This window comes from Homalodisca vitripennis, chromosome 3, assembly GCF_021130785.1.
Source record: "Homalodisca vitripennis isolate AUS2020 chromosome 3, UT_GWSS_2.1, whole genome shotgun sequence".
NCBI lineage: Eukaryota > Metazoa > Arthropoda > Insecta > Hemiptera > Cicadellidae > Homalodisca > Homalodisca vitripennis.
The window spans coordinates 112,856,732-113,000,910 of NC_060209.1; the positions used below are offsets into that span (position 1 = coordinate 112,856,732).

Consider the following 144,179-nt stretch of genomic DNA (forward strand, 5'->3'; position numbering starts at 1 on the left):
TTTGAGACCTACTTTTAATTTACTACCGAAGGGGGCTTCATAGGGGGTCCTCTTGATTCCAGAATGGAAGGCTATATTTTTCATTTGTTGAACGAACTGCAATCCCTCACTCCAACGGTCAGATCCTTCGTCTTGCATCTAAGTAGAAAGCATATTTTCGATATCTTGGTTTGCTCGTTCCGCACTTCCCTGGCTTTGAGAATGACGAGGTTTCCCGTGAACAATTTTTTATCTAGGCCAAAAGATTATTAGACTAAATACAATTGTTGGAAAACTCCCTTCCGTTGTCATATTCCAAAATTGAAGGTGCTCCGATAAGGGTAAAAATGTTGATTTGGTTATATGCTACTTCTTCAGCAGTTTTAGTTTTAATTAAGTGGCTTTAGGATAATAAACTTTGTTAAATGATCTTGGTACACCATTATGAACTTGAAATCTCGATCTGGTTGTGATTGAAAATCAATAAAATCTACTTGACAACGAGAGTTGAATTCATTTGAAATCAAAGGTTTAACAACCACTCCTTTCTTAGGACCCTTTTATTTTTTTTGACATGGCTCACATAGACTAATGTATCATGACGAGTGACAGTTTTATACTTATTATTTAGTCCTTTTAACATCCAGTCTCGTCCGCCATGCCCAACAGCCAAGTAAGCTTCATAAAGTGTATCAAATATTACTGAATCATCAATGAAAAATTTTACAATACTCTCCTTGCTTCAATGTATAGATCAGCATTACATCATACCTTTTGATGCCAGTAGTCTCAAGACTCCTTCATTGTTTTGGTCTTAACATCTTGAACATCTTACAAGTCTTATAGTTAGATTTGGTTAAATAAACACTATTTTAGTGTCAGCCGGACCAACGTCACTAGTTGAAATTGATAGAGTATCGAAACAACACATCTTAACACATGGCAAAGCCAGTCACAGTGTGTATACCCAGAAGTGGATCTTGGTGAGAGAATAGCCAGCCATTTTTGATGTCCTACGTTAATTAAAGACAATTAAACAAACTACCAAAAAAATACAATCTTATCCCCCGAACAAACATTACCAAACACTACATTTGAATTAATCCCCTAGCGCAGCCTGTCATACACCCTCCCCTGACCTACCCGACAAACTTACTCACTCATCATTATTTACTTAGTCATTTCTACAATAATTATTACTAACACTAAACAATAATAACCAACATAAAATATACTTATCCCTGTCGACAACCCCACGGGAAGCTGACACGAGTGACCGAACACTGTCCTGCTCTGCTGTCCTCCTGATATGTTCCCGACGACTGCCCCTATACAACTCCACCACGCTTAACCTGCAGACCTTATCATTCCGCCCTTTACCCAACTCCTCTCTCTCTCTCTCTCTCTGTATCTCATGCATCAACCAATCACCTGCCCCCTGTTCACTGGGTTACCCCACCAATAGAAATAACATGTGATGAAAATCACCACACTGTTCTTGGCACTGACACTCCGATTTTTAACAAGTTCAGAGTAGAACTACTGTTTCATCACCGATACACGATTACCTCATTGGAGTAATTACTTGCGACATTATGTTTTAAAAACAATACTGACAGCCAAGCGGTGTGGTGTGGGGCTCAATGGAAGGATGTGGGGTAGAGTTCACGTTGTGACCTGAGAGCTATGACTCAGCACTACACGCTCTGCGCAAAGTACATAATACCATTCATTTCATACTTTACTGGTCATTTTTAGGCAATGTATAGAATGCCTAGGAATTCTATAGAGTGCCTAATTTAATACATTGCCGGTAACATATGTATAGAGAATGATGGTCTGCTCATAAAGCTTTTTAATTTAAACTTTTGTAGTTACTAAATACAGTAGTTGTAATTGTAAAAACAATTAATTTTTGAAAATGCATTTACCAATATTCTCTAATTTTATTTAAGACATTTATAGTTTCAAATTTTAAAATGGATTCCTTTTTGAAAATTTGTTTTTGAAATGTTAACTTCCATAAGTAATCTCAAAAATGACCTCTCATATCTTTGTTATTAATAAAAATACAAAAAGTGCAAAGAAAAAAGTCTGAAAGTTAATTTTTCTTTTGAAAGTAATAGTAAAATAAAGGGTTTTTTATTATAAAAAGCAAATTTGACCACCATGTTGAAAAATGGTGGCAGTTCAGTTTAAAATACATATTTTAAATATCACTAAAAACAAGGAAATGTTTACTGTTTAAAGTTACCACCTGACAAGATTTATAGTTTCCAAGATCATCACTATGGTGACCCATGAAAAAGAAACACCCTATATATTTGTTTAATTTTTATGATACAAATTTTAAAAATGGATAAGGAGATGTAGGCTCTAAAAATATTTAAAGTTGTGCAATTGTTAACTATACAGTGACTGTAATAGATGGTTGACCTTGTTGTTGTGTGATTAGTTCTGTTTTGGAAGTTACGCAACCTGACCCTGTAGAGGCTAACAGGATCCTGAACCAACCTGTTTGTTCTGTTGAAACTTTCAAGTTCATGACCTACTTATCAGTAACAACTTCTTGCCTTTTAATTTTGTTTTTTTCGTAGTCCATAATGTTTGGAGGTTGAGAGACTTGGAAAGGAAATGTCTATACTTAATATATTGGAAATAGATTATACTCCTTATGACCGTAGTCTAATTATTTTTCACACTTATACAGTATGGTCTTCAATTTTTAGTTTATAAGATCTGAAAAAATTCAAAATTCAAAATTGCATCAGTGAATGAATCAATGTAGATAACATGCTATGTACTTGATGATAAATAACAAATTATAAGGTTATTTTGCTATCTTAATTGCTGATAATAGAACTAGTCATTTGAGTAATGATTTGAAACTAACAATTTGGACAAGTATAGTTTAATGGCTGAAACTGATACACATAATCCTCTGTTCTACATTTCAAGGACAACTGTGGTTACAAGATTATATAACCAAGGTAGGTAAAAATAATTTTTTCCTCAAATATAAGGCGGAAATAAAATTAATTATTAAAGCTACCAGTGTCTGCCAGATTGGTGAAACTGAAGGTAGTGATGGACCAATAAAATAATGAAAAATAAGAGCAGCAATTGTATAAAAAAGAGATTTGAATAATTAAGTTAATAGATTCGACCAATGAGCCAGCTAGTCCTTCATATTACTTTGACTTTGTAAGAGTTAACAGTAAAATCACCAAAAGAAACAAAAGCAATGTTCTCCTTCAAATCACAGCATGAATCTTTGTAGTATCAGTATTCAAAGTATAAAATGTATATTTAAAGCATTACCAGTGATTAAACATATAGATTAATTACTTGCTAATTTGTTACCTAATAATACATTAAATTAACAATGTTGTAGTTATTATAGGTCCATGAAAGGGAGATAAAACCAATTTAATACTGTAATCATTTAATTTTATAAGAATGAATGTCTAAAATAGCAAATCACAAATTTTATTATTCATTTTGATTTCACATAAGCAACATCAGTGACAAGATAACCGATTTAAGTGAAGTTTTTTAAATAAATTTGCCATGAAAGGATAGTATTTTGTTATGAATATCTTAAAATGTTTATAATCACCAGAGATACAGATAGGGTGACTGAAATATAAGGTGTATTTCTAAAGTAAGGGTCAATGCCATATTGACAGGTCTGAAAACAGTTTTACACATGTAACTTCACTGACTATTACAAAGCTACTGCAATTGTTTTTATTCTTTAGATGTTTGGCAGTTGATAATAAAGATTGCAATTTCGACAACAATTGTTTCTCCCGTAAGTGAACAAGCTCTTTTGGTCATCAAGATGGAGGTGATTTTTTTGTCACAGTTTACAACAAGACTTGAATATTGCACACAAAATTGAAACAATCCGTATTCAAGTCAATAATGATTACTACTATTATTACAAAATTATGTGTATTTTTTGTAAATTGACAAAACATGAGCTCAAACCGTTGCTTTAACCAAATATCTGGAATATACTGACAAGGCAAAGTTAAAATATTTGTGGATTTAAATAGTGGTTTACAGTGTTCATCAAATGGTGTATTATGTAAGATTCTTAACGCTCTTTTCTGTAAAACAAATATTCTGTTAAACCATTCAATGTTGAGCTGCTCAGTGTTGAAAATTTGCAAGTAGCTGAAATTTATATTTAGTAGAAAAATACACTTTGAAGAAATTTGTATTGTGTGTTTACCAGTAAGTTGTTACACACTATGATGTAGTTTTAACATTCTGCCCCAACAGTATCATACTTGCTTTTTTCACATAGTTGTTAGTCTGCAGTATCATTTTATCTAGGCCTAGCTGTTTTTCTCCTTCCTCACAAAAATGAGCAAAATAGTGGTTTTATGAATTGTTAGTTATTAAATTCACTAATTAATTTCTCTGATTCACAAAAAAAGTTTACGCTTATAGAAAAACTGTACATTTTACACCAGCACAAGCAACGAAAAAAAAAATTACATTATTACAGTTTGTTCACCTATCATTTCTGTCTCTCACACCAGTTTAGCCAAGTTGCAGAATGCAATTAATAGTAGAAAATATAAGGTAGAATGTCAGAAAACAACTTATTCTAAGAAGGGCATAATCTAATGAAAAATCACAAGACTACTAGCAATTACATAATATAGCAGAGCTATTCCATCCAGTAATACTGGTCAATTAACGTCTTGCCGAAATAGGTCAATTGGTTACAAGAAGTCTGTAATGAAATTAATTTTAGGCTAATTATAAATAATAATAATAATCACTTACAAATTACTACTTAATTTATGCTTTAAAGGGAGAAGAGTAGTAAGCATAATGCTAATACTTAAAGAAATATTTCCTTCACTCTCATATTTTGCACCTCCCATAACAGATGAAAATTATTCAGGATAAAATGCAGCAAGGTGGGACTGAAATGATTGAGCAAAATCATGTATCTAGAGTTAAATTGGTTGAATCTACCAAATAGAGTTACATTTTGCAAAGACATCAAGATGAGATGAGAATACAATACTCTATTGTAATGCATGAAAATAGTTTAACTATACATTAACTCTGGTTTTTTATATTGAAAAAGTATTTAAATATTCTTCATTAATACCATGGATTTAAAGAACAATTATTGTTTTATTATGTATATATTAATATCATGTTACATCAGTATAAGAAGTAAGAGGAGTACAAGGTACTGTTCCTTCTGTGCAATCTTGAAATAATCTAAAATTGCATAAATGAAAACAGCCTTAGAAATAGTACAATACAATACAATAAGTGTTACAAAACAGTTTTAGTTTTTTCTCTACTTTAATAAATAAAGAAGTTGTGAACTTTTTTTTTAAATTACACGGTTGCCATATTGGAATGTTATATTTATTTATAACATTTTGAGCAGGGGTTTTTTGGTTATTTTTTTAACACAATTATAGTATGGTATACAAATTAATAGTTATTAATAAAGATTTTCTTGTGATGATCTATTACATTTTCATATTTGAAATAAACTTGTAATTCCAGGATTATTACTTAAAACTATTAAGATATGAAGGTCGGCTTGTGTCTTTTGTTGCTTTATTTATTCTTTAATAAAATTAAAGATACAAAAGGCTACATACCAGTGTCAATGCTGAATATCATGTTTTTAATTATTAAAACGAGCATTATTATCTTAAAATTAAGAAAATCTTGTATAAAGAACATTGTGATTTTAGATTACAAAAATATGAGTAATAGACAATAGACAAATATTTATTGTACAATACGTTTTCTGGTATCACAATGTAATAAAAACTGATACATAGTCAATAATTAAAAACCACATAACTAAACTTATTCTAAAACATTACTTTCATACTTATAAAAAATAACTTTTGATACATTGATCAAAAGTTACATTGATCAAACATAAAAAAAAACATTGATTAAATCCAAGGCTAAACCCATTGTAGATATTTTTAAAGATATATTTTTACTATTCGTTATCATCATAAACTATCTTCAAAGAATTCATTTACACTATAATATGTTTTTTGACAAAGTGCTTTTTTTCATTTTTTTGTAAATGTAGATAACGGAAGTTTTTTATATGCCTGTGGAATATTATTATATAATTTCAAACCTAGATAAAGAGGACTAGTTTCAAATTTTTTTAGTTTTTGTGCCGGATATTGAAACAAATTACAATTTCTTGTGTGATATCTATGATTAAATTTGTATTTTTCAAATTAATCAGGATTCTTATGTACTAATTTAAGCATTTCAAAAATGTATATACATGGTAAAGTAAGGATGTTAAATTTTTTAAATAACGGTTTACATGTTGTTCTTGAGTTGCAATGACCTATTGTTCTAATAATTGACTTTTGACTAATAAAGAGTTTTTGCACATCTGAGCAGTTACCCCACAAAGTAATTCCATAACTCAACATCGAGTATACATGGGCATAATATACAGCTAAACCAACTTCCAAAGATGTTATTCGAACTAGTATACTCAAAGCATATCTGGTTGAATTAAGTTTCTTATTTAACATATTGATATGGTTGGAAAAATTTAATTTAGTGTCTAAATGTATGCCCAAAAATTTTACTACGTGTGTATTATTACTAAACCCTTTACAAAAATGATCATTTATTAATTTAAAGCGTAATGTATTAGTCTTGTCTCGATTTAACAACAGACCGTGAGTAAGGAAAATTTTGTGAAGTTTGTCAATGACATCTTTGGTGTCAAGTTCTAAGTCACTTAACTTTTTTCGTCTAATTAGAGCATTTGTATCATCTGCGTATAAAAAGATCTTCTTTAAACTTCTTTAGGGAGGTAATTTGGCAGATCATTGACATAGACAATGAATAACAATGGGCCTAATATTGACCCTTGGGGTACACCATGTTTTACATCTGCCCAATTAGAATAATATTTTCCTGATCTATTAGTAATAACTGTCCTCTGCTTACGGTTAAATAAATAAGAATGTAATAGTGTAATAGCTGTAATTTAATATATAGTGTAAAATGTAGTGTAATTTAAATATGTCAAAAGTGGGGTGGAAACAATCCTTGTATTGATTATACAAACATGGAACTTTTGAGTAAACTCTAAATTCTTTGTGTCATTGACCTTTCTATGCCAAGATTTTCAGAATAATAAATAACTTTAAACACCAATAATACAAATCTCATATCCCAATAATTAAGTAATACAGGTATACTACATCTACCTATATCAGTTGATAATTATGGAAATGAATGACTTTATGGTCTATCAAACATATTAAAACTTAAATTACTTTGTATTAAAAAAAACACATTTAAGTAGGTTTACAATATATTTTTTTAAATGTGTATTCATACTGAAATTTTGAATCACTGCAATTATGTGTTGCATCACAGGCTTTGCTGAAGTTGCATGGAACATTTCAAGCCTTTTGTTTGTTTCATTTTCAAGATTTCTTGCGGATAGACAGATCATAAAAACAAATAATCATTACAACTCTCAGGCAGACATAATAGAAGATTTGTCAGCCTGCTGAGTGATAGACTTCAATGACACTCAGTCAAATTACATGGATTAACCTTCATCAGACTCATTTTTTCTAAATATAAACCAAGTTTCATACCAAATTTAAAGTATAGACATGACATCGCAAAGTAGGTAAACATACAGACAGAAGATAAATTTTGTTGAAACCTTTAGTAATAGCTAACAAAATATTCAAAATTTCAAGTTTATAGCTCAATTATTCATTCTTGAGATATCACCCTGAGTTACATACTTTGTCAAATCCTATGAAGGAACACGCACCATCATCAAATTCTACCTTGTCTAAACAGAAATAAACACAATGGTGTATCAAAGGACTCAATAGACTGCAACGAATCCACTAAATATCACATGTTAAATGTCATATGGTTAATTTTAAGCCTCTCAACACATTTTTTATTGTATGATTATCTCGTTATCGTGGTTACGCATGAGACCAATGAAAAAATGTTTAACACTCGGCCAAATCCCAGGAGCGATACGTAACATTATCGAGATTACTATTCCTCATTTAAAAATAAAGCTTCAGTTTCATGTTCATAGGTAATTTTTTTCTCAAGGAAATATGCAGACAGGTAGAAATAAAATTTGTCCAGCCACTCAAATGATAGGCTTCGCTAATGCTCAGCCAATTAGATATATTTTTAGTTTGAAGAATACAGGGTGTTCCATAAAAGATTTTAAAGTTGGCCGCCATATTGGAAAATGGCCATCTTCAAAAAATTTGAAAGTGTATTCCTGAGTGAAACTTAAAATTGAGCAAGTTCCAAATTTAAAGTGTGGTGCTAAGTCGTGTAATTAAAAAGTTAGCTATTGGATCACTTTAAAAAACTCACCCGGTATATATATATTTTTATATGTGTAATGGTGTAATGGTAGCACATTCACCCGGCAAGTGAGAGATCCGGGTTTCGAGTCCCGGCGGAGCAAGTACTTTTTGCGATTCAATGTTTATTGAAATAAATTATATATATATATATAAAATTATTAAGAATCTTGTGTATATTTTTGTTTTAATCAAATTTAAATGTCTTCAACAAACTTCTAGATTTTGATAATAAGGATAAATCTTTATTGCAACGTGAAAAAAAAATTGTTTTGTGGCTTAAAAAAGGGGCGAAGTGGTTAAATGCGGTATCTCACAAGGAACATTAGAGAAAAAAATTATGTGATAAAAAGTAAGGTCGTGGTAGGTAACTGAATATATGACCTTACAACAATGTGGAGGTGGTCACATGACTCCAAGGCCATCAGCTTAGTAGAGAGGCTTTTGTTGACTTTCTCCCAGAAGCTCCAGAGTCAGTGCAACAAGAGGTGAGTTGTGCGTACAGGTACTGTACTATTGTTGTCTTTTCTATTACATTTCATATCATTTAATTACTGTTGGATATAATGTTTGTTTAAATTAACATTTAGAAGTTATTTGAAATTATTATAAATTTTATAGTATTAATTGTTATTTTTTAAACCATTTGTTTACATTATTATTTAATTTTAAATTTTGTGATATTTTTTAAAATTCAATTGCTTTATTATTGGTAATTTAATATTCTATTGTGGTAGTACTGAATATAGCTATTTTTTTAATATTCTTTATGTCAATGGTATTTGCCATGGTATTTAAATAAATTTCAAATGATTTTACATTGTTGAAAATGACATGATTAAATATTCAACAAATTTAATTAATTGCCTACAAATGATATTATGTTTTTATAGCAAAATATTTTTCAAGATAATAATTGTAATTTTAAATTAACGTGTTTGCTTCTGATATTATTATTATTCAGACATATATTAAATATACAGGGAAATTAATGTATTTTGATTCAGGTATTTTCTAAAAACTGATGAAAAATGAAAATAATTCATGAATGATTAGTTATGAGTTTAAAAAATAAGTTGTACATACTGTCAATTTATTCAAACATCATAGAATCGGTTTAATTTTTTTGCTTTTTGGCATCATGAAAATCTAGATTTTTTTCAAGTGTTAATCATTATAGTCTCTAAAATATCAATAACGCTTATTTAAATTATATACTTGTATTTCAGTAAAGTATAATTTTGCACAATAGCCTTTAAACTTTACACCATAAATATCCAATAAATCATACTAGAAACCTACATATTATTATTATTATATATATATTATATATATACACACACACACACACGCATACACATGTATATAACAAACACTGATCTCAATAAATTAGTTACAAAAAAATGACAAATAAATATTCTAGATTTTTATACACAGAGTGTAAGTCTTCAGAAAAGTTTTTATTAATAGCCTTTAATTTGTGAGAGTTTTTAATTTGGTACGGTTTATATTCTCTGGAATGTATGTTGAGGGGCTTGTAACAATGCAGTACAATAACTTTTCACTCCAAGTGTATACAGGCTTATGCAATATAATGCATGTAAACATGATAACTGGTACAGTTTCAAGTGGAATAAAACCATACTCAGCATAGAACTAGGTTTGTTAGTCACATTCAATGAATGGTTTCAAGATGGTTGCTAGAAATTGTACAAAAGTTTTTTTTTAGATAAAACTAAGGATAACTTGTACGTTTTAAAAATTTTAAGCAATAAATAACATTATTTGTCCATATTTTTTAATATCCTTTAGGTTTCAAGATTGTGACTATATGAAGTTATGAGGAAATATACAGTAACATAGCAGCAATATAGGTGAATGTAATAACTACCTATACCTTAATATCTAATGAACTTGGACTAAACTTTATACAAAAATAGTGTTTACGTTTGCCTTTGATAAGTTTGATAACAAGTCACATTAAAGAAACGTTTAAAGATAGCATCCATTCACATTTCATGCAATGGTTTTATCTCAAGAACTACGAAACAGACCAAAGCTAAAACATTTTTAGAAACTTTAATCAATTTAAAAGAAATTTTACTGCCTCAAATTCTTAAATGCTTTGAGTTTTCAAAATGGCGGTTGATCAAAGTTATTAAAGTGAATAATTATTTCTTATGTAAGTTATTCTAGTCTTTGTTAGAAAATGAATGATTTTTAATTAATAATTAATTAGAGAAATATTTTACAGAAAACTACAAAATGATTTATAACTCTCAGGTAATCTACATCAACTTTTGTTTTTTTTTTATATCACATAGGTTTCAAGTTAGCGACTTAATTAAGTTTTGAGAAGTTTACAACCATAACTAGTAGCAGCATGGAAATCAATGTCCTATTAATTTCTAATGGGCTCTAATCAAACAGTATAAAAATAGTGTCTAAACATACCTTAGAGTTTACTGTACAGACTTATTCAATAAAATATTTCAAGATGACTACCATATAAACTAAACTGCGAAACTTTAAACTTTGCTTTTTCACATCATAAACCAAACAAGGGACAATGCTTTTCAGAAACGTTAAGTATAAACATTAGGCTGTTCTAGGTTCTTTAGTAATACATAATAATATAGCGATAATAAGTCTAATCATGATTGATACTATAATTTCTAACTGATTTCAGATTGATTTCTATTCTTGTTGCGTTGTTGACAATGTCCTGAAGGCTATCCATTAACATGACAGTAGTTTAATTTTGTATAACATTATATTTGTAATACAATTGTATCCTATTTGTCTTGAAGGCTATTAGTTCAATTAAAATTTTCATTATGACAGTTATTTATGACTCTAAGATCATGTGAAAAATCCTGGGAAACTATAATTAATAACTGTTATTTTATTACTACCTACACAATTCTTATTTGTACAGTACTGTCTAAAGTAGTATATTTAATTTAATATTATTATCAATTACTGTGGTGAAAAAATTTCCTTGTTAATTTACAGGATAAACTATTAATATAAATTATGTAAAGTTTTGAGCTACATTTGTATAATTTAACCTTCATGATTCCATATATAGCAAAAATAAAACTTAAATAACTTAACTAATGTTCCAAGGTTTATAATTCTTTATATCCTCATAAAGATTTTAATCTTTAAAGGTTTTCAGGTTTCCAGTATATCAACCTTTTTAAAAAAATAATAAAACAAACAAAATGGCGGCTAATAATAATGCTAAAAATTAACTTCCAAAACTATAATGATAACTGGTTACACTAGTATGATAAGATAACAGCCACTCATGGAATTTTCCATTCTTCTGAAACTACTTGAAAAGTTATTTTTAAACATTGCCTGTACTCATTTAATTTTATCTTCATAAGAATTATCTCCATGATGTTAAACTTTTAAAGTATTTAATACTTTAGTACCTTATTTTTAATTGGTAAATTGTGGGAGATGTCTCATTTTAAAGATACAATTAATACACGTCTAACCTCATTAAAATTTTAAAAATATTAGTATTGGCAATTCAATTTTTAAAATCTCAAATATTTTTTCTATTTTATCATTTTAATATTCAATAAGTTTGCTCTTTACAAGAAAATTAAACATCATAGAAAAACTGTAAACTGTTGGGTTACAACTCAAGATTTTTTACTATAAGCTGGCTCTTGGTATTATCTGTTCTCTCCTAAAGTTATAATGAATCACTAAGTTTTAAATTTAGAAAGATCCATATTAAGGAATTATTGAAATAAAAAAAAAAAACAGTTAAATTCGTTTTGAGGGTGTTACGATTTCTTATATACTTCTGTATTGTTTATTTTTTGTCTTCAATAAATAATATATCATTTTCTTTTAATAAATAGGTCCATAATAGGATTTTTGTATCCTAAATAAAAGAAACTTTTTCATCACAAGTGTGAAAGTGTTGTAACATGTTATACCATTCAGCAAAACTAGGTCTTGATTCTAGGTTATCATGTGCTGTTGGAAAACATCTGAACAATATCATCTGTTTAGATACAGAAAATAGCATATCTGTGTCGTAAAAAGAAAACATTTCTCTCTAACACACCAGTATTTTGTGTGATCACACGCAGAGCTCCTCGGTTTGTGATTACTCCATACCTACCTGTACTTGGTGAGATAGAAATTGAAACATGATAATAATGACCTTATAATCTTACAAATAGTAAAAGTAGTTCTTAAAATACCACACAACTCATGTGCTATGCACCAGACATTGAACTTTTATGTTCCAAACTATCAGTGTTCTGCAAAAACTAGGTTGAAACACTTGGGTTACTTTGTTTATTATATTTCAATATAAAATTAAAAGAAATCTTTCTAAAAAGATAATGTAGTTTATACTGTAGGTGGATAATTGGGTGTTGGAATTGATAAAAATCAGTTATAACAAACACACAGATTCTTACACAAATAGATATAATAAACATTTACCAAACTTACCTCTAAAAGCCATTGTTTAGTTCATATATTGTTACAATACTTTCTCCCATACGATGACAATACTTTTATAAGAGGAGAGTACAAATTATAGAAATTGGCCACAGCAAACATGATTCTTACAAAAACACATAGAGTAAATAGTTGCCAAACAAATCACAGTTATTATGGGTGAGGTCTGAGAACAAAATTTCCCCTGAAATAAAAAGTTCAATTCGTTTACTATTTTGATACATTCTGTCATACAATTTATAAATAAAAAGCAAAAATTTTGCCATACTTCATTGAAACCTCAAATTCGTTAAATTGTGTATTGGAATAAATATGTTTAGATTCCTATATTTTTCCAAGGAACTGTGGTAAATGTTTTTATTGCATTTTCTAGTTAACAAACTAATAATTAATAACTCCTATGAATTATCATTATTGCAGGGAGAAAGTTTTATAAAGTAGGGCACTATTATCAGAGTACTGTGATATTGATTTAATTAATTTTTAATATTTGTAAATGTATGAAATTTTAAAATGTTATATAATAAATTTAAAATCACAAAACCCTGTAATATAATTAATTTTGTTGAATGTTTATACAGCTTCTGGCACACCATGGCCAACCAACCACAAAAATTCCCTCCTGACTTTATCTTTGGGGTAGGAAGTTCATCATATCAGGTGGAAGGTGGAGCAAAATTAGATGGTAAGTTGTATAATTTTACTTTAAAAGCAAATCACTAATAATCAAAGTAATTATTACATTTTGAATCTTAAACCATTTGGCAGAGAGATACTTGCACTATAAATTAGTCTTTTACGAACTGGACATATAATTAATTATGTTTAAACCTTCACTTATTAAAACAATGAGTAACAGAATCATCACATCATTTTAATGTTGTGTATTGTAAAAAACATTTTTTAACATCAAATTAGGATAGTCAGAGCTAAAAATAAAGTGTTGCATATAATCTTTACCAACAAATAGATTTTGTATTCAAAGTATTTTTCCTCTTTCAAATTGTTGTAGAAACTTCACCTGCAGCTGAACACCAAACATAATAAATTCCTTTTTTTAATCTTTTCAATTAGTATGCTACATTTATATTTTGAATGGCACTATTTTTGGTGCATTTAAGTGGATTAGAGTACTTTATAATCCTGACTTCGTCTTCAATAAAGTCATGTTTCATTTCATTTCACTCTTGTCCTTTTTACCAAAATTTAGTTTTATAATATCAAAGCTTTTCAATGATGAGGAGCTATGGTTACATTTAATTGTAACCTGCCACTGTTGATCGTCTCTCTGAATTGATGAAGATGATCACATTGGCATCTTATTTTGGTGTGCATGGTTTTATTGGTTGAGCATCAGCGAAGCCTCAAGTGTCTGGGTAATTTCATTTGTCAATCTGTTCTTACAATATCTTGAAAACAAACAGACCTATACATTTGAAATTTTGCAAGAAGCTTTATTTCTATATCAGAAACTCTTGAGTTTGATAACAGTGCATGTCACTCAATGGAATTTAGCTAAGTGTTAGTGAATATTTTTATGTTGGTTGGAGTAACCATGATAGGACGGAGAAAATAGTAGAATAAATAAATTTGTAGACAAACTGAGTAAAATAATATGACATTTTAACGTGTGACATATTAAAACATGTAGTTTATTTACCCTAACAAATACAACACTATCTTTTGGTGACTTGATATCTAGAGTTTTATTGTTTATACACTGTTATGAAACTAACTTAAATAACAAACATGTGAATTCATCATGTGGCAAGATGTCTCGAGAAAGATGTTATCTGTAGACATTGCATTTTGCTTGAAACATCATTCCTTCATAGGCAAGAATGAGTTCTATGATGGTGCATGTCCAACTACGGAATTTTGATGCTACCACTCAGTTGGCTGATACAGTAAAATTTTACTTTTGTCTGCTGAGAGATGTAAATTGTTTTTGAATGATTATCTGCTATCTGTCTGCAAAATATCTTGAGAATTAAATGAGCAAATTATTTTAATTGAATTGTTGCATGATGCAACCTCTATGAAAAAGTCAGGTACCATGACATGTGGTCTGGCCATCTACTCTTATACGTGGTTAAATGATAATGGTTTTTATTTAAAATTAAATCAAATTATTAAATTAGTTCTCATTGACACTGACTCTTCCTTGAACATTGATAAAAAAAAATTTGCCACCAAAATTCAGGAATTATATATATAAGTTTTTAGAATATATATTGGGCCCAGTTAAAATTGAATGATATAAAGGTAAATGTACAAGAAAAATATTCCTCAGTTTTTTGACAAATAATGGAGTTAAATAGCGAGGATAGCCAGGTAGGGAATATTAATGGGGTGCTTGAATCTGACTAAGAAATAACTTTTTTTTTTAAAAAAGAATCTGTTTATAACAATGAGAGGTCTATAAAAAAAAAAAAAGATTAGTAAGAAAAGGAAAAACATTAGAAGACAAAGTTATAATGTGGGAGAATGGATGAACACAAAAAGTATATTAAATCATTTTTTGTTTTATTAATGTTTACTAGCACATACCTTTTTGATTCTGTATATTTGTTTTTGTTACAGAGCTCCGATGATTTCAGTAACACTTGAAACTATTCTATATATAATGTGGGAAACTACCCCAGAGGGAGTCGAAAGTTCATAGCTTTCTCAGTTGAAAAGTATTATGTGGTGTTAATACAATAGGTTTCCTATGATATTTTTTTAAAAAATGGACCAATCCAATTATATATCTTGCAAAACAGATACCCATTTTTCTGTGTTCGTGATTTATTAATTTTGAATTAAGAGGACAGAAGGTTTAAGAAAATTGCTTATTATATTCTTATTTATTTTTAAGTTTGGTCACTTCTTGTTGATGTGAAAATTTAATTATAATTTCCAACGCACAAAAACTGGATGTTTTGCTATTTGCCCAAGAAAGAAAACAATATAAACAATAGATCTATATATAATTTTGTTTGTAATGAGGTTGGATTCAAAAACAGTTTGCGCGTTTTTCTAAATTTAGTTATGGATATGATAGATTATTTTTGAAAATTAAAAAAACTTATAAAAACGGAACACAATCAAATCTATATATATAAATGCGGAATGTTTGTTTTGTATGTTCCGTTTTTATAACTCTGGGAAACCAATGCATGAAACCATCGGAAATTTTTTTGTACAGTGATTTCTACACGTTTCCTGAGAAAAGTAAGGTAAGAGAGTAACATAACATAACTTTACTAGAAGTAAATGTGGTTCCAATTTTTAAATAGTTTAATTTAATTAATTTTTTAATTATAAATCGTATGTTGTGTGTTTGATGTTTAGGAGTGTTTTATATTGGATATCCGGACAGCTGCGCTTTACGGAAACATAATACAAAGTGAACTGTCACTTAACAGCTGTAATATTATTCAGCTGGAAGTTCATCAATAAGAGGGCAGAAGAAACATTTGTTTACATTTTAAAATTTTAGAAAATTTTTTTTTGTTATTGTTTAAAGTGACTTCTTGATCAGTTTTAGTGTAATGTTAATGCAGGTTTGCATAGAAAGGGACTCACTGCTTTAATTTTTAAATTCAGAATTGCCCCAATGATCAATAAAACTATTTAAACTAAGCAATAATGGAAAAAAAATACTATTTTAAACGTATTATGAAAAACAACCTCATTTGTAAAAAATTCCGTGAATGTTTGGCACATGAGGGTAATCGAAAATTTGGTTACATGGCAGGGTATAAATGAAAAAAAAAAAGGAAAAAAGAAAAAAAAAAAGGAAAAAAAAAGAGCCGGAAAAGAAAAAGAAAAAGAAAAAGAAAAAGAAAGAAGAAGAAAGGAAGGAGAAAAGAAGAAGGAAGGAAGAGAATAGAGAGAAGAAAAAAAGAAGAAAGAAAAAAAAACAAAAAAGAAAAAGGAAGACACTTTAATGAAGTCGAAAAAACGGAAATTGGGTTTCTTTGATACATTTTTCTTGAAAATTACATCCCTTTGTGTTTGAGATAGTTACCTATCAGTTAAAAATATCAAATTTCTACGGGAGGGCCAAAACTTTTGGTGCGTTGCAAAAAACGCCTGTTTTCTTTTTTGTTGTTAGTACCATATAAAACGTTTGTTTTGAAACTTTTCCTGATCTTTCGCCCTTGACCGTGGATGAAAAAACTAAAGTATAACGTGTTCTCACAACCGTCAACCAAGCCCAACAGCGAATGAAAGCGGTGGCCCGCGGTTGGTTCAGGCTAGTTAATACTTATATATCACAGTTTTCATCCATTATAATGAATGGGGATACATGATACAGTTGTTAAAAGTTACATGTTCTTGGCTTCCCAAATATCATTCCATTTGTTCATCTCATTGTTCACAATATCATACTATTATTTCCTCACTCCAAGGTTAGAATTTAGAATTATATCTGTATCTATATACTTAATCATTAGTATATACTATTCATTCTATATACCTCAATTCAGTATTAATACTTCATAAGTTTAGATAAATGGATGCAGGATGTCTAAAGGAACCCAAATTCAATCCCTTATATGTACACATTCTCAATTTAGTTCATTTAATTAAAATCCAGGAATTAAATTAATACGTCCACTTTAGGTTATTTTTTTTTTTGTTTTTGGTTTGTTTTCTGTCTTTTTTTTTCTTTTTTTTTGTTGTTTTTTATTTTTGTTTCTGTTTTTCTTTTTCTTTTTTTTTGTTGGTGTTCTCTTGTTTTCTTTTTTTTTTTTTTTTTGTGTCTGTTTTGTTTCTTTTTTTTCTGTTTCTTTTCTTTTTTTCTTTTTTTTTTTAGGTCGTCTGGTTGTTTGTTTTTTTTTTTTTTCTTGGTTCTTTTGTTTGTTTTTTGTTTTTTTTTTTTTTTTTTTTTTCTTTTTTCTGGGGTTTTTTTGTTGTTTTTTTTTTTTTCTACCTTGTTGCCATGATGTAGAAAATAAGAATTTTTTTTCCTGTTGTTAAAAAATATTTGTTTAAACTAATTAAAAACATATGATCGGGTTTTTTTTGGTCATAATACAATGTTAGTAGATAGATCAATTAACAGGCTCTCTCAATTCATAATTACACATCTAGGAGACACAAAGATGGTGATTTTTATAACTGTTCTAGAATCAGAGGGGAAGAAATAGTTAAGAGGAAATTTTTGAAAAGAAGAATAAGCCTTATATTTCACCCACAGGGACCTTAAGAAGAATATCCATCTATATTTCACAGGTTCAATCGGTTTGGATTTGAAATAGTTTGTGTAGTGTGAAAGGTTTAAAAATTGAAAAGTAAAAAAAAAAAAAAAAAAACAAAAACAAGGCAACTTCTGCATTTATAATATTATTAGGATTTGCTCCACATGATAATTAAAAATTTAAAAATGTAGCCAACTCTACAGAATCATATCTTATTAATAAAATACTACATGAACAAAATATGCTTTGTCATTTTTTATTACTATAGTAAAATAAGAAACATGTAGGAATGGATTTTCTCAGAAGATAAGAACAAGGCCATTGAAGATTACAAGCTCATATCATAGTAATTGCAGGGCATTGCATGGTGATTCAAAATCATCCTGACGTCTGTAACTTGTTCCAAAATTAGTGACGTGTCTTACCTATAGTTGTTCATGGTCATTACTTTAATAATTGGATGAGTACTGCCTATAATGACTTCACTAGCTACTGGCTAACAACTTCACTGACCCTAGTAACTACTCAACAAGGGGATCAATTTTGTGTAATCAACTCCAATCTCATTCCTGTAGCTTTTAGGTTTAATTTATATCTCGATATTATCTTCAAACTGCCTATTGTTCTTGCTGAAGGTGCTATTATTGCTTGCTGAATATGGGAAACAGTAAGTTCTATAATTACATAGTTTATTTTCCCAAAAAACTTACTAAAATTTTGTAAGAGAAATATTAATCTCTTTTTAGTAATTTACATTAATTAAATATTGTTTTTAAAATGTTAAAGTTAATTTCATGAATTAAAAAAGTGGGATTGGTGTGACTAAACTGAATAAAACTTTTTATAATTAAAATAGTTCCGTGCCTTAAAACTATTCTCAACATAGTAAGTAATATGTCAATACAGTATTTCTTAAAATATTTTATCATCCTTAATCCATAAGAATAGTGTTTGTTGAGCAAAAGGAGATTGAGGAATCATACAATCTTTGAATCCCTGATGTTAACAAACAATAATTTAATAGCAAAACATGCTCAATTTTGAATGACATTGTTAAGTTATTAATGATTACGAGATACATTACATTTGTTAGAAAATGTGTAACAATTTCCCCTAAATGGTTTATAACAAATTCAGAGTAGATAATTCAATACATCATGTTATGAAACTATACAAGTGTTTTAGCAAAATATATACAATTAATTTAAACACTTGCTGTAGACTTGGAAGCCATTAGATAAATTTTATTAAATGCAAGTTTTTGATGATGTATCACCTTGAAGACAGGCCTTGTAAAGTAGGTCACACCAACAACCCTGTGAGTAGGCACATATTTACAGCTGATCTCATGGACAAGGTCTCGTCATTACTTTTATATGTTCTAGTTTGTACAAAGGTCAATACAGTACTGCTTATAATAAGACTATATATATATATATATATATATATATATATATATATATATATATAGTCATATTATTAGCAAGACTAAACTTACATATCAAATGCAATAAACTAAGAATAACAATTGGATTAATAATAATCACAAGACAGTACAGTTATGTTGTATGACATCGTTAACATAAGCACAGTGCAAATCTTGAATAACAGATGTTTTTCATTAGAGATGTTCTTCATTATGGTACAAGAAATTTCAAGGAACATTTCTAAACATGATTAGTCTTATGCAGATAGACAATGGTAAGTCTCCTTAGGGCTCTAGGCTTAAAAAATTACCTGCCCATAACAGCTTTTTTGGAAACATTTTCTACCACAAGAAACCCAAACAATATATATTCGTAATTCTTATAAAAGATTTTCTTATTGACTTTGAGTTCATTAAAAAATAGATTGTTTTTTATATAATGTAACAATTAGAAAATTAGTAGTGCGTAGCAAAGTAAACAATATGACTTAGTCCTTTGTTTGTGTAACACAATAATGTCTGTACACATGAACTTTTCTAGCTTTCTTTGACAAAAATCCCCTAATAACATCGTAAAAATTTATGTCAGATAGCATTTGTGTATTTGCATTGAAACTAGTGATTATAATTTGATTTAATTTTCTAGTTTGTGGCCTTTTTGGGCCTGAGGCCTTTAAGTGCAGAGGCTAGTGGACCTATTTGTGAATCTACTACTGCAGACAGAAATAATTTAAGGGACACAAACTGGCCTCTATTCGGCACTCTTACACATTCGGAATATATATTTCACCTGGTAAATTTAGCCAGTAGCTGATATATGCTGTTTTCAGTTTATACTACTTTCTTGTTTAAGTTAAGTATTACAATTTATACTATTTTAATTTTATGACACTGGCAAAATTTTGTCACTAAAAAAATACAATTGGGTGGTCTTATAAAATGCAAATTTTGAGAGAATTATATTTATATAAAGTGTTGATTAGAGAGCATTTTTTGTATCTTTGCCAACTACAAAGTCATGTTGTATATATATCAGAAGTTCTATTATCTCCACAGTATCAATGTGTTTTGTTTTCCTCAACCACATTAGGTCTCTGCGGGTGAAATCACAGGCGGCTATTGATGAAAGTAATTTTATTTCACCTTGAAAAAATTATCATGAATTGCAATTATTTGATAACATTATCAATATATGATAAGAATAACATGAAAATGGTGTATCTGGCCTAGTCAAATTATCTTTACTTTTTATTTTTAGATATTGGTATAATAATCAACTGATAAAATTTATTTATAAAAATAGGTGTACTGTTCTTCAAAACTTATCCTTTTTACTAACAAGATTTTATGAAACACACTCTCCTTGTTGGGAAAAAATCCGACTTTTATAACATCTATATATATATTTCTTAGTTTTAATTGTTGAAAAAATCATAAAGAACACACTTAGTTGGCCAAAGGCTCTTATATAATTTCAAAACCTAATACGAGTGTATTTATTAGTCTCAACAATAACAAGTAAATAGTGGGAACTGTCTCTTAGTCTAAAAGTTAATCTGCGAGTACTGTTTGGTGATGTTAATAGAGACTACATGACATGTTTTCTTGAAATAATATCATCACATATACGAGGGTTATTAGAAAAATAAGGTTCCCATAAATTTTTAAAATAGACAGCTCTATATTTCTACTTAGTGTTATACATCAACTTAAAACTTATAAGTTAAGCTATTTTTCCACATAATCACCGTTTCTGTCTAAACACTTTTGTAGACGATGCTCCAACTTTTCTATCCCCATGTTGTAGGATTCTGCCGCCAATCCTTTGAAAAATCGAGTAACCTCTTCCTTGACTTCATCATCGGTACTGAAGCGTTGGCCACCCAAGTGTTCCTTTAATTTTGGGAATAAGTGATAATCACTTGGGGCTAGGTCTGGGCTGTAGGGGGGATGGGGCACAATAGTCCAGCCAAAATTTGTCAGCAGTTCTTGAGTTTGACGTCAGACATGAGGTTGAGCATTGTCATGGAGAAGCCTCACACCACTGGACAATCTTTTCTCCGGCGGTTCTGGATCTTGCGTCTTAGTTTTCTTAATGTGTCGCAATATCTGTCAGAGTTTACTGTTGTTCCATGAGGCAAAAAGTCGATCAAAAGCAGGCCCTTCCTGTCCCAAAAGACGGTTGTCATGACTTGAACTGAAGGCCGTCCACTTCGGTTTTCATCATGAATTTCCATGCAGCCTTCACTGAATTCTCTACACCGTTTCCGAACGTGTTGAACAGGTATGCAGTTTTTCCCCATAAACTTCGATTAACTGACGATGAATTTCAATAGGTGAAATCTGTTTTGCATTTAAAAAACGTATCACAGCACGAATTTTGCATCTGGCGGTAACAACGATAGGGAGCTCCATCTTCGAAGGCAGCTAGGCTGTCACTGTTGGAAGTAGCGAGGCGCGAGTGGTATGGATAGAGAGAGGGATCGCTGAAGAGTAAGACAGTGTTGCCAGATTCCTCCAAACATATCGCATTCTGTCTCGGCGGCATAGGGAACCTTATTTTTTTTAATACCCATCGTAGTAGTTGATATAATTTTATTTATATATCATTCTTGGAGTAATGTATAAAAATAGTTAAACCTTGAGTGGAATGATTGCTGTACTAAGAAAGCTATGCTATACTAATTGTACTTTTTTTGTTCTCTTACGACAAGAAGCTTGGAAAATTGCACCTAGTCATTTAAGGACCTTTGCACTGCTTACAGAGTGACATGATATTCTTTGTGGGTAACATTGGGGGTAGGGGCCACCTCCTGTAGAGATCCATGAGGAAGAATCTAGGGCATTTATCTCAAGTCATGTCCCCTTGGAAGAAGGGGAAGCCAGCTCTGGACCAGCCTTTCCATGCATGCATGCGGTGGCATACCCTTATGTCTAAGCTAGTAAGAACCTTTGACACTTAAGAAACAATCCCCACCAACTCCAAAAGTCATCTCCTGCAGTAGACTAGACATATCGAATTGCCCTTGCACCCAAAAATCTCGATATTTTCAGTTAGTGATGTGCGGCTCCTGAACATCCATAAGGTTGCCCAGATTAAGTAACCTGTCAGTTTTTGCCCAGTGTGGGTTCAACTGGAAGGTATAAACCAGCCAGAAGTGAAACCTCCTAGGTACCAGATTATACTTACTGGGCACATTACATGTGTGAGATCTGAGAACCACATTATGTTAAATAAAGCAGGCAAAACAATAAACACAAAGTAAACAATTATAGTCCAGGAGCCAAAAGCCAATTTGTGTTTTATAAGAACACAACTCGTTTTTGTTCAAATAAATGTAGAAATATTTCATAAGAATGAAATTGGTTTTCACCTGCGATAGTTTTGGTGGAGGTTGAAATTGATAGTTATCAAACGCGTAAGAGATGTGATAATTTTTCCTCAAATCATATTTTTCTTTGCTTCATACACATGAAACCAATCATTAGACATGTAAATAAATGTTAAATCCTCATTAACTAATCATATACAAAGGCTTAAAGTAGTAACTTTCAGTCTCTATCTAATTGTCTGGCAGTATTATTTCCAAAGATATTATTTGTAATTTACCAATATGTAAAAGTTTTGTTTCGTATTTTTCGAACATTGTATTTCTTTAACAACTAACATTTAAAAAAATTTATAAACCAGTCCCTCCTTATAAAATCAATTGATGTGTTTGGCTTCAACTATATTCCTCCTGTTTAGTTGCATGTGGTTTTAACACTTTCTCCTTTTGTTATTCATAAGAAATACTTGTACTAAAACTACAAAAGTATTAAGAAGTTTAGAGGTTCAATTGTTATGGACTGGATATTTATTACAAAATAAAAATAAATAGTCCAAACAATAGAGAGATGACAATAGAAGGAGTAGATTGTGGGGGGGGGGGGGGGGTTTGTGAGAGGCTGAAATGAGGTCTTTCACCTGTTAAGTTCTATCTCCTCATTCCTGATTTTTTTAAACAGCGATTAAGATAAGTGTCAATATTAGGAACAGTATTGCAGTTCAGTTAATACAATTTTCCATTGTATTGTAATTATTTTAAAGTTATTGTAATGGGTGTTTCAGACATGAAACATTACTTTTACTACTTTATTTGTTGTTTCAGGAAAAGGCGAGAGTACAATTGACAGATTTGTGCACACCAGACCTGAACACATCATAGATAGATCAAATGGAGATGTGTCATGCAATACTTATAAGTTGTTCAAGGAGGACACTAAGCTATTAGTAGACTTGGGAGTGAGTAGACCACTCAAAACATTCTTATTGCTATTTAAAATCAATTACATTTTATCCCTGAAATATATTTTTTTAATTTGGTTATATTATTTATGTAAAAAGACTGTACTAACATTGATTAGTTTCTACTAACTTGAATGTAAAATAATAATGTTATAATTTTTATTAAAACTAATGAGGTACAATGCACTAGTTAAATAATTCTTGGAATTTCAGAATCAGTTGTCAAAGGTTTTAAAATAGTTAATACCTCCTAATCTATAGTTCAGTTTATATAGCGGTCCTTCATAGGAGTTCCTTCAGATTACAACTTATACCCCATAATGAAACATCGGTACCCAAAAAAACATTTTGTTCAAACAAGGATGAAATTGGGTAAATTAGTGCTTATTTTTGTCTAGTGAAAAATCTAGACTGCAAAGGCAGTTGTGTATATCTGTCATATATTCTTTGCTCATTTATAGGTATGGAATAGTAGGTAATGTGTTGATTATATCCTTACAATAACAATAAATCTGTAGTGTACAGGACAGTGATCTCTGGATAGCAAATGCTTAATAGATTGTATCCAAACCAGCTTTCCCATTGGTTTTGTTACTTTTTACATAAAGTGGATTTACAAGAGATAGGGAGGTCACTCATTCTGAAGCTCCAGGGTTCACATCATGAAGGACTGGCATCTGGCAAGCAACTAGAGAAAAGAGGTTAATGAAAGTCAGTTTGATAGATGTACTTCAAGAGTGAGTGGAGTGCAGAATGGGTTGGATGACCCAGTTCCTGACCACTAATGTAACTTTTCAAGGTAGGCAAGTTCATAAATTCGGATTACTCTTATAGAGATTTTCAGAATAATGATGCTAAAAACAACTTGCTCAACAGTATGTGGGAAGAAGAAATGACAGATCTCAAATCAGCCAATAGGTATGTATTATAGCCAATACTCAGTTGTCCAGAAATAAAATCAGATTAGTAGGCCCATGTCAACAGTTCTTAATATCCTAGAGTGAGGATAAGCATTAACACCAGTCTCACCATAATAGTGTTGTCCAGTCCTACGGAATAAATAGCTGTGGGAATCCTTTGAGGTCTTAGAAGGCACATTTTTGAAGTAATATGGAAATTGGTCTTCAGAGGAAGGGATGCATGGGTGGTTTTTCTTAGTAGATGAAAGTTCTATTCACCAGAATCTAACTCTCTTTTTTTCAAAAAATCAATTCTGCTTTTGTAAGGGTTTGTCCACTATGAACGCAGTTGAGCTTTTAGTCTCAGTAGTGATAGATGGTTTTGAATACTCCTCTAACATATTTGCCAGCTCGCGTGCTTCGACAAAGGCTTTTGACTGCGCTCCGCATGACATCCTCCTTACCAAATTACAACATTATGGCCTAAATGGTGTTGAGCTAAACTTCTTTTGGACTTACCTGAATGATCGCACTCAGAGGGTCTACTTCAAATGCAGACTCTCTGAATTAGCTTTAGTTGAAGGTGGTGTACTGCATGGATCGATTCTGGACTCATTCTTATGTTTACTTTTTATAAATGATTTGCCTAACAATGTGGATTGCGGTTCAATAAATTTCGCAGATTACTCCACATCTTATTGTACAAAGGTACCGCAATATAGGTACTTTGTTTGCAGAGAGGACTCATGTCCTTCACAAAGTCAACCATTGTTTTTCTTCTAATGGTCTGTTACTAAATAATAATAAATCTCAAAATATTTCTCTTTGTAAATGTTTTACGTTAACGAAGTATAATTTAAATTTGAAGTCCTGTGTAAAACTGTTGTTTGTTTAATAAAATACCTCTTACCAGTCATAACATTAGTCTTATTAAATTTAAATCAGTGATGTATAAATGGCTGTTAACTAAACCTTTTTATAGAATAGAATAATATATGGTACTTTCTGTGATAGAAGGTTTTAATTCTAACCCTATTGAAGCCTACCTAAATGTTCAACTGTTTTATCTATCTGTTATTGTATTATTTATTTATTTATTATTGAATCTTTTATCAATTTATTCCCTGACAAATCAGTTATTAATTTACTTTCTGTTGAATCTGTTATTACATGTTTTTATTGCTGATTGTCCATGCTTAGTTAAACGTAAGCTACTATTGTTTCATCTCGGCCAGACAAGTTTGTAACTTGAGTTAACATTTTATTGTTAGCTAATATTTTATTGAAGCTTCAGTGACAATTTCAATGCATTTTTGTGCTGTTATGATGACTAATAAAGATTCTTGATTCTTGCTTATATGTAGCGTCTGGTTCAAAAATCATTAGCGTCTGCAGATTCATTAATCAATGTTGCATATCCTTCTTGAAACGCCATAGTGATCACAAGTAGATTATTCATTTTATTTCATCTAGTTTTTTCATGCTTTTTGTTGTGAATTTAATCATACATATTATTATGTTCCTCTTATTCACTTCTCTCTGCAGCTGCTGAACTGGGTAATTTTTCTTATCGCAACATTTATTTTCATTCTCAGAATAACATTCTTTTTCAGTAAAATATTTATTGCAGTGTTCAATATTTTCAAGCACATAACTTCTTTTTTAAATATCCATAATTAAATCATATTTGAGCTAATTTAATAATATCATAATGGATGCCACATCACTTTAACATGTTGACTGCTACAGGCGCTCTAATGTGTCCTGGACGATTAAGAGCACTAAGTACTGAGTACAGAGCCGCAGTGAAAGAGTTCAACCAATGTCAAACATATCATCAAACAATAGGCAAACTAGATAGTGTGAAAGCATTAGTGTGAAATGTTACTAAAAAGTACCTAATAACTTTAATAAATAAACAATCACTTCAATTATTAACTATTAATTCAATAACTGTAAATTAAATTAAATTAGATAAATGCATTTATTTCCAAATGTATTAACTCAATTTCATTATTTACATGTACTTATAATCCATTTCAAATATATTTTGTTGAATAAAATGACTTGTCAGATGGAGCATTTTAGATCTTTTATTATGTCAACATGCTGCACCATGCTGGGTTAATTAATTTAACTGTATTTTATTATTTTATTTCTTCTTTTAATAATAATATTGAATAATAAGTAAAACATCCTTTTTTCTGTTTTTAGGTGGATTTTTACAGGTTTTCAATCAGTTGGAGTCGTATTTTACCAAATGGCGATGTATCAAACATAAATGAAGCTGGAATTAATTATTACAATGATCTCATTGATAATCTATTAGAAAACAACATTCAACCCATGGTAATATACAGTAATGAATTAATTTATCATTAATTGTATTTATATTATGTATAATAGTTTCATTTAAGTAGTAATTATTGTAATAATTAGTTTTATGTTATTAATAAATATCAGGCACTAGTCACTGCAAATACGTTTTGTATAAGAAAGTTAGAAACGCTAGCTCAAGAATTAATTAGGTGTAATTAATTATAAAGGTTGTTTACAAAGTGGTTTTAGAGGGCCATGAGAACCCTACAGGTAAAAATACCTAAGAAAACCCACTGAATATATAGATGGTAGTTTTTTGTAGGCAGTAGAGACAATACCAAAAAGGGAAAACAATCTGCTGAGTAGAAGAGACTAATTTGTTAGAGGACTTTTATAATCTAGACATGTCTTATCAGAGATTTGAATGATTCCACTGACTTTTTTTGACACATAGTCACACTTACTTGGTTTGTATCATGTTCTTTTATTTCTTACTGAATGTGAATGTTAGAACTATCAAAGAGTTTCAACTACTAAGATTGACCTTGATATTCATAGGCGTAAAACACATCTATATGTGAGGTGACTGCAGAGAATCATACTGTGTTGGTTCTAAATTGATTTAGATCAGAGAGTTGTAAGGATTGGAATAGTGAAGGAAGAAAAAGTTGCTACATAGAAAAATATTCAATTTCTTAATCAGCATCTTGATGATTATTCTTATGTGATCAAGAATTACCCCATGTCTTGAATGCTCACTATCCAGAACTTGTTGAGATAGCATCCAAGGTTTGGCTACAATGTTTTTTTTGGCTCTTGCTCTGGCTGGCAAAGTTTAAAAGACCAAGGTAATACATCTCCACATTCGTCTTTGTAGAAGATGGGTTTATTTCACAAATGTCTGTTTCTGGGAAGTTATGTTAACTTAAAAAAGAAAGTGGAGACAGTATACTGCAGTGTACTTATGGGAAATGTGATGGGCTAGAGTACTTCACTGGCGGTTTTGAACTAGGAAGAGTACAATGTCACAGCCTAAACTGCAACAATGGACTGCTTCCTTGGAATCCTGTCAGGATAGTGTTCACTTCGCTTACATGTAAATCAGCTGTCTCCTAACAAAAATAAACACGATGGTAGTTTTCAGATAGCCAGTGTTGAGCCGCTTACAAGACATAGCATTGCCACCAAATTCATTATGGTAGCATAAAATGTCATGATGCTGCATTCCATAGCGTGGCTGTGGTTTATCTGATGCTGTTTGTCTGACTGATGCTTGTTCACTAGTATGATGCTGGTTAGATTATCTGATGCTGCTTGATTTATCTGATGATGCAGGTTGGGCTGTGGTGCATAAACAATGTCTACACTATGTAAACTTGTCAGACTTCTTCTTTGGAATACAGAAGAACATAATAGATTACAAACATTAAGGAATGTATTTGTTATAAGTATAAGGTTAAACAGCCAATTTATTACTAATTTTCACAAAGGTTAATTATAAAGAATACAAGAAATTCACAAATAAATAAATAAATATTGTTTGCTGTTTTGTAAAACAAACTCAGTCAGTCTCTTTTGTTTAACTTTGGTACAGTGCTTGTGAGAATTGTGGTTACATAGATGTTTCAAGTTTATCGTATTCACTGTCGAAGTGTTGTGCTAACTCTAAAAATTAATCATCAGCAAGTCTAGCTGTACTGTGGTATCAGAATAAGTAATGATATCTTCATTATCAGATTCATTTCCACTGTTATTATTGAAGAACAAGTTGCTGATACTACTTCTACATCAGTCATCACACAATGCTATTGTCAGTCTGAAGCCAGTCATTTAATCTTCTAAATTTACAATTATCAACATTTCATTGGCCTTCTGTAACATCGTTTATTTCTTACCATATCTTACACATTGTTCTGAACATCAAACAAGTGTTAATAGAAAAAGATTACACTGAAAAATTTAACAAATATAGTTTATTCATAAAAATATTGGACTTAAATTGATTTGGATAGTTAAGAGATCCGTATAAATGAGGTCCAGATAAACGAGGTTGTATTGTAGTTACAGTCCTGCTCCGCACCACAACAAGTGTTGTTTACATTATCCTTTCATTCTGACCAGTGAATGTCAACCATAAAAGTAAACCCCGACCAGGTTTTTAAAGGAATATTATGCAATAAGGGTGTTAGGTTGTACATATTACACAATGGAACTAAATTAGAATTTCTGTAAGTTTAATGGTATAACTTTCTCTGTTTTACTTGTAGGTGACCATATTTCATTGGGACTTGCCTCAAGTGCTTCAGGATCTTGGTGGATGGCCCAACCCGTTGATTGCAGATTATTTTGAGGACTATGCCCGAGTACTCTTTGAACATTTTGGTGATAGAGTAAGTTACAGTATTGTAAAACAACAAAGCATTAATTATTTATAAAAATGACGATATATCTTTTATTTTATTTGCTTTACAATTAATAACTTTTCCTGTCATAACAAACATTCCTGTGAAAGATAAAAAATGTGTACTAGTATATATATATATATAGGCTTTATAAATTAGGATCAAATCTTGTAACATTTTATAATAGCTACCAATGATGAATGTTTAAAAAAAGGGAAGGATTATTTATATAGGTATATATATATATATATAGGCTTTATAAATTAGGATCAAATCTTGTAACATTTTATAATAGCTACCAATGATGAATGTTTAAAAAAAAGGGAAGGATTATTTTCATTATTGACAAACATACTGCTCATAAAAGCATATTAGAGGGAAAATAAAGGTAATTTATTTTCATTTGTCTTGCCAGTTGTTCAGCCTCTAAACCTGAACAATAGTGAGAAACTTAAAACAGGCCTATGGATATTCACTAGTAAGAAATGTCCTCAAGGACATTTTAATCCTCTCAAATACTAATTTTACTTCTACAACTTAAAAAACAAGTAAAAAATAAAACAGTAACAGAATTTGTACGTGCAAAAGTTTATAGTATTTAAAACTGGAATTGTATGTACTGTTGAAACTGTAGTTGAAATGGGAGTTCTAATGATGGCAGAGAAGACGATCCTGACTATACCATTTTATTTCAAAATTTGCCAATATAATAGAAGATATTGAGATTTGATGTAATTCTAATAATGTCAATATTATTGCTGAAGTATTCAATTATTGTAGTTAATTACAAGACTAATTCTATGCTCACAATTTTTTGCAATCAAACACACACACACACACACACACACACACACACAATGGAACACTATATTAAATGGAACACTAATATTGTAAGTCATGGCCATTGGATGATAATTCCACACTTGGATTTACTTTTTTATAATTAGATATATAAGTTTAAAATACACTGTTTTCAAGCCCTGAAGCTATATAGTAAACATTTTTATTAGTACCAATGAGTAACACTACTTTCAATAAAAATGTCATGTCATTTGATTCAATAAATCCCAATATTTCCATAGTTGCTTTTGAATTATTCAATATGTTTAAACTATAAAATATTACTGTGATATAATTTGATTACCATGAAACCCAATAACTGATTTTAGAGTTATGTGGTTGTGATGATCAGTCTCTATAAGTACAAGTTGATATTAGATAATATGTGGAGGGAACCACATTCATTATACACATATAAGTGCTTCATCTCACACAAAAAGTTTGGCCTTTAATAAAAAAGTCCTCTAGTATCAAATCAGTTGGTAGACAATTTCTTTATTACTATCTTTGAGAAACCGACATTTAAGAATTTTTTTTGTCTCAGGTGAAATACTGGTGCTCGATCAACGAGCCCCGGCTGTACTCTAGTTTTGCATATGGAAGGTCTCTCTCCGTATATCCACTGTTAGCACCAGGACTGGAACTCCATGGTACAGGGGAGTACTTGGCTTGCCACACTTTGCTGCGAGCACATGCCAAGACTTATCATCTGTACAATGATCACTACCGGGAATCCCAGAAAGGTACTAATACTGCAATGATTGTGTTTTAGTCCAGTTCTTAAAATTAAAGTCCAGCCACATCATAATGGGCTTAAGTCTCTACAATAGATAATCTGTAAGAATAAAAGAACTCAACTTTAAGACTTTTAAGAGTAAAATTTATAAGTGGTTGGTTTTAAATTCTTTTTACAGTATACACACATTTTTAAATGTACCTGTGTCAGACTTGTTTCTTTGTTAGTTTTAAGCATTCTTGTTGTGTATTGTGTTGATTTATTTATTTTAGTACTTGTTATCAGTCACCTATTTAATCTCTTACAAATGAAGTTATGAACTTAGTTGATTTTAACTAAGTTTTAATGTACCTATCTTCTTTAGTTTTAACCTCTCATGTTTTATCTTGTTATGTATCTTATTATTTATCTTAATGTTATATTATAATCAGATTGTTATGCCGTTTTCATGTTTATTATAATTTGTTGTGTTTTGTTGTTTGTCTGTTTAACCTTAAAAATATAAATTTATTTATTCTGTGTGTTCCCTATTGCCAATATGCATACCTACAATAAGTAGCTATAAGAACATTGTAACCAGGATCAAGTTTTTGCCAGATAAAAATCAGAACTCCAAAATCCCAATAGACAGATGTTTACCATATTTTCTATTGAGATATAGAAGTAGCAGAGATAGAGTTTCATACCAAACTGCTATGTATTATTTAGAATATACGAGAGGTATTAGAAAAATAAGGTTCCCATGATTTTTTAAAATAGACAGCTCTATATTTCTACTTAGTGTTATACGTCAATTTAAAACTTAAAAGTTAAGCTATTTTGCCACATAATCATCGCTTCTGTCCAAACACTTTTGTAGACGATGCTCCAACTTTTCTATCCCCATGTTGTAGAATTCTGCCGCAAATCCTTTGAGGAATCGAGTAACCTCTTCCTTGACTTCATCATCGGTACTGAAGCATTGGCCACCCAAGTGTTCCTTTAATTTTGGGAATAAGTGATAATCACTTGGGGCTAGGTCTGGGCTGTAGGGGGGATGGGGCACAATAGTCCAGCCAAAATTTGTCAGCAGTTCTTGAGTTTAACGTGAGACGTGAGGTCGAGCGTTGTCATGGAGAAGCCTCACACCACTGGACAATCTTCCTCTCCGGCGGTTCTGGATCGCCCGTCTCAGTTTTCTTAATGTGTCGCAATATCTGTCAGAGTTTACTGTTGTTCCTGTGAATGGTGATGGTGATTCTCCGATCTTCAAGCAATATTGTCTCAACTTTTTCAACAGCTCCATCTGAAACTGAAGACCGTCCACTTCGGTTTTCATGGTGAATTTCCAAGCGGCCTTCACTGAATTCTCTACACCATTTCCGAACGTGTTGAACAGATATACAGTTTTCTCCATAAACTTTGATTAACTGACGATGAATTTCAATAGGTAAAATCTGTTTTGCATTTAAAAATCATATCACGGCACGAATTTCGCATCTCGCGGTAACAACGATAGGGAGCTCCATTTTCGAAGGCAGCTAGGCTGGCACTGTTGGACGTAGCGAGGCGCGAGTGGTATGGATAGAGAGAGGGACAGCTGATGAGTAAGACAGTGTTGCCAGATTTCTCCCAACATATCGCATTCTGTCTCGGCGGTATAGGGAATCTTATTTTTCTAATACCCCTAGTACTTTAATAATTGACTAACAAAAATAAATTTAAGTGACAAAAAGTAAGATATCTGTTGCAGGTCAAATAGGAATTGTAGCGGATGCTTTTTATTATCGACCAGCTTCCAACAGTCCTGAGGACATAGAGGCTGCTGAGAGAGGCCTTATTTTTGAAGTGAGTCTGCAGTTAAAGAAACTATAGAAGTTACACATTAATAACATGAATATGTATACCTTCACATTAAATAAGTTAAATACCGTTTGGAATTAGCACTAAAAATGTCATCCCAACCCAAATTAAAGTCTATTCTTTCTGGTCTTTCAGCCGGCCTGCCAACATTTCTGTGTTGGGTAGTATTTGTAACTGGTATGGATATTTAAACAGTGTGGGTCTTTTCTAAGAATATAATTTGATTCTTGAGAGGTATCATTCATTGACCTATTGTTCAGTTGCAAGTATGAATTATTTTTTATTACAATAATATGTATCACCATTACTTTTATCATCAGAGTTATTTTTTTTATATATTGTCAGGGCTCAGTTATGTTAAGAGATGTAAATTAAGAATATAAAATTACTTATACGAGATCACCATCATTGTATTATGATAAAGTTGATATTCATTACGTACATATGGTGGGTAGGGTCAACTCAATGTGAATGTTGAGTTTAGCTTTAGTTCACCTTCCTCTTAGTTAGCTAAACTCAACTTTACAAAATTGATATTGTTTGAAAAAATAATAAAAATGTAAACCCTAGACCCTAAGTAATTAAGCTGTCTTTACGTACAACCTCAGCATGGCTATTTCCAGTATACTTAATCAAATAAATATCAACACGGTTAATATGTTTCAGCTAGGATGGGTGTTACATCCAATATTCAGTTCAGAGGGTGACTATCCACCGTTAATGAAGGATATTGTGGCACAGAACAGCATAAAAGAAGGGAGGTTCAGATCTCGCTTGCCTACCTTTACTCCGGAAGAAATAAAGTTACTAAAAGGTAAATGCATGTTATTTTGTTAGTTTAATTAATCCTCTAATGATGTACTTCTTATATATGGCAATGTTACCTCCAAGTGAAACACATGGATGTAGCTTACATTAAATAGTATATTTAATATTCGCTAACGTTTAGAAGAATATAGTATTTTAATCCCTCTTGCTAAAATTATTTTATTATACACTAATTTCCTGATTACAATCTATTTGCAAAAGTTTTGATGAAAGAATAAATTGTATATGTACATTCAAAATACATTTGTCAACAGTCAATGTAAGCAAGGACATGAAGTTCCATCAACTTTTTTGTAAGTGTATATTTCTTGTAGTGTGTGCATTACTAATTTTTGCTGAGCTTCGGCAAAGCATATCACTTGGGTAGCTAGTAAATTTAATTTCCATCTGTCTGTTTTGTTTGCATGATATATCTCAAAAATGAACTGACCTCTAGACTTAAAATTTTGCATGAAGCTTCATTTTTATGACGTAAGGAACACTGGATTTGATGATGGTGCATATTACTCCATGAAATTTGGCTGAGCGTCGTTGATGACTATCTCTCAATATGTTAACACGACAATAGGGTCAATAGGCTCTTTTGTCAAATGTTTTGTTCATTAAAAAGTCATTGTAAAATAATATTATATTACTTATTTTATTGTTTGCAAATTATTCTCATGTGGTTTCCAAAAGTCTCTCCATGAAAACGAGTCACCATAAGAAACATTCTCCAGTTTTATATGAAATGAAATTACACAGTACATTTAAAGTAGGTTAAATAAAAAACAAAATACAAATTTAAGTTTTTAAAGCAGAAAACATGATCATGGCTCAATACTTAATGCTTTGCAGGTTCATCTGATTTTCTTGGGCTGAATCACTACACCACATATGTAGTAACAGCTGGAGGGTGTGGAGCAAATCCATCACACAACCGAGATACAAACTTCATTCGTGCAATAGACCCAGCATCAACCACCAATCGATATCCTTCATGGCTTGCGGTCAGTATAGAATTATGTCCATTTAAAGAGTACAAAGATTGTAATACTTAATTTAATGCTTCAAATTTCTTGAATTTGGATCTACAACTGTTAGTGTGGTATCATCAAAAAAGAGAATGGATAACACCTTTGAAAAAGAACATGGTCAAAAATAAAAATATAACCAGTCCAAATACTATTCCTTAAGTTATTGTGACAAACCCAGTTAAGTTAGGTACTTATTCTCAGAGTAATAAGACTACAATATCACCATCAAGATATATAATTCTTTCTACTGATAGGTCAAGTTGGAACAAAGAACCAGGTGCGTCCCTTGATAAAACTTAATCCATACAAGATTACTTTGGTAATCCTAATTTCATCATTCTCTTCTCAGTGTTTTAGAAATTCATTCTGAAATATTAAAAATGCAGTAACACGAACTGTGTTCTTTATAACTTTTATGGTTCAATAAACTTCATTTTCATTAGTAAGAAGAAGAAACAATGAAAATTGTTTTTCTTTTCTTTTTGTATGTAAAAAACACATACAGTTGATTTTTTTTATTTGGTTGTATAACTTTTAAAACCTTGATGGTAAATTAATAAATGTATTTTTCACCTTTTGAATGTTTACATTTTCCCACCCACTCTGTTTCTGGTAATTTGTTTTGAGGGCTTTATTCTATAACTTCAATATTTCTTTCTGACCTTTAATTTGTTATTCCAACTGAGATGATGATATTGATTTCTTTCACTTTGTATCTTCTATGACACATTCACATTCAGCGGCTCTATACTGAATGATCTTGAGTTTAGTCTTAAAAAACAAGACCACCCCCAGTCGTAAGGCGTTTGCCACAGTCAATAAGATGTAACATTATCATAATATTTAATTAGGTCTCATACATAAATTGCATTAGTTTGCAAAAAGGTTTCAATATCAGATATTAACTGTAAATATGGACTTACTCTCTAATACTCAGAAGTAAGAGTAGTACCAAATTTATATTGCAACTCTGCAGAATTTGTAAAACAAATCACTGTCACTGACAACACACGCTTTATATAAGGTTACTGTTTTATATAATATTGTTTATTGTGGAGGAGGTACAGCTCTTAGACACAAATTTCATCTGGTTGAAAGTCTTAGCATTAATCACGCTGCTTTCATACATTATATATTGGTCACTTTACATTGATTTGGAATATAGAAAATTTAGTAGAAACATTTAAGCAGAAGTTTGGGAATGAGTTCCTTATCTATTACTCATCATGCAAGTTCTTGGACTGATGATTTTGTTTTAATTTTTAAATCAGTCTTAGATACCTGATCACTCCAAAATATAAAACAATCTCATTTTCTAAAAGCTGTGATATTTTCTACAGTACCGTACCGTATAACATCGGTTAACTGGAACAGTAGCTGAGTTGTTTGTTTTGATAAGTGTGTGAGTATAATAAAGATATGATAAGGCACAAAATATGTGTTATATCAACTTTAAGACTAGTTGGATTGTTTAAATAAATTATTACTGGATTCCCATACTACTCACTACTTGGTATGGAATAACCTGAGAGTGATGAGGCTGAGTATCAGGTTTCTTTGTAAAATTAACATACCTGTATTTATTACCAAGAGCATGTATATAAGCCTAACAAACTTTTGTCAGATTTTTCATTGGATTAATTGCATTGCATTTGGAATAATTTTATCTTGAAGGAAATTATTGATTTGTTATGTTTTTATATAACTTTTTGTAGTGTATATAAATTGTATAAAGTAACAATATATAGATGGAAGTGCTACATATAAAATATCAATCAAATCATGTCAATTTTGTGTATGACCACAATAATTATATGCTTAGCATATTTCTATTCTTAGGCCAATTATTATTGTGGTATCAAGGATGTAGGCGGCAAAAGGGTCCAAGAGGTCAGTATTTATATTCCTTTATATACTCAATTTTTACTTTGTTAACTTAAATGCTTTCTACCATTACTAAGAACAATAAAAATAAGAAAATTATTATCACAAATCTTAAAATGCAATTTCATATAAGTTCAAACGTATAACATACTAAGGGATAGTGATTCTATGAAAAACTAATAAATAGTTGGATTATTTTTCAAACTTGCTAAAGTATTATTACATGTGAAGTAGTATAATGTTCATATTTTGGCAGAAAAATAACTGAGGGTACTTATACAATTCCAAAACAAGTAATAAATAACATATTTTTTTACATTCCATGTCTAAATGAGTAATTCATAAAGTTAATACCGGTAGCTTTAACATTTTATATTACCATTAGCCATATCTTTAATACATAATATATCTTATTTATGAGGACAACAAGACGTTTTTGGACATTTGCCATTTTTCAGTAATATAAAACAAATCAGTACAACTGCATTTCGAGATCTGAAAACCATTATGGTACTTTTAGCCTACCTACTGAAAGTTCATATGCCTGTCTTGGAGAATCTTTGTGGTGATTTTAATCCACCTACTGAACTGCACCTCGTATGGGTGTCTCAAAGAATCCTTGTGGTGATTCTTTCAAGCAACTTATTATTATTAACTCTACACTCTGAGATGATAAAATCCTGCATTAAGTGATTAGTGATTATTGATGAAAAGATATTATTGGCTTCGACATAGTACTTTGAAGCAGGTTATTTCTAGGTTTTAACTTTTCTGTTACTTCTACACCACTCAATCATAAGTTTTGTCATCACCCAATGACACGCAAATTATTACCTCTTTTACATACCAGCAATACAATAGGCTTACAATCCTTTAATTTATTGTCATTCAACTGTTCCTGTGCAGCTTCAAATAAAGTCATTGATACTGTGCCTCATACAGCATTATGACAGTGGTATGAAAACCGTGAGTTTAATTGCAATTCTGTGTCACATGAGCAGCAGTCATATCTATCGGTACTTACATTAATCACCCACTTACGTTCCTAATCTGTCACTCAAAGTCAACAATACAAAGGTCCTTTTCCTGGTTCTGAAATCAATTATTTGTAGCCATCAATTGTTTATTTATAGACATATTATTTATTCCAAAATATCTGTAATGGTTAATTTTTTAAGTTCAGATGCATAAAAGTCAATCACAAAGTACTCATTAGTAAATATGCAAAAGTTTCATGAGTTTTCAGCTGAAGTTTAGGACTGAGCGAATTTTGAGTTCTTATGGCAGACTGAACAAAATCAACCGATACTGATCACTTATAACAGTGATAATGTTCCACCAGGTTGATAAACCCATATGTTCTTCTTTGAGCTCCTTGTAGATAAAAAGTGCCAAATGAGCACAAAATATTCCATTTGTCTATTAGTACTCAATTTAATGTCACTATGTGAAGAAGAAGAAGAAGAGGAATAATTTTCAAATCTGGTAAATGTAAGCTTAATCCTTCTAGGCTATCAAAACTTCTCCTGCTAAAACTTGGCTTTCTACTCAATTTAATTAACAAAACCAGTAAATTAGAATCCAAAATTAGACTGTGTTGGTTTAAATTGCAATTGTACTAACTATTTTGTTTTTTTTTTTAACAATTCATTGCATCTTTCTATGTAATGGTGGATAGTTGATAACATCATATTTTACCATGTGGACCCTTTCTGAACATTAGCAAAGTCTATCACTTGTAGGGCTTGAAAAATTTCATTTGTATCTGATTGTCAGTTTGTTTGTTTACCTGGCTATCTATTCGCACCATATCTTGAAAAAAATTACCTATTGAAATATTGCATGAAGCTTCATTTAAATATTATCAATACCGAATTTTGATGATAATGCATGCCAATCCATGAAATTTGGCTGAGTGTTAGTGAATATTTTTACATTAATCTTATGAGTAATCATGATGACAAAGAGAAAATAGCAAAATAAATAAAGCTGTAAGACGCTGAATGCAATCATATAAGATTTTAACATGACATATTAATACACATTGTTTATACAATAAAAAGAAAAATATATATAGAGTGAAAGTCAATCAAAAAGTTGGTGAGAAGATCTGATTTCAGCACATTATTGTGTTGTAGTATCCTCCCAACCTCACCAGAACTTTTATTATTTATACACTGCTATGAAACGTAACTTAAACGTGAATGATACATGTGGCAAGATAGCTCGATGTAGATCATCTGCAGGATTTAAATTTAAAATGAAATTTCTACATAGACAAGAATGAGTTCCTTGATGGTTAATGTCCAACCATGAGATTTAAAGCTGAGTATCACTGAATTCTACACTTAGTAGGTTGTCATAATTTTCTTTTATGTCTGCTAGAGGGATGTAAAAATTTCTGTTCTGTATGATGTCTGTCTATCTGACGACAAAAGATTTCAAGAATGAATTGAGCTATAGGCTTCAAGATTTGCATACAACCTTATGGAAGCCTGTTACGTGACACATGGTGCAGTAACTTCCTTTGTATAATATATAATATATATATACACATGTAGTCAGCTCATACAAAGTCTTAATACTATATTAATTATTTTATTGTGGTATCAAATTTATATTTTATAGTTTTTCATTTAAATGTGGTTATTATTAATTGTTTGATGATTAATCATCTGTAGAAGATCAATAGTATTGAGCTTCACTTATTGTCTTTTTATCTAAATAATTTCTATCAATCTGTCTCTTATTTTGGTGAAAAGGTAAAATTTTACTTTTATTTTCATTTTGATCCATCCATTTACATTACTAAGAATATAGGAAGTGATACCCCACAATAATTGCCAATTACCAACTAGAGACACAATCATACTGAAGCATGTAACAAGACTAATTTTGTAGCAGCTAATGTAAGAAATGTATCAATCATCTTTGCACAACATTATCTCTACTACAAAGTCACTGTTCCTCTAGTCTACAATTCTAAGTAGTGCCTTCAGACTATAAAACAAATGTATTTTAGAACAAATGCTGTAATTTTTTCATCTAGTGTTTGGTATATTAAAATTTTTAGTAAAAAAAATGTATAAAGACCGTTATAAAAGCTATTTATAAATTTTAGTTACTGCATTTATAATGATTCTGTTTAACTATCACATTAATCATGGTGAGAGGCTATGTAGTTAGATTTTAAAACCAATAACTTTAACACATATAGTCTTAAGTTCTTTTGTAATTGACACTGTGCCCGGAATTTTTTATTACTGATTAAATTTACCTCGTCCATTTTATTTCATCTTCAGTTAGCACAATTGTATAAATCATACTGTGAAATTTTTCAGGTGGAGCCAGAAGGAATAAGACAACTTCTCGGTTGGATAAGTAAGAACTATAACAACCCAAAAGTGATCATAACAGAAAATGGTTGTGCAGACCCAAATAAGTTGGAGGACAATCATAAGGTGGACTATCACAAGGTAAATAACAAGTTGTCAATAAGCTATCAAACATATATTAACTTTTATGTTATGAACTCGTTTATACCGAAACACGTGTCTGAAATAAAAGAAATTTAAAAGGGTTTTAGTTTACGATTTATTATTCTAATATATTAACTTATAAGTAGTAATATAATGTTTAACCTATATTTAGTACTATGACACTATGCAATGTGCCTAAATGAAAATGCTATTGATTGGAAAATATTGTTTGAATTGAATCTCATTTTATCAGTATAAAACCAGAGGACACACCTATTCACTTTGTGGGTAAAAACAATGCTTACTCAGCTCATCAGAGATAACCAGAGGTTGGCGATTGTAGATTATTTTACTATGTTCAATGGTATAATCTGCCTTTATCTAAAATAATATATTTATTTTCAACTTCCATAAGAAATCAAAGTTTTTGGTTTTAATTATTTTCTTTAGTATAAATTCTCTATGCACTATAAATAAATAATTATGTGTGGTATTTTTGAGAATAACGATTTCCATTTAAATTTATACATGTATTAGAGATTTGTTGTAACTTGAATCCTGAACTGCACTATGTACCAGAACAAACATTTTCTTTAAACGTATTTGTTTTCATTTGTGTATCTAAACTTATTGGCTGTCATAATATTATTCTAAATTACGGTATGTTAATTTATGAAAATTTAGGAAAAAATGGTAAAAGCATAATCACCATAGTGTTACCATGCTAAATATTTTGTTATGTTGATATGCTTGCATTTTTATCATTTTATTTTTTACTTTTGGCACCAGCTTATTAAAAATGATTGACGGATCACTCACTCTTTACTTCCATTTCATAAATACTTGACATTCCTTCTTTACCAAATTATCTTTGATATTTGTGTGTTATTAGTAAATAAATAACTTGTAAAAATCTTAATTAGTTAATTGAAGTAACACATATCGTTATATAGTTAATTGGTCATATCTGTGAATAAGCAGGCAGGTATTATATTAGGTATTTCCCTTTGCCAGCAGAAATTCTTGGTAGTTTTGTTATGTACTTCAACATGAAGCTACCTGTCACACTCCTCCCCTCTCTCACTCCAATTTTAGGAATAGAAGTAAGGAAAAGACATGAGAAAAATTGAGAGTGGAGACATTTTGTTGCATAAGAATTTGTCTTGTGTTTGTATAAATGTATTAATACAGGGACAGTGTTGGAAGTTTAATAAAAAAACATTCACTATTTATAGTATGAACTGTGTCTCATTTTTAATTATTTTTAAAAGTGTAAATCAATTAATGTATTTCAGATGTACCTAAAAGCAGTATTGGAAGCCATCAATGATGGGTGTAATGTCAAAGGTTATACTGTTTGGAGCTTTTTGGATAGCTTTGAGTGGGACTGTGGATACACGTAAGTTGTTCTCTGTACAGTAAATTGAACTATATGGTAGTATCTCTTTCAGTATATTCACTTTATTGTGATTTATTATGGTAAGTCATTATAAATATACAATTAAACAGACACTTGTTAGCTAATCTTCTCATCTCAGCTAATCATATGTTCACTGAGTTTTAGCAAAAGTTATAGCACAATATGTTTATAACTTAGGTGCTAATTGGCAGTTATGTAATTGTGTGGGAATAAATTGTGGATGCTGAATGTTTACTCCTCAAAAAGTAAGCCTGCTAATTATGGTTTTAATATAAATTAAACAACATTTAAATGTTGGAAGAAGGTAATAATAAAATAGGTATAATTTAAAAAAACTAATAAATATTTAGTTACAAAAATGTAACTTGGAAGAATTTTGTGTCTAGTGTAGGTACGCGTTTACTTTTGTATATCAATTTGAAAGTATGTCGTATGATCTATAGAAAAATGGAATTTAAATATATGACAATCCTTGAGCATGCATAATGTAAATTTTTCTTAATGTCAATGTAAATAAAGTAAAAAATGAAATAATTCTTTCAGAGAAAAGTTTGGCCTGTACCATGTGGACTTCGAAGACCCTTCTAGACCAAGAACACCAAAAAAATCTGCAGAATTTTTCAAGGAGTTTCTAAAAACAAAATGTATATAGTTAATTTTCTATAAATACACAACATTTATAAATTTACATTTTGTTATAATTAATCCAATCTACAGTGTGAGTTAAAAGTATGGATACACTCTGTTTAGTTTTTGATGGATAAAGATGAAGAGATGGAACTTTTTAGTCACTGTTACAACTTTTCCCATTTCCCCATTTTGGGGGGTAAAAAATAGCAGCTAATTGAAGCTAATTAAGTTAAAGCATGGATATATCCTGCTCAACCTTCAATGGACAAAGGTAGAAAATGAAGCTCATGACATCCATTGAAACAAAAGCAAACCATTTCTCCAAAATGGCCTATTTGGAGGGCAGTTTAAAATTTTTTAATGTAAAGTTACAGTAGCACCAGTGATTACAGTAATGTTATTACGTTAAGCAAAACGGCTAAAACTTACAAACCTGTGTTTTTTTAAATCAGATGTTCAAATTGTTGTCCCAGGACAGTTTGACAATGTCCACGCCTGTTGTAGAAACTTGAAATGGCACTCTGTATAGATTCACTCAGGATTTTTTTATTTTCTTCTACTAGTTTGTCCCTACCATCGTTAATGCCCTGGGGTTTCGTTTTATAGATGTTGTTTTTAATGTGACTTCACACAAAGTAGTCAAGTGGAGATAGATCTGGCGATCTTCTTAGCAACTCAATAATTATTCCTCTTCTGCCTATCCAGTGATTTGGAAAAGTGTTATTTAAATACTTACGGACAAGCAGGACATAGTGTGGAGATGCTCCATCCTGTTGGAACAAACTTCATTACAGTTGTTGGTTGCTACTTAGATAGCTGGATAAATCTGATTTTGTAACTTTTCCTCGTATATATCTCGGCATTAAGGTTTCCATCAATAAAAAAGGACCCAATAAACTGATCCCTCACAATGTCAAGCAAAACGTTTAAATTTTCAGGGTGCTGGGATGTTGCTCTCTCATGCAATGAGGATTAACATCAGCCCAATAGCGAGCGTTGTGTCTGTTAACATTACTGTTTACCATGAAAGTTGCTTCATCTGAGAAAGCTACGTTGTTTAACCTAATTGTATTATTATCAATATTCTGCATTATTATTTCACAAAATTTTACTTGACAATCAAAATTGTCCTTACTCAGCTCATGAACTAAATGAATATTGTACGGTTTTATAATCACTGTCATGTAAAACTTTACCAACTGTCTTCTAGAACAGACTGTAAAGCCAAAGTTATAATGCTTGTAGTCCATTTTGGTCATCCAGGTTTGGGGCGGTTTTTAACACTGCCTGTTTCCTGGAAACGTAGCTTGTTTTTTGAACTCCTGATTTAGAAACAGGGTTTTGATCGGGTTAAGTCTCATTAAATAAATTCCTTACTTCATCATAAGATCTTACCTGGTCTCTGCAGCCTCGCATCATCAGGATCATAATACGCTCTTGTTCACTTGTTCATTTCAACGTAAAGTATCACAAAACATGTTTTAAATTTGTTAATTCCAACCAGAAACTGAACATGATACTGGACTTCCTCAAAACTGATAAGATAAAGGAGACCTGCCTTGCAGCCGGTAATAACTGTAAAATAGTTTTGATGTTGTAAGGAAAACGGATGTCTATTGAAGTTATTTACCTTCTGAATGTGGATGTTCATATTTTGCATTAATAATTTTTAATCAATCTCAATAAGCTGTCATTTTGTTCTAGGTTGAGAGAAAAAGTTTTAGTTTCTACTGTTCTTTTATCAAGACCTTTCAAATGCAGTATCACTTAATGGGTCTTTACATTTAATAATTTTGAGCTGCTCTCCCCCAAATCCCATTTTGGGGAAATGGACAAAGTTGTAACAGTGACTAAAAATTTCACTTCTATTTCTCAAAAAGGTGTCTGTCTTGAGATCCATCCCTCCATCTTTATCCATCAAAAACTAAACAGAGTGTATCCATACTTATATCTCACACTGTATAATCTGTACTACTTGTCCTTGTTTGTTCTGGTAACTAATTAATCATTTCCTATGAAATAAAACAATATGAAATTGTTTGAAATAAATTAAAATTGTTCATTATGAGAATATTTTTGTGCAAGAGATTAATATATTACAGTATTCCTCCAGAAATACAAGGATATTTCTTTACACGATAAAATATTAACTGAAACACAAATATACTTTGTAGTATTTACTATATTTCTGTTGAATTCAGGTGGAAAATATATTAAGATTTACTTTCAAGCAAATTCAAGTTTAAGTAAGGATAGGTAATTTAAATGTAGTAACTGTTAGCTAACACAAATGTTATATAGAGTCAATTTTTAGAACAGGAAAAGAATGAACATTATGTTTATAATGCTATTGTAAGAAATAAAACTTCTGAGTTGTAACTTTTTATCACAGACCACTGTTCAAATCAAAACTTCCAGTACTACTATTCACATTTAAAATTAAAAAATGTTTTTAACATGATCGATTGAGTTTAAAATTTCCTTGAATTTGTATAGTTTTCCTTCTTAATTTTCAGAACCAGTTGAATGAATAAAAACCAATGTTAATCTCATTTCAAATTCAAAACTACTGAAATATACAATTATATCTATTCTTAAATCAATTAAGTGCTCAGAATCTCATAACAGGCTGAATTTAATTTCACAAAGAACTGACTTATATCATGTTTTCTTAATCACATTGTCATCTAAACTAATCTTATAGAATCTTTTGCCATCCAAAATCCTCACCATATATTCAAAATAACAAAAAAATATTATATATTCAAATAAATTATGAGTCCACAGGTAATGAATGGTATGACATCTACTGCCCAGGTTAATTCCAAACTCTTTGGACTATATCTTTGTATTTTTTATGTATCTATATATATATATAAATGAATGTATGTGTGTTTGTCCTTTATAGACTCTATTCTATAGACTCTATAGAAACTATTTGACCTATCATTATGAAAATTTGTATGTATATGTATTTTTCGACGTAGAAGGTTTATATGCTATGCCCATTGATGTAACTCATCACCAGGAGGCGCTGCAAAATATATAAGTTATCAAAGCGCCTGCACATTGTAAACTACAATTACGAGATAGTTGTGTATAATAACCACACACTATGTGAAGGCGCTAAGTTTTTATGGATATTTGTCTTTCAAATGAATTTCTGTTTGGCCTTATAGCTTGAATATTAGACCACTTTATTATTAAGTACATGTACGTGTACAATGGCTATAAACTTACACTTTTGGCAAATTTTCTTGATAGTGTCAACAAGGTAAATTCTACATCGGCGTTGACAATATAATTCACTTGAACCAGAAGTGCTCATACACGAGCAAAGCTTACAAAAAGCGTCATATATAAATTAATGTTGTTCTTTATGTTTATTTTGATAAACATAAAGAACATTTTTCAGACAAATTCAGACCTAAATTACCCCTCATCATTCCAAAATCCAACACAGCCTTCCTAAAATCCACAAACCTGGTATCCCCCTTAAATCAATAATTAGTTCCCAGAATTCAATGTGTAGGGAAATTTTAACCCTATGCAATTAAAAGCAGTAGTTATAATTTTGTCAGAAGCGCAGATTAATTTTTGCCATAATTTTATCTCAGCTTGTACGTCCAGCTACTGGCCAAGATATAACACATCCATAGCTCGTAAGGCCAGCACCACTAGCCTCTATACATAGCAGTTATTTTCTAATATTCTCTTTGTTTTAAAATGAATCGTGAATGCAGAAACCTATCGAGCAGCTTTATTTTAAAGTAATTGTTTAGTAAAGCAGTAAATTTAAAATTAACCTATAACTCTTCTCTAACCATTGACTGTGCAAATAACATGAATGACACTTAGTGGGCCTATACACTGAAGTGATAGAGACCTAGAAAATTTTACTAGAAGATGTGTGCTAACTATTAACATGATGTATCATAGTGTGCATCTGATGAGACAATGAGAATGCCAATTCACCTGGATTATACTATATTTTACATTTTGTGATCTAGGTGTATGATGTTGTAATGATGTAAATTGTTCGTTTTGAGTTTCTTCGTCGTCGACTTTATTTCGTTTTTATCAGACAAACATCGTTCCTGATTCCAGGAGTCAAGTCGGTAAAAGCATCAGACTCCAGACGTTGTATCTGAGAGTAAGAACTGGAGCTAAAATCAACATTCATCTTGATTTTCTTGTTAGTATCCCACTATTGCCTGTCCTGGTTTGACATGTGATTGTGCTCTTGACTTCTTGTGCTTATGACTTACCTCCTGTGTAGTGACAATGCCTGGGTTCATTTACTCCTGTCTTAACTCCAAGCAGTTTTCAGATATGATAATATTTTTTTAGTGGCAGACCATTACCACATGCTGTTTGTTTTAAATAATTTTTGTGCATTCAATTTCTTACACCTAACGAAGAGGGTATTTTCAATTCTTGAAACATAGTGTTTTACATTGTGTTACATATAACGATGACAAATGTTTGAAATCAATTGTATTTTGTATATCATGTTCAACTAGAACTATAATATTTTATGTATATGAAGAGATATTTTTTCACAAACATTTATACTAACACACTAAAAACACAAATATTTTAGTGCATATCAATAATATAAAAAAAAATTCGATATAAAACACATTTTGTGTTAGAAAATTTATTTTTAAAATTTTTAGTAACAATTACATCATATTGATAGCAATCGTTTAATAAGTCAGTTTTGATAAGCCTATGTGATAGGAAGTGAGTGGTTAGTTATTTAAAATGTGAGATAATGTATCACAGATGGTTTATTATTGTTCAATAAGCTTGATGCTTCTCTTACAACATCCTACTAAGCTCACATATTCTGCCTTTATATTTTTGGTAGTCAAGATCCGCTATTCGTCGTATCCTGACATGAAGGTATCCTTAAGTTCATTGTAGCTTTGTTTTGCCTGAAAAAAAAACAAAATTCTATTTAGCATAAATTTATAGCTCATACACATATTGTTCTTGATCTATCTATGGACTGAAGACTAGTTACTGCAGGCATTTGTGCCATTCCAAGAAACATAACTCACTAAGTCAGGGGAGAAAGCCTACCACTGAATGGAAAACATTTGAGCAATATTTTTTTATTACCTATTATAATTGAATAAAACTATTTTTGTTTGAACAATAATACCATGTTGTTTTTATCCCGCTCTGTATGTGACCATAGATTTTTAAATTGGAATGTTCATATGCCATAATCTGAATAATATATATATATATATGTGTGTGTGTGTGTGTGTGTGTGTGTGTGTCTGTGTGTGCACGCGCGCATGTGTGCACACGCAAAAATATACACAGAGAACAACAGAACATAAGTAATTGGAAGTTTGTAAACGAAAAAGATATAAGTTAATTGTTTTATAATCAAAAATGGCAAAATCACCAAATATTCATGTTTTTTCTTTGATGTCTAAGACATTTAAGAGTAAATAAACATTGATTAAAAAGGTCCTATTTTCACAGACTTTCTTTCTATTTAGATTTTTAATGAGCAAGACCTTGTGGATGAAATATTTAAGACAAGATAATAGAGACAAGATTTAAATTAGGGTTTGATATTACTGATTTTATTTGTAATCTTCATATTCAAATAGACTGTCTTTCTCCATAATATGTAGCTAATTAAGCAGGTAGAAAGAGATAGAGGGGTCTGCTTTGTTTAATACATATTTTTCACTCTTGGATCATTGATATTACTACAGTCACAGCTCACATTATACACAATAAAATTTAATGATCCACAACTATTGCTATGGTTTGTTTGCCATTAATATGATAATATACATAATGTTATTAATGTAAACATGACATAAAAATTTGAACACATAACGTTTAGTATTGTATCAAACTTTGGAATATGTGAATGAATGAATAAGTTTATTTTAGCAAAAACATATACAAAATACATAATTAAATTTTTTATGAATACAAAAAACTTAGTATGATTGATAATCTATAATCATCTTATTTTTTTATAAATGTAATTATATTTAAATAATAATCCTTAGAAAAAGCCTACATGCGCAATGTGACTGCGTAGGCCATTTTTCCACCCTCCTTAGTCATAAAAATAATAAATTGCGGAATGAATGAAGAAAGTTTATTAGTAGACTAAGCTTTTTTGTACACCTGGAAACTGTAATGGCAATATTGAAAAACACTAGCAAACAAAAAAAGAAAATTATAACGTTTAAAACATTAGACTCAACAATCAGAGAAGAGGGAGGTGAGAGGGGGGACCAATGGCAGTGGCAATGGTAACATATATGATACATGCATATGTTCCCCAAATTAAACTTAAATGATTGAAAACTCTGAGAGTTGTTTTTGAAAAAAGGCAAGAATCTTGCATTTGAATATGTTTAGTGGAATGTATAAAATTGAAACACATAAAAATTTATATTGAATAGGAGAGAAATGCCTTTGATGAGAAATATACAGACAAACTGATGGTCAGACATCTTAAAAGTGATGTTTCTAAAAGAATTTTTAATAAAAAAAGCAGTGTAAATTTGGTTGTTAAACTATATTAGTTCACCATGTAAACTCATGAAAAAAATATTATTATTGATACTTAAGGATAAAAGTAAATTCTTACTCGATTAGAAGAATTTAATACACATGTGATCATGTTTATAACAGCTTCACCATTTGTTCCTCCCACTGCAACATAATAAACATAAAATCTTATAACCAACATCATATTCAGGAAAAAAAGGTTTTTACAACTAAATTCATAATTTCTCAAGATCAAAATATACCGTACCATACTATAAATATTTCAACACAGTTTATTTGATAGAATTGCAGCAATACATTCTTTGACCCTAGAAATGCTAGTACTGTATGTTTTTAGATACGACGATTACCCTATATCAGAGGTTCCCAAACTTTTTTTGGCCCACGGCTCCCTTTGAGTACAAACATGGCTTTGCGGCGCACCTAGTATAATTTATCCGTTTTGCATTGCACTTACATTACAATAATTAAATTTTTAGTATAAAAATTTAATTGTTATTTGTTATTATACTTTACGTAGCATTGTTAATAAGATTGTTATTACTTTTTTAAGAACACACCAGGTTTACCTTGTTCTTACAACGGTAAAAAACATCATTAAAGACACAAAAGTTGGATTGTACTTGATTTATTGCAAAAAAATGTAATAATAATAACTTAAAACAACCATAAGAAAAACACGACTTCCTTTATAAGAAAATTCTAAAATAGAAATGAAATGCTAACTTGAAAAATATTATACATAAATAACAAAGTCCATAAGTTTCTGTTTCAATGGGACGGATACGCTTGTTTGTCTTTTATAAGCTCATTGTACCTGCGTGTAAATTTTGATATAGCAACCTAAATTTCCTTTTCAATGTTAAGCTTTGCTCTATACTTGGATTTTATCACTGCAACAGCGGAAAAACCACACTCGCAAAGGTAAGAACTTGCAAATGGAATAACTGCACGCAAAGCCTTTTTGCTCAACAGTGGAAATTCGTTTTCAATACCATTCCAAAACTCAAACAGGGATTGGGACTGAAATTTTGATTTCAATGACAAGTCCGTTGAAATGTCAATTAGCTGTTCTGCTTCTTCATTGCTGAAGTTTTCAGGCATTTCAGTTTGAAAAGGGTCGTTTACCCACTGCTGTGCTTTGATTTCATCTTTTGGCAGGTAGTCTTCAAAATAACTTTGTACTATAGACAAGTGCTGAGTCAACATTGTTTTAATTTCTTCTTTCAGAGTAAGATCGTTTTCTTTAAGAAACTGATTCAAAGTTGAAAACATCGAACAATCTCCATTCTTCAAACTTTTTTCCCAAAGCATAAGTTTCTTCTTGAATGCTTCAACTTTACTGGTCAATTGAAAAATATCCGTATTATTCCCCTGCAAAGACTTGTTAAGAATGTTCAAACGTTCAAAAATATCTGTCAGGAACACCAGTTTAAGGAGAAAACATTCATCAATAAACATATCAGCAAGAGCATTATTGTCTTCACTCAGAAAAATGTGGATTTCTTGCCTCAGCTCAAACAATCTTAGCAGAGAATTGCCCAGAGATAGCCATCGAGCACTGCTATAGTACAAAAGCGACGAGTGTTGAGCGCCTGTGTCATCACATAGTTTAGAAAAAAACCGGGCTTTCATTGGTCTTGTTTTGATAAAATTTATTACTTGGATCACGGTTTTTATAACTGCACTTAACTCTGAACTGAACTTTGCTGCTGCCAGTGCTTCTCGGTGTATAATACAGTGTGTCCAAACAGCGTTTGGGGCTTTTTCCCAAATGCGAGATTGCAGTCCTTGGTAGTGGCCTGACATTGACCGGCCTCCATCAGTACACACCCCAACACAGTCTTCCCAGTTAATATCATTCTCCGCCATAAAATTGTTAACAATATCAAACAACTCTTTACCAGAGGTGCCTCCTTCAATTTCCTTACAACAAATCTTCTATCAACTGGTTTTCATTCACATACCTAACGTAGCAAATTAAATTAGCGTCTATGTGACTGTCAGTAGCCTCGTCTAATTGAATTCCGAACTCTTTACCTCTCATACTATTTATAAGCTGGTTGTTAATGTCCTCAGATATGTCATCAATCCTCCTGCTTATTGTATTGTTCGACAGAGGAATTTTAAGAAGCTGCTTCCCTGCATCCTCGCCAATCATTATCTTAGCCATGTCAACGGCAACTGGTAAAATAAGCTCTTCCGCAATTGTGTGAGGCTTTTTGCATTTTGCAATGTGATATGCCACTTTGAATGAAGCTAAAAGTGCATCGCTGTTAGCTTTGGAATGTTTAGAAAAAGAAGCCTTTTGTTTTACTGCCTCAGTTTCCTTTCTTTTAAAGAACTCTCTTGGTTTCCCTATCAAGTTTGAGTGGACAGTTTCTAAATGCCGTTTTAGTTTACTAGACAGCATAGATTCGACTGATAAAACCTTCATGCAAACAAAACATTGCGGGCGCTCTTCATTATTAATTTCAATACAAGAAAAACCAAAATCTAAATACTTATCGTCATATTTTCTGTATTTTGGTTTACGGCTTCCCTCAGCTGCCTCGGCATCGCTCTTTGCAGAAGTTGACGCGGAATCACTACTTTGTTTACTTCCTTGTTCAGTTTTATTTGAAGATAAGAATCTTTTCATTTTAAAGAACAATATAATAACCAACACTAAATAAACTGAACAAAACTACAACTTCACTACTTTGATTATTTACTTCACTTGTGCGACTGTCACACTGTGTAAACATAAACTCGCAACTTAAATCTAAAACATAACCTCAACAGAAGCTAGACTGCAAGTAGTAGTAGCAGACTGTCCGCCGGTAACGTACGACAATTTCCGAAAATACACGAAGGTAGTTCCGTTGCCTAGCAATGAGTTCCAAGAACAGAATGACGTACCGAGATGCAAAGCTCTGCTGTCGGACCTTGCCTAGTTGTTTTGTTTGTGCAAACCGGCCGGCTGGGCCAATAAGTAAGGTTCGGCAGGGGGAAGAGGGGGTAGTAACTCCAAAGCCGCGCGCACAGACTGGTCCGCACTATATTGTAGTATGATGACGTTTAGACTCTTTGGGGCCGCGGCGCACACTTTGGGAAACTCTGCCCTATATGATCATGAACAGGTTATATTATCTCCATAGCCTGGCTATATAAACCACCTAAAACTCTGACATTCACACCTTATGAAGAAACTCAATACAATGTGAATATATAAGTTAGTTACATTTACATTAATATTTTTAGATATATTTAATTTTTTATTTTCAAGTTATTATCTTGTATTTGATGAGTTACCTACTTGCTTATTATTGCATTCTATGTATGCTCGTACATGTAAATATACTGTGACTCGCATGGTTCTGAGTTTTAATTAAATTAATAGTTTTTTTGTTATAATGTAAAATTACCAGCATTAAGTCCAGCAGTAGTCATACACCTCACCAATACATGTCCAGCTATGTGGGCTTTGCAAATTTAATGGCTAATACTATACATACAAGAAGAAAAATGTCAAAACATTCTACATTGAAATGTTTATATCAATATTTTCTAATCAAATTCACATTAATGCATAAACTATTTAGTTTGAATACCATACCTGATCCACAAGTCTCAAAAGTTTGATCAAACTCTCTTAATGCATCTTGATTCTTTATTCCATTCCTGAGAGACAAAAGTTTATCCTGGTTCCATTTTCCATTTTCATGCATCTGTTGGAAAAGAATTCTATCTTATCATTTTTTTAAAAACATTAAATAAAATAGTGATTAGATTGAAATTAATTTAAAGATGTTAGTACTGATTTTTGGCTGATTGGAGTTGAGTTTATAAAATAGTTTACTATGTATAGCATATATAGCTTTCATTTTCTCATCTTTTATGGTTGATTTATAGTATATAATATTCTGTTTTGTATAAGTTAAATCTTCGTAGTAATGTTATAAGATATTTAAGTTACAACATTTAGTTAAGGTTTTAGTAAATTACAAGACTGCTTGCTAAATTATGTATAAAAAAGTCTAGAAGTAATTCTCTTACAGTTCTCCTTCTACCACTTCCAGTATAATGTTTAATAAAATACAAATGGTAAGTTCAGCACAGATCAGTATACATTAACATTAGGTTTCCTCTATAATTGAGCAAGGTTGGACAAATTGTTGTTTCTTATTTTGGTTAATTAATTGTATCCACTGTTATTCCTAATGAACATGTCATCTATCACACTCTGTATTCCGGACATTATGCATTATACAATTCCCCTTAAACATTCATTTTGCTAAACTTAATGATTATTTTAACTTATTTACAAATGTACCAGATTATTTTATATTAGTAGTAGTAGTTGAAATTATTTTATAAACAGCTAAATAATACAGTATTATTTATAATATATTGTTTTTATATAATGCTAAATCTTAATGATACTTACATAATCAAGCTTCTTGAAAGCACATGTCATTGCTGCCTGTAACATAGCATCGTATAAAAATTAGGAAAAATAATTGTTAATAGGATATAGGAGTTGATATAGAAATTTATACTAAAAAGGAATTTATCATCGACTGTGTATTTTGGGTAATACTCATAGTGAGAGGAAAGCAAAGAATTTTAAAAATGCCAAATAATTACTTTTTGTAGGTAATTGTTTTAGCTTGACACACATATAATCAATTGGCAGCACATAAAATAGTTTCTAAAGCTAGCACATGTTACAATTAGTTACTTTCTCAGGGGATTTCTTTATTAATCTAAAAAAACATAATTTTGTTCATATACTTTGCCTTTCCCTCCTTCCTTGGCTTTTTGCCTCCCCTTCACAGATTACCACTAACAGCCAATAATGAAAGTGAAAGTGGTATATTGATGTTAATGTTGTTTTTCAATTTCAGTATTCATAAAGTATAAAATATTCTGAAAATGCTGTTTATACAATTTTTTATTGTTAGCTATTCACTGAGAACCTCAGTGTGGGTCATGCTTTGTCATAGTAAATAATGCTCTAATTCAGTTATTTATAATTCGATTTATATAACTTTGTTGTCATTAGATCGGTGATAAAATCCACTAAAATATGTTATGCTTCTAGTAAAATTGCTGGTTTTCAAGATATTCAAATTTTAAACATTTCAATGACTACCATTTTGAAAATATTAAATATATACTTTTTGTAGAACCAGCCTTGTTACCATAAACATGTGGCCCAATTTTGGTAGGATTTAATTTTTTAGTTTTTAAGATATTAATGTTTTTATAAAAATCATGTACAGACAGACAGATGGGAAACTAAGCACACATGTCCATAGGGTGAATTGTGATTGTCTTGATCTGAGCAGTAATGTGCTATACCTTTGTCCAGAGAGCTACGGAACACTCTATATAAGTAATGCTTTAATGTAAGGAATGCCTAAAATTACGACAAAAACAAAGCCAAATAGTCCTAATGATAACACAAATATCCAACTAAACAAAATAATCGACATTCTTATGACGGACACAGCTAACCTAAAGAGATAACTGGAAGACAAATCTCAGGAAAACCTAAGGCTATCTGACACAAGTGAAAAAAATGGAAGTTATCCACAGACTAGAAGAAACTACACAGGACCTAATCAAGAAGTCTGACCCTGAAACTAGTAAATATTGTGGCAAAGGAATTTAAATGAATTTTTTATCCATTGGCTAAAATGATTACCGTGAAATATTTTTAAAGATTTCTTTGAATGCCAACAAAGTTATCTGCTGAATTGGAGGCCAATGGGAGTAAGTACTGTACTTATCTCTGACAGCTGAGCTGATCTTTGGTTTATTGTTATATGCCATATGTCAGATTTAATAGTCGACAGCTGTATACTTACAACCTTTGTGCCCATAATTTAAAAACTAACATAGCCACTATGATTATGTGGCATGAAGGCCATGGCTGTACATAGATTGTATATCATATTGTATAAGTAAACTGAAAATTCTTTGTCCCTCACTGATAGTAGCCTATTTAGTGATAACTGCAGAAGACAAAACAAGAATGCACTTACCTCTCAGTTTTGGTCTTATGTTATTGCCAAACTGCAATCGAGTCAGTTGATTACCAGCTTTTTATGCCTGACCACTTTTTTGTGATCAGGATTTTGCTGTGATTGAAATTGACAAAAGTTATGCAAAGCACAAGTATTTGTTCCAGAACACCAGCAACAAGTTGTTGCAAAGGCTAGCAGAAATTGTATAGTTGTTGAAATAGATTGGTAGGTTTATTGATTTCCTTGAAGAACCTTTGACAATTTTCTTATGTCTAAACTACCAGGAATACAAAAGATGGTTTGTTTCTGGCTTCAGAAAGCTTTTAACATGTAAAAACTCGTTTCAAAGACAATATTTATTTTCAACTAAAAACCTAAGCGCTGACAACTCCTTCACTAAAAAGAGCCATCCCAAAAATACTCAAAAAAAGGAGAACTTAAAAGTAAAAAAGTGACGGAGTCCTCAGAAACATTTCCTGATCTTAAAAGAATCAATAAAATAAACTGGTTTATCAGAGATTAACTGGCATTTTGAATGTGTTATAGATCAAATAAACCCATACTAGCAGAATTTTACTCATGTTTAACCCTTTGAAGCACAGTGGCATCATAGTGAAACCACCTATGTTTTTATTTCTATTCCTTTCCCGCATAGTGGTGCATATACGAAACCACCTTCCAGAAGTGATTTAGGACGCATTCTAGCGGCAAATTACGTAACCGCTCCACTAGATTCGCCCAAATCCCGGCAGGAGCGTTGTTTGCCACGACTGGGTGAAAGAAGAGTCCATGCCTTGACTGAGTGAAAGAAGAGTCCATGCCTTGACTGAGTGTGACATATTTGTATTTCTTTTGTGCTTTGATCACTTTTGGTAAGTACAAACATATATTTTCAGTATAAATGTACTTAAATATATACATATAAACTATAATAATTAGATTTGAGATGCCAGGCGAATAAATATTAGGCGTTATTGTGGTGGTTTCACCACATGACCACCATGCATTTGGGGTCGGCCGTCGTTTATACTACGTACCAGTTGCTAAACCTGTTTTATATTGTATCGTCAAAAAAATCATTTAAATCGATATATGAGACTAAACAATGGAGAGGGATCTCCAAATTCTTAGTGAGAGGCCAGAACCAGTTTATAATTACTACGATCCCACCTCGCTATGACATTCAGAAAAACTGATCCTATTCAGGATGAAATAGCATTAGCCCAATAATTATATAAAGGAATAAAATTGCTGTCAGAATGAAAAAACTGTTCAACTTATTGATTTGGACGATTTGAAAAAAATCCACTTTTCCACGACGGGGTTTGCATTTGAATCTAGGGGCAAGAGAAAATTGGCATTCATGATTATACAGCACCTTACTAATATCAAAACAAAAGCCAATACAAGAAGGGAAAATTTTTAAAATCAACTCGATGGCTGACTTTCCCCCCTTGGTGCCTCCGAAGGGAGCTGCAACATGCACTTCACCTTCTGTCTTGCAAAAGTCTCATGAGGTTGGTGAACATCTCAAGCCAATTCACGTTAATGAGCTGAAGATGGAGGATGTAAATCCAAAGCTACTCGATACAACAAGGAAGTAGCTTTTGCTCATTGTATTTCAGCGGACTTGAACAATATCAGAAGCTTAAGTGCAGGAGTAGCAAACAGTGTTCAAAGATCAATTTGGCAAACCAGCACCCTCTGACTGTGTCTCTGACACACCTCTCAATCCAGAGGATAGAAAATGGTGCTACAGTTTATGGTTTAATAACTAAACCCCAATATTATTACCCAAACCAAATTTAACGGATTACAACTTGGCATTTGAAGAGAACTTACACAGGACTTTAAGAAAAGAGGTCTAAAGAAATTAATCTGTTCCCCAATGGGGGTGTGTCAGGGACAGAATTTCCATTGAACATTTTGCAGCTAATGTGATGAAGTTTCAACAAGCCCACGGGATCTCATATACAGATAATAACTTACAACGAAAATTCTACAAACCACAATTTTAAGAAATGGACTTTCACACGCAGACTTTTTGAAGGAGTTTGAGACACATCATCAGCATTCATCAGGCATCATTCGACAGGCAGCGAGAAACAAACCAAACATCAGATTTGACTTTGGATGACTCTTCAACCTTGGAAGAAAAGAAATGACATTCCACACGCAGGAACCAGTGCAGTTGACCACCAGTTCTATATTAAGTGATAGTGGAGAGTCATTAGATCGTTCTAGTGATATCAGTGTTCACTTTGAGGAGGAATTGTCATCTGTTAACTCTTTAAACTCCTCAGTCATTCAAAGCCAGACTACGAACTTAAAAAATAATGGTAAAAATAAGAATATAAAAATTTTTTCATCAAAATATTCAAAATTTTAAAATCTAGAATTGAACCTTTACAAATTGTCTTAGATGAAATAGATCCGCATATAATTGTTTTATCTGAACATGACATGACATGAGGTCTCATGATATTGACAGACTTAATATTAACAATTACAGAGTAACATCACATTTTTGCAGAAAAAAATCAAATAAGGGAGGAGTAATAATCTTAAGTAAAGAACAAATTGAGTGGACACCAGGTGGCAATTCGTCTTCCAAAGAGTGTTGTGTGAGGAGAGACAGTTTGAGTTTTGTGCAACATTGTTCCTTTTTTTTAAAAATTTTAAAGTTTGTTTTAATTGGTCTTTACAGGTCCCCCAGCTCAAATGTTAATGTATTTTTTGGATAAATTAAGTTGTCTTATAGATTTCTAGTTATTAAAAAGTATCCATATATTATTTTTAGCAGGGGACTTAAATATAAATGTTTTAAAAAATAGTATGCGAACATGTAAAAACTTAAAAATATCTTGAAAAGCTTTGATATGAATTATGCAGTAAATTTCCCAACAAGAGTATTCCCAAGAGGTCTGTATCAGCAATAGATAATTTATTAACTAGTTTAAAAAAATATCAATATTAGTAACTGGGAGTAGTAAATACTATGCTATCTGACCATGATGGTCAAGTATTAGAAATAGTGAATACATGTAGAAAATAATGTAAGAAATAATTGTTTAATAAATATCAAGAGGGATTTTTCAGAAGAAAATATGGTAATGTTCAAAGAAAAAAACTTTAAAAAATAACTATTTTTTAGAGAGGGAAACGTGGCAGACGGTTTTTCTTTCACCTGTGCATGAAAAAATTTGGTATCTATTTTACAGTACATTCATCAACTACTTTAATATATCTTTTCCAAAGAAATGTTTTAAAACAAAAAAAGTTCTGAATAAATGGATAAACCAAGAGTGTTAAAGGAGGAAAAACAAAATATAATTCAACTAAATAAGAAAGCTCGAGTAACAAATGATTTGAATCTATCTAAACTATGTAAGCACAAAAATAAAATCTAACAAAACAAATTTATGACAGCTAAAAAAGATTTCTTTGATCAAAAAATTAAAAAAGTTCAAAAAATAAAAATAAAACTACTTGGAATATAATAAAATTCAGAAAACTGGTGACCAAGTTAAAGAGCTTTAACAACATCAAAATTAAAAAATAATAACCGTGAGTAATTGTGAATCCACTGAAAATAAGTAAAATTTTCAATGAATTCTTTACAGGAATGATATCTGCCAATGTTAAATACGGCCAATGGCACTGCATAAACAATAATCTATCGGTCATTAGTGGGCAAAATTTATTTGGTTCTAATTTTGAAAAAATATTTTATTTAACACAAACAGATGAGATGGAAATCCAAAAGATAATAAACTCTTTTCAAAACAAATTTTCAAGTGGCCATGATGACATCCCAATGACAATCATAAATAAACTGTGAATAAACAACTGAGCAAAGTATTAGTACATTTAATAAATTCATCATTTATTTGTGGTATTTTTCCTGATCAACTCAAAATTGCAAAAGTTATCCCAATCTACAAAAAAAAAATGACCCCTTGGATATTAAAAATTATCGACCAGTATCACTGTTGCCATCACTATCAAAAATTTATGAAAAAGTAGTTTATAGCAGACTTATGCAATTTTTAGAGAATAATGATATTCTGGAGACTATTCAACATGGCTTCAGAAAACAAAAATCAACAATCACAGCAGTGGTAAGCTTTATATTGAATCAATTATAGAAGCAATAGACAGAGGAGAAAAAGTAATAGGAATTTTTTATGGACCTGTCTAAAGCATTTGACAGTGTGAATCATTCACTGCTATTGCTGAAGCTGCAAGAGTTGGTATAAAAAACAATGCATTAAGTTGGTTTGAATCATATCTTTCTAATAGAAAACAATTTGTTCAAATTAACCACATTACTGAAAAAAATTATGTAGTTAAATTTACTCAATCCAACCTTGAATCAATAAATGTAGGGGTACCGCAAGGCTCCATTTTAGGACCTCTCCTTTTTTGTGTTATTTAAATAACATAGCAAAATGTTTAAATTTTTGAGCCTTATTCAGGACTTTGTCTCTATGCTGACGACTCTAACTTGAAAGTTTCAGGGAAGACAGTAGGAAGAGATAGAGTTACTGACCTCAATCGAATTGGCCTGTATTGAACAATTTTTTCAAAACCACAATTTAACTCTAAATTCTGATAAACACCAAGCTTGTAAATTTTAAAACAAAACAATCCAATCAAATTTTAGATTTAAATATTGAAATTAATGACAGTGTAAATTGAGAGGGTTGATCAGATAAAATTTCTAGGATTATTGGTTGATAGTAATTTGTCATGGGATGAACATACTAAATTGTGTTTTAAACAAAATAAATTCAGGCCTATTTGCAATTCGAAAGATGTTAAATTTGTGTAGTTTCGAAACTTTAAAAATTGATTTATTATTCTCATATCCAGTCTCACATAGCCTATGGCATTTGTGTATATATGGAACAACAAAAATGGAAAACCTCACGGAAATATTATTGAAAGTCCAAAAAAGAGCAGTCAGAGTCATGTTACATCTGAATTTTAATGATTCTGTCAAAGAAAAGTTCAAAGAATTAAAAATATTGACGTTTATGGGCTATTTATTTATGAGTGCATAATGTTCCTAAGATACAACCCACTAAGGGAAATCAACATTATTTTATTCACTCGTACAATACACGACACAAAAATGAGTCTAATTTTCCCAAGTTACCGTCTGGAGTTCTACAAAAAAAAAAAAACCAACATTTGCAGCGGAAATAAATTCTTGAAAAGTTACCAGAAGAAATTAAAAAAGAGGGACAATTGTAATATATTTAAGAAAAAGTTAAAAGCATTTTTGACAGGTTTTTAGCTTTGTACTCTATAGAGGAATTTGAAAAGGGTATTTTTTAATAATAACAATTGATTTTTAGATTTAGTTTTGGATGTAGTCTTTATTTTATATTATTGAAAACTTGACACTATTCTAATGTAAGAAATGTACTATATGTTTTTGAAATAAAGAATATTTGACTATTGACTATTGACTATTGTTATTTTTACTATATAAAACTACTTATTACATTTTTTACAACTGCTTATTGATTTCAGGGGGTACTATAACCATGGAGAACAAATCCATAGAGGCTTGGCTGGCGGAAACTGAAGACATCCCATCTGACCCTGAATCAGAGGACGACGAAGATCAAGTATACCCGGATGTTGCTGAAGGAATATACACAGTTGCAGAAAATGGAATCTTAGAGGTAGATTATTTGGACCTAGCCCAAACAGCTGAAGGTAATGAAATCCCGATTTTAATTATTAATGAAAATGACTTTCAAGATAATCATAGTGCAGAGGGGGTAGAGCCTGGCATTCCCGAAGGTAATGCAGTCTTGGACGTTCAAAATCAGCCTATGGACGTTCAATTTGATGAGGACTCTGAGCCTTTGGCTAACAGACTTTACAAAGATAGTGTTACGTGGTATCAAAAGTACTACTCACCCAATAAGTCGTATGATTTCAATGAACGCACAGGTCCCCTAATTGACGCTTCAACCCCAGTTGATGTGTTTTCAGCTCTTTTTCCCGACGATCTAGTTGACAAACTTGTGTTTGAAACCAATGTTTACGCTACCCAAATAGGTGGGGGCGTTATCAGATTTCCAACAACAAGGAAAGAAATGAAAGTGTTTCTAGGCCTAAATATCCTAATGGGAATAAAAAAACTTCCCTCCTACCGTGATTACTGGTCTTCAGAGGCAGATTTGAGAGATGACTACATATCTTCATACATGTCTGTGAACAGATTAATTTGGCTGGCTTTTAACAAATTTACATATAAACAATAATAATGACATGCCCGAACGAGATTCTCCTAATTATGACAAACTATATAAGATCAGGCCTCTCCTAAACAAGCTTCAAGAAACCTACAAAGCATGCTATGCTCCATCTCGATTTCAATCAATTGATGAGAGCATGATTCCATTCAAAGGTCGGAGTGGAATCAAGCAATATATGCCAGATAAGCCAACCAAACGTGGGTACAAAGTTTGGGTGAGGGCTGATGAAAAAGGCTTTATCAGCCAATTTCAAATCTACGAAGGTAAAAGGGCTGGAATAGTTGAAAAGAATCTTGGGCAAAGGGTAGTAACAGAACTCACTGAAGAATTAGTAAATAAGAATTATGTAATATATTGTGACAATTTTTTTAGCTCAGTCAATCTAATGATTTACTTACAGAAAAACAATATTCAAGCTTGTGGTACAACAAGAGCTGACAGACAATTTTTTCCAAAAGAGTGTTTGCCTGAAGGGAAACATATGAATCAAGGAGAACATGACTTCATGTCAACTATGACTGGAATTGTAGCTGTCGAATGGAAAGACAAGAGAGGTATCTACTTTCTTTCTAATTACCACAATCCTAACGAAGTGACAACTGTAAACAGAAAACAGGCAAACGGTGAAATTGTAGCTGTTCCATGCCCTATATTAGTAAAGGACTACAATGCTCACATGGGCTATGTCGATAAGGCAGACATGTTGAAATCTACCTACTCAATAGATCGCAAGTCCAAAAAGTGGTGGCACAGAATCTTCTGGCACTTTCTGGACACAACCATAGTAAACTCTTTTATCATATTTTCAATGCTATCCCAGGGAAAACCACTGACACTAAAAGAGTTTAGGAGAAGCGTGTCAAAAGCCCTTCTGGGAGTACCTCGTGGAGAAACTAGAGGAAGACGAAGTTCTTCAACTCCAATCAACAACTACAAACCAAAGGTTCCACAAGAACTTCGTTTTACGGAAAATGCACACATGCCAGTAAGAGGAACGTCTCGACGTTGTGCTCAATGCTCCAGCAAAGAAGAAGTTCATCGGTCGAAATGGGTATGTGAAACGTGTGGTGTTGCCCTTTGTTTGAGTGAACTAAAAGATTGTTTCCGAGCCTATCACCGAAAGGAATAAATAAAAAGTGTCCACATATGAAGTAATAATAACATTATCAACACAATCAGTTTTAGATTGTTAGAATAGTCATTTATTGATTGTATTAAATAAAAGTTGGTGGAGAAAATTTAATTTTATTTGCATACACCCAAAGACCGTACTTGCATAGTGGTTATGCAGTGAAACCACCTCAAAAATAAATATAAATTATGATTGACAAAATCTAAAAATAAATGTACTGTACTTACAAAGGTTATTTCTATAGGGAAACAATATAAAATCACTAAAATATTCATTTTTTGTAAAACGTGCTTCAAAGGGTTAAAAGTTTTATTTACCATTTTTTATGGAAGTCGAGGAAGGTAACTGCTGTTACTTATCATTAGTTTGTTAATAAAAATCACTTTCTAGTATTTATAAGTTTTTGACATATTGGACAAAGTTAAAATAGCATCAGTTGGTAGAAAAACATGTTTAAAATTAAATGTTATAAAACAGATTTTAGTTAAGCTTTGAACCTTTAGTGACAATTTCCAACAATTAGTAACTTGTAATTTAAAACTTGCTTGGCTTTTAAATGCTCCAAATAAATTTGGTAAAACTTTTTTAGAGTTTCATTTACTTTAATAGTATACTTTTTTCTTTTAACCTTAATGAAGTATTACGTAATAAATGAAACGTTACTTTGAAGCCAAATGAATATCTCCCATATTTATTTTGACAAAAAAAAGGATTGTTCGACAATAAGATACAGTATATGAGAGATATATTACTACATCATATAATACTAAAGTTATAAAAATCATAATATTAAAAACTAAAATTAATGTAATAAAAATAGTATAAAATATTACAATACTATGAGAAATAGTGGAGAATTGTATTGAAGAGGGAGACAGTCTGTTGTTACTGAGTGACGTTATATATATGGCCCACCAGTTTTTGTCCAGTATATGAGCACACCCTTGTTTCCTTACATCATGAATGTATTGAAAAGGGAGACAGTCTGTTGTTACTGAGTGACGTCATACATATGGCCGGCCAGTTTTTGTCCAGTATATGAGCACACCCTTGTTTCCTTACATCATGAATGTATTGAAGAGGGAGACAGTCTGTTGTTACTGAGTGACGTCATGTATACCCGGCCAGTTTTTGTCCAGTATATGAGCACACTCTTGTTTCCTTACATCATGAATGTATTGAAGAGGGAGACAGTCTGTTGTTACTGAGTGACGTCATGTATACCCGGCCAGTTTTTGTCCAGTATATGAGCACACTCTTGTTTCCTTACATCATGAATTATCTCAAGAAATTTCATAAAAGGAGGAGATTGTATTTGTTTTTCTACAATTACAGTAATTGTAACAGAAAAATAACTCTCACAGTGGGAAAAAATGTAAAATTACCAGATAATGTGAGTTATTCTTATATTGTAATACGAATAAGTGTAGAGCAAAATGTTCTTTTTGTGGGTTTTGACTTCTTAGTTTTACAAACTGTTCGAACTTGTACAAAGATAAGTATGAAAATCAGTGTAGAAATAATTATAATTACTTCATCAAACATTGGCAGATATAAAAGTAGACTTATGGAATTTTGTTATAATAAAGTATTAAAATAAAATTTGTTATTTTGTCATCTCGTAGTTGTGCTACAGCATTCCTATAATTTTGACTTTGTGAATTCTCATCAGTCTAGCAAGGGGTTAAAGAGCTCTGTAACTCATTCCCTTTTATTTGATTTTAAATTGGTTTTTATTTTAAATATTATTAAATTTATATGCCGTGTAAACAGTTATAGATTAGAAATATTTTACCTTACAACCATCAAACTGTGGATCATTTGGATTATGAATGCCATCAAACTCCATTAGGCAGAGCTCTGAAAAATAGAAAAGTTTAGTTGATTGCTTTAAAAAATAACATAATCAATTATGTATTTTAATTTCATTCTTGTCCTTTTAGTACATTATCTGCAAAAATTAATCTGTTAAATATACATAAATCTCACAAAAATATGTCAACACTGTCAGTCATAATATTAACATTACAATTTTCTTTAACTGTACACTGGCTGGTATTGCAAATGCTTCCTGTGTAGCTACATCCTATTACTTTTATAAACTACATTAAGCAAATAACAGATATTTTGTAATACTAAGATATTATTAGTTTAAATTGATTATTGGGTCATGTGCTTTACTTATATGAATTAACATACCAAGAATAAAATATTGTTACACTTATGTGAATTTCTGTCCTAAACTAATATTAATATCAGTCACTACAACATACTAATTTTTCATTTGATTTAAAAAAAAATGAGGTGCTGGATTCCAAACAATTTTTCATCCACAAAACTTCATTCATTTTTGGCAAATGAAAAAACCTGTAAATAAGTTTTTACAGGGCTTAGCAATACTATTTTTTTCCTGAAAATAAAAAAAAACAATGATTGGATTACTTTAAAACATATCTAGAAAGTTTTATACAATATTATATGAGAAAAAAGTGTTTTAATTTGGATAAGGTGGTAATCCAAAATATTCTTTCCTCTAGTTTTCAAACACATTTTTAAATTTTGTAACATGACCAATACATTGATTGAATATATGATCAATCGATTCCCACTCCCACATTTTTTACAATAATTAGGACTATCCAATGGCTGCATCTGATGTGATCGTAGTGTGTTGTAAAGTGTCCAAATCTCAACCTGCACATCATAATTAGAAAGTGTCTGTTTAAAGTACTAATTCCTATGCACGATTATGGTTAAATTCGGCTGCACTTGTTTGTACCATTGATCTTTCTCAGAATTTGAGAAATCTCTGTGAGTTTTTTTCACAAACATTTTCTTTGTTATTTCTCTATTTAACTCTATCTTTTGTAATGATTTATATTCTGTCTTAAAATTCATACAACTATTAGCTTGTTTAGCAATTTTTCAGTAACTTCATTTCCTTTGATACATAAGTGTTCAAGCACCCATTTTAGCGTTATGGCTTTTTTATTGGCAACTAATTAATGAAGTATTTAAACAGGAAGCCATTCTTTATTTTTTTCATTTCCTGGTTGCACGTATTGTCTACTTAAGAATCAGAGAATATTGTTAGAGCAGTACTGTCTTTTAACTTGTCCACGTATTTTAGAGCTTTGTTTATTGCATGTAATTCTGCAGTAGCAACTGATGTTGATTGATGTAATTTCAAGTAAATTTTTGTGTTGTTCTTTGCATTGTATGTACCATTCATGTGTTTATATTTTATGTATTGTCAGTTCATCAATGGTGCCAACTGCTGTTTAGTGAAATCCTTTGATTTAAAACACAAATATTGCACTGCGTGACCCAACACTAATATATAACAGTAAAACACTTTTAATATCATTGCTGTGCAACGTTTAGTTTTAAGGATGAGGTTCATTTTGTAACAAACATAGTTGTTGGGAATCCATTTTGCATTGGATGAAGATCAGTTTCAAACTTGTTGAAACAGTATGAGGTTTGAACAAACTAGATGGTGATGAGAAGCATGTGGATCACTATTTGATTTTCAAACTTTAAATAAGAAAAATATATTTTTGAAACATAAAAACAGCACAGGCATATGCAGCTCAGCCATCTTTATAAGAAGACAACAATAACTCAATTTGATATTTTTTGGGATGCGGAACAGTTTGGAATCTAAACCCTCAAAATAATAATTTTATTAAAGATCTCCAACAATAGACAATGGTATGTTTTGAAGAATAGTTACTATGGTAAGTTTTCCCAAGAAGATACTCAATAAAGAGGATAACACAAAGCTATGACAATTTATTTTGTTTATTGAATTTAATACAGTAGATTTTGTTGAAAAAAATGTTAACATAATATTTATTTATGCATTTATAGTGACAAATATATCTATCAACACTATAGTAACATAGGTAGTTTTGCAATTATATGGGAAAATTGCAAGCTTTAGGGCAAAATGCTCCTTGAATTTTAACTATTAGACTTTCTTCAAAGTTTGTTCACACTGTGACTAAACATTGCTAGTGTGTTAGCTGTTCTTTGGCACAGTGTGAAACAGGAAACTAGGATAACAGCCTCTTGATTTTGTACTTATTAATTTTGGTTGAGATAAAAAGTGATGTATCATAGCAACAAATCTGAGGTATCAGGGCCGCTCCTATGGTTGGTGGCACCCGGGGCAAGGATAGCCTAGTGCTACCCAGATCAACATAAATATAAAAAGAACATCCTTTCTACATTTAGTTACATTATAATAGTACAATATTTAATAAGATGCATATTTTTATTGCAACTCTATATTATAATAAAAGTAAGTAAAGACTGAGGTTGTGTCATTATTACGCTTCCTACTTCAGCCTGCATTACAGTTCCTGGGGGAGCTTACCCAGTTACCCCTCCCTTCAAGCGGCCCTGTGAGGTCTTAAAAATAGCATTAATGAACAATTGATCTAGTCATTTAGTTTATTAAAAATTAATTACCTGGTGATATTTTGCCATTGACTTCACGAGTGCACTTGGATACACTTGCAAACATTTTGTTCATCACACTGTTGTACAAAGCCGCCTGGTATAACAGAATAAACATACATTCATTTCAAATATTATATATGACACTTTTTTTAATATTAAATTTTAGTGCTCAACAAGATTTTTCATGAATATTTAATCTAAATAAATGTATGTATAAATATAATACAAATTGATTTATATACCGTATTGAATATCAATGACCTGACAAACAAATGAACATTATTAACATTTGAAGCAAATGATTTCTAAAAATTCAAAATAAAAAACATTATTTGACCCTATTAAATACCCAATGTAACCTGATCAAAGACTTCTGTAGTCATCAGATGCAAATTTCCTGCTAAGACACTAGCCAAAAAACTGAGTCAAATCGCCGCCAATCCTAGGTTTTTATACGAGCCTGCTAGCCCCTATTGTCTATTTATCCACTGTTTTGAAACCATAAATTCATTGTAAGTAGCAATAGTAATAACCAAAATCCTTAGATGTAGTCTTGCAGGGCTGCAGCTTCTCTACAATTGCATATAAATCGTTTGTAGTACAATATAATTATAAGATATCCATCACTTGGAACTTATAATTTGAGATTTTTCCAATTGAATTAAATATATTCCTGTTTTTAAATGAAGAATGATTCATTGTTTATTATTTTTCTTCTGACAGAAAACTAATGATGGCTGCCAGTATTCAGCCATGTACTATTATAATTTGGCCATCAATATATATATATATATATATATATATATATATATTGCACACACACACACACACTCATGAATAATGTGCTTTAAAAAAATAATGTTATCTCTAATAATCTAATATTGATTGCCTTATTGCCTTTTATGAATTCTTGTATTTGCTAACAAAAAAGCTGTAAACTGTTATAATACGTATTAACTGAAAGAAACAGTGCGTAGTGGAAAAGTTTGTTGATGTTAAAGAAAGGATTGCTAATGGTTTTTATGTTTTACTAAGTATTTGATCTAAATTATACTTAATGGTTGTACCTCGTATATAATAAGCCATATTAATGTGGACGGTTTACTGCATTACTGATTTAGAAATATATCTTGTGAAAACACTTACAGGTTCTGAGTTGTGAAGAGCAGTTGCAATCAGTAAAACTGAAAAAAATATTTTAAGGTTTGGCATTCTGTTATTTGTTCACTTTGTTCAGAGCTCAGTCACAATGAAAAAGAGTGTTTTAGATCTGTTACGATGCAATAATTACTCAAGACAGTTCCATATCAGATTATATCTTGTGATAAGATTTTTAATCGGTTGGTGATAGAAGTGCAACATCCTATTGTATGTAGTGTAACGGATGTTTCACAACTTAATGTTAGCAATGAAAAGGCAATAATTGTATAACAAGATTTCCTTTCTTTTATGCAATTCAGTTTGAGGATGTTTCAATTTATGTATAATTTAGCATGTATCTAGGAAGAACTTACATATCTCCTTCTCCAAAGTCATCCAAGCTCTCTTAGGGCAAAAAATATAGATAGAAAATTGCTTTTGCATGTACAGTATTATACACTTCCAAAGTGTTTTAAAATCCCATTTTATCATTACTTTTGTATGGAGAATAAGAAAAATATCCAATTTAAGATGGGTTTAGAAGCATTGTTTGATTATATTTGGAAAACTCTCTGTTTAAACGATCACTAAAATAAATTACTAATGCTACTCTTTATAATGGTAATGAAAAAAATTGAAGGGTAAAAATGAGTACATGAACCAATAGAAAATATGGTAAAACTAACAGAATACTCAGTTATGTTTACCTTAAAATTACATTCGTTTAAATAATTGTGTAACCTACTCCTCCTAACAAGTTTTAAAAATAATACTCTAGAATGAAAGAAATGTTTTTATTTATTAGTAAAGAAATTATGAAACCAAGGAATTGTTAATTTAAATATATACCTAAAGCTGTACCAGAGATAACTAAGTACAGTAGGCTATAACTATAAACAACCAATCAACAGCGTCTTTACTCACGAAGCATTTTTGGGAATAGTTAGGAAATTGGCACACATTGTGTATTTTACAAAAGGAAATTCATAACTTATAATTTAGGAACTTTAATAAATGGAAATGTTTACCTTCCAGCTCTGTAATTACACATTTCATATAGAGTTAAACATAAGGCTCCAATTGAAAAGTTTAATAAATATGATGCTGTTATTATTGTTGGCAGAACCAACAGTGTAGAGAAGGAATATCATGTACTGCACAGTCTTTTACAAGATCGAGAGAATAAACGTAACCAACTAGAACTATAGCAAAATATTAAAGTGAATTGTATTAAATTATTACAGTACAATAGTGTCAAGACTGCAACAGAATCAAACACAATCTGGATTTCAGATCACCACAGACTCCAAAAATCATTGTGTTCTGGCAGAATAACAGAGTTTTGTATATTTTGAAAGCGTTAAAGGCCACATAGGAACAAAATTGTGTGCCTTGAAAAGTACTGTTCTGGCTTTGTAACTAACAATAATAGCAAATATTTGAAATTGAAAGCATATTAATTAATTTAACAAGGCAGTAAATTCCAATTCTTCTCATTTTGTTACAGACAACAATGTTATTAAAATATAAAGAGGAAAGAAATGGTTTGATTAACAAGAATGCACAGAGTCTGTAAATAATATTGAATCTCAAAGAATTTATAATAAAGTGCTTAAAATGCTCAGAGGATAAATATATCTGCTTCAATCTACAATAAAAGTAGATCATTGAAATTAATTAAAAATTATTTGAGGCAAATCATGAACATCCAGATTCAGAAGGTAACAATAAATAATTTCCAAATCATCTCAATAAACAATCACTTTCCTTACAAACCAAATCTGTTACAGTTATTACCTGTTGCAGTGCAAGGCTTTATATTATCAGTTTTAAGGAAGTCCAGTATCATGTTTAGTTTCTGGTTGGAATTAACAGAGTTAAGACGTGTTTTTGAGATACTTTACTTTGAAACAGAGTGTTTAAGTGAACAAGAGCATATTATGATTCTGATGATGCGAGGCTACCAAGACCGGGTGAGATCATATGATCAAGTAAGGAATTTATTTAATGACTCTTATCCCAATCAAAAACCTGTATCTAAATCAGGAGTCAAAAAAAAATCCCATGTTTCCAGGAAACAGGCAGCATTAAGGATGGCCCAAAACCTGGACGATCAAAATCGTCTACAAACAAAGCATTATCACTTGGGTTTTACTGTCTTTTATAGAAGATCCTCATGCCTCAACAAGACATGTTTCTGAAATATTAAGTATATGTCAAACATCAGTTTGTAAAGTTTTACATGACAGTGATTATAACCATACAAAATTTGTTTAGTTCATGAGCTGAATGAGGACGATTTTGATTGTCAAGTAGAATTTGATGAAATAACTAGCGGGCCCGGCGCGCTTTGCTGCGCATTTCAATAATTTTTTTGCAAAAGTTGCCCGCGGCTTCGCACGCAATTTCCCGTTGAAAACAGTACACTATATTCACTTATTCTTTTTCTATCACATTCTAAACATTGCTGAGATAATTGATAGTCGTTCCATCGTGAGCCTCTTGGGCGTATTATGAAGGTATGTACCATATTCCTGCCTCTATCTAGCTGTTACCCACGGCTTCGCACGCAAATCTTAAGAACCAAAGTCCTTATATTACTTAGTACATTTTTTTTTTTACTATAATAAATTTTAGATTAAATTAGTTATATCTCCGATGCCACGATTGAGCTTGCTTTGTTGTCTCGATCGAGAGAATATGTACACACACGGAGTTTTGAGAACCATACTTCTGTCAAAAAAAAACAACTAAGGTTGATTTTATAACATTCTTTATATTTGTAGCCAACGTAAGATAGTAATTATGATATCTGCATTGCTCTTCTGATCAAGCATGAGCATGGTTTATATTAAATAAATATTGCAGTTAAAGGTGAATTTTTACGTCAAATTTGAATTGTATTATCTGGATAGTAAAGTCTATGTTTAACAGTGATTGCAGAAACAGTTTAAACAAAATTTGTCGTTTCTCTTAAGCTTACTCTCTATGCTTTAAAACTATAAGTGTAATATATGTTTACAAAACAGCTGATTAAAAATTTGAAAAGACGTTAACATATGTTTGCTGCAATGCATTTCTTATGGGTATTTCTGTAACCAGTGGGGCGGAATCCTGAATCGGGAAAGGGATGGGCATAGCTTATAAACCTTCTCCGTGGAAAAATACATATACGTACAAATTTTCATCATGATCGGTCCAATAGTTCATGATTCCATAAAGGACAAACATACAAACATTCATTTTTATATATATAGATGATGCAGAACATTGGTAATAATACAATTAGATTAAAAACATTGCTTTCTCAGATGAAGCAACTTTCATGTTAAACGGTATCGTTAACAGGCACAATGCTCAATATTGGGCTGATGTTAACCCTCATTGCATGAGAGAACAACATCCCACCACACTTAACAATTAAAGATTTGGCTCGAAATTGTGGGTCCTTTTTATTGATGGAAACCTTAATGCCGAGATGACGCAAAGAAATGTTACAAAATCAGGTTTATTCACCTATACAAGTAGCAACCAACAACTGTAATGAAGTTTGGTTCCAGCAGGATGGAGCAGCACCTCCACACTATGGCCTGCATGTCCGTGAGTATTTAAACAATATTTGAGTATTTAAGCATTGCCACTTGACGTTTTACAGTTTTTTGTAGAAGATATTCATGGCTCAACAAGAAATGTTTTTCAAATATTAGTTATATCCCAAACATCAGTTTGTAAAGTTGTATATGAGAGTGGTTATAAAGCGTACTAAATTTGTTTAGTTTATGAGCTAAGTGAGAACAATTTTGATTTGTTGTGTGATTGAAGAATTTTGTAAAATAATGAAGTGGAACATTGATAATAATACAATGGATGGATTCTGTTCAAACTTCAATGGACAATTGAGAAAAATTAAACTCAGGATACCCCTTTATGAAACAAAAGCGAACCATTTCCCCAAAAAGCATTTTGGGGGCAGTTCAAAATTTTTAAATGTAAAGTAACGGTAGCACTAGTAACTGCAATTACGTTAAGCAATAAAACGGTTAAAACTTACTAACTTGTGTTTTTTTATATCAGATGTTCAACTGCTGTCCCAGGACAGTTTGAGAATGTCCAAGTCTGTTGTAGAAACTTGAAACACCACGCTGTATGGATTCACACAGTATTTTTTATTTAATTTCCGCTACTATTTTGTTCCTAAGGTCATTAATGCACTACAGCTGTTGGTTGCTACTTGGATAGCTGAATAAACCTGATTTTATAACATCTCCTGGTATACCTCGGCATTAAGGTTTTCATTAATAAAAAAGGACCCAACAAACTGATTCCTTACAATATCAAATGAAATGTTTAATTTTTCAGGGTGCTGGGTATGTTGCACTCTCATCCAATGAGGGTTAACATGAACTTAATATTGAGCATTGTGCCTGTTGACATTACCATTTAACATGAAAGTTGCTTCATCTGAGAAAGCAATGTTGTTTAATCTAATTGTGTTATTATCAATGTTTTGCATCATTATTTCACAAAATTCTACTCGACAATCAAAATCGTCCACACTTAGCTCATGAACTAAATGAATTTTGTGTGCCACTGTTATGTAAAACTTTACACACTGGTGTTTGTGACTTACCTTATATTTGAGAAAAATTTCTTGTTGAGGCATGAGTATCTTCTACAACAGACTGTAAAATGTCAAGTGACAATGCTTCGGTTGTAGGCGATTTTAGTCGTCCAGGTTTGGGGCGGTCTTCAACACTGGATGTTTCCTGGAAACATTGGGTTGTTTTTAGATACAGAAACTCCTGATTTAGATATAGGGTTTCAATTGGGATAAATGTCATTAAATAAATTCCTTACTTCATCATAAGATCTCACCCGGTGTCCATAGCCTCACATCATCAGGATCATAATTCTGTTTCATGCTTGTCCTGAGTTTCATTTTTCTATCTTTGTCCATTGAAGGTTGAGCAGTATCCATCCATGCTTTTAACTTAATTAACTTCAATGAGCTGCCATTTTATACTGGGTTGAGATAGAAAGCTCTAGTTTCCATTGTTCTTCTCTTATAAAGACTTTTCAAATGAGATGTCACTTAATGGGTCTTTACATTTAAAAATTTTGAGCTGTCCCTCCCCCAAATTCCATTTAGAAGGAAATGGGCAAAGTTGTAAAAGTGACTAAAAAATTCAGTTCTATTTCTTAGAGAGATGTCTAGAATTCCATCCTTCATCTTTATCCATCAAAAACTCAACAGAGTGTACGGTATCTATACTTTTAAATCACACTGTATTATAATAATATACAAGTACATCTACTGCAGAAATGTATTTCATGCTTTTAGTAAAAACATTAGTTTACTTTATTTATATTTTTATTATCATAGTTTAATGAAAAATAATATTGAAAAAAATTTTAAAAACCTCAAGTAATTTATAATAAATAGATTAGAGTTTGTATAAGGAGTACCTCTCCTGACTAACAATGCATGTAATTATTTTAAAACGTTTAATCCTTTTGTGGTATTGTATGTTAGCAAAGCTTTAATAGTTTTATAATGTTGACTCCTTATTAGGAGTTTTCCAAATACTGTACATGTAACTTTATTCATAACTTTTACTTTTATGAAGCCAGAGAAAGTAAACATTGTACAAATTTAATGTAATATGTGTATATTATTTCCAAAATTATTTTAATTCGTTAAAACTTACACCTTTAGTTTAGTATTAAATTTTAGAGTAGCATTATTTGTTTGAACTTTATAGAATGGATATTTAATGCTTCTAACCACTTTGATAGAAATTTAATAAGAAGCTATAGAATGTAGTAACTTTTATTGCAGCAATTACTTGCACCGTAGTAAAGAGTGTTCATTTGCTGTACTTAAAATTTTGTTAGTAGAAATAAAAATAGGAAGCAATCTATTTAAAAACCTTTTTGTGGTAATAGCTTTGAAAAAGTTTGCTACAGATGATCTAAAGTGAATTAAATCTTGAATCTTTGTTGTAGAATTTTCCAACTCAATGATATAATAGTTTTGTTAGATGAATCTTTTTAACCTAAAGTGTATTATTATAAACACTTATTATACCAGAAGTGTGTAATTTTTCTAACTAGTTGTAGTTTAATCACATAATAGGATATTTTATGAAAAAGGTAGATACAATTGAAAATTATATTAATTACTGTTAAGTTTTAAAACTGTATTATTCAACATGATTCATTTACCAATGTTTTCATTCCAATTAATGTTAACTTTCAAGAAGGGACTTGACCAAATCCATACTTCAATAACACTTATCTCAGATAATGATGGTTGTTTACTAATGGTGAAAGCTGCTCTCTTGGAGGTAGGGATCATTAGTACAGCTGTGTGTCTGCCAGTCACTAGTGTTATGGCTAGTGTTAAAAACTGGATTTTCTCAGTGTTAGAGAAACATAGAGGTTTAGTTGTGTTGTTGTTTTGTTTGCCAGCCAGTTTCTTGTTCGACTTATTATTGAGAATTCACTGCTATATAGTTAGACTATGTGATTGTAGAACTCATCTTGATAAAGTGAAGGAAGTTCAAAGTGCTGTGAGAAGATGGAATGACTTACCATTATCTGAGAGAAAGTTACTGTGTACTGCTAGACCTAACTGGCTCAGCCTGTCTACTACATTTTTCCAAAAAGATCAGTGCCACAAAATAGCTATTCCCCTTTACAACATTTTAAGTTTAGATGAAGCAAATTTGAGTGTAAAAGTCGAACCTCTAGTTAAAGTTGGGGACATAACAAAATATTTATTGCCTAAAGGCTATGCGTTAGCTGTGCATTTGGAGATAGCAGAAGCCACCCTCGGGGGCCTAGCAATGGGGGTCGGGATGACCACCCACTCTCACAAGGTAGGATTGTTTCAAGAGACTATTCTGTCTTTTGACATTGTGTTGTCAGATGGAAGTTTAGTTCATGTTACCAAAGATAATCAATTTTCTGATCTCTTCAAAGCACTCCCTTGGTCACATGGGACATTGGGGTTTGTTGTCGCCTTAGAACTGAAAATTATACCTGCAGAGCCTTTTGTACATATGCACTATATACCAGTGATAGGAAAAAAGCGGTATTGCTCTCTTCTCTATGAACTGTCAGGAGCATCTGATACAAAGAAAAACACTCCAGATTTCTTAGAGGCTACAATTTACAGTAAACATGAAGCGGTGATCCTTGCTGGTTGGTTTTCCGACATTTCTGACAATGTGGAGGTGAATCAAATTAACAGGTGGTACAAACCATGGTTTTATAAACATGTGGAAACCTTCCTCAAAAAGGGGAAAAGTGAAGAACTAATCCCTCTAGAAGATTATCTCCTACGACACAACAGATCTATTTTTTGGGTTTTGGAGTCCATGCTGCCATTTGGAAACCTCACCATTTTTAGATACTTATTTGGCTGGTTACTTCCCCCAAAAATTGCTTTCCTAAAATACACTACAACACCAGGTAAATAACTTTAAAATTGTACAAAGTAAACTACTTTATTACAACTTTAAAAGTGTATAGCCTAGTGTTAAAATATCCAGTGAGCATATGAAGTTTGTACAGCACATTTATTGTTATATAACAAATACAAATTCGAGCACCTGTTGACAATTTTATAGGCGTATAAAGACAACTGAACAAATATAACCAAAGTTCAAAGCTACTTGATTGTAATAGTCCCATGTCGAATACGTTATGGTAATACAGATATTTGGTTGAACTTTGAAGTCAGGGTTTTATCAGTACATTTTATCACTTCAGTGTTACATTACCTTATCTTATTTTACTACCTTATCAGTCTAAATTTATTGTTCCATTCAGAATAATATATGATATGGATATCATTTTTAACACTAATCTTGTTGAATATATTTGAATACTGTACTTTTAACAATGGCAAAAAAATAGTTACAACAATTTATATTTAGTTTTTGTCAGGTTTTGGGAGTCACTTGGTGAAAGATTTGGGTGTTTAAAAATATCTGTTCAAACTTGTGTGCATATAGTATGCTTAAAAGCAAATGGTTAGTTTTTTACTGATATGTAGGAAAACTATTTTATTTTGTATGTATACAAGAGAAATATATGTCCTGAATTTCATATCTGTTTATACTTATGTGCATATAGTATGTGTGAAAGGATCATTAAGACCACGGATTAAGACCAAGTTATTCATGTAAGTGAATTTGTTAAAGTTCGAAATATATATTTTTCTTATTTTGTTGCTTTAATCTTATGTTTTGAAACCATTGCTTAGTTTAAACCGCTTGAAAATCATTGTTCAAAACTTATAAAGAATGTAATTTTATTTTTAAGCTAAAAGTATACAATAAACTTACAGTATTGTATAAAAGTTATAATATAAATCAATTATTATGATGCTTACAAAACTATGGATTGCAATGTTTGTGTGTGTGTGTGTGTGTGTGTGTGTGTGTGTGTGTGTGTGTGTGTGTGTGTGTGTGTGTGTGTGTGTGTGTGTGTGTGTGTGTGTTGTTACATGCAATGGTGGATCTCTCTCTTTCTTGGGGCCATTGGCCTGAAAATATTTATCACCCCTAAAAACTTGTTTTTATGAGCTTTGTGAAAATATTTTTATCAACAGGTGATGCAAATTATAAATTTGTAATTCTTATGTAAAATATTTTTATTTAATTTGAAGCACTTTGGAAAAACATTTGTTTGAATAAAACTATGATAAACTCATTAGTGTGCAGCGTTGTAAACTATATAAGTCACTACACGTTAACTTTGCTTCCTTTCTTTATTGAACATTCCTTAATAACGACAAAGTTTATGTCAGGTGGCATTTCTGCATTCGTATTAAAATTAGCCAAAAGCTTCAATATTCTAGTAATGCGCTCCTTTGGGCATTCTGTCTGAGCCTAGTGAGCCTATAGGTAAATCCACCCCTATTTGTAAGCAGGCCCGTGCTCAGACCGGGTTTTCGGACAATTTTACCGGAGCCTGACGATGGACGAGATAGCCCAATCTAACTGTAACTTACTACTGAATCATTAACATTATCATTGACAAAATAATAAGATGTTGATAATGGATAACGATTGGTGGGTGAAGGTGAAGCTGTGTGATGGAAGTGCGGTGGCGGGACATTTGGTGCGGTGATTGTATGGCCCTGTAATACAACTGTTTGGCAAACAATATTTATTAGTCTATATTAGAATAAATTTAAACTAGCTAGCACATCAATTGTTTAGCTTTATACCTATATCAATTGTTAACCCATAACAGTCTATTGTGTCATATAGACATATTAGTATGTTCAGTCTCATATACACAGATTTTGGTACTCTCTCTTTAAAATCTGTGCTATTAAGGGTTAATTTCTAATTAGTTCAAATTAAAGTAATGTCACAAGGTTATATTGATGTGATTATGTACATTTAAAAGTAAATACATGAAATCGTGGAAAGGGAGATAAAATGAATTGTCTGAAATACTTGTAAATATGCATTGGAATAGCATTGTTCTTCATTTTGACTACCGGATTGGAAGATGATTTCTGCTCTTTCTAATAGTCTGCCATGCTCATATATTTGAATTTCTCTTACCTCTTTCGTCCCAATTAGTTTGCTCAGAGCGTGCGAGTCACAGCCGAAACCGATGACACGTTAACCCTCTAGAATAAGTGATGAAAGAAGCCGTGTCTCTACACTTTCTACTTCGTCCAATCAAGCATCCAGCAAGCGTCCTCTGTATTTCAACTCGGTTTAAACACAGCTGATTTCTATCACACAAGAGAGAGTTATCAATCACCACGTGCACTTCATTTGTATAGGTCATTCGTAAAGGAAAATAGCAAAAATTAAAAAAATCATGTATAGTAGGGAAGTTATAGCATGACCGGTGGGATGCGCGTGAGGAGTGGAGGAGGTGAGCGCGTGGGGGCACAATCTAGAGTAGGGGAGTGAATACGGTGCTACTACCCCTACTGAGAGTTTTCGGCTCCCGGCTCATAGTGGTGGCGGGAGCCGAATATTGTAGTGTTTGCCAACATTTCTAGACCCTTATGTTCTTACCACGGTGGTCTTTTATGATGAGCAATTTAGTATAGGAGACCTTGAGAATATTTGAACATTTCTAGACTCTTTTGTAGTTACGGCGACGGACTTTTATTTTGGGGAATTCAATACAGGAAATATTGGGACCGGATGTACGTGATCTTAACAATGACTATGTTCTGCCGAAATTGTGTTCATAGCTCACCCTTTTTAATGAGTTCGCAGTAGAGATACCTGGTGGTAAGAAAGGGTTCTCATAAATTGGGAAGGGGTAGGAATTTATATTATTCTTGATCTCCAACGACGACAACAGTTTAGAATTGTAATTGTTACGCTTTGTTAGCCATTAAAATTCAATTTATCATATACTAATCGTGTAAGCTTCAGGATTTACGATAGTAAATACAATTATACACTACAAAATTTTCAACTGACATAGCCTAGCTGCTAAATTAAAAATTAATACAAAACTGGTTAAACTAATTTGTCAATATACACAGTAGAATAGGAAAAAACTCGTTTTTATCTACTAACTTGTATCAAGTTAAGTAATGATGTATACTTAAAATAACAATAACGCCAACGATCCACACGCAATAGTTAACATAACAAAACCCCGTTGTCGATGGAAATTATTTATTGTTCTTCGAACTACACCCAAATCAAAATTGTCCAGATCACTTTTAGTATGTTTGCGTTTTCTTACTTTGTTGGGCGTACTAAAAGAATTGCCAATTGGACTTATTTTTTTTCCTCCTTCAAAATTCGTCTCAGCGTACTTTCAGAAATTCCAGTTGCCTCTACGACACGCTGTTGAACTTTCTTCAAATTTATAAGTGTGTTGGTTTCTGCTTCCCGTTTCATAAAATGGTAAACATTTGCAATCACTTCTCTTGCTTGGCCGTGTATAACCTTTCTACCTCCAATTTTACTTTTTACATTACGATCCATCACAAACTCTTTACTTAAAACGTAATGAGCACAACGCAATTAATTCACAAATTGTATTACAACTCGTGAATTGGCACAAGCGAATGTTTTTTTGGGCGGCACGTATAGAAGACTGGTGACCGAAGTTCACAAGGCTAAATACGGCAACAGACTGAGCCGCTCCACCCCCCACCACTTTAGTTCCGTCTTTGCCTACGGCGCATCTCGAAGTCACCGGTCATGCTATAACTTCTCTACTGTAATTAATTGTGTGTGTTCTTATCCGCCCCTGTGCATTAAAGAAGGGACGTAATTGAGATCGTGGTGCTTCTTATTTTGTTTCTGTCACAAATAAGCTCATATCGTTACAAACATACAAAAATTTACTTTATCCTGATCCATTTTTACCTTTGGAACCGAGATGTGGTGACGCAAAACATTTTAAGGCATGTTATGAACATCTACAATAAACTAAACTCATGTTTCATATAGTAATTTCGAAAGTGGTTTTAGTAGACTATTTTATACATAATAATTAAATCATTGTTGGTTAATCATGAAAATACCCAATGTTTATAACCTTGAGTGACTAAGGCTAATTAATTTTGTACCAACACTAAAAATACAAAGCAACATATTGAGGCCAGAGGTGGTACTAAAAAATGTCTACTTTTATCCAGCTTATTCACAATTAATACATTGTATTAGTCTACATAATTATATGTGTGGTACGGTGTCTAATATATCATACATGTTTGTCGGATATGATAAACTTTTTAAAATTATGTTTTTCATTTAATATTCGAAGTAGTCATTTGATCACTTTTACACCAGATAGGTCTGGACGAATTCGTGCTATCCTTTCGATTGTGTCCTTCAACAGTAATAAAATAAATAAGATTAAAAACTATTTCATTCACAAAACAGAGAAAACAGAAATTTAATGATTGAGATTGTCGATAGAGTCACAGAGATTAATTATGATAGAGCTAAATATAATCTAAAGCCTAGATAGCGATACACTAACATGCTTTTGTGCGAGCTGTGGCTACTGCAAGGTTTGTTATTACATCATAACAAATTACTCGCATTGCAACAGAATTCTTAAATAAAATTATTGCCAAGCTTGGTTTGGAACATAAACTGTATTAATTCAAATTTAGGCGGAGATAGTTTTAAATTTGTTTTCATTTGGAGAAAAGTCTTCATGAAGACGCAGATGTAGAAACTGTCAAAAATAGTTGCCGGGCATTACATTTTGCCGGGCCTGCAACATTTTAAATTAAGACCAGGATGTCTTTTGAGATTTTTGAAGCCTGTAGATGTCTTCATCATGATTTCATGAAATGTTCCGTTTAGCTGTTCAATTTAGCTGTCAGAGAGTTTGGTCATCACTTGAGCCTTCAACATGGATTGGCCCACGAAACAGATCGAGGATTTAGCAAATTTAGCAATTGCAACTTTAAATCTCTGTATATATAGTTGCTGACGCTGGTATAACTATTATTTCGGTTTATTAATTCTAATAGAATTATTTATATAAAATAGTTGTCTTTGGTAATTTGAGCCCTTTTTTACTCTATAGTGTTGACCGTGGAGGTCGCATAGAGAAGGTCAGTATAGAGCGGCTGACGATATATTTGTTTTTAAAGACAAATCCATTATCAATTTCATAAAAAACGTTTCTTTTACAATGTTAATTGGCTCTCACCTCCCGGACTAGCATTTTTGACTAACCTAAATGGAAAATGTAATATGTGGCTAGTAAAATCGATTAATAATATAATACACTGAAGGAACAGGAAGGTATTAATTTATTTTGTAATGATGAATTGGATTTAATTAGTATACGTTATAACTTACGACGAATAAGATTATAGTTAGGCTACAATTTTAATATTTACTATTGAGTTTTCAATCAATTTAACAGGAATTTTAATTAAAAGCGTAAGTTCTATATGACAGTAAAGTTAATATAAATATATCAGAAGGATAGTTTATGTTTCAATATAAATTTACAATTTGAATTACTGAACTACGAGAGGCAAGGCATGTTTACAGTATACAGTAGTAGCCTAAACGTAAAGCTGATTAAAGAAAGAGATATATTTAATAATAGTACCCTAACTATAGTTTATCACCTCTAGTAGTAAGTACGACGTGCTCCTGCCGTTGGTTGTCTGTGTCAGGCACTGCACTGACATCTGAAGACGAACAGTAGATGAGCAGAGATCATGCTTGTATTAATTTATTGTCTCTGACGAAAGGCAACAGCCTGCGCACTGATTATCTTTCTTGTTGGGAGCTAATTTCGTAATATCACAATTAATGGTCCCAAAAATCTAGGAAGTTTTGTTATTTTAATTGGTTGGCTGTCAACAACATGTATATGTTTGGTTACAAACAACAGTTTATTATTCAAATAAAAAGTTAGTTTAGCTCGTTACAAATTCAATTTTTGGACTCGTATTTTTTTGCATATCGCCCTCTCCGCTACCTAATCGGTAAATAATTGGCGCCACCTTAAAAATACGAGATGAGTAGTTTAGAGCGAAACGAGAATAAATGTGTCAACCCCTTTTTATGATTGATGCCAGTTAGGCTTTAGAACTGAATAAGTGAACGCAAGAAAACAGAGTAGGCTATAATGAAAATATTAACACAATTAACGTTTTTTTTGTCTAAAAATAATACTAAATGATATCCGATCACCTGAGCTTGTTCTTTTGTGTCTTTTATTTGATCGATTAGGATTATATTTTAACAGAATATACATTCTATTTTACAAAATAAACTTCATACATGTATATTCGTATGTGTATAACGGAAATAGTAGTCGTACAATTTCAGATAGTGGGCACTCCGGTAATAAGTAGGTTAATCATATTCCCGGGTTACAAAAATACTAACTAAAATGTACAAATGGTGTACAAGTGATCTTCATGTTTATTCTAAACTAAATACATTTTTTGCATCTAAGCCACTCTTATAATTTGGATTATGAGTACAATAGATACCGATTTATCCTGTTTAAGTGCTGGTTTTGGAGTTCGTCTTAAGGTATTGGAAATTAAGTGACAGTGAATGAATTCTTTGTTTTCTCTAATACTCTTGTATTTCGTCCCTGAGTTCAAGTGAGGATATTCAGACAAACCTCGCATCGGGTGGAGCAAGGTGCATGAACACAGGGACTGGTTGTCATAGAATGGCGCTTGTGCAATTTAAAGTGGTTACATAATTTATGTTGGCCACATCAAGTGCCATAACTACAGTATGTGACTCAGATTACGGCATTATCCGATGTTGATTGGGTTGTGGAATGGGGGTACTGTAATTACTATTAGGAAGGACGTTGTACGGTCATATTCTTGTATGACAGAATGTAAATGATGTGACAGGCAATGAGTCATAATAAAAATGATAGTTATTGGCTTAAGATTTAAAACGTAAGTCTATTATATATTTCTACTAAACATTAAAATGTCTTCACAGGAATAAGAAAACTGACATTCACAAAGCAAGTTTTCCAAGATATTGTTCTACCATTGGCTACACTAGAACAACAGGTTGACCGGAGTGAGGAGCTCTTCGATCTATATCCTCTGCTAGTGTATCCCTTGTCGCGTGTATGACTGGGGACCTAGGTCTGGTCAAGTTCCTACTCCCTCTCCTGACATGCTGTGTCCTGGAACAAATTATGCAATGTACAATGACCTGGGTAAGGTAAAACAAATACTTTTTGATTGTAATATTAATTTAAGCTGCTATATATTTCTTAACACTTTCCATCGGCGTCTGAGTATAACTCGGACCTCAGATCTCGTTATTCTCTAATACAAACTTTCTAGTTGTGTATGTTGGATGTTTAAGTTCATACGTCTTTTTTTGGGACCTTTAGATCACTTTTAGTAAAGAAATAATACGTATATTTTTCGCTGTACTACATGCGAGTCAGATGCCAGTTTCAGCATCTGATCGTAGTTACCGCAGTAGATCGTAGTTACCGCAGCTGCTCGTAGTTACCGCAGCTGTTCGTAGTTCGTAGTTACCGCAGCTGCTCGTAGTCATCGTAACTGATCTTTATTACAGCAGCTGTTCGTAGTCGCCGCAACTGATCTTAGTTACAGCAGCTATTCGTAACTACCGTAATTATTGGTCTTAGTTAATGTTTTACAAAGTTTGTTCACAAATATGCCGCCAACTACTAAAGCACGGGTTTTATAATATATTGTAAGTGTGAATGGTCAACTTTTTAGAACAAACAGCCAATATAGCAAATTTTGTATTTAAAGCTCTACTAATATTCAAGTTTATTTAATTTTATTATCAAAATATACTTGATATATATGTACAGATTATTTTAAAGCTTATACATCTGCCTATAAATGATACACAGTATGATACAATTTATGTATACTAGCTGCATGACAATGTGTTTTAATATAAAAAAATACCCTGAGACATGTATTAAGAGCCCAAGGTACAAATTATTAAAATACAACAATCCTTAAATGTATTGAAACGGTTTCCAAGAGCAGAGGAAACCCAAAACTTCCTCCAATGATGTCAACTGAAATGTTAGGAGCTTTAGCGTGTATTTCCTCAAATAAAAATACTAGCTCTACTTGATTAACCTTATTGTGGGTTATGAGTACAACGTACTTGAAAGTGTGCTAGGTTGTGTGTTGAATATATTCATTCTCTCAAAATAAATAATACTATATTCTTATTCTGTTTCGTAAGATCCTCTCACAGGCCAGTGGCCCATGGGGATGGACAGAATAAAGGAATCAACCTCTCTGTTTTTTTAAAAAAGGGAAAGGAAATGATCTGCTCAATACATATAAAACATCTAATAACTCTCCATCCAAACTATCTATATATATATATATATATATATATATATATATATATATATATACTATATATATATATATATAAAATGAAGATTAAATTAGTGTCAATTATATAAAATCATTAAAGGATAAATTTAAACTTGATATGGTGTGCTATGGTTTATCTAAATTTTAATGCTGTGCAAGAAAATTTCTTTAATAGAATGTGAGGCAGTGAGATGTTCTTCTAATAAAAAGTGTAATTTCTTTGAGACAGTTACAAGCTTCCATGATTGAATAACAATCTAATTGAGAAGGGCATATTGCATTAGTTGAACAGTTCTAATCCAATAAATGATAAAATTAATAATAAATTTATAAATATGTTTTTTAAAGCATTCTTCAAAGTACAAATCTGATAGGAAATAAATAAGATAAACGTCACCAGACTCCTACTATTTTAGACAAGATATACAGGGCAATAAAATTTGTTTGTTTAAATCAGAAATAAGTTTGAAATAATGAGTACAAAAACAGGGTAGCCCATTGGTAAAATATCGCCAAACTTTTTGAGACAAACAAGCATAACTCAATATGTCTTTCCATCACAAGGCAGAGAACAGTACTGGAGAGGTATCTTAAAATACACCTTTATGTTATGACAAAGGAAACAATAGTGTAGATTTCAAGATACAATAGCCACTTATATTCTTTTCTCACATTTTCAGTAGGTTCCTGATTTTCAGATTCTTAGTCTATTTAAAATCAAATATAAGCAATTGTAATATTTATCTTTTTGAGTACTGGTGGCATTGATGAATGTTGTCATCAAACTGATGTGTGAGACATAGTAGAGTGACAATTTATTGCCACATCTTATTTTTATCTCTTTTGTTTTTGTATATGTTTGTTGAGTTTTGACTTATAAATATATATCCTTAATATTCTTCCTTTAATGTCCTGTGGTGTTGGTAAGAATTCTAATTTCGGGAGAAATTATAAAAAAAGGACCAATATATTGTAGCTGTAGAGCAAACAGCAGTCTACCATTGTGCAGTAAAGTTCTGCGATGCACCAACAATGATTTGGTAAGGTTCAATAAAAAGTAGTGTACTTGGTTGGGGCAATTTTTTTTGCCATCAGCTTTGGTATAATAAAACTAGAAAAAACTTATAGTAATTGTGATTTGAATTACACTTTTAGTTTTGTTTAAGAAATTACATCTGCATGTTATGGCAATTAATATTAACACAAGTAGAGGAACACTATCACCTGAAGACCAGTAGGAGAGTGAACAGGAATTTTTTATTATTGTCTTCAAAGAAAATGCAGAAAACGTTTTCAATTAACTTGCATCTACTTTAGATTTAAGTCTGAACAATCAGCAAAGCATTTTGGATCGAATTGTAATCAATATTTTGGTAGCATATTCTGTTTTCTACTTTCTGGACTTGGCGGTTTAAAGATTTAAAATACAAAAAAATAAAAAAACGCTACATAATTTAGTGACAAAGTAGTAGAAAAAATAGTATTTGTTATATACTGTTGTAGTATTATAGCTTACTGTTAAACCATGTTTTAATAGTTTTATTCTGCACTTTAATAGTATTTGAAGTAAGATATGAAGTTGAACTGTGGATATGAAAATTACTATTATGCACAATAAAAAATGTTTTAATGTTTTAGGTATATATGGCGTTCCTGGACATGTGAAGAGAAAATCTAAATACAACCCTACTGAAGCTATGAGGAAAATGGAGTCATTTACCCGGAGTGTTGGTGGATTTTCCTTTCTCTATGCAGATATTTTCATGACGAAGGAAGAGTTTGAACAGATGTTTGACTTACAACTATATGAACAAATGAGGAAAAAATACTCAGCTGACCATGCATTCCCACACTTGTATGACAAAATTAAACCAGAAATAGATGTACTTTCTATTGGTACTGTAATCGACTAGAATTTGAGTAAATAAAGAATTGGTAAAACTGTCATCGCTTTAAATTTAATTTTCTAAATTCAATAAAGGATGATGGCAAGATAAGTGATAACCAATTTTGGAATACCATTGCTGACGCTAGTTAGCTACTTTTCTCTGTTATTGGTGGATTGGATTTCACCTTTGGAATATGCCCTCAAGGAGTAAAAAGAAATTCTTTAATGACAGATTTTGTTGAGTTGTGCCTCATTGTAATTATAATATATATTTTTTAGTAGCTATCAAATGTGTTTCATTGATAAAACATTCAATACGATATAGGAAATTAAAAAAGAAGTTTTTATAATAGGGTTAAAATCCATGAAAAAAAATTAGTTTTTAAGGTTACTAAGGTCTGGAAAAACTACTTTACATTTTACCCTTGATTGTTCAGTTTTCAGGCTAGATGTTTGTTGAGCAATTATAATGTTACGGTCAAGGGATGAGAGAATGGAAAATATTTATAGCAAAGCTAGAAGGATGCACAAGGCAGTATTTTTGATTACCGTGTATCCAGGTAGTTAATGAGTCAGCAAATCCATTAATAGACATAAATCCTCACCAAACATTCCAGTGGAAACTCATCCCTTGTTGCTGGAGTTTCAAAAAGTAATGTACATGAATAGTAAAACAAAAAACTTCATTTTCCAATTCACGTAGAAATAAATTAAAACCTTGATTGTAGAATTTTATATTCCGTATGAGAATAGTGTTTTCATATTTTGTATAATAACGGGTAACTAATCTAATTAAATGTGTAGTCAATTTAAATGTACTGTCTCAAATAGTTTTTGGAAATATGCACATTGAGATATTTTTTGTTTCAATTTAGAAGCCCGGAATCAATTTCTGAAATATTTGTTGCTTATTATAAAAAAAGTTGTATTTGTTTTGGATGTTAAGGAAAATCATGATTGGAGAAGGTTATAAAAATATGTTTGTACGTATCGTTGTTGAGGTTGATTGTAATGGGAAACATTATAATTGTGTTTTAAAGCACTAGAATGATGTATCAGGTTTACAAAAATAATTCACTGTACTTATTTAATCTTAATTCTAAACAAATTTATCAGTTAATTTATTACAAACCATTGATGACATGGATAGCAATATTACATGAAAAAGTAGGTAAAATAATTTTTAAACTGTTATTATCTGTATCAAAATAATAAGTTAATTATAATTTTGTTAATATTATCTCTTGTGTGTTTTGCATAGCACCCAAAATACAAAAGTGATAATCTATGAAGAATTTCTTGTTCATTTATTGATTTATGATCTTATGAAGTATCTGTCAGATAAGAAACTGCACACACAGTTCATTAATGAAAAAAAAACAGTTTTACTCTGTGAACACTGTTATAGCGTAAGAACATCTGAGATATATCAGGAAAAAACTTTGTATTCTCAAATTTTGGAAAATAATTTACCGTCTTAGAATGAGTACTTACACTTTTTTTAAATTGATCCACCACTATCATGTGCTACAATACTGAGCACTTATTTAAATTATCATACTAACTATCACACCATCATACTAAAAGACATTCACTTTTATAAATACAATTTATTTTATATTTAACTGTGTTGTTGTTTACATATTTGTATATGATCTTTACACAAGCTACTTTGATTTAAAAATATGTGCTAAAAAGAATCATACATGAAAAAAATCAAAACAAGCACATTCAACATGACACAGAACTGAATTTAAATACTCAATCCAGTTTTTAGTCATCTCATTATTCTGCGACAACGTAGTACAATAATTCACCTGAATACAATCTATAAGTAATATAAATTAATTTAAAGAATCAGTAATGACTTACTTTCATGATAAAGTATTTTGTAGTATTATCAAGGTTTTTAATCATACTCGTAGCTGAATGTATTTAGACTATATTATAATTAATTATGTTTATTTTTTAATTTGCAGAAGTTAATTGCTAAAACTGCATTTACTTTTAAGACTTAGGTAAGATAATGACTTGACAATGTCATCAGTTCTGCATCTTTGCTATTGATGTAAGATGGAAATGTAGCAATAAAGATATTTGAATTGAAATAAAAATAACATTTTGAGACAAGAGACTGAATCACTGAGGAGCAATCACTTTAAATGATTAAACTTTATAATGTAAGGTATACTCTTGTTCATACTTTACATTGTGGGGCAAAATAAATACCATAAGTAATAATCAAAGTTTGTTCTGTATGTATTGAAAACTTCATTGGCGTAATTTTCATGCTGATAATATGCCATGGTGCTGAAATGATCAACAATCAGTGAATGATATTCACTTATGAAGGCTATCAGATAGACATTGTTTCCTGTGAGACCTGCCAGTATGGGCCAGGCCAACCAGGCACAATGTCCAGGAAAAATATCCTCATCGTTGGCACCCTTATTACATTGTTTGTACTGCAAGCTGTGGTAAGCACAATACAAAACACCTCTTAATTGTTTATCAGGAAATGTTTACTTTAAATAGATTGTGTTCCATAAATCATTTACTGGTTTTCTATAGAGTATATTATTTTAATAAAAGAAAAACAAATTTTAACTTTATTTCTGACAATTTGTTCATGGTAAATTTCTGAAAAGTTGTGTTTTATAACAATAAAGTGAATGTTAGTATACCAGCAAGTATGCAAATTGTTAATATTGGCAAAAAAAGAAACAGATGGGATTTTGATGCAACAGGCTTGGTTATATTTTGTGTTGTTTTTCCGCAGCGCAGAGTCAACAGGTAACCCAAAGGACATTCAAGAAAACATTTATGGAAGCTCTTAAAAAGTGTTCTAATGAATATAATAGTCCAGGAGGTGAGTTGGTTTGTTATTTAGTAATTCTGAAAGCTTCAGATTTGTTAAGTTATTTTTGGAATTGTCAAGACTAAGAGCAACAATAATAGGCTAATTGGTTGTTGGTAACAAAGCCTATTTAGAGACTAGATATATTATTGTCCATGTACTTGGTGTAGATATATGGGAAGCCAAAGAGGAATTACATATAAAACTATAACAATAAATACAACTCCTTTTTGTTGAATATTTAACCTCTTAACATAAGATTATTAGCATTTTATCCCTGAAAACATATTTAACCATTTTATTGATATTACAACATTAAGTTATGTAAACCAATGTTAATAATTTAATACAGTAATGTTTCAATTTATAGGTTTTTTCTACTAACTTAATATTGAAAAATAAACAGATTTAAGTATAACCTTGTAGATATAAAAATAATGTTTCAATTAAAAAAATGTACATCTTAAATTTTGAATTTAGTTATTTATACAATATTATGTTCAATAAACTCGTTCACTATGTAGAATTCTCTGGACAACAAAAATTGTTTCAGTATTGAAGAATGATCAAAAGGATCTGATGATTTATTTACATAATTTAACGTTTTGGATTGATCTAGGAAGATGCCAATTGTATTTTGCCCTTTTTCCAATTGTTTAACTAATTTATTAACTACAATAAGAGTCATGCATTATCAATGGCTGACTTTTCTTTCCTGAACCTGAATTGAAACATTAATAAGATTTTATATTTTCTCTAGATATCCTAACAACTTAATTGAAAATTAATGTTTCAAAAATTTTGCTAAATAGAGGTTAATTAGAAGCAAGACAGTAGCTTGTAGCTTTCCATATAATATCTATTTTTGAATATTGGGTTAACTTTAGCATATTTTAGAGTTCCAAGAAAAACTCCTGTTTAAAAGGAATATTTCTTAATTTAGTTAATGATTCAACAATGTCTTGAGCATACCTTGATCAGCCACAATGAAATCCCATCAATAACTATGGGTTAAAAAAATTAAGCTTTGAATAGCAGAAGAATTTTTATGATGTAGTATTCATATTGGTAATATTGGAGAAACTGGAATGTATTTGACATATAATACATTATAATTAATGAACAATATTTTTGTTTGAAATTAACAAAAAGCTTATTTAAAGCATTTGCTACCTATATAGGTTCATTAATTTCAGTTACATCAACTCTACATTGAATAAGCAAAGAATTAAAAAACAAAATACTAAATTTTGAGTTTAACTTGAGTTCACCTTCCTCTTAGTGCAGCGTCTGGAATCTGACACTGTCACATACTTGACTCCTGGAATCTGGAGCCATGTTTGTCTGAAGATATAAAACAAAAATTCCTTGACTAACTGAGCTAAACTCAACATTCACATTGAATAAACCTTTCCCACCACAGCTACATTACCATGTGTAGAAAACTTGGTTGCTCCATAGTGCTAAGGGATTGTGCCTAAAACATTAGAATAGGTTATCTTTTTTAAGATTTTGGCATTACTTAAATGTCACATCTCCACTGAGTTCAACATGTCCACCTTTACAAACTACGATCATCCCAGGTCAATGTTTACCCTGGATTGTTACACTGGACAGAGAAGAATGATTCATCCTGCTCTTGAGATAAACATCTACTCGTATATAGCACCAGTTAACTGAAGAATAATTGTCCTTGTGTTGAATACTATTACTTTCTAGCTGGGTAATATTTGAGTTAATATCACCAGTTTAAACTCAATACTTTTATGGAACATTTTTGAAAAAATATAGATAGATTTGATGAAATATATAGGCCTAATATTTTCACGATGGGTGACCTTAGCCTTCAAAGGGCATACATGTATTATTGTCCTTCAACAGGCACACATGAGTCTACTGGACCCCATTAAAAAAGTTGCTTAAACAATATAAATTATAAGTAAACTGCATTGAAAATAGGTTTGTTTGTTTCTGTAGACTCTTAATGTATGTGAGAGTACTAATATACTACCTAGTTGAAAATAATAAATAAAAGAACTACGGTATAGTTTCTTTGAAGAATGCTATTGTTTGTTGATTTTGTTTTGTTGTCTATTTTTGGAATAAGGCTATATTTATTAATTGTCTAAAAGTTTTATGTAAGAAAATATACAGTATACAACATGATGAATGTATGTAGAATAAATCTATAAATATATTTATTTTATTACTAAAATTACAAACTTTAAATAAATCACAAACTTGGGCAAACTTTGACGATGAAAATATTAAAAAAAATATATGTAGGTAACAAAAAAATTATACTCTATTTGGTTGACTAATATTTTTTTTTAATTCCACTTAATATGTGATATGTGCCCGGTATCAGAGTCGTCATTCTGTCACCACTAAAGTCATTGTTATTGTCGTTACTATGTATATTCTCTAACAGTCTTATAATTGTGTAGTCTGGTTTGCTCATTTTGTAGTTTTAGAATAAACAAAAAAATATGCAGTACAATCCTAATATACTTTACAAATAACCACAAAAATGTGAACGCTACCAGATATACACATTACAGAAGATGAAGAAAACTCAACCTGAAATGGCGCACAGGGGTACACTGGACCCCAAGATAAAAATGTACTACTCAGTTGACAAAAATGGTGGCGGTTGATACCTATTGCTGTTAACTAAAATAATTTTATATAGATACCAAAGATTCCTGTGTCAAATATAAATTGAGAAATATAAAAAAATATATTTTTGTGGGGTTCAGAGGAAGATTAAAGATCTGGGCTTTGATGAATATTCCTATATTTCTGTGTTACCTTCCGCTTCATTTATGGTGTCAGTTGGCTGAAGAATTCTCCTGTATAGGAATTGTACCACTATTCATTCTGTGAAAATTTGAGTTTGTAATACTAGTTGTAAGATGAAAATCTAATAACTGGACTAAAATAATATAGCTATGGAGGGAAAAGCTGATTCAATATGAATAATAGTTCCATTTCATCTTCTGTTCAGTGCAGTGTCTGAAATCTAACACCTATTTATCAGGAGACTTATTAGGAGACTGGTGGGAAAACCAGACAGAGATCTTTTGTGGTCTATGTATCTCTGATGTTGAAATGATGCAAAGAGTTTGTTTTGAATGTCTTCATCACTGACTTTTATGCATCTCTTCAGACAGACATGGACTTCAGACCCCAGGAGTCAATATTTTAGTGTCAGATTTCTAATGCTGCACTGAGTGGAAGGTGAAATAGAGCTAAAATATGCATTAAAATTGGACTGGTGAGTTTCCTTTAAATTTTTTTAAATAGTACAGCTGAAGCGAAAAAGACAACATATACAGAAGTGGAAAATGTTAGAACGCAGCAATTATTGTGTATATTGAGTTTTAAGAGTATAAAGACTGAGTATAAAGATATACCCATGAATGGGAGAGAAAGAATTTGATGCTCTGAGTGATTTTCTGTCAATTTGACATCTTTTCCTAAGTGGAAGTATTCTCATCATAGAACATTTAAACAGAATGGAATTATTTATCCAGTATACATTATATTCAGACATATGAAGAGCATTATAAGTAGAACTGGAATGATGCAGATTCCATCTAGGATGTTGAAAACAATTTGAAAACTAAACCTACCATACTTACCTACCAACTGTGCACCTGATGAGACAATGATAACACCTCTTCTTCTATATATCACACTTGATTTTGTAGTCTAGTTGTACAGTATATGATGTCAAAACAATGAAAAAAGTTTCTTTTCAGCTTCTTCGACATCAAATGTTTTTGGATCTATTCAGAAGAATATGGACTCTATATTCCAGGAGTCAAGTCCGGAATTACATTAACCAGTTAAGGAAAGGTTCCCTCTGTGTCTCAGCTGTCAATATCAATGACAGTATTGGAACTGATGGATATCATTTCACTTCTGTATATCAATATTTTAATGAAGAGCACATTTGACATGAACTTAAGAAGGTGAATATATCCAACACTTACATTCACTGATATAGGTTGACACTATCCAGTCTGTCATCAAGTACCTAAAAACTTGTTCAGCCTGTGGAATTAATAGTATTAATAATAATTATTATATCAATGGTGTTTATTATCAAATATGTCATATGTTTTTGTGCCTGTATTTGATTTATAGCTTATCCCTATGGGGATAAAAGGATATGGATCTCGGTGATATGGATGAGCATGGCTTCATGAGAGGTTGTTGGATTGCTACAAATATTTTGTCATTTTTAGCAGTCGCTGGTCCTGTAGAGTAGGCTAAAACAAATTATATTCCCCCTGACCATATCAATACAGCGATAGTAACAAAGTATATTACTTAATTAAAAACTATGGTTAATTTTAAACTATAAGAAAAATTGTAGAGATTTCTTCATGAAATCAGGCCATAGCTTTATAATCACAAATGATGTGTATAGCACTCTCCCTAGAATTGCTGCAGAAGCTATATATCTCTAATTCAGAGTACCCTCTCAAACAGGTGGTATTCAAAAAGGCCCTGTTGCCATTCTTTGTGCCTATAGTATGGTCACCTTGATAGGGTGATCAAAGTGTAATTGTTTTGACTACTGTCCAAGCAATATATGAGTACATGTGGAGTTTTCAAATTGTTCATTATATTTGATGCTCATCAAAGTCTTTTGGCTTCCTTGGATTTGTCCCTTAAGCAGTCTTACAGCACTAAGGGCTGCCTCACCCTGGAAGTAAATATGTAGGGGGCAGTCCGTACAAGGCTCCCAGAACTGATAAGTGAGACTGGAGCACATAAATCCATTAATACATAGATAAGCTAGGTGCTGAATGCCATGGACTTCAGCAATTGCTATTTTTCCTGCATCTTTGGCCACCAAACAAGAAATCCATACTTAATTATAGGCCTTACAATGGTCTTGTAGAGCCACACAACTATCTTGGGTCTCATACCCATCACATGTCTAATACCCATAGTTTTACTACAGAACTATCTGCTGGTATGGAGAGTAACCGTTGCTCGATGCTGTAGTGACTTCAAGTGCAAGTTCCATGTCAGCTTTTTGTTAAGCACTACAACCAGATATTTGACTTCACTAGAGAACACTAGTAACTCCTAAGGACAGAGAGTGTAAATTAAGTTTTCTCCATTGCGCGAACGGAACGGAACCATAGTGATTCTGGAAGGGTTGATACTCAGTCCCTCCTTTGCACTCCATTTCCATATTAGATTCCAGGCTTCCTGTATGAGTTCAATTAATAGAACCTCATGTCTACTTACCCCTTACTAAAATTTTACTGTATGTTCATCTGAACATCTGTGTATATTGAAGCCTTTATCAACCAAAGTCAGTTGACCATCAGCAACCATGCACCCCAGAAGAGGCGATAGGACTCCTGTGGACAACCTTTAACTTCTTTTACAGTAACAGACCACCACCAAGTCAATTGTTACTCTATAGCTGGACTATATCATTCTGATCTACTAAAGAGTGACGAGGTATATTCCCTCTGTAAAGGCATATTGAGTCTACAGAGGTGTTATCAAAGGCGCCCTTTATATCCAAAAATGCATAAAGAGCTACTTCTTTGTCCACCAATGACCTCTAATTGCTGGAAACCAAGCAACTGAGGCCCTCAGTTCTTTGAGGTAAGAATGTTTTTGAATTTACAAAGATATAAAATCTGGGGCTGGAACTGTTTTTGCTGAGTTGATTGGTAAATGGATTGTATTTCTATGCAGAATAAGCTAGTGAATAAACACTGTTTCTTATAACAGCATTAGTTATTGTAAAACTATTATTTTTTATTTCAATAATGTTGATTTTAATATCAATGGAAAAATTAAATAAATAAAGCAAAAGTTATATATTATAGGTTTAGTAAAAGATTTGGAAGGTAGATAATGCTATTACATTACATTCTCAAGATGTACGTATATTTTTGTAATAATAATTTTTGTACGTACTCTAGGTTTATAATTTTTATAAAAATGTGTATTTTTAATTTTTTAACCGTACTCATGTACATAAGTATAAACTTAATTGGTAACAGTTCAAAAACTGTGGTAATCGTTCTTTAGTAGCTCTATTTTCTCAGTCTCCATAGTTTATTAATGATCAGTAACCAGCTCCCTGTTCCCTAATGGAAGTCGTATAAAGGTTTATAGAATAAAAATCAATATTGTGCCTGACAATTTTATTAGAATAGTAGTCATTTAATAATAATGTCATTTACAAAATTAAATATTATGGATATTTTGCAACCAAATTAAAGCTACTGTTATATAAAAAAAAACATATAGTATTAATGAAAATATTCTAGTTTTTCAGTAGTTGTTAGTTTAAAATTAGGTAGTCATGAATGAATTGTTCTTAGGTTTAGGAGCAACATTCCTGACAAATCCTGAGATGACTAGCCACAACAGCAAATGCTTCACAATGTGCCTTCTATACCAATACAATCTGGTAAGGTACTAACTAATGTTATACTGTACTGTAGAAAAACAATAAAAAACTGTTATTCCCTCCCAATAATGCAATTACAGAGCGCAACGTCACTATCTAATATACTTAACGGAAATAGTTAATAGTCTCAAAGACCATGAAGTACACAACAAATATAGTACTGGATTAGACACCTCAATCTAGTATGTTTATGTAGTAGTTATCTTTATCAATTACATTGGATGATCGATTCTCTATAAATTATGATACCATATCTCCTTATTCAAAAGAATACATATCACTATACAAAATTAATTTTGAAAATAAAAAAAATATTGAAGACCTTAATAAAACTTTTATGCCAACAGTTAGAAAGTCTTATTAACTGTAAAACACGCTTTAATCGGTTGTAATATGGTAAATAGCCTATAAAGCTCAGTTCAGCTTATTGCTCAGTTCATTAAATATGGCGTTCAATTTCAAGTTTCTTGGAGTAATATATGTTATATATATATATATATATATTCCTAAGAATTTGTTTAACTTATAGTTTTAAACTCTTTATTATGTTTTATTTGATATAGATTAGTTTTGTTGTTTATAATTATTTTTCTACAGATAGACAAGCAAGGAAATTTTCAAGTTCAATCAATGCAACCTTTCTTGAACAGTCTTCCACAATCTCGTTTCAGAACTTCTATAGAACAAAATTTAAACTTCTGCTTGCAAGAAAGTGAGTACAGATATATTTATTTTATTAGAAAAAGTTCTAATATGGAAGATGGGTTGTAATTTATATATTATACTACATGCATGATTACATTATATTCTTGAATACTGCTACTATCCATTGTTCCCAGAGTTCAAAATAGCATATTTAGTCAGCAGTAAAAGAAAATCAGCAAATCTGTCAAGTATTCACCACAATCCACATGGCCGAGTTATTGGTAAAAAAAAAAAAATAATTATTAGTAATACTTTAAATTTCACTGATCATAAGTAATAGGTCTACTGATTGTCTGCTGCACTAAAACAATTATTGAAATTTTGACTCGAATGGAAAAAAACCCACATAATACCCAACAGATTGGTAAGAAAGGTTATGAATATTTCAAAGTGGCAAAAATTTACTTACAAATTTCACACTATAACTAATTAGTAGTAATTATAAGATGTTATATTCTAAAATAAAATAGAAGTAATTTTAAAATGTAAAAATTTTTCAGATTCTGCTGAAACTTGTGATAAAGGTTACAAATTTGTGCAATGTTTCTACAGAAGAGCTGCCACTCCTTTGAATGTAAGTAAAAAGGTCTAAGAAAAAAAGTTATATTTTGTATTTTTTTGGTAAAGAAAATGTATAGTGTACATGCATGTATATTTTGAAATTACCTACAAGGAAGAAAATAATAATTTTTTATAAATAACTATATAGAGAACCATTCTTAAATCATACAACATAATTTCCTATAATTTTGACCACATTCTTCTCCAAACTGACAAATTGAGATTTAGGGATTAATCCTCCATCCTCTCCCATTATTCTACTTTTCAATACTCAGCACCTTTTTTTTTAAGAAATGAGGGAATTTTGTAACTGTACGTGTTTTAAATTAGTGTTTTCATATAAAGAAATAAAACATTAATCTTAGAAACTGCTAAGTTATCCTAATCATATTCCATTAATATCTTTTTTTATTTACTGTCATCAGTGACAAGATTAAATAGTTAGTACATGAAGTTCTTACTGGAACACAGTTATGCCAGATAGAATTTACTATGTCTGCCTTTAAATTGCCATTGCTCCAGAGACGTTCATTTAAATATCGTTCATAAATATATATTTAACTCGTCTTTTAAATATCTGTTTTTCTGTATCACTTAAAAATAATCCATGTTAATGCTTGTACATGATAACAGATGCAGTTACTTACACAGTAATTATCATGAGTAATAATAAATTAATCACGAGTTTATAAAAATGTTTTGAATTAATTTAATTTGTGAGAGACAACACAGTTTTTTTAACTCTGGATTAGACAAGCACAGATCAGCATTTCACTTTTCATCAGTGTTGTCTACCTTATACTCTCTCCCTTATTATCTTTGACAAGATCCTCCTCAGAGGAATGGCCTATGATGACACCTTAGCAAATGTTACCACTCTAATGGTCCGCTACATCTAATTGGCAGCCCAAAAGATGCTTATATTTACATTACATTCAAACTACAATCGTTTGCTGTATTATTAGGGGGTAGCAATATTTATAGTTGGGATATTTAATAAAAAAAGTCATACCCCTGATAACTTTCACGAAGACAGAAAAATTAGAATAAAAAACTTTGTTCATTCCAAAGAAATATAATGTGCATTTAAAATAAGAAATTTAGGCGATTGTGCATCCAGACCCAAATAAAAACAGTTAAAAAAATGTCAATTTTAACAAAATGTAAATGAGTTATGGGTTAAAAAACGGCATGTATTTTTTAACAATTAATGGCATTTTTCAAATACAAATTAATGTCTTTATAGTCATTTACTTTTATCAATAAAACATTGATTTTCTTTAGTTATCTTTTGATAAATATGTATATGTATATATACAAAATATATATAATATAGTAAAAATTCATTTTCTTGTCTCCAGCGGTTTTTCTGATCATAAGATGCCTTAAATTCTGTTTGGAATTGCTACAACTCCTCAAGGAATAATTAAAACAATTTTCTCCCTTCTTAAAAGACATATTAAAGAACTGAAGCCTAAATTTTGTTTGAAAATAAAGAAATAATTAATTATTCAAACTGTATATCAATGTACAGTGTATACACTGTATATAAATTGCACCACCTTAAAAAGGTATTCAATATAAATTCAAACATATTTTTGAAATTTAGTAATCAACAATCAGATTCATCAAATATGTATACTTTGAAATGTAATAGTGAGTTGCTATCATATCAAGTGAAAAGCTTCCATGATTGGACAATTTTTGTTAGCACAAGAGGAAGAGAAACTGAATATGTTAAAACATTCAGAATCAGCATAATTGTTGATGCTCTACTGTGTACTACTGAGTGGTTCAGTACTAAGTATCACTCATTGAAGGTACCCTTTTTTTATTTACTAGCCTCAAAATGATAGTTACCAATACAACTGCCAAAGAAATAAATATTTTCAAAATATTACAATATTCTCATACATTCACTTTTTATAACAGTATTAACTCTTATTTTTTAACATTTTAGGAGCCTGGTCAGCGCACATATAAGCCACGAAAATGACTCATCCATGCAGAGACATTCATAGCTGTTGTGCAATCAATTATAAGAACATTATAAAATTAAACTTTAATTTGTGTTGTAAGAATTGTTTGGTTTAAAATGTAACCTATTCTTGTCTGTATTAAATGATTAAATTACTGAACTGAATATTTTGTTAATAAAAACAATTTTAGCATCAAGTTTTGGAAATAAAATTTCTTTACAAGCTGGAATATTTGCTATGAAAAGTAATTAAGTACATTTCCTTGTACTTACAAATATTGCAATGGGTTTATATTATACACATTCCTCCTTCAATTGTCTTAAGTCTATTTAATTCAATATTAAAAAAAAATCATATATCTGAAAGCTAGATATAACAGCAATATGTTCAAAATATTAAATAGACATAATCATTTTTAGACACAAATCATAGAAAGTTGTAAATCCTGAAATTCATGAGATTTGTTATTACTATCCATATAATATTAGAAATAAAATGTATTATATGGATGCATCTAGTCACAGATTAAAATATTATGAATGGCTACGATGGCTGCAACCTCCAGCGCCGTGCAGGATCTCTGAAATGTTACATATGACAGTCTTTTGTGGTCCGTGATGCCGGATGAGTTGGTTTTAGCTGCGTACATCAATGACATTGTGGTTTTGATCGTTGCACAAAATGTCCAGTTGTCGAGCTGGTCCAGTTGAAGCTGAACCAAGTCATACGCATTGTGAACAACTTGATGGCAGATCACAACCTGTCTCTGGCTCTAGCTAAGACAGAGATCGTGATCCTAACCAAGAAGAGATAGAAACTGTCATACCTGTCCACGTGGGTGGGTGACATTCCAGACCACTCAGGTCGTCAAAAGCAGGGATAATGGTCGAGGTGACCTGGAGGAACCAGATTTTCTGAACTGTAGACAAGGCCACTAGGGAGTCTGTGGTACCAGATCCAGCCATAGAAAACTTCTGATGACCAGTCCAGACCATTCTCCTGTACGGAGCTGAGGTGTGAGCAGACGTGCTGAACAACAAAGCATATTGGATGAGGCTTGGACAAGTGCAGCATCAAGCAGCACTCAGAGTTGCTTCCGTGTTTACACAGTCTCTGAGTCAGTAGTCCTGTTGGTCACTGTAATCATTCAAGTCAAGCTCTTGGCAGGGGAGAGGAAGGCAATCTATCAGCGACATGGTGATGATTGCTTTTAAAAATGGCGCAGCACTTATCGAAAATGGCAGGAGATGTTGGAACATGAATCCTGGGGACGATGGACTGCAAAGCTCATTCCGCAGGTCCTACCTTGAGTGGAAGAGCGGCACAGTGAGGTAGACTGCTACCTCACCCAATTCCTGAGTAAAATAGGTGCTTCTAGACCTACCTATTTCGTGTGGGCAAAACCAAGTAACCGTACAGCACCTATTGCCCTGGGTGTTCCCGACGATGCGGAGCATAATTACTTCCACTTAATGAAAATATTTAATGAAGTAAAACAAATTATGAGTACAATAAAAAAGTTCAAATTTGATAAATGGCATAATCCATTCATTTCATGCGTTTTTTTATGTCCCTAAAAAGGAATGGAAAGGTCTCTAATCTATTACACAAATTGTTGTATTCAAATCTTTTCTAATGTTTACATTATAGAATCTTGAATATTACGTATGGTTTTAATTAGAATAAATTTTTTTATTGCATAGTTTAAGAATATATGGTTTTTTATACTGTTCCAATTTGTTAAAATATGTAAAATAAAACTCTGATTTTACTACTTTTTATCATGCTATTATTACAGAATTAAATTTTTTTCTAATATTTTGTTGAATCAATAACTTTCTAACTATGTTATTTTTCAAGAGTTAAAATAATAATTTATAAGTAAAGTAAACTGATCAGCAACAAAAGTCAAAATTATCAAACGGTTTTAACTAAAATGTAATTTCAAATTTCTAAACTTTTCTAGAAACTTAAAATTAACAAAAGTAAATGATAATGGAATTTTCTTGACTGCAGATTTTCACAATTTCACTTTGTGAGTATTTAGTAAAGGATATTTAAAACTTTTTAGGTGAAAAAATTTAAAAAATTCATAACTTAAATATTTTAAAATGTGATAGAAAATTTAACATTAAATAAACGTGTTCCTAAGAATATGTTTTTTATGTGTATTTTATTCATAAACACATATTTTCTATGTAAGAACAGTGTCAGAAATAAAAATTATTCGTGTTTAAATGAGTAATTATTTCAACAACTATTTTGACTCTTCATGAATCAAACATATCTGATATCAGAGTAAGCTAGCGATAAGCTATAAGGAACTTTGTAACACCAAACTTTACCCCCAAAGTCACTGTGATTAAAAGTTAGATTGACAAAGTTTTTTGCTTTAACTGCACCTTCAAAACTAAACCAAGATATAAAATATTTTCTTTAACTTTCAGTTGGGAATGAATTAATTAATTATTGAATTTTACTTCTCTAATTCACTGAAGCATGTCCCAGACAAACCAAATAAATAATGTTTCTTAGTAATTATCAAAATGTTTAGAATTTATCAGAATAAAATCATTTCTTGAATATCATGAAATTGAAACAGTCTTAAAATAATATTTTGAAATCAACATTTCAAAAACATTATGGTATATATGTTTAATAAGGTTACCATGTATAAATAAGGTTACTACATATACATTAAAACATCCAGGTTGATAGGTTAAAACATTTTTAAAATCATATTTTAATAATATAACAAAAATCTAAATAACAATACATAAATTATTTGATTATGGTATTTTTCAAAGCTTTAATATTTTAAGTTGTTTAAAATTTTAACTTGCAAGTAATGGTATCTTAATTTTTTGGTTGAAATTATTTGTAGATAAACAATCCATCATAAGGACCAGGTAAAATGTGCTTTTCTAACAAAAAATTGTCTTTACTTAATACTTTATGCACAGATATACTGACCAATGCTGTTAAAATAACATTTTTGTTGCATTTCTATTTCTATTTTTGTTTTTTTTTATATTTCTATGTTCTAATTCTTGAAAATATAAATTTATTTCAGTGAATTTTTATTATCCAAGCAGGAATATTTTGGTGAAATAAAAATCTTTTACCCATATTCCTAAAATAAGAGTTTCTAACTGTAAATGAAAAGAATTTAAAAGTAGCTCTACATGTCAAATCTTATTGTAAAATAAGACCAAACGTACAAATCAGAAATTTCTTAGTTGACCACATTCAATCATTGTTACTTTTGTTTAAAAGGTATCTACTTTTGTTAAGAGTGTTCAGAAATCAATCAGTTTCATGGAATTGTTAGGTTAATTTTTTCAAAACCACTGATGTAAAGCATTATTCAATGAATTAAACTATTTAAAAGTTTTAAGTTGCCTCCCAATCTCCATTATGGTGTAGAGAGGGGTGATTTTGAAGTCTATAAAAAACATCCTCAGATGATGTTATTACAAATTAATAGGAAGTAGATACTTTCGTAGATACATCATAATGAAAATATAGTGGTGAGTATCTTCATGCTATACTTACATTATATTCCTTCCCATCTCTATGAAAGCTCATGCCAAAAAATGTCCGCTGAGCATTAGAGAAGATTTTACATATTTATTTTATTGACCATATCTAAATACAGCAAGCCCAAATTTGTCTGCGTGATCTGATTGCAAATGTTCCCAAGAACATTTTTGAAGCTCTTACATTATTTAAGAGTTAAATTCAAGCTCAGTCATGCAGATGCCCTTTTATTGGGAACAGTGACTGTACAGAATATTAAGTATTATAGCTGTTTAATTCCTTAAGGGTGGAGGGGTTATATAATATCCAAAATACTTTGTGAATTAGTAGTATATGTAATATAAATCTGACTGTACAATTCCCATGGTAGAATTGAAAACAAGGTTACATCTTTGACAATTATATCCTCCAGATCACAAGACCTCCCATGCTCAACTTAGAACTTGAAGAGTTACTGAAAAACTCTTACCTTTACAAAGGTAGGAATTACTGACTGCCCTTCTCCAACCTTTAAAAAAGGAGTCAAGGATTTCAAGTGTTTTAGAAGAATTTTGAAAAACAATTTGGAACTTTCCAAATTGATTGGAATACACAAGAATTTGGAATACAAGAATTGGATACAGAATACAATACATTACAATATAGGGTACAGGATACAATACAGAATTGGAATACATTGCCTGACAAAGAATTTAAAAATATATTTTCTTATTTAAAAATATTCTATTTCTTACATAAATATGTATTTATTTATTTCTAGTGAAATACTCTTCACGAAATATAGATTATAATAATGATATCTTTATTATTTCCTCACAAGTTAAAATTGTATCGCAATTGTAAAAATATTATTAAATGTAAAAGATTGCAAATTTATACATACTCACACAGAGTCAGACCCACACTATCTCAGATTCAGCATCTTTCAGACATCCCAGCTTTTATAGAATATAATTCTTTGAACATGAAAAGGTATTATGAAAGGTTATAATATGATTTCTCTAAGAAGTATATAATAATTGCTTCTAGATCAGTTTGAATATACTAGCGGACTGACTGTGCGCAACTTGTCTTATTTATTCCCCAGGAGAGTTCACTTCTAGCTGATTCAAATCTGTGAGTAAAGGATACTGGATACAGCAAATAACCAACATTCTCACTCATACTTAAGCAACACAGTTCAGAAGTGGCACATAAGTAACTGCTAATAATGGAATTTTTGGGGTAAAAAGGTTGATCCATAGGTCTAATTAACTCTGGAAAATAATTGTTGGAGTGTGTAAGGTTCCCTTAGAGTTGAAAGGTTTTGCAATCCTTAACATGAGGATGTGTGATCCTCTGTATGCTTTGGCTGCTAGAGTCTGAAACGAAGAAAGCCTTCCATTCTTCCAAGGAGATCTGACTGAGATGGTGTCCGCTCACTATGCCTTCTCATAGTAGCTGCAACTATGGGATCTTGGCAAGAGGTGTCCCCAATCCAACACACCTACCACCTGTATATCTTGTCACTCTAGGCAGAAGTTCTTATATGATTAAATGCAGTGATAGGTTTCCTCAGCTTCTTGTCCTCAATCAACAAAAAATTATCTTATGGGATAGTTCCTTTATGTAGGAAATATGGTAACCAGGTTCTTGTAAGAGCACTGAGAAATACACAATATAAGGCAGGAGTGCACCAAACCACGTGTTGTGTAACTTTGCTGAGGTTGGGTGCAAACTTTCAGATCTATAGCTCATTTCATTCTCGAGAGGTCCTGCGAAGAGATAGAAAGATGGGCAATCATAAAGACATTTTTTCATCCCCTCTGGCAAAGAAAAGATAATGACATTCAGCCAAACTTCATGCATCATCATAAAACTCATACTGAAAAATGAAAATGAATGTGAAAATGAAGTTTCAGGCAAAATTTTAAGTCAACAGATGAAATCTATCTTTCTCTACATGTTCATTCACATAATGCATTCCCACTTTTGTTAATTAAAAAAAGGTTTCATAGCAGTGTTCAAATAATAACAGTTTTGGTTGAGCTAGGGAGGGCACTACAATGCAAGAGTGTGCTGAAATCAAATGTTGCCACCAAGTTTTAACATTGATTTTCCACAAGTTTTCTTTTTACTATTTGAATAAAAAGTCACATGTTAAAATCTCAAATGATTCTATTCAGTTTCTTTACAAATTTATTTATTCTGCTATTTTATTGTTGCCATTGGTAAGACCAATATAAACATATTTACTAATGCTCAGCCAAATCCTATGGAGTGACATGCACCATCACCAAAGTCAGTGTGCTAATATAGAAATGAAGCAATATGCATAATTTCAAGTCTATAGGTAAGTTTTTGAGATATTTTTTCAGCTCCACGAGTGATAGGTTTCTCTAAAGCTGCCAATAACAATAAATAATACTGAACTATTTCTTGATGAAAATAACTGAAAGGAAACAAAATACCCTGTAGCCTCATATGTTTCACAGGAAGAAAGCTATAATGAGAGAAGAATTACAAAAAAAAAAAACCTATGACCAATGTACAGAATATATTGTTTATGCTTTGTAAGCTGTAGTAACTGTAAATTTACATGTGTGTATAGGGGAGGCTTCTTTGTTGTTTGTGGACCTACTAGTATTATACCCACTATTATATTTTAGTTATACTTCTTAGAAATCTAAAATGTTAAAAATTTTGAAAAGAGAAAAAATTATTATTTTTTATAGTGACTCAATCATACCTATTCCCTACAATTTATCCTCTGGCCTACAGTACCTAAAACCTAATCCACAAATCGCCATATCCCCTAGAGTCCCCTTGCTACAAATAATTTCGTAAAAGTCAGATCTTCCCAACTTTTAAGTCTTCAAAGTCTTAAGTAAATATTTATTTACTTATTAAGTAAATATTATAAATAAGTAAATATTTATTGCTGCTAAAAGTTTCACTCATTGACAATGTCACAAGTTACAACTGAGTCAACAGCATTACAAATACAGGGTTAATAATTAATATTAAAATGCTCGTAATACAAAACTAACAAGTAACTAAGATAAATTCAAGTAAATAGAATTACAAAGATTTGAAAAATAATCATAGATGCATTGTAAAATTGATCAATAGCAGTAAATAGATTTTTGAAAAAAGTCATTACAAAAGTCATTATAAAAGTCATTACAAAATACATTTTTTGGGTGATTGTTTAATAATATGGTTCAGTTAATTGTAAACTGTAACTGATTGGACATACTGGCTATTTAACATCTTACAGAACCTGGGAATGTTAAAATTAGTTAACCCCCATACCCTTCTTACCTTGGTCACATACCTTTTCTGGTCCTCAAACCTTACTATTCTTTACTTCTTCTGCCCTCCCAATCCTCGTGATTTCACTGGTTTCTAAATTTTCTCAATGTATGGATTTCTTCAAAAGTGAGCTTCTCCATGGGTTTTTACAGCCTTCTATGACTCATTTAGATCTGTCTAAATCTTCCTAGTCTGTGTGCATCTTTTTCAGTAATGACCTTCCTTGCTATGCATCTTCCTACTTTTCCCTCAGTCTCATTGGTCTCCTTCAGTATCTGGCATAAGTCTTCCCAACGTCTTGTCCACCCTTCCTTCCTTTCTCTGGACCTCAGCATTAGAAGGTTCCTTGGTGGAGACAGACATGTCTGATATGGAATTTCCAACATCTCAACTGATTTATAACTCATCCTAACATGAAATGTTACGGATGAAGGATATCATATTAAAAAAAAGCAAATGTATACTCTAGATACGTGTGTCCACTATTTCAATCAACATATTTTAAACTAATGAAGGTACTGAAAGTTTGAACTAAGGTTTGCTGTACTAAGTTAAAAGTATTCACTAAAGCATTATGTAGAAGCCTTTTTTTTTTAAAAAAAAAACAAGTTCCCAAAATCAGTATAAGCACTAAAACACATTACATTGTGCAACAGATAGTTATTTATTTATTAAATTCAGTACATGTTAATTACTTTTATCAACATCAATATTTTATGTTTGTTATTGTCTGATAACTCTTTTTACAGTAATATAATTATGAATGAGGAAGTAGTTAGTACAAAATGATTTATTGTTGTGTATCTTAGGTTTTAAGAAATACACACATATTTAAAACATGAGTTCAACTCAAATTATTAAGTCATGAATACAGCGTCCAATTCGACGTCGGTGGTGAGGTAAAACATCCCCTTAAATAGTTTGTGTTGATAAAGCACAAGTTGTGATGTTTTAGTTGCTCTTCAGACATGGCTGAGAAAGTTAAATTGGCAAAGTTGAGTTGATCTACATTGACACTCGTTGCCTCCCTGGAATATTGGGTAAATGGGTCAACTCAATCAATGTTTTCTACTGCAGCTTCCCTCATTAGAAGTCAGTGCAAATTAAAATATTCCCCTTTTCACCGGGCTGAACCTAATTCATCCTAGCTTTATAAAACTTGAATATCAGCAACAGGTCACTAGCAACAGTTATGAAAGAAGGAACGATTTAGTACATTATAAGCAATAAACATAATGTGAGTATTATTGTTTGGAACCAGAGATGTTTATGTTGATTTTAGCAATACGCATGAGGATAAAAATTTAAACTTGTTATGGCTTTATACAAAAAAGTATATTGACTATATACTCGTACAGTATATAAAAGCCCTCACTCACTCATCACTGATTCTCCAACTTCCCAATATTCCAAAATTATAAAATATAACATAAAATATTGTTGAATTTGAATAACATATGCTGTATGCCTCATGATTTAAATAGATGTATTTTCTTGGAGATGAACCACCATAGGGGCTAAAATAGAGTTAAAACCCACAACTCTATATATATAGAGAATATAAAATATAGAAAAACTATATTTTTATTTTTCAACTTATCGCTGTCCTAGGGAGATGAAATTTAACACGCATGTACCTCATCAATTAACTAGAGAATCAAAAGCAATTTTCATGAAGATCAACTAGCCATAGGGGTTGAAGTAGAGTTACATCCCTACAAGAACTATACTATTTTTCATCTTTCCGATGTACTACTAAGCTGATATTTAATACCATATGTCTCATGCTCTCAACGGAAAAGAACAGATTTTTCATGTAGATTAACCTCCCATAGTGGTTAGTTATGGGGTTGTAGCTCTTATAAAAAAATATGGTTTTGTTTTTCAACTTCCCTATGTCCTAGAATGATGAAATTTCGAATAGATGTGCCTTATTATCTCAACACACAAAGTAAAGATTTTTCATGAATTTCAACTATCTACTGGAACTGAAACCGGTTTGCTAGCTCCCAACTATGTTTTGTTTTCCAGTTTCCTGATGGTTTAGAGAGGTAAAACTTGTAACACGTGTGTTGTGTCCTAAACAGGCTACCGTGACGGGGTCCGGAAATACCTTAGACCAGAAGTAGATAACAGTGGTGAGAAGTAGTAGTTGATGAAAGTATACTTTTCAGACCAACGTTTGTATATTTTTCTTGATTGGGACAGTACAGTAAACACTATTATGGCATCAAAAATACCATAGACCGATAGTAAATTACAATTACCAGAAGTAGCCGATAAGTAGTCGCTTTTTCATCAAAAGCTTTCTTTATCGGGCAAACCCTACTATGGAACCGGAAATACCTTAGATCAGAACTAGATTGCTACGAATGGAATTAGCCGATTTTGGACTGAATTAGGCTTCTCAGACCGAATATATACATACTTTTTATATACTTTTTTTTTAAGTATATATATATACTTTTTTTTGTATCGTAGCAACAAGGGAAACTTCTGTCACGTGTAAAATACAATTGATTCGGACCAGAATTCGCTAAATGCGCTAAACCTGAAATGAGAACCAGAACAAATTTTTTTAGCTTTTCAATCTCCAGAACACTGACATAATAAGCACTGTAAACATATCTGCTTCCGATGCAAAATTATTATGGAAAAGTATCATTTTACACCTTAGCGCAAGTCTAAGATTACTACGACGGACTAAGTATTCCTCCACAATAGTCTGAAATATTTTAAGAGTTTCTAAAATTGTTGTTGTTGTTGAGTGCCCATTCAAATATTATAGAATGTTGCAGAGAAATTTTGTGTATTTCATTTGTATTACTCTCCAGCTTCAGGACCCCAGAACATTGCTTTGTATACTTAAAGTCCAATTACTCTGAAGTGGATCAGGAGACTGGAATAACTTGTAATGACCATCACTGAATTTTCGTCGCTGCAATTTTCAGGAGTGTTTATTAAGCCATTAAAAATACATGCCTATAACGTACCTTTTATTCAATAGGAAATAAACCGCGGGTAACTGCTGGTGTACGTATAAAATATCTTTTTCAGAAGCTCATTGATTTTTTGCGAGATTAGCTAGCTAATTAACTGGCATAAATATGTGATGGTTGAAATTTGGTAAAGATAATTCTTTAAAAACCTATTTTTCTGAGATTTAATGAATAATTGTAAACGTTGAAGTCAAACGTCCCGTATTGTAAAGAAACATTTAATAATTTCTTTGTCAAAACTCTTAATTATTAAAGATCTTAACCCCAATTCCTGTAGATGTTCTTGTCTAGGATTCGCGAGCCAATCTTTTACTGTATAACACAATCTGATTGTTCTTGGAAGGTTTTCTTGAAATTGATGCAGGAATTTTTCTAAAAAATCAAATTGATTATCACCCGTCGTGAAAGCAATTTCCTAAGCAGTTCGAAAGAAGTTGCAATAGGGCATCAAAAGAGTTAAGAATATGAAGTGATAATTTTTCACAGATTATATTTTCCCTACCTTGATACACGAAACTGACCGTCAGTCACATATAAAATAGTTACATCATAATCTGACAACTAAATAAAGGGACTTAAAGTCGACATTTTACTTATGGGTCTTTATATGGTTAGTAGGCGCTACAACAACATTTAGTCTATTTATTTCTTAGGCCTATCTTCAGTTGGTTTTAAGTACGTCAAGCTAAAAGATATGATCTGTGAAACAAATAACCACTTCCTATTTTTAATCTCTTTGATACCCATTTTGACCCAGCCAAAACTTGTTAAAATGAAGATAGATTTCTTTCTTAGGAAAAGTTCCTTCATCAATTTCAAGAAAACCTAGATTATGTGTTTAAAAATTAACCTTCGGCTCCTAGACTCTTCTGTTGAAGATTACTGATTTGATATTTTAAAGTATTTGTAAATTCTGTTAATAATAATTTAAAACGTACAAATTGTTCCTTGAAAACCGCTTATCGTTACAATTTGTATGCTAGTGGTTTTTGCACCGAAACAAGAAAGGATGTAAATAATAACATCGCCGTTATGTTGGTATACTCTGGTCGAAGAGACGTGGCCTCTGATGGATTTCAAACATCGTCGACGTGCATCAGACAGAGTACGCAAACACACCTCTGTTGACCATGTACGCTTCCAACACGTAACACGCTAACCCAAGCGCTTACGCACGCACAATCACAGCCCCAAAGGCCGGGCTGCCATTTCAATCACCGGCTTTGCCCTTTACTGCATTGGCGGGTTACGTTCGTACTTACTTAATTTAATTTACTTTATTACATACGTAGCCGTGATACCAAATTGAAGGAACTAGTTAAAATATAACGTACGAACGAAACATAAAGATGACATTTAAATGTATAGGGTTATATCGATCATTCCGCTAAGTATACCATATTACATGCATGCTGTGTCTAAACACATTTTATTTAGTTTTTTTAAGGATATAATATACTCTAGCCTATTATTTAATTAAATTAAAAGCTAGGTTCTACACGCATGGTACTTGTTGATGACTCGTAACAGGCAGAGTGAGAGTTGCGATAGCCGACAGTACATCCTTCAGAGGCTTTGGCTCATCGGACTTTGTACACGAGGTCCGGAGTTATTCAAGGTTGTTATTCAATTTAATACATAATCTCTACTTTTAGCTCCAATACTGGTAAAAATGTTCCATTGCAATTACTTTATCTCTTGAGTCCCTTTTCAACCCGCATTACTTCACAGATGCCTGTAGTGAAATGAACTATGATTGTAATTTAATTTAACGCAAACGAAAACTCTTATCATCCCTTATAAAGTGTACGCTTGCCGAAACTTGAACAATGTATTAACAACCATTTAAGAGTTTTTACTAAGTAATCAATAACAATATCGTAACTCTGAAATGATTTTGGAAGCCAATAATTTGTCTTTAAAGTGAGACATCTCCAATAATGTTATGATCAAATATAAAGGCGTAAACGTATTTAAAGTTTAACATGGTTATCATTGGGCTAAAATCAAGATGATCTTCAATACAAATATATTTTTATGTTTGATCTTACAGTCTTTACCCGCTTTAACTGACTACTGTAAAGGAGCTTAAACTACACAATAAAACACACTTCCATTTTAGTCAGGGCTGCGAGAGCCTGTTTTCATTGGTTAAGAACACAAACTAGATTTCATGAATCGATAGAGAAATTTCACATAAAGAAGAAATTGATTCACGAAAAAGTAAGTGTTGTTCTCATAGAAAGGCAATTGGTTCTCGCCTCCATGCTGAAAATCACTTAGATGTTATCTATACAGCCTTGGTGGTTATTTTCAGTGCCACCTTTTCAGACCACATGATCTTGTACCATAATATTTAAGTCAAGAAGAATCGCGCTAACAATGTATCCCGGTACTTATCGGGTTGAAAATATTGAATATCATATATGTCATAATTTTCGCTGTTCAATATATATTGTTCTGGAAGGTGAAACGAATGGACACCGTGCTGAATTGCTGATGTTATATTCTCATTCGGTAAGTTATATTAAACGACCACTAGTAAATATTTACAATTACTCAGTTTACTTAGTATACGCTAATTTTCGTATAGCTCAGCTCTAGCTTCTTGTTACTCTTGCTTATTTGTTATAGCTCGATCAGATTCTGCTTATTCTTACTCTTGCTACTTGCTTATAGCTCAGCTCCTGCTTTTTATTACTCTTTCTTACTTGCTTATAGCTCAGTTCCTGTTACTTGTTAATCTTTCTTACTTGCTTATAGCTCAGATCCTGCTTTTTGTTACTTTTGCTCTCTTACATATAGATCATGTTTTGCTTCTTTTTACTCTTGCTTTATGCTCTTAAATCTTCGTACCCATTCAGGTAAGTTGAGCATTTGGATTGTAGTACCTGTTTAGACTGTATATTAAAGTGACAATTTTGTAAAAACTTGGTGATAATAACGTAATGTTTAAAAAACTAACATAGTTGAAATATTATTGAGTAATTGAAAAATGTTTTAATAAATAATTAATACGGCCAGGTTACATATTACTGATTATTTAGAATAACTTTTACTATATTTTATACACGTATTCATTCCATGGCACGAAAAGTAAAAATACTAACTGCATATTATCGATTGTGACAGGTTCAGTCTATTCATTTAGCAGTGTAAATATCTGGCTTATTGTAAATCCAAGCTTTTAAAAAAGATATTCATATTTAGCCTACTTTTAATTCTGAACTTTCAGAAAATGTACAGTTTGCAATTGATTATGATGTTACATTCAAATTAGTATGCTATATATGATTATTCCGGTTAATTTACATTTTTCGTAAATGTAGATAATAAACTACACATCAAAAGAGCACGTAATCAGTTGCCGTCCCTGGCTCTGGCCGCGCCACATAACTCGGCGGTAGGGCTGTTATATAGATTAAAGGGTTCTTTGTGGCGTACCCTGAAATGAGTTCTGTAAAGAATCTAATGTTTCCTGATACATTCAAATTCACATTAAATAAACGGATTTTTGGTCGAATCCAAATTGTTTGTTTCAACACATGCAACATGTTTTCTGAATGCTGGAACAATTTCTTTGGTGTTCACAACTGAATAAACTATAAACAGTGGGGTATCGAATGACCACACAACACGTAACAAAAGTCAGTTGTTTTACTAACCAATACAACAAAACAACTTTATCACATTTTGTGTTACTATGTCACGTGATAAAATGTCTTATTATTTTACTCACTATGTTTAAAAATTTGTTTATTTTGTTCCCCATCATGGTTATCCATAAGATCGATGTAAAAATGTTAGAATTATTTTTACCTTTAATTTTAACCTTTTGATCCTAAAACCAAGTCCTTCCTTATATAAAAAAGAGCATATGTATCAATTATAAAGTCTCTAGGTTCTTTCTATGAAGGGTTATCGCACAGGCGGACAGACAACGACTTTTTATGTGTTACATCAGCATATGCAAATTCTAGTACACATTGGTAATTAATCCATTGGAATAAAAGCTTGAACAAGCTATCTTAATCTGTAAAGTAATTCATAAACTTATTATACAAGCTGAGACAACATTTATAGCCTGGAGTTTGCCAATTTAACTTCTATAACTACACGGCGGAGACCATTAGCATCACATTTTAGGTGTTACTGCTCTTTCATACAAAGTTCCAGGATTAAAACTGCTCTATGATATGTGCTACAGTAAAAATTAAAACAACTGAACTTATTATACAAGCTGAGACAACATTTACAGCCTGGAGTTTGAAGGTGTTAGAGATGAACTCAGCCCAGTGGCTAAATAGAGTAATTCAGTTGATTATATTCATTTATAATTCAAAAACTAGCATCTGAAGTAAATTCATAGGTTATAAAATAACTACAGTTAACTTAATATTTACTTGATGAAAGTAAATATTTTTGGTGATCATATACTTAGTTTAGAAATAAAATAAAGTATTATAAAATTATTTCTAACGTTAGTAATACGTTATACTTTCTAAGAGATTATTATTTTTATTGGTTGAGCGTTAGCTAAACATATCACTCAATATTGTTCCAAATGTGATTTCTGTCTGTCTGTCCGTCCGTCCACACGATTTCTTTAGAACGAACTTACCTATATACTTTAAATTTTGCATACAGCTTTAAAGAGTTTGATAATGGTGCTCTCGGTGGGATTTCGCTAAGCGTTACAGAACATTTTTTCGTTGGTCTTGTGGTTAACCATGATGGCTACGAGAATCGTAGAGTATATAATAATTTGAAAACAAACTTAATAGATGAAATTTTAACATGTGACATTAAAACATGTGTTACATGTGTACCTAACTTAATGAGCTATATATACTTGAAAGTTTACGTTAGAAAATAAGTTTAGTTCAAATATGATTATGTAGAAGTTCTCACAGCTACTGTGCTAAGATTGTTTACCAATACATTTATCATCATGGAATTTGGTGAATACTGCAAATCAAACTATTATTAGTGGAGCAAAATATTACTTTAACAACGTTTAGAAAAGTAACTATGTGCATAAGAGAAGTAATCTCTTTTACATGTAATTTTGACACTCATTGTAGTGTTGACCACGCTAACCTAAAATGATTTATCTTGTAACCACAATGTCACACAACAAGTAGTTTTTAGTACAGTAACAATAACAATAACATTAAGAATGGAACTGCATTGTATGTTGTAAGCCTGAACGCAGTATCAGTTCCAGTTATGGACAATCCATTGTTGCTGCGGCTCTGAATACAACATGTACTCATCTTACCAATAACCAGAAAAGAACATCCATCCATTGTGATTCGCCATCAAGTAGGTGGGATTACCTCCGAGAGGAAATATTGCTTGCATGCGGCTTATCCCTGGGGACATTGTATTCGGGGATTGTCTATGTGATTGGACCAGGAACCTGGGCAGTGACAAGCGCCCCCGTGTCCACGTCACCGCTCCCTTCATATCTTCATGTGCTGACTACAGACAGAACACAGCGTTGTACAAATATGTGTGTTTCAAATGTCAAGTAATCGTACTTAGGAATCACAGTAAATAATGCAGAATATTTACTTCATAACAAATTGTATGCTGAAGACATTTAATATGCGTTCAGTTCAATCTCAGAGTAAAATCTTTAATAACCAATAATATTAAAACATAAAGAATTTTGTACTAAAGTAGAATATCTAATATATGAGCAGCGCTCGTTTCCTATCTTAAATGTATGAAATCGCAATGTAAAAAGAATTTTAAAATGGGAGGTATACTAAATCTAAATAAAAGCATCAAGTAGAACCTAAACAACATAATTTGAGCGAACACAATACAGCAAAGAGATGGTGCTTTTGTTAGAATGACTGTACTCGTATGTATGCATGGCAAGCGACATGTTTTCATTAGGCTCTTCATGGCCCGTACAAAACGGCTGGAGGGCCAATTTAAAACGACAAGCTTTTTATGACTCGATGACCAGCTCCCCTCTTCTATAAACTAAGCATTTGCAGTAACAGAACGCGTCGGAACCTGATATATTGCCCTGTCAACAGAACAAATTTATGGTGCTGTTTTATAAGGTTTTTGTAGATCTACGATCTGTTGAGAACCGTTTTACCTAGAAGATTGGGAAGTTCTGTAGCACTTTTATATCTGAGGATAGGTCACGAAGAGTGTAAAATATTACATGTACATAGGATAATAAGAGTGGATATAAAAGAAAAGAAAATATTTGACGAAAGTGTTGAATGAAAACAGCGAGAACATTAAGAAAGGAGAATTTATTAAAAATAGTAAGAGTTGAATCACACAGAAACAATGAGGCATTTTCAATTTTGAATGTTTGATCCCCTCTGTGAAGTTCGGTCATTAGATAAAGAATAATAAAATCAGAAATGAGTCACTAAACCTGATTCGAGAAGAAGTTTTAGTTGAATAACAAATGTAGTTTAATTTGTGAGTTAGTTAAAACATCTAAACTCTGTGATGTTGACTTAAGCTCCAGTTCTCATTCCTCTTAGGAAGGAATCTGTCGCTGTCACAGACTTGACTCTTGGAATCTGGAGACGTTTCGTTTGAAGAGATGAAAAAGTCGACAACGAAGACGCTCAAAATGGACGCTTTACAACCTTGCGACATCAGAGACACCAAGACTAGACTACAAAATATTGTAATCTAGGTGAAGAGGTATTCGCATTATTTCATCAGGTGCGCAATTGAGTGCACTACGATCTTTCTTACACCATCTCTAAGCACGGCGGAGCAACCGAGTTCTCTAATCAAAAAGTAGCTGGTGGGAAGAGTCGATTAAATGAATGTTGAATTCAGCTTCACTAAGGCGAACATGAACTGAAGCTAAACTCAACATTCACATTGAATCAACACTTCCCACCATATCACATGCATATTGGTAAAATAATACTTTATAAAATAATAACTTTTTATATATTAATTGTATTTAAAAATGAAATGTAACAAAAAAATTTAAGTTGTTTGTCTGATTTAAAAAAGACCTTTCCTGTTAATAACGTGAATTAAAATTTGGTTCTAAATCTGGTTCTTAGATTTGTGGTTCTTAACCGAGCTAATGTCCTTAATGCAAAGGTTTGAAGTTGCACACGCAAGGCAACATTTGATGAGTGTCTTCTGAAAAGATTTATCTGAAAGAGCTTTCATTTCTAAGCGTACACAATGCTTAATGTAACCTTCAGTCTCCATTAGAGTTTTCATATAGCAAAGGCCCTGAAAACATTTCCAGTAACAATGAAAAAGTATTTACATAACAATAAACACAAGCGATCGATTTCTTTCTCGTTAAAACATTAAAACTACTGTCCTAATCCTAATAATATTTAATGTGAAAGTGCCTTTGTTTGTTTGTTTTGTTTTCACGCGTAAACTATTCAACCAATTGTACTGAAAACCAATGGACATTCTTGTGGTTCCTGGGATAAATATAGGCCTATTCATATTTTAAAAAATCCCTCCGGGCTACGCCCCACTGGTCTTTAAAATAACAAAAAAAATCCCATATTGGTCTCTAAAGTTGTGTAATATTAATTGAATGAGGCTGTCAAACGTAATCAACTGTTCTGTGTAAATATTGTTTATTATTTTTAATTTATTACATTTATAGTGAGTATATTTTCTAATATAACTAACGATAACTCCGATTTAGATTTAAGCAATTAGGAGCTTAGATGCGTGTTAATAATTTTCAAATATTCAAATGAGAAATAGTTTATTGTGAAGTTTAAGGGTTGAAGTGTGGTCGTTACTCTAATCTTTTAAAGGTCCGGTTGCTATGATAGACGATACATTCCTACCTCGGTGTTCTTCTTTCAGAGCATCGTGTTATTCAATGAATATAATCTTCAAAATTTGATATGTAATTAAATTAAAATTTTAATACTTAGACACTTAACTTTGAATATTACACGTAATATTAATTTTCGAGTATATGTAAAGTGCAAGCATTATAAAATCCCAACATTTTTTACTAACGTATTGAACCTAAATTTCTATACCTCGAACCTAAATTACAAAGTATTCGACTAAAAACATTGTTTAAAACTAACGATTAATAAACATTCCAAATACAGTGTTTTATGTGTCTTCTGAAAAATAAATGCGTTTAAAAACTAGATTTTGTCGAAGCATAACCGCTGCGGTGTAAGTATAACAATAAGATTTTTCTCTTAACTAGTTTTATGGGTTAGTGAATTATTAAATTAAAGAGTAATAAATACTGAAAAACCACTTGTAAAACTTTAATAAACAAATCGAATTGATTTGTTCAAAACAATACTATTCGAAAATAATTTGCACTTAACAGTAAGCGTTATCCTAATTATTAGAACTATGTGTACTAAAGTTATTAAATTTGGAAATACGGAAGTGTATCAAATATTAATAAGCAAATTGAATAATATTGTTCTAAATAGTAACATTCGACAGTAACTTGTATTGCATTTGGGATTATAAATAGTTAAAAACATTCTCAAACCGTTTCAATAAATTCCAGCAGTAGAGATGTTTGTAAGAAGATAGGATCTGAAATACTAGAATTAGCTCACAGAACCTTCGGTTTCATTACCAAAAACAATCCTAAAACTAAAGTAATGACTTTGTTCAGAGAAAATGGAGGTTTAGAAGAGTCTCGAAGTAATAAACTGCTTGATAACTAGATAAACCAAACCATTCCAAAGTGCTGAGTTGGAAAAACATAAAGTCAATCTTAAATACGATCTTTGAACTGCTGAATTTATGTTACTGATCTAACTAGGAGAGCTGTAAAGTTCCACCTAAATTACTGATTGCAAATATATTGGACTACATCATTTTGCCCTAGGATTACTTTGTAACTGTTCTCTATTAATAATAAAATTTTTACGTAACATAAAAAATAACATGTGGTATGTGGTTTTGTTTATCAAGATAGCTAAATGGCATTCTTATCTTTTTTACTATAGCTTTGGAAAAATATAAATTTGAGAAGCAGATATCTAAATAGTACAAATTTTCGAAAAATCTCCAAGAATGCGTCTTAATACCAAAGTTTGAACTGACATAACAGTGGAGCATGAGTTTTATATACGTTAAACACAGTAAAAAAGCTGAAAGGAGAACATTGCTCTTGGGTTCTTATTTTGGGGATGTACAGTATATATCCCGAGTCCTGAAGGCGCCTCCCTCTGACCTCTGACGCACGGAACGCACCTCAAGGCGAACAAGGGGCTTCATCGTTCCCTATGTATATCTCACAGGAAAAGGCTGCAACTGTTGCCAACTCCACGGAGGACCCTGATTATAGAGACCACGTTCGTTTGTGATTAGACGCCGTCTACCGCGAAGCTTCTGTGGGCAGAGAAAACAACAACCCCCTTCCTATTTCCCGAATTGAGATTGCTGCCACCCTCTCCAGGCTGAAACCTCGAAAAGCTGCTGGTTCCGATGAATATGGCTCAGCTGACCTCAGGAGACTAGATGGCTCTCTGGATAAATGCCATCTTGAACCCCTGCAATGAACTGTGTCACTTCCCGACCCCTTGGAAATTAACCAAACTGATACTCATCACCAAGGTCGGAAATGAAAAAAAATTATTTCTAAACCAAGGTCTAGCTTAAAAAAATTGAGGGTCCAACTCCCTAATCCCGATCCTCTCAAAGATTCTAGAGCGGTTCATGCTGTGCCAGGTCTTCAAACAACCTCCATCACTAACTGCTCTGTGACAGTACGGCCACTCTCTATCAACACCAAACTGCTCATCGGTGATCTGCCGGGCCAGTGGGGGTACCAGTCAATCAGCTGTCTGAATCTTATAATAGAAAGCTTGAGGACTCTTAATACATGCCAATCCGCCTCCTGACCGGTACTCCTTGGTTTGTCCAGAATGTGGCGGTGATGCGTTCCCTCGGGATCCATATCCATGCTACTACATATTTTCTCAAGCAAGAAGACTTTTGGACTCAGCTAATTCTTTGGAGTGGGAACACATCAGGATCTGGTCGTTTCGTGATGGTCCTTCACTACTGGCGATGCTGCGACGTCTCAAAGCACTACTAGACGACCTTTCTTAGATAATACATTGGAATGCCAAGACCATATTCACAGACTGCGTACCGCTCAATATCTCCTCTTGACCACACGGAAACCACGACCTTGACCACTCAGTAATCGTTCAACATCAAAATTTTCCCCAGCACACAAGCTTTACACAACCTATGCATATGCTACTACTTTCCTGCAGTAATTGTAGTAATTTTTCAGAAGCTGCCGAGAGTAGATTCTTCCCCAGTTATGTCACGATGGATGCATTGAATTCCCATTCATGGAGCCCCAATATTATACTTTATCAAATAAAACTTAAGTAACGATTTGTAAAAAAGTAATGATAACAGTCAAAGAAGTTTCTTACAAAGAAGAAGAAGATATTTAATTTTGTTGAACTAACCCTCCTTTCAAGAGCTTTAATATTTATGAAAAAAATGAAAACCACCTATTTCCTATTTATTAGATTTTGTTAGTTAACCAACTCATTCAGCATTGTTTAGAGAGAAAAATATTTTCCAAATTGAAAAAAAAAAACTGTTGAAAAGTGGATTAATGTAAATGTATTGCACCCTAACACCAAAATACAATTTTTATAAACCACTCACAACGTTTTAGATAATAGAATCGGGCTCCCTTGAGTTTTTAGTTCTGAGTTATATACGTATTTTCTCTTTTAAAGTTTCTATAAACATAGTTTTTTTTTATTGTACAACAATATCAAATTATCAATTAAACTATAAAAAACAGTCAATCAATTAAGTTTGGAAACAGATTAATTACATTTTATCAAATTGAATAGCTAGCACGTATGTAAATAGTATTCGTTTTAATTTATACTATTCCATTTTTTAAATGTAAAATTTGAATTGGAAATGTCAGATACATATTTTAGTGTTCACAAATGTAAAATGAAACACATTTTGTAAAACGTTAGTCTACCAAAATGTTATTTCTTCATATATATCTAGAACCTTGAGCAGTTCAAAAAATAAAAAGACAACTACAAGTTATTAATTTATTGAGAAAAGAAATATCTTCATAAATTTATGAATGTCCATTTGTAATCAGTTAGTTAAATGACCTATTAGTTTTTACACAGAAAAGTTTCATAACAAATATTTCACGAGGAATTTGTTATACAGACTTGTTGGAGTGTATTCTTTAAGTCTACATAACAAGACCGATATATTGGCTGGTCAGATCACGTAGCAATTGCGTGTATTATGGAGATAAGCCTGCCATTGTAATGCAGTAGGTGCAAACTGATTCGATAACTACCTTGCATCCAATTTCCTGAATATCTTCAAGTCTTCACGTCCAGTGTAGTTATAAGATCAACTTTCATACTCACGAAGGAGTTGATTTAACTTTCATCTTTGGGACAAACCGTTACAGCAAACATCTATACTGCGAAGCTTTAGCTTTAATTTTGTACAAGTTGAAGAACATTACCTCCATTAACATTTTTTGAAACGTATGTATGTATATATATATATATATATATATATATATATATGCTAACATATATATACATACATATACGTATTATATATATATATATATATATATTTATGTATTGTATATTGTATTTTTAATTTCAATAAAAATTGAGTCACAAAAAATACTTGCTCCGCCGGGACTCAAACCCGGATCTCTCACTTACCGGTTGAATGTGCTACCATTACACCACAGAGCCCTCACTTTTTACGATTCAATTATTTTGTATTTGGCCGTTTCTTTCACATATGTGTTTAAATAGCCAAACTAACATATGATCGGAAGACCAAATACCTGTCAAATGACTTTTATTTACTCATTAAATTTGTATAAGTGGCAATAGCCTAATTTAATTTCAATAAACATTGAATCACAAAAAGTACTTGCTCCGCCGGGACTCGAACCCGGATCTCTCACTTGCCGGGTGAATGTGCTATCATTACACCACACATAGCCCTCACTTTTTACGATTTATAAGTATATATATGTTTTATATATATATATATATATATATATATATATATATATATATATATATATATATATATATAAATATAAATAAGCTTAATTCTTATAAGATTGTAGGCAATAGTCAATACACAAACCGGCTCAAAAAACTAGGGGTTTGTGTGAATTTGTCTTATAATGCAATGACAAGCTATTTTGGAATTAACTTTCTTTGAAGGTACTTTATGTCTATGTTAAGGTTTTATTTATATCCTTATATGATTACATATTTTTCATATCACGTGACACGTGACCATAAATATAAGATATTGCTCTTCGAAGATCTGCTGAACATTCTGGGTGAGTTGATCAAATGTTATAGTGACATTACGCTATAACATACGCTATAGCATAACATATAACATTACGCTATAAAATTTACATGTTCTGTAAATTCTACACAGTAATCGTATTTTTGTAGTAGGATAATTTTAATGTACCCAACACAGATGAGGTCTTGACTATTGTATTCTTGAGTTTCCATGTTGAGTATAAATTTTAGTTCGTACATCCAAAAATATCAAGGAGAACAAGAGAGCTTCTGGATATATTATTTAGAAATCTTACCCACTTTTTATAGTAGTGAAATGAAGTATTGATCATGAAGCAATCGTTATGGAAGAAGACAAAACACTGCAGGGGTCCAATCCGTGGTGGCCTCCACAATAGGAGAAAAGGAGGGTGGTTCGGGATTGGATGAATACATTCCTGAGAGATATGTGCAATCTGGGGTCTGCTGAACAATCCACGATTTGTGCGAGGGTGCGGAATATGGAATCATATATGTTGGCGGTAAGGATTAACTGGGGGCCTGAGCGAGAGGGTAAGAGAACGGAGGGAAGATTTGAAATATTTGAAACGTCTGATGTTAATGGAGTCCATCCAAGTGAGCCAAAAATGATAAAAAGAATAATAATATGTCACTTGTATAATCAGATGTATAATGATACCCATCTAGATTGCTGCAATGATATACCTAGATGTAATGTATGATCTCCCTCCGAATATTATACATGGCTTGAATTAAATATCTAAAAGAAAACGTTCAAAAACGTCTTTGAACATAAACATATCCATATGTATTTAATAAAAAATTAACAAGTTTTGATTAAAATAACATCTAGTGAAAGAATCAAATCTATATATAATAAGTAAGGCTAATAACAGTTAGGCAATTTCCTAATAAAAATGAAAGCTATTTTTTAAGTCTTGAAATACTATTAAGCAAAGTAATGGTATTTGGCACTAACGAGATGAGAGTTTTAATAAACGGGCAAACGAGGAAATGAGATTGGCGTTAGTTCAACAAGTAGAGTTCTCCGCGTTCAGGAAATTACGTATTGGTTACTAACTACCCTACTTGCATCTCATGCATAAGAATAGAACCTCAGCCTAGGTACCATATAAGTAGTAAAATATGGGTAGTATAAAATAGGGGAGTTAGTTGTAGGTATATATTTGTCTACATTCAGGATGGAATACACATCGTAAAGAAAAAATTACATGTAATACAAATAGAAAGATTATAGGTAGAAAAATAAGTAGCACGCTTATATAACACTATAAATAGTGAATAAACAACGCTTCTTTATAGGTAATCAAATGATAATGTGGATCATATTTTGTGAGGACTTACTGAATGACGATGTATACAATTTCACATTTGAAATTAAGTAATATAAGAAAAGCTCTCCTCTCTCTTCGAAAGGGTTACTTCTAGTCTGTTTATACAGGTTACCTTCTGTAGAACAAACTGGATAGATCATAAACTTAATTGTGACAAATTTGGGAATAGGAGAGACACAGTATATATTTTATACTAACTTCGTTGTAATTTCGATATATTGGGGTAAAATGATCACTCAGTCGATAGTTCTAGTTTACGGGTGGTAATAATCCCGGAGTCAAGAGTCCTTGTACAATCCGGTTCTTCTTGAAATCGATAGAGGAATTTACCATTTGGAAAAATCTATTGTCAGCTGTTCTAGTTATGGTGGAAGTCGAAATTTATGTGTCTGACGGTCAGTTTTAAGTATGTCAAATTGAAAAAAATATCGCCCATGGAAAACATATTGGTTTTCAACCTTACCGAGACTCTTCCATTTCGACCTCCACCAAAACTAGCGTGGCCGACGGTCGATCTTTCTTAGGATAGATTTCTCTATCTATTTCAAGAAAACCCCGGGTTATATACTGAAATAATAGAAATTGGCTCTCGACCCCTTTTGGAATGAATGGAGGCCTTTCTTTCCAAAATCATTTAAGCGGAGTGCAAATGCACGTAGAGGTTTATGTCATGTAGGACACTAACTATTAGTCATAGAGCTTGGACGTTCCTTTTGTTTAAAAGAAGAATTCATTGTTTAATACCCTGCATAAGATTTTAGTATAAGAACGAAAGAAACGTTTTTATGATTTTTTACAAAAAGTCCTTTTTTACTAAATATTTTTAGAATTTTCATCTTGTAGTCCAAACATGAGTGTACGTATTTTTTAAAGTGACCTTTTTGGAATAAGGGATCAAATTAGATTGGTTCATAGAATTGTTGAGATTTGTATTTTTCCTGCCAGGCATTATCATATGTATGTGGATTTGAATCTAGTATATATCAAAAATACTAGATTCAAGTATTCATACATTCATATATTCAAGTATTCAAGTGTTCATATCAAAAAAACCCGTAAATCAAAAATACTAAGGATTTTAAATATCTCTAAAATATGTTTTATTTCTATCATTATAATTTCTGGTAAGTGGAAATGCTTTGTATGATCATATTGTTTAGGGTATTTTAAATTATAGCGATATCGAATTTGGACCAAGTTGTCGGTTCCTTGCGACATAGTTCATGTCTGGGTTCCTCATAGCTGTTTTTTGACGTATGGAAATTTTTAACTCCCCCCAAAATGGAGTATTTTGCGGTAAGTCAACAGTTTTAAATAGGAACGGCTAGCTAGTGACTTTCTACTATTTGAAGTGACTACTCCAAAGTAAATCACTCCATCTCTATTCATAAGAAAGTGAATGGGGGAAGGAGTGAAACTTTTAAGACACCCGGTATAACTTATTTGTTTTACATGTTTATTATACATGTAATTGGAAAAATAAAGAATTAGAAACATCTTTCTACAAACAACATAAATACCCTTATATTTCGTAGACAAGAATGAAACATTTGCTGATTTAGATTGGTAAAGACTGTTATACATACATCTCATCTGCATCTCACAATCAGAATATATCACAGTATCTCTGGTTTAGCAGTTTCATAATATCTCGAAAGTATGCAGCTAAATTCTCCCTCATCACGAATATCCTGCCACTCTGCAAACCGAGCAGGTCTTTTAGTTTCAATTAAATGCTTACTCAGATTATAATTCTGTTTAAAAATACATAAAATGGTTTCCACTACTGTATCATCATTATTGTCATCTGGGATGCTCCGGGTAATTTCACCAGCCAAGTTAAAGAGGTTTCAGTGGGTTTCTAAAGTCAGTAACTTCACGGAGATCACGATGCAAGGGCGAGCGAGGACAGATTCTACCTATTTTGGAGTTTAGGCCTTCCGGGTTAGTACAAGGTACGAAATGGAGTGCGGAAGTCTTAACCGATGACTAGTACCGAGTTACCGCTTATCACTGTCAAGGTAGGGTTCACTCCAATAACAAACCACATCCCACGAGATAATGCGAAAAAACTTATAACATGAAAGATATTTTATCGTCGCATATACACTTTTATTTATATTCTTTGTACAGCATCAAGCTGTAAACTGTGTTTCTTGGGGTATGAAGGCTATCAGTTTACTACGAGTATCAATGGAAATCGTTCCGAATTGAAATATTCCATCTTTTCACGCCTCACTAACCCACATGACATTCTCTTGGAAATAAGAATCTGTCTTACAATAGCAAGAAACTGAGTCAACCAAGTGTGAGCGAGACATGGCGAGTTGGCGCTTCACTGTTGCTGAATGTGAAATATGATCAGCTTTTGTCGCCCGCAGGGTCTGTTTATCTCGCAGATATTGTCAATTTATATCAAACGATTTTATTTCTAGAGATATCTTTGAGTTTATAAAATTTCCAAGGCTATGTTCTGAAGATACGTTTCATATGTGAGACGCAAAATATGGCACGTAATGTAATTTGTTTTAAAAATTTGATCAAATTTGGTTAACAATAATGATTGTAATAATAAAATATTGCGCTAACACCTCGCTTTTATCTTTAAGTTTGTCCTTATTTTGGTTATCTCGTGCATATTCCCATTTTTGCCAAGTTTCCAAGATTCTGAAGAATATTTTTTCCGAAAATAATTTGCAAGAATCAAAAACTATATATATTTATGTCGAAAGTTTCATCATCCGTACATTGGTAGATTACTTAAAAACATATACAGCATAAAAGAAACATGTGTAAATAAAATTGCTACTAAGGTAATTAATATAGTTGCACTTTTGCAATCATTGAATAACTTTCTAGGAAGAGGAACTGACAACATGTTATTAGTAAAGACACATTCATAATTATCTAGAAATAATTACTAGCAGAATAAATAGTTTAATCCTATTCAAACAGCTGATAAACCAAGTGGACGAGATGAAATCGACTGATGGATGAAGTTAGCAACTGTCATCAGGAGTTCACTGACACATCGTTAATCTTGGAGAGAGAGAGAGAGACAGAGACAGAGAGCTGCTCCGGCACTGTTTACCGGCACCAAGGTGCTTATTGATGGAACGATTGACTTTTCCTCCACTTCAAACGACTGGATCTTCTGTAAAGCACTGTATTATTGCAGAAAAGTTTCATCAGGGAAAATGTAGCCTATACATATGAAAAACTGTGAAGTAAATATTTAAGAACCATACACTAAACATAAGCTGATTAAAAATACGGCAATTTTTATTGTGAAATTAGTCACGTACCTTAAGATCTAGAATCCTAGCGTATCTTCATATGGAAACTGCCCTTCAGTATTGTGCTTGAATTTTAATCAAAATTGGCACACATTATTTGAAAGTAACGTTAACTAAAGAATATGTTTATTCACTTTTCAATTGTAAATGTTATCTAGGGTCAGAAATATTTATTCCTAATTCCAGACACATCCAGAATCCGGCCAGTGTCCAAGAGCTACAGATACCTCTCATAGATATATATTAAACGATAGATAATAACAGATATATAATCATATATAAAGATATATAATATATAGATATTGAAATGGGGGCTTTCACAGGCCACAAGCTTCTAGAGGCAGAGAAATTCCAGAGACGGAGAGCTCTCAGAGACCAGGCTTTATTGTACCGTTAATAGTACTCTGTAGGATAAAACAATCATCATGACGAATATTTTCTTTACGTGGATAAGTTAAATACCCATTTCCGGTAAGTGTGGATATCCGCTAGACCAATTGGCCTCCCTCAGCCACGAAACCAAGTTCCCGCTAGCTGTAATTGTAAGTATTAATTTTGCATATAATAAATAGTTTTAAGCCGAGAACTTTTTGTAAATGTTGTACTAATGTACAGTAAAATATAACAGTAATTCGAATTTTACCTTGGCTCAAAACAGTTTTTGATTGTTGCACGTGCAATTTCTGTGGATCAGTTTTTATTTTATTAATTAATGATCTGTCTCGTCTTAAATCTAATTAATTTGAGGTTGCTTTACATGGGTTATGTTTAAATATTTTGCAGTCAAGATTCGTTGCAGCATTCTTTTTATGGTCAACATTCGTAGTCAACATTTCGAGGTTACCAGGTTGCATCATCATAAGCATTCTGCGGAGAAAAGTTAAAGGGAAGTATTTGTGAACTCTGCGTTGATATGAAGTAAGTGTTCAGGGCTATATAACTACGTTTTGTGTTTAAAGACTGCGCAATTAAGGTAGTCAGCGATTCATCCCAGACAAATGTAAGTTCATAATGTCTGGTTGCAACAGTAATAAATTGATTGTTAGCTCTGAAGGTTAAGATTTATTTACTGGTGTACACTCTCCTCTGTACTTAGGTATATTGTAGAGTTTGGAAACTTCTAGAATTAGGGATCTTCCAGATCTTTCCAGAGCTGGTGTACTGTACAATCCCGAGGTTTTTGAAAGCCAATTGATACAGTACTAGGATTTCAAACGCTTCATTTTATAAATTCAGATTTAAATGGAGCTTAATGTTGTAACTTATGGACAAGACACTAATCTGGATACTTTATTGTATTCAAGATAATTTCCCAGAGGAAATCAATACACAATTACTTCAACTAAACATATTTCCCCTCTCTCTGGGAATATATTTGTATATTTAATCCATTAAATCGTTTAAACCCTGCGCTACTCGCGTGATGTTTTGTTACGCCAATACTCGCAATGGGCTACATTTGTAGCCCCACGACTTTTTTTGTTTTTGTATAGGGACATTTAACCTTAGCACTGTTTTAGATATTTTTTATTATTTCCAACATATATTCTTACTTAAATTAATATTTCAATGTATTACACAACAACAATTTTTAAATAAAAAAATAAAATTGTAAAGTTACGTTATTTTGTATTTTGCTGGTTTTAAAAATTGCCTATCTTTTAAGGTCGTAAAAACTTAAAAAAAGTTCAGGACATGAATGATGGAAAAATACTTCACTTATAAACATGTTTATTACAAAAGTCAATAAAATATATAAATTAGTTTTAAATTGCTTATTTACATAAAAGTCAATATCTTACCATTATATGTACATTTTCTGAATCTTTTTCATTTTACAAAAACTCTTGAATTTACATTATAAGGTTTCATTTGTTGTAGACTATAACATAAAATTCAGTTGTCTTGTGGGATAGTTTGACGTCTAGGTTCTTCTATTCCCAAAATTCGCCTAGCTCAAATTTTCATTTCAGTAGGTAACACTGAGGATTCCAGGCGTTTTCTGATCTGGGGATGAAAAAGTTCCCAAGCAAGATGGTCTAGAAATTCCCTTCTAGGCATTGAAGTGTCCATATATTGTTGAACTTGTAGATGCGTGAAGCATTTATTGCTGCATTTATTCACAAGCCCAAAAAAAATTAACATAGGCCAGCGCTTGGTGTTTCTTGATATATCATACTTAGCACACATTTGGTCAACTACATCGACTCCAACCTATGTACGATTGTAGAATGTAACTATTTTCTGGGTTTTTTTTAACTCCCCACTGTCTAGATCAATGGTTTGGTCATTGTGCATATGTCGAGAGTAGGACGACTGCCTTATTTTTCTTCGGGGAATAAGATACAAGAGTCTTTTTTTGTGGTGTGCAAATATTGAGGAATATAATTCTCGGCTTTTATTTGCCTTAGGATCTTCGGTTATGCCAATTGCGTTAGACCTCATCGTACCAACAATAGTCAACTGTTTTCTTCAAATAATTTTTCAGCCAAAGGTATTGAAGTAAACCAGTTGTCCATTGTAATATTTCGATTTGTTCCTGCAAGTAGCTCACAAACTCGAATTGTCACGTCCTCTTGCAGACTGTGACACATTGAAAGGTCCTAGAGGCTGCTTAGCCACATAAACTTCTAAATTACACACATGCATGGTTTTTGCACAAACTAAGGCAAAATCCTTGATCTCATGCTTTCCTGGTTTACTTGGAATGTAAATCTTGAATTGGCAGTTGCCTCTAAACTTCAAAAATTGTTCGTCAACAGTTGCAATAATCACTGGGTATGAAGAACGTCCTAACTTTCTGCACAATCAGGTCAAAAAAACGATCTAATAGGTGCTAGATTATCTACAACTTTTCTTTGTGGACGATCTCGAATATCATCGAATCTCATACACCTCATTAGAAAATGAAAACGATTTCACTCATTCTCAAATAACACACGATTCTACGCCACTTCCACGATTATTGTCCCAAATATGCTTTATGTGTTTCCTTCAACTGCCCAAACAACCAGAGAGAAGTAGAATTCCTATAAAAGCACGAATTTCAGTCTTATATATTGGTCTTTGCATCTCTTTCACGCTCAAATTGGTCTTTTATACCTAATATGTAAATGTTAGTTCCATTTACTATCATTTCCATAACATCATCATCAAAGTATAAAATTAAAACAATCAATCTCAGTTTTAGTGTTCCGAGCCTCACCTCTAGGCCCGGGCAATCGCAACACAATGTTTGATGGCCTTGTACGAATGTTAGATGGATCAAGAGGGCTCTTATTCCACTTCATCACTCTCTTCTGTTTGTCCTTTGAATAAAAAACATTACCTAAAGGAGTATTATCTTCATCATCACACTCACTCATGTCCTGTGGACTGGAAGGGGAAGTAGGCGCCATTTCTGCATCTTCTTCATCGGGTAAATGGATTTCTTCCACATGATCTACTTCTCCATCATCACTGTCCACGGCAACGCAATCCTCCTCATCAGAACTTAAAGGATTGTCAAACTCATCAAGAATATCTCGTTTGGTCAATCTGGCACGTTTCGGATTACTCATGACACAAACACTCGCGCGGGCTACAGTTGTAGCCCGGATCACTTTGAAGTAAAACCACACGGACACTTTTACTCTATGCAGTGCAAGAGCACACTGACTGGGCTGAAGCAGCTATTGGTTTTGAAGGTACTGAGGCTCCGACCCTCCTAGGAACACATCACTTCTAGTAGTACGTGAAAAAATTACACTGGGCTACACATGTAGCCCGCGCGAGCACCGCTTAAAGGATACTAAATATTAAATAATTAGTTTTTGTATATGTTTGATCAAAATAAAGAGAACCTGTAGTTTATTTAATAGCTTACCGTTAGCTTTTTTATTTGAATATATATATATATATATATATATATATATATTCGAATAATAACTGAACCATATATATATATATATATATATATATATATATATATATATTCGAATAATAACTGAACCATATATATATATATATATATATATATATATATATATATGTGGTTCAGTAACTATTTTACCCTCATAATAAATGCTTCAGCCGCATTTTTGTCAACAAATGCTGAACTAATTAATGGCCGTAGCACTGGGGGACATGCACGCGGCTCTGTGTAAGACTGGACCTCTATGTGCCGCCATGATACCCACGACAGGGTCCAATCTCCTCCGGTTCCTTCGCCGAGTAAACTTCAAGGGTAAGTTTAAAGATTGTAAGAAAATGTATGACCTATTATGCTTGTAGGAAAAGAAAAAGATAGAAGAAGATGACGATGATGAAGAAGAAGTAGCAGTAGCAGAAAAAGAAGAAAACAGTGCTATATTTAAAAATAGAATCAATATTTTTACAAACTACAGATAATTTAAATACATCAGGGGAGAACGAGGAAAATGTACGGTAAAAATTCAAGTAAACATTTTTTATTTTTAAAATAAAATCTTGAGCGTGGAAGATAGTAATAGAGTGGAAGTTTGATGCAAAGGACGTTAGTACCAGAAATGCGAGTTGATGTGTTTCTATGAATTTGACTCTTACAGGTACTCCGTCTATATTGAGAAATAAGTTGTAGATCTTAAAATATGCAAGCAACCTCGCCGTGCAGTGTCACGTGACACATGGTGTTGCGTATCTTGCCTTGTTATAATTCCAGTAGATCTAAATATTTCACGGATATTTGATCCAAACGCAAACGGGTTTTGACTCAAAGGCTGAACAAATGTATAACTAGCCATTTTTCCAACATAAGTTTATACTTACTATAAAGAGTTTTTAAGAAGACTGTTTTAGAGGAAAATCAAGTAAGGTATGTTCTTGGCTCAACACGACTCTCCTCGATTGTCATACACGGCTGAAGGTGTGAGAATGCTGATACAAAAGAAGGGAACTAGAACAATATCACAAAGAGATTCGCTGACAATAAGAGATTAACACAGCTGCAATCCATTGTTCACCCTCACCCATCACTGAGGCACGAGCATTTCCTCCCAATATTTGCATGGTATGCTCCTTTAAATCCTGTTGTTAGTGTATTCCTCACCTTTCATATTGTATTCAGTTAATACTTGCCACTCTAGCCCAGGCCCGATAATATATCTTGTAAGTTTCACCTTAAAGGATTTTAGTAGTCTTCTAAAAGAGACATCTCTGTATTTTAATAGATTAAGCTAAAACGCTTGCTAAGCGAGGGTGATTGATGAATTCTGTAGACTAGATAAAACATAGCTATTTTCTTTTTTTAGCTAGGTAAACATATATTTTATTACGATCGATAACCTGATTACAAAAAAGGGAATTATATATAACAATTCTCTCAACAAATGCCTTTTTTAGATATTTTAAAATGACATACACTATTTTGGGTAGGCTTACGAAAAGTATATTTTATAGATAATGTTTGGTGGCACAATGCAAGTAAAATGCACGTTTTTTTATATAAATTATTCAATACATACTTATAATTTACATTGATTTTTTATTATGTTTTGGCCACTTTCAATTCTCTTCTTTTGATGAATTGAAGATATAAGAACATTATTCCAATATTTATAAAACAAGGATTGTTTCATGAATATTATTACTAATGAATTCAATTATACTTTAAAACTTTAAATATTTTGATAAATCCTCAATTAATATTTATTAATTTTCTTAGCTTACAATGTGGAGAATAATGAAATAAGACTCGTGAAACTTGCACGGCCATGTACGTCGCTGGGTGCACCGCTCATATTTCTGGAGACGAGACGATACGAACATTCTGCAAAAGTCGCCGGGTTTTTAGGTTCCCTTCTGCGGTTTCTGATCAAGTTCCTGTTTTCCGTTTGATCAACAGCCCTTGGTCACGTTCCTGCCGCTGACACCTTCTCTAATTGGGTCAGTTTTTATATTCCAGATGCAAGCATACTCCCAATGGGTAGTCAGTTTGTGTTTAGATCGTGTTGATTGAAATTTTGGCATTTGCAAATAGGAGTCTAGTTTCCGAAGAATCGACGGAGATGCAATGTTTTGCTTTTTGCAAACGCCTTCTTATAAATCGTGTTTGTTATTGAGATTCCATAGACAAGTGGTTTGCATGAAATAAAGATGGCTAAGTATAAGGATAACCAGTAAATTGAGACTGGGTCTGTATTGGATCTATAATACCAAGGTAAACAAAATAGTCTTTTCGTCGTACCTTTCTCGTGTTCGTAAAGAATTTGGTGATTTCAAGCACTGTAATCTTGCTTAAGGGGCGTCCGGGGTCCATTTTGGGTCAAAATTTCAATGTTTATTTTTTGTCATTTTTGTATTCTTTGCAATCTTACGAGTAATTTGACATATCATACATACCATTTGGACGAGTGCAACCTTATGTAATTAATTTATTTGTAATGGTCTGCACTGTGTTTTTCGCTGGCAGTGGCGTCAGGGCGAGGGACGTGTTTATACATACTACAGTTGTAATAATATAAGCTACACATACATGTTGTGTTGGTAACACTGTTTGTTCTTTACTGTCATATGGTTCTTTCTCATTTGTTGTCATCTGTTACAACCAAAGTTTCTGTGTTATTTGCTTTGTCAATTGTGTTTTTTACACTTCCTGATGATAAAAACTATTGGGGGGAAAGGTAGGTTGACTCTTGAGGCTATGAATGAAATTTAATTATACTATGGGCTGGCCATTAGAAGAAATGTTGACAGTCTGGAAAATATGAAGAGTGCTGTTTGGGCGGAGTATTTCCATCTCATTTCAACAAATAAAGAACCAGCGCACAGTTTATATACGAAAACTGCTGATACGTTGTGCAAATAACAACAAGCTATCCAGAAGAAAGAAGCCTATGACCACAATGAACACTTCCACATTGCCCCTGTAGTAATGGAACAGGTTAAACAAATTTTCAAGGACTTAGCTAACTCCACGCTGCTGGCGAAATGTCTTCATGGACAGACCAAAAATCCGAGCGAGTCGCTAAACAGTGTGGTGTGGTCGCGTATTCCAAAATCGACTTTAGTTATAAAAAAGACCCTTGAGTTTGGTGTTTATGAAGCCATTGCCTGCTTCAACAAATGAAACATTGTTAAATGTTAAGTACTCAAGAAATTAGGTATAATGCCAGGCAAAAACTGTTGGGGTTATGAAGCGATTCGACAGGATGCGCTTAAGGAAGACGCAAAAGGCGGTGGAAGAGATTGAAAAGAAGTGTCGCCAAAAGCGGGAGGCAGCTAAAAGACGTCTGTAGGATATATATGAGCAGCAGGAGGATCCAGATAACCCAGCCTATGCAGCAGGAATGCACTTAGATACATGAGTCACTATTGTTTAGGTTATAGCCTAGAAAAAATTGAATTCCCGAAAAACTTGTTTTTTTACACTTCGGTACCCATACATTCCAAACTACTCGAGGTATTAGTATAGTTTTTGTTTTATTTTGTTCACAATTTCATGGTTTTTATTTACAGCACAGGACATTTGGTTTTAAAACCTAAAACCAATTCTACATGGTTGCAAAGTCAAAATGTTCAAATAAAAAAAGTAAATTTTAGAAAATTTTTTTAAAATACCTAAATAAAGTTATTTTAGAAATTCCTGTGCCATAAATACTCTAAAAGACATACATAACAAAGTAAAAAAAAAAATTATAGTAGGTTACATCTTAAGGTTTTAGAGACATGTGTACCTTAAAATGACTAATTTAACATACGCAGCATATGGCCCCCGGACGCCTCTTAATAAGTTTGGGCCTCAGGACACGGTGCATTTTTATGAATTTTTAGATAGACAAGATTATCACCAGGAATCTAGGGATCTTCGTAAGGTAAATAATCTATCTACCTATCATTTCGCGTACGAAGTTATGGTATATTAAAAAAGAGTCGCTATTGTGTTCATCAGTGCCTTTACTATTTTCCTATTCACTTTCCCCTTATGATCCCCTTTAAGATTGTGCCAGTGATAAAAAAATATAAAATTGCTACTGTTCGTGGTTTTGTTCAGTTGTAGTTTATTTGTCAATAAATCTGTTTCCAATCTGTACACAATGGTGATTACACTTTAAAAAATGGGTCTCTGTAGTATAGTCTGTAATAGTTTTAAACTTGACAGATTCTATTCTTGTTGTTGCATTGAAGGCATTCAATAAAGTCTTGTATAGAAGAGAGCTTCTTCAACCCTCCACATTTACTGACTCCCACAAAGCCCTTAGGTTGGGAGACGAGGTCAAGTTGGTGTTATCCATATTGTCTTTCAAAAGGTATTTGTGAAACACTTTCATTACTGCTCTTTGAAGAAACTTTAAAGTTTTGGATTTTCCTCTGGCCTTATTTACTGGACCAAATCTACTCTTATATAAATATTATTAAGAGTAATATATAATGGTGTGTGTGCTGAAAGTTTCTATCAACCCTTAAATTCGGGATTATTTTTTAACTGTTGTTTCTGATTTTTATTATGAAGTGTGTCTAGGATTCTGATGACAGATTTCTCTCCCAATAACCAGAGTTGACGAGGTATTCATTGTTTTGAGCTTCGCTGAAACATAGCAAGTACCACTAATCTCATTATTGTTTTTGTAGTGGTTTTCATTACTTACAAAGCAACCTCTATTTGTTTTCTAGAGAATGGAGACTATAGCAATAAAAGAAAGTGAATGGAAATATCTGTATTTTCTTGTATATACAAGAAAATACAATGTATATACAAGAAAATACTAAATACTTTCTTGTATATACAAGAAAATGTCGTTTTTAAAGAACTAAGCTTAATTTGTTCACATACAAGGTAAACATGGATTTGAAAACTGGACTTTCTATGTGAAATATCCATTTATTTAATGAACATGAAAAGTATTTGAGAACTTTACAAATGTTTTATCTCAAGGGAAAACTAACTTGATTTTTTTGCAAAAACAAATCTAATTTGACTTTTTGTTGTTGATAAACATCAATGTATTGTAATAGATCTCTTCTTTTATAAACTTATAAAACTATTGTTTTATGAACTAGGTCATAGTGCTCTTTGTTCTGCTCTTAATGCTATTAGTCTAAACACAATATTATCATCAAAATCCTTTTTACATTTCAAAAGAGATCATTGATTGAAATTAAGTCTATATTTTCGGGCACACAGGCAACTTTTGGAAAAGTATCAAAAGGGCAAAACACAGAATACGAATGAGTCGCTGAATAATTTTGTATGGTATGTGATCCCAAAAAGGACATTTGTGACATTACATACACTGAAGTATGGTTTTTTTACTGCAGTTTGTGCATTTAATTATGGTTACATAAGTAGACAAAAAATTATAAAACATTAAGGTTTAAGTGCAGGAAAATATCTAGTGAACGCGATAAATAATCTGGAACAAATTAAACTGCAAAAAGCTGAAAAAGCAGCTAACTGTCTCAGAAAGAAAATCAGACAGGTCAGGACTTCTAAAAAAAGAAAGCTTGAGAATCTGTTTGATTTGATTTGAGGATCCATAAGACCCTGCGTACTGTCCTGGACACTATTAAACAGGTACATAGCTTTACTTTTGTTTCTTTTTGCGATTTTCGAAACTTGTGTTTTAAATAATTTGATGCCACTCTTTTTAGCTCAGGAAGGTCCTGCGGTAGTGAAAGTTTTACCACACATCGTCTTATAATCTTAGCTAATCACAGAAATAGAGGTTAAAACATTTTAATTATAAGTGTTAAAAAAATGATTTTAATCCATTTTGTATACAATTTACATTCAATAAATTTATTTTATTTTACAAAAACGTATGTTTAATGTGTGTAATCATGTAAAATGAATGTCCAAAGAATGAACCGAAAAAATCTGAGTCCTAGTTTAATTAGTTCCACCGATAAATGACATAAATTTAAAATTACAGAAGGTAGTCAGAGACCATAATGATAGCAATTGAGGTTGTACTGAAAAACGTCATTTCGTGTTTGGTCTGAATGTTTCCGGAACTGGTTAGAATATATTCGTATTCACACTCTTTCATCTTATTACATGGCTATTTTGTTGTATCTTTTATAGAGCACATGATATGTATATATATGAGCACAGGACGTATAGGTTCTGATGTATACATTTGCTAGAGAGATTCTATTGCACGTTGTGATATGTACTGAGAACTAAATGTGCAGACGCAATGGATGTTTTTACGGAGCGTAACAATGGCGTGCAAGCTTTGATAGTGCAACTGATTACTCACACTCCGTTTGTTTTAAGATGTCGTTCCTTCCATTTACTGTTTGAAATAAACAGCAGTTCGTTTCTTGTACTTGTATAATTATTATTGTATTATAATTGAGTCAATAGCAATAACAGATGTGTAGATATCAGCCAAAATCTAATTTAAAAAAATGTAGTAAAGAATATTTGATATTTAACAATAGAGTAAAACGAGTATATATGACCATAGAAGCTTACGTTAGCGACAAACTCAAACCCTGTCCATGTTTTTTATTAAATATGCATCTAGTATTTTTTTAATGACCACCATTTTAGTCTCGGAAACTATGATTCTGATAGCAAATACCAATGCGGAACAATTAATTGTTTTTAAATACGTTTAAAAATATATAAGTTTTTAACACTGCCACCATTTTTCAATATGGTAATCCACTTTGTTTTGTGTTATGGTACAATCTGTATTTTATTGATAGTTTTTAAGCTATTTATATATTTTTTAAATGAAAAGAATTTTTAAAATATTCATGTTAAACTAGATTTAGTTCGTTTGGAGTCTATATGAAAAATGACGCTTTTTTTAATTTACGATTTTTCTTTGTTCTAAACATCCAACTAATTAAATAAGTTTATGTTTGAAAAAAAAAAAACAAATTTTGTATGCACATTTACAAACATTTTATATATTAAGGGAAAATATTTAATTTAAGATGTTAAATTTGCAGTTAATAATATTAAAGTAGATGCCTATTGTAAAACGTGTTTTCTCAAATGTTAAATTCCACAAAAAATCTTTAGTAGTCTGAGCTCTCACATCTCCTTATGGGAAATGATATAAAAGTGCTAAGAATAAAAAATAGTAAAATACTAAATTTACAAATATAAAATAACAAAAGTAGACCACCATGTTGGAAAATATCGGCAGCTTTTAAAAGTTTGAAATGTTGATAAAAACAGAGAAAGGTTACCCATTTGAAAGTTGTCATATTTATAGTTTCCAATCTCACGATTATGGCCCATTAAAAAACGTCTCCCTGTATATAGGTATACTGAAATCTCACACAAACAACTCATATTACTCATGGCCATGCTATCTCATTATTAATCTCTCAAAATTGTAACCTCGGTTATGGTGTCGCTTCCGCTTATGGTGACGATATCAGAACACACCATAGATCTTAAATGGTTTAAAGTATAACAAATGGTGAAATCTCAGGAGCTACTAACTGAAACTTCACGACATTTTGCATAGACATACATTTACTTAATTTACTTCCAATTCGAATGCTTCTCTAAGATAGAAATATCATTTAATCACCATATATTGTCTTGGAAATACTTAGGAAGCCCATTGCAGGAAACAGGGATTTGCCAATGACACACTAGTTACCCCGCTGGGAAATGTGAATGAAGTAGCTGTTTACAACTAGTAGCTTTGAGTAGAAAAGAAAATCCCAATGACTAACTAAACTTCTCTGAATTATAGATACACATTATATATATATATATATATATATATATATATATATATATATTTATATATATATATATCAAAGAAGTTAAGTTATTTCCTGGTTTGCCGGTACTAATAAATTTACCTTTGCCCACATCATATTATACAATTGCGATGTTTTGTTACTTTTCACGGATCCATATTAACTTAGTTTGGTTGTTCATATGAAATTTTATTCTTAAATTTAACGTATCCGAGCATAGCCAAACAAAAATAGAATTTGTGGACATATCTGCCGATCACACCCTACCTAGTGCCTTGCTCCCACTGATAATTTTAAATATTTCACTGTATTTACCTGTTAAGGCGTTATTTTATTGTACTATGCATTTTGGAAAACTTGTTACACAGGTACCTAATAATAAGTAAAATGTATGCAATATGCTAATACTTTATGTTAGATTATTAAGTGATCAACCATTAATAATAATCCAGTTCTACCGTGGGTCTCGTAAACTATTTATTGTTGTTTTATGTTTTTTGTCAAATTTATGGCTACACATTCAGGCGAAAACATTTTAATAATTATTGGCAAGTTTAAATATAAAATTTTGATTGTTTTAAATTCCTAAATTGTTTACATTCAAAGAAACCAAAATTAGCAGCAAAATGTTCCATTAATGACTTAACTTTAAAAAATGTTCACGTACCGAAAAAGTTGTCTGTACAATGACTGAATTATCTTTGAACTTCTAATGTTCTTGTGAACTAATAATAATTTAGAATAAATACAACGTCCTCTTAGTATTTCTTTCGGCAGTACAAATCTCATGATAAGGACATAAAATGATAGAAGAACATTTATTGCAAACAAAAAGACATTCAATAACAATGTGCAGCCACATAAAATGTCAGCTTGCCCCTTTCCTGTTATTTGCAATTTCCTGTCTGTTCAGATATTCACAAACTCACTCAATTCTGCAGATTTAATTTCCGGTTGCCACCCGCGTGGTTCTCACCAATTCTCGTTAAGTGATTTGTGATTTATTGTTTACTAGAAGTTATGCAGTTTACTATCCTCATTTACCTTTGAGAGCAATACGAGTTTTTAAATAAAGTAGGCTACACAAATTAATTGCATATAAGAGTATTTCGCATATTTTAAATTATCAGCATCTAAATTCTAAAACAATAACCAAACATCTTTACCTGAAACCAGAACAAGTTTAATATTTAATTTCTTGATTTAAAAAAGAAACGAATTACTACGGAATACAAAATAATGTTAAGAGGCGTTTTGGGTATTTAGTTTTAGGCTGGTAAAAGGCTAAAACGGCTAAATTTGATGAAAGTTAGAAGAAGCTCACAGAAAATGTATTGAATGTCTTGATAAATAAAAAATAAAGACCAACGTTATTTCTTTCAGTCAAAACGAAGCAAAATATCTTGAAGTTTGGTTGTGTGGTTCAAATTCCTTTCCGTACTCCCTTCTATATCCATTTACCAGACTCGGAGGCTTAGAACCACCAAGGAGCCTCATATGAATGCCAAAAAGGATGATGAAATGTCACAAATATCCTTAAAAACAGTCGTTAAGAGACATCCTTATCTCTGCAAACCCCCAAGGCTTGATATCGGTCAACATGTAGAACCTATTCAAGGGTATCCTTTATAATTTTAATTCGGCTAGCCAATATTTTCCTACTAGCCATCACCAATCATGGTTTCTTTATTCAATAAGGTTCATAATATTGCTAACATCATATAAGATCCAGAAACGGCATGTCAACCCTCTAGTGTATCAGAGTTTATACCAAGCCCTTTTAAATATTCTACATCTTAATTCCACCTGTTTCACTAACACACTATCAGTTAGTTTAAGTTGCAGGAATAGGGCAAATTATGGAAGGACTTTTTCGTGGATAATGTATTCAAGCAAATTATAATAATATTTTACCACTTCTAGAGCTATCGTGGCGCCGACATTAATGAGATATGAGTGGAAGAAATTAATTAGTTTCTGACGAAAACATCAATGATTAATTATCAAATATCTTACTCGTTTTTTAAATATTTTTGATGTAAAATTATTCATGCAGAATTTTCTTAAATCATCCGTAACCGTGATAATTATTTTAAAAACGTAAAAGTGATCCAAAGTGCAAGCCATTAAAATTAATCAAGTAATATGGTCTTTTATTTCGACATTTCGGGTTTAAACATAACACAAAAACAACTGAAACTTTTTCATGTTCTGTGTGAGTCAATACGATCAACAATAAGGCCTGAGATTTAACATTGTTCTTATGGGGCAGTACTAAAGATGGTCATTAGTATAGCCGGGTCTTAAAACTGTCAAGTGGCCATCTCTTTGCTAGAGTTTGTTCTACGAAGTCAAGCTTTATGTCTGGGCTGAAGGTAGCATAGGTTCAAATCAGTTGCAACCTACTCTACTGACTCTTCAATTCTCTCTGTTTCAGAAGATTCGCTCCAGTAAGATTTCAATGATGCAAAAATTAGTACAAAATGAAAATGGTTACTACTTGAATAATTATTGCGAAAACTGAATACACAGACGCAGGGAAGGAGAGGCAATATTCACCGATCTGGCAAAAAGTAATTTCATCTTTTTATTCAAAATGTGAACATCATCCCCGATAAGGTATTGAAAAAGCTTGTAGGGGCGTGCAGTGCGGGTGCGTGAGGGGGTAACCCTTGCAGAAACAGCCCTCAACCACGCGACGCTCGCCACATGGTTTGCAATACAGGATAAGTTATGTGCTCACTTCCGCGTTGTGACAACTTGTATTTACCGTTCAGGCTTTTAATGCCTGAGAGTTACTGGCGCATAAATAAGTTTTTTTTTTTAAAGCTCTTTTGTTAACAGTTAAAAAAGATGAATTTTTGATATATATATTTACTAGGACTGTAACGTTAATAAAATCAATACATCGTTATTGATTTTTAAATAGAACAAAACACAAACATAAATGAAACATTTTATCAATTCGTAACAGGAGAAAATGTGGAATAATTAAATTAATTACTGCATTTTGGTAAAACGTGTTTTTTTCTGGCAGTGTATAGCAGTTTATCGTAGGCTATATAATAACCCGAAGATATTAAAATACTATAGGCTATCTTATGTTTTGTTTGACAGAAAAGAAAAGCATTCACCAACTATAGATAAAAATAAATGTTTCAAAATAAATAACTATATATCATGTACTGGTTATAAAATTGCATACATTTTCGTTTGATCCAATTCAATTAAAATACAACACAAATGTTTTATTTGTATTGCACTGCATTTTATTTCTAGACAACACTTAGTAACCAAACAAATAAAAAACTAGATGACACCAAAGGTAAATTCATAAGCTGTTTCTGGTTAAAGCTCATTTTAAGGAAGCAAACTTAAATTTCTAGAAACAAACTTGTATTATTGAAATTTTTCCTCCATACAGGTTTGTTTCGTTAATATCTCTTTATTGTTTCACTAAAGTACATGAATATATCAATTAAATATTATAGTTTAAAAAGTTATATAATGTTGAAATTTGTATTTTATACTTCAATTGAGAAAATTTTCGACATGTGTACCTTCATAAAGATTTTATACAAAGCTCGATTTCAACTGTCATTTAGTAATAGTCCATGGCTACCTTTCCGTTACACAATATTTATTTATGGCTGTTAATAGTTATTTGGGGTAAAATATTTGAAAAATGCATAATCTCCTTAGCCTATCTATACGAAGAAATCTACGTATGCCATTCACAACTTAAATCAACTATTAGATAAATGATTAGTAATATTGTATAAACGAACTTAGCTTAGAACAACTCAAGCTTGTCATTTTAGTTGGCAACAGATTTTATTAAATAAAATAACAATTGAGACCTTCCAAATATTTTGAATAACAGCACTTACAAATATCGTCAACCAGAGCGGTAAGATACTCTAATAAACTTAGAGGTTTGATACACTTATAAACAAAATCTCTAATTCTATACTCTTTGCTGAAATACGAGAAGGCTTGAGAAAGAGATCATATTGCAGATCTCGAAACGTAGTCCACATCAACATTAAATGGACTGCTAATTATTCTAGACTAAGTCAGTGCTGACCAAGAGATCACATTTTAAAACCACTTTGCAGAGTTTTTCTAAGTCCCCGGTGTAGTGAGCTCCATATTGGACTCACTTATATGGATAGTAACATTGCTCCATATCATCCTTAAAACTGTCCAACCCGTTGATGATATTACCGACTCCTGCATCTCATACTTCTTTTGTTACGAAACACATACGGGTGACAAATGAACTCATGTGGTTAGTAATGGGCGTTGAGGAATGTATTCATCATGCATGAATCTTATTCGACTAAATGATACGCGGTACGTGGCGAATAGTAAACATCTCTTTGAGTTCACTGAAGCATGTTGGAGATGAGAGTCGTATCCTCAAGGTCAGTAACAACGTTTTTGCCAAATTTACCACCTCAGAAAACTTGTCCAGTCCCGTTATTTACACTTTTGAGGTGATAATCTCCATGAGCAGTCAATATCAAGAGAATTTTACAATTTGCACTGTAGATTACCGGCAGAGAGTTTTCTTCTGTTGACAATCACTAGTGGTATTTTATATAAAAAATGTCATTTTGTTCTTACTTCAGCAAACTCATAATGCAGGGATTTTTAAATTTAAATTTAATATTAAATGCAAATAAAAATTGGAACTTTATACTCAGCTAGAAAACATACACAGAAATAGCTTTGTATAGAAACTTAAAGGATAATCAGTGATTCAACATTTTTAGATAAAACATTATTTTATCAATTACAGATTGTTATTTCAATTTACAGATTAAAAAAAAAAAAAAAAACAGTTCAATAACAGCTATATAATAATTATTTGGCGTTGTTATCGATTTAGAAAGAGAATTTAGAGCGTCGTAACCCCTCACATAATGACTTGTACAACACTGAACTCACATTATTAACAGTACATTACCTCCGCTGACAGCTTCTATACCTCGGCTGGGCACAGATTTAGCCTTAGTGGTTCGAAAACATTGTACAGAAGTCCATAAATTATACATACTGGAGTCGTACATTATACAGAAGTAAATACATCATACATACCATACTTGTACTTAATACAAAAGGTACGAAACATTTTTCTTATGTATATTTAAAGCACATAACAATATAAAAGTTACAACAAATAATACAATGCACAATAAAGAAAAAATAATGGTATTCAGTTTTATATAGTACAGTAATTCATCATGATTTGAATTCTAGACACCATCTTAAAATGAAATGTGAATTTTTTTTACATTGTGGAAGTCTTTAGGCAATACCCAAAAGAAGATAAAATAAAACAGACAATAAAACAAAAAGATTTCGTTACTTATTTACCAAAATATTTATTGTTGAGGCCATCGTCAAGAACAACTTCAAGCATCAAATTTTTTGGTAGAGTACAACAATCTCCAGCCTGGTCCACTAAAATTTAGTTTCCAAACACTCCAACTTCCTTAACACGTTGACTGCTGACGGCAAATACACGTAAATTGCCCCAGAACCTAAAGTCTAATATTTATTAATACACTTACTATTTGCTATCAGAGGCTGATTTATGGGGCAGATAATAACGTCTGTGATCCAAAATGGCGGGATTACATTGACGTCACAGATTGACACCGCGGATCCGCGGGGTCAGCACGCGGAAAGAGTTTTGTCGCACAGAGCGCGGCTAAAAAGTCTAATAACGCGTAGTGGCTGCCGTAAAAACAATCCAATTTTAAAACTATTTCATTATATAGTGCAAAACAAAAACAAATAAAACTATATACAATATTTACAAGGTCTTGAGGGCATGGCTTTTACTGCTGGCCTCTGTGATGTATGTCAAACAAAATTTGGACAGCACAAAGTCCTGGTTTACCTAGACAAAACAGAACATGTATATGTTGTCATCTTCCTTTTCTTTTCATTCTTGTAGCATACCCTACAATTCTTTTACGTTTTCTGTCACTCTTTTTATCCCGTTCTTCATTTTGTACAAGTTTGTGGGTTGCATTTCATGGCGGAGTAATGAGAGGAGGAATGGGTGGTCCATCAACATAAAAAAACCAGTCAATCGGTGAACCATTACCTGGTACATCTACTAGCAATCTATTGTTTCCGGTGAAAGGGATCTGTCTTAGTCCATTTGTATTATTAGTCCATGAAGGGTTTTATTACAATATCTTCACTATCACTTACCCGAACTGTCAACAGCAGTGTTTCCACTGGATTCATTATCCACATCTGATGCTTCATCGTCAGTAGCACTATTTTCTGTAGCACGGTTGGCAGAAATGGTGAAATGCGATATAAAACTTGTATAATACAATAGTACAATGTCACTACACATAAATAAACAACTCACTAAGAACGCATCACTTGCCACATGCTAAAAACGCGGGAAACAGAAACGAAGTACAAGGTCCAAGGTCAACTCGGAACCACATGCCACGCTCAACGAGTACGAACCGTCCCGGCCGAGAGCTGAGCTCACACTGAGCAATAGTCGAGACTATGGCAACGCCCCGCGGATCCCGCGTGGCGCGCACTGCTACGCCGCCGCTTACCCCGCGGATCCGCGGGGCCCGCACTGAACGTGTTAAAGCAGGAAAAAACTAATGCTTTTTGTGTGCAGCTTTTCCATCTCCATAGACCATATCCGTGGACCTCCCTGCCCATGAATATGTGATACAGAAACAGATATGAGGAATTTTCACCCAACCAGGACCCTGCTTTAAAATAGATGTCTTCACAAAACAAACCTAAGATTATTCATAGTGCTCTTGAAAGCTGTTTTGTGGTACTCACGAATTTTCCAACTGCATGACATCAAAAACACTAAGTTATTTCTTTAAAAGGTAATGCTTTATAGTCTATGTGATCATGGGACTCTATTGTTTTCTGTGTATTTTTTGGTAGGAAAAACTGTCTTTTAGGGATCATAAACTAGTTCTACGGTAATCACCCCCCCCCCCCCCCACCCCCCCCCCCCCCCACCCCCCCCCCCCCCCACCCCCCCCCCCCCCCACCCCCCCCCCCCCCCACCCCCCCCCCCCCCCACATAAAGCACTTCTTTGTTTCGTTGTATTATTCGTTTAGTAAACTCGGAATATCAATGAAAAAGTCACATACAATTCTTACACTACAACGTTTCAAGAACAGGATAAACATCCTGTGGAACATAATTTATATTTTTTAATTTCCTTTAAAATTGTCCATGGAATAAATAAATATGAAATAGATTATTTTTTAAAATTTCATTATTAAATTTTTATTCTAATTTCTACTTAGTGAAATTAGGTATATTATATTTTTAAAGGTCCTGGCAGTTTAATATTTAAGGATATGCCATATAATTCGAATTTACTATAAACACTTATTTACCAAACTATTTTACAAATGTATGATTTTTGTAAAGGACTAACACAGGCAGTATGAAAAATGAGGTAGAGGATAATTTTAGCAAGGAATTTGCTATTTTTAACTTCTAAAATTTCGAGAAGTTTTGTTTATCTCTCGAAAAACACCCTGTACATTATAACAATTTTTAAGTAAACTACTTTTCTTATAACAATCCAATTTCTACCATGACTGTTTAAGATTCACCAAAGAGAAGATTTAAATAATCATTTGAGATTATTTATATGAGTAGGAAAAAGTTATATTCAATAGGAAGAA

At 31.9% G+C, this 144,179-nt stretch overlaps 4 protein-coding genes across 8 annotated transcripts; 3 read left to right on the forward strand and 1 right to left on the reverse strand.

The window, feature by feature from the left end:
* Window positions 1-8,746: 8,746 nt before the first annotated feature.
* LOC124357321 (myrosinase 1-like) lies at window positions 8,747-42,137 on the forward strand. 3 transcript variants are annotated; one of them, XM_046809003.1, is made up of 12 exons: window positions 8,747-8,869; window positions 13,460-13,563; window positions 23,648-23,781; window positions 26,898-27,032; window positions 29,270-29,392; window positions 30,789-30,987; window positions 32,713-32,807; window positions 33,489-33,636; window positions 34,488-34,639; window positions 39,892-40,026; window positions 41,325-41,428; window positions 41,993-42,137. In XM_046809003.1, exons 1-12 carry the CDS (start codon window positions 8,775-8,777, stop codon window positions 42,099-42,101), a joined length of 1,533 nt encoding a protein of 510 aa, XP_046664959.1. In that variant the 5' UTR covers window positions 8,747-8,774; the 3' UTR covers window positions 42,102-42,137. The 3 variants fall into 3 exon arrangements, with proteins under 3 accessions (XP_046664959.1, XP_046664961.1, XP_046664960.1); XM_046809005.1 differs by having other exon boundaries at window positions 8,868-8,886; XM_046809004.1 differs by lacking the exon at window positions 8,747-8,869 and adding an exon at window positions 12,456-12,540.
* Window positions 42,138-46,854: 4,717 nt separating this feature from the next.
* LOC124357324 lies at window positions 46,855-77,427 on the reverse strand. Of its 2 annotated transcripts, none has more exons than XM_046809011.1 (7): window positions 77,256-77,427; window positions 66,538-66,622; window positions 63,857-63,921; window positions 53,067-53,102; window positions 52,236-52,347; window positions 48,717-48,781; window positions 46,855-47,019 (listed from the first exon to the last, which is right to left on the reverse strand). In XM_046809011.1, the coding sequence occupies exons 2-7, from the start codon at window positions 66,599-66,601 to the stop codon at window positions 46,963-46,965; spliced, it is 399 nt and encodes a 132-aa protein (XP_046664967.1). In that variant the 5' UTR covers window positions 66,602-66,622; window positions 77,256-77,427; the 3' UTR covers window positions 46,855-46,962. The 2 variants fall into 2 exon arrangements, with proteins under 2 accessions (XP_046664967.1, XP_046664966.1); XM_046809010.1 differs by lacking the exon at window positions 77,256-77,427 and adding an exon at window positions 67,675-67,832.
* On the forward strand, window positions 73,977-85,691 carry LOC124357322 (delta(24)-sterol reductase-like). Its single transcript, XM_046809007.1, is given in 4 exon segments — window positions 73,977-75,144; window positions 82,128-82,249; window positions 82,251-82,353; window positions 85,157-85,691. Coding segments are annotated over 4 exon segments (1,653 nt in total). The 5' UTR covers window positions 73,977-73,991; the 3' UTR covers window positions 85,432-85,691.
* Window positions 85,692-85,834: 143 nt separating this feature from the next.
* On the forward strand, window positions 85,835-98,067 carry LOC124357323. Of its 2 annotated transcripts, none has more exons than XM_046809009.1 (6): window positions 85,835-87,883; window positions 88,186-88,275; window positions 94,632-94,720; window positions 95,318-95,432; window positions 95,926-95,999; window positions 97,947-98,067. In XM_046809009.1, exons 2-6 carry the CDS (start codon window positions 88,230-88,232, stop codon window positions 97,980-97,982), a joined length of 360 nt encoding a protein of 119 aa, XP_046664965.1. In that variant the 5' UTR covers window positions 85,835-87,883; window positions 88,186-88,229; the 3' UTR covers window positions 97,983-98,067. The 2 variants fall into 2 exon arrangements, with proteins under 2 accessions (XP_046664965.1, XP_046664964.1); XM_046809008.1 differs by having other exon boundaries at window positions 88,191-88,275.
* Window positions 98,068-144,179: the final 46,112 nt, after the last annotated feature.

Excerpts from the sequence above, each read along its gene's own strand:
- LOC124357323 (XM_046809008.1), top strand. The coding sequence starts at position 87,740 with ATGATATTCACTTATGAAGGCTATCAGATAGACATTGTTTCCTGTGAG. Across the intron at positions 95,433-95,925 it reads AAACTTCTGCTTGCAAGAAA|ATTCTGCTGAAACTTGTGAT; the intron begins GTGAGTACAGAT and ends AAAATTTTTCAG. Across the intron at positions 96,000-97,946 it reads GAGCTGCCACTCCTTTGAAT|GAGCCTGGTCAGCGCACATA; the intron begins GTAAGTAAAAAG and ends TTAACATTTTAG.
- LOC124357321 (XM_046809003.1), top strand. The coding sequence starts at position 8,775 with ATGTGGAGGTGGTCACATGACTCCAAGGCCATCAGCTTAGTAGAGAGG. Across the intron at positions 8,870-13,459 it reads CAGAGTCAGTGCAACAAGAG|CTTCTGGCACACCATGGCCA; the intron begins GTGAGTTGTGCG and ends ATGTTTATACAG. Across the intron at positions 27,033-29,269 it reads AAAACAACATTCAACCCATG|GTGACCATATTTCATTGGGA; the intron begins GTAATATACAGT and ends TTTTACTTGTAG.
- LOC124357324 (XM_046809010.1), bottom strand. The coding sequence starts at position 67,740 with ATGCCAAACCTTAAAATATTTTTTTCAGTTTTACTGATTGCAACTGCT. Across the intron at positions 63,922-66,537 it reads CAATGGCAAAATATCACCAG|AGCTCTGCCTAATGGAGTTT; the intron begins GTAATTAATTTT and ends TCTATTTTTCAG. Across the intron at positions 47,020-48,716 it reads TATTAAATTCTTCTAATCGA|GCAAAACAAAGCTACAATGA; the intron begins GTAAGAATTTAC and ends TTTTTTTTTCAG.